Genomic DNA, 137,049 nt, shown 5'->3' on the forward strand with positions numbered 1-137,049 from the left:
TCCCAGCTGATCCCCACTCTTCTTGAATTAAGACGACGTACAGACGAGAAAAGAGAGCTGGCTTTCTCATCCTCACGATGGCTGCAAAATATCTTCTGACGGTTATTACAACCCACTAGCTAGACGTTGAAAAAATAAAGGAGGTCCATGAGTCACGCACCCGAGAGTCATCAAGTATAAAACATGCCCACGAGCTAGATACTAAGAAAAACAAATAGCCCATGAGCTATACATTAGGCAAATAAGGCCTACGAGCTCAACAATAGGCACAAAACTGATCCACGAGCCTCATGATAGCTAGCTCGTGAGCTATATGAATCGTGGGCAATATAACTCGTGGGCTGTATGACTCGTGGGCTGTATAACTCGTGGGTGTAAGACTCATGGACTTTTTTATGTCTATCTCTCGGGCCGTATATCACTCGTGGTTGTCGAGCTCGTAGGATGACTTCGTATAACTCGTGGTCTGTATAACTCGTGTGTGTCAAGTTCGTGACGCGCTCCCATGTTACGAACTGCAAACTTTGGCAATATACAGTATGTCCCCAAGAAATTACAATGGGACCCCCCGCAATGATATCTTTAAAATTAGTGAATCAATCTCAGGGTAGGAAACTATAACTCATTGCCCACATCTTACAGAAAACCCCAATCGATTTGCTTCAGTGGTCAAAGAGAAATGAGGAATTTTGTAGAGGATGTCAGGAATCTCTTTTGTCCAATTTCTGTCTATTGTGTTCACACACAAGATCATCGAAGTGCGAAACTTGGAAGGATCAGACTCATGACATGCTTTACAACAATCTACATTTCTCTGTGACCGTTTAACCAAATCGAATGGGGATTTCTGCAAAATAGAGCTAAGATGTAATATTTTAAGACCGTGAAGTTGCATTGAAAAAAAGATAATCATATTCGATGTTATCAATGTGAAAATCTGAGTGTAGTTTTTGTGGGACATACTGCAGTATGTCCCCCCCCCCCAAAAAAAAAAAAAAATTACAATCAAATTTTTGATTGTTTGTTTCGTCAATACCAACCTTCACGAACTCTTCGATCCTCAACTTCAGGTCTCTTACATATTCCGTTTTCTAGGAAGTCTTGGGGGGAACGAACTTTCGCTCACGCTGGACCAACACTGTGGAATTCACTTCCTCGTGAGCTGAAAGACTCAAGCTCTACATCTTTCAGGAGTAATTTAAAATCCTATTTGTTTAGCAGTGCATTTTGAAGACCAGTGTCTTTTGAAGACAGACTTTCATGTCTTTTTTTTTCTGCTTCTTCATCTTCTTCTATTACGGTGATGTACTTGTATCTTCAGTCTGTTTGCTTTGATGTACAATTGTAAAGCGCCTTGAGCATTTAATCAAAGTGGAGAACGGCGCTATAGAAATTGTATGTATTATCATTATTATTATTATTGATAACATCCAAAATGATCGACCTGCCCAAGTGCTACTTCAGGGTCTTAAAATATAACATCTTATCTCTATTTTGCAGAATTCCCATTCGATTTGGTTGAGCGGTCACAGAGAAATGTAGATTGTTGTAAAGCATGTCATGAGTCTGATCCTTCCAAGTTTCGCACTTCGATGATCTTGTGTGTGAATACAATAGACAGAAATTGGACAAAAGAGATTCCCGACATCCTCTACAAAATTCCTCATTTCTCTTTGACCACTGAAGCAAATCGAATGGGGTTTTCTGTAAGATGTGGGCAATGAGTTATAGTTTCATACCCTGAATTTGTATTTAGATTGATTCACTATTTTGTAAGATATCATTGCGGGGGGGGGGGTCCCGTTGTAATTTTTTTTTTTTTTTTTGGGGGGGGGGGGGACATACTGTATAAACCCGTCAGTTTGAGCTATTGCATATCACACAACTCCTAGTGCCACATCAGAGCAGATGGTACAGTGGTGTCGTGTTTCCCTGTCAGTAGCAAAGTAAGAAAGAGAAAATAACTCTGTTGCGCACACTGGATAGCTTCAACAAAACCACATCATTATATAGTATATGTAAATTTCATTGACAATTCGCGTTATGACAGATCGCGGTAGAATATTTGTTTTGTCATGGTCTTTTGTCATTTACTTTACCAGCAAGCTTAATCAGTCAAGTCTCGGAAACTACATCTCTGTGGTTCAGTGCCCTTAATTTTTACTGCAATGTTTTACATTTAATGTTAAATTTTTAATAAAATAAATTAAAAAGTTCTCTCTCTCTCTTTTATACAATAGTGCTGATTGACACAGAAAACCCCATAGCATTGTACACCCTGTCCAAAGTCCCTGGTGCAGAAAGGGTTGATCAACTCCTAGCCAAAATGAAATATCCTCAACCTCTAACCTGTTTCCACATACCCTGATCTCTTTATCTGAATAAACTCAGTTTGCCCTCCCGAACCTCTGAAAGATTTTGCCCAAAAGTATCTGGACGTGTTTGTTGGACTCATTTATCACAGCACACGTATCCTTTATCACAGCAATATAATGAGACAATAATCCTGGACAAATAAGGACTTTTTTCACATTTATGTTTCTGAAAGTGTCAGTCAATGTCTCTGCTAACAGTAAGTTCTGACAAAATTTTCGCACAGATATCCATTATCACAGCAACATAAGGCAATAACCATGGCAATCAAGTTTTGGTTTTTTTTTTTCATAATCATGTTTCAGAAAGTGTGCCTTGTCAATTACACTCTCGTAGGATCGGTCAGCAGCATGGAACTGATTCGTTCATTTTCCCTCATAAAATGCCCGTAAAATTTTCTCATAAATTACCCACAACAGAAAGTTTGAGATCCGTTTCCGTGACAGATTATTATTTCTCAGTTAATCATTAGCTACAGCGCGGGTTGTTAAAATTACAGTACTCTCCGCGTAATCGGGTATCGCTTAAACGGGTACTCCGTTTAAATGGGTAGTAATTTCAAAATCAGTTCCAATGCACATTAAAATTACCTGATAATCGGGTTGCCTCTCCGCATAAATGGGTAAACAATTTTCTTCTTTCCTAATTTTTTACCCATAATATCGCAGATATAACACTTTAAGAAATCATGCATGTCAAATTTTCCACGGCTAATCGCATTCTCTACTTAATTTGCAAACAAGACCAATCATTTGGGGAGTGATTAAACATGAAAACACATGTACCAGTACAGTGTACCGACTTGCCACATGTAAACGAACATTACACATGTAGCTGGCACTCACAACTGGATAGACAGGCGGAAGTTAAACACACTTGCGCTCCTCCCTTGAAGTTTGCAACGAAAACCATGCACCAGCTTCATAATTTTACTATTCCCCAGTGACTTCTCGAAAAGTAACCCGACATTCTACGTGACTATATAGTGCACACAAAAAAAGATGTGTTCATTTAGAAAAAACGCCTGCTTGTTAGTGATCAGTCTATAGTCAAACGACAAAATTTTGTGAAGACGTATTTGTCCATAAAAGACTGTAAATTATTGCTCGTGACTGAGCAAGTGTTATTTGAAGGTATCGTATGTATAATGTGCCGTGCAAGCACGCTTGTTAAGCATACAGTGTAAGTGTTTGGTGCAGTGTAAAATGCATGTACATACACATTGTGTGTGTCAATTGTGAATGAGACGTGTTCTTCTATTAATCGGGTACTCCGCTTAATCGGGTAAGAAACGCTCTGCCCGAGCCTACCCGATTATGCGGAGAGTACTGTACTACCAATCTACAATACCAGGCTACTAATGACAATAGCCCAATCACGTGAGTCCTCCATGTTCTCATGCATGTTCTCACTACATTTATTGTGATTGTTTTATTTCATAATATTCTTTTTATACCTACAAGCACTGTTATTGTTTGATTTGGCTCGATTTAATGGCTTAAATATCATCATTACTTACATTTCACAGTACAAAACGAAACGAAAAGAAGGTACATACATGTACCAATGAATCTACGGAATCAAAAACCTTAGATCGTTTTCGGATAAACGAACCTTCGGAATAACGATTTTAAGTCGTTGACCAAAACGATATCTGCCGCGTTCACTTGACAGGTCTTCCAGTCTCTTCTTGGAGAAATCACGTGACATAGGGAGTTTGAGTGTGCATCAACATCATTCGATAGTACATTCTACTAGAAATGCTTGAATCCCATTAGAAATATGTCTGCTAGGTAGTAACCCTTTTAGTCGTAACTTATCCAAACAAGTTGTTTCGCTGCTTCGACGAGTCACAATTGATTGCGGATTCGGACACAAAAGATAACTAGATCAAAGATTCGCATAGCAAAAAAGAAGAAAAAAAAATAAATACAAATCAAATACACCCAATCAATCAACGATTCCGTGTTTATGATATAATTTTTCATAGTGTTTCTCTGTCAAACGTTGCCGCTGTTTTCATACCATCGCTTTTCGCGAAAGGTCGTGTTGCGATATTGATTGTGCCGCTTTACTGGTCTATGACGAAAATAATGATAATAATAATAATACAGTGTAATAGTGTAATTGGTAATATTTTGAGTGGTCATGCGCATGGTGGTATACGTTGGTGGATGACGTTAAGTGAGCCGTTGTTTTGGCGTCAGGTATCCTGTAGTCTCACCCTCCCCTTTTCTCTCTCACACCCTACATGTAATTTACTCTTTCATCTCATGTTCTCTTCTTGCAAGCTTTCTATTTCCAGGTATGAGGGTACAATAAAGCTTTACAGGGACGGCAGTACTTTTTCTCCCGCGGGAAGGGGGGGGGGGGGACTGTGGAACTGGGGAGGGGGTCAAGGTCAATGGCAATTCCTTCCCCCTCCCCATCCCCTTAGACGGGAGGGATCTAAGGACGGAACTCTTGGAAAATGGGTGTTGCAAATCTTTCTTTTCTTCATTTTTTTATTGCTTTTTAAAAACCAGCCAATAGGTGTATGGGGGTATGCAGTCCCACCCCCCCCCCTTCCATAGCACCAGCCTTATGAATGTTTGGTTTAGCCAAACAAACAAAATGTATGCTCTCTATAAATCATCTTTTATGTAGGCCTATCTCACTCTAGGTGGGGGTTTCGTTAAAATATGGCAATGATAATGAGATGATGTATTTGAAAAGCCTCTTTTATGTGGGATACGTGCCCGTTAGTAAGAGAACAAGGATATCATCGGCTGAGAACCAGAAGGTCGTTAATTGCAAATTTTGGGGGTATTGAATTTTTGGTGTCACATTGTAAAAAGCTCAATCTCCTCTTTATTATGGTGTCAATCTGAAATTATTTTCATTTTTCAGTAAAATGTTAACAATCACAACCACAAGGTTGCTATCTTACCTGATAATTGGAACAAAGCTCATAGATCTGCCCACTTTATTTCATGAAAATTGATGTGTCTCATTTTTATTTACGCTCAAAAGGTAGAACCTGATAATGCCCTTCTGGTTCTTAGCTGAGGATATATTGAATAAGACCAGCATAAAGAAGCAGGGAGGTAAAAGGGGGGGGGGGGGGGGTAGGACAAAGGGAAGGAGGGTTAGGGAGGACGGTTTATACAAAGATTCTTAATTGTTTAATATGATATCGATTCTTACATTGTTTAATTTTGTTCCGTTGACTGCTCACAAATATTTGAAGAGGAATATCATCATTGTCCATGAAACTATACAGTAATCGTTTTGACAGCAACTTGATAAAAAATGTTAGGCCTATCGAGTAGCATAACATGTATATTTGGGAGAGGAGGGGAGTCACAGTTTTAAGACAAGATTTTATTCACATTTTGTTTATTGACTTTTTTGACATGAGATGTTGTGTTTGGTATATTTGTTTTGTATACCCATACATTCAAGTGGAATGTACCAAGAAAGAAAAAGATGTATGTGTGCAAGAGTGGGTGGAAAGAGAAAGAGGGAGACATGATTGTGTGTGTATGTATGTGAGAGCTTGTAAGCTACAAAACGGTGTGTGTGTGTGTGTGTGTGTGTGTGTGTGTGTGCGTGTGTGTGTGTGTGTGTGTGTGTGTGTGTGTGTGTGTGTGTGTGTGTGTGTGTGTGTGTGAGTGGAGTGGAGAGTGGAGAGATGTCCATTTTGGTGTTATGGGAAGGGATCCAAAAATGAAATTTTGTAATGCAATAATTTTTATTTTGAAATATATCATTTTTAGATCTAGGTCGGAGGGATAAATTCCTACTTTTGAGGAAATTTGTAAAATATAATAAGATTTCGGGATGAAGAAAAAGAAATTGCTTTAAAAAGAAATAAGTTGGGATTACATCTGCTGAAATGGGAAAATGTTTCTGAAACAAGAGCTTAAGTATTGTTTTGTTTTGTGTTTCTTTTTAGTACAGTGTAGTTATCAGTGGTGAAGGCAATTTATTATAATGAGTTATTGGCCGCGCGCGGGGAGGGGTAAGTTTTTGTTGGCATAAAGGTTATATGATTTTATCAGTAGTTAGGAGTTTGATGAGTTTTGTTTGATGGATTTGAATGTGAATTTGGAGCAGTGCTTGGGTGCGGGCGGATGCTGCTTTTCTGCATACGGTCCATTACACGATTGTGTATGTTCTACGTATCAATCAACATTTGGAAGTCGTTTTCATTAGGAAGGAAGGTGGTATCGCTTCGGGTGTGTTTGTGTGTGGGGTGTATGTGTGTATGTGTGTTGGTATTGGTGTGTATGTGTGGGTGTATGTGGGTTGGTGGTTGTGGGTGTGGGTGTGGGGTAGGTTTTAGTGAATCGGGGTTGGTGGGGATGGGGATTTGATTTGAAGAAGGATAGTTGTAAATTGTATGAAAGATATTGGTAGAATTTATTATTTAGGATAGATGTAGATTTGTTTTGGTGGATAGGGGAAGGGTTGGTTGGGTGTTTGTTTTTTTCAATGAAATGATTTCATTCTAGTTTTGTATAACGTATTTTTGTTGCTTTTTTATGTATATACCCTTGTGAGTGTGAGTTACATGATTCAGTATAGTCAAAGAATATATTTTTTGTACATGTCATTACTTTCTCGTGAAGAAATTGTCTGTAGGATTGATTTATAATCGAGTTGTTATGTTGAAGAGAGATGATTGGCAGTATATAAGTTGATAAATGGATTTGTTTGTGTTTTGAATGGCATTTGTACCGTTTATGTTCATGTTACACCCAGAATGGGTTGATTTATGAATGATTTGAATGAAATCAATAAAATATCATGGAAAAACAGAAAGTGTGTGACTGTGTGTGCATGAATGGCCAACATACTAAATCATAAACCATATAAATGATTTTTTTTTTAAGATTCAAATAGTGGATTGTTTCATACCAAAGACTATTATATTTTCATGGAAGTCTGATTGGTTTATCGTTTTTTGTTCATATTGATAACATTTTATTCTTCACAGGACAGTTTATGTGTTTAACTTCTGCGATTGCTTCAAAAAACAAACACTTCCACACAGAGCCGGTAGACAGAAAGAGGAAAAGTCTAAGAAATCATTATAGATCATCTCATTATGATGCATTTAATATTGCCATTGACCAATACTCCTTCAAAGACAAGCAAACAAAACAAAGAAAAGTGGAAGCAGTTATCATTCTTAGACAAGGTATCACAAATACAGTAGTACATGTACCAATTTCTGCTGGATACAGACAGTGATAAGAAACATGTAAGAACTGCAGATTAATTGACTGATAGACTTTGTCTTCCAGCCTTTTTCAGTAATTGTACATGAAAATTCCCAGTCTTTTTTCCCTCTCCACTTTACTAGCTTTCATACGTCGACATAAATGCTTTTGATCAATGTCATATGTGGATATTTATAACTATTTTTGACATGAGCAGTGTCATATCAATAGGCCATAAAGACAAACAGGAGACCCGCAGGTCTAGCGCTCACCTGAGTATCGCAAGTTCACCTTTCACGCAATCACTCATCTAAGTTACACACAGCTCCACCAAAACTTGACCAGGCATTCTCAAGTAGAAGATGAAAATGTACAATTAGGGCCCAAATTCGGACCCCCCCCCCCCCCCTTATGGTATGAATTTTAGCTCTCTCACTTCTGGTTCTTGAGAGGAGCACTTTTTTAAAAGATTCCTTAATTTGGGAGAATTGGGAGCCCCTCCCCCCCCCCCCTTCCCGGGTGGAGCATGGTGCCCATTTTAACAAATTGAGATCCTAACCCCAAGGGATGCTACCTGCGAAGTTTGGTGAACATCCATCATGAGGTTTTCAAGAAGAAGATGAAATTGTACAATTTAGGCCCCATTTGGACCTCCCACCTGCCCCAAGGGCGGGGGGGGGGGGGGGGGGGGGGGGGGGGGGCACCCCTGGCTCAGGTGAGCTAAAAAGTGGAATACAACGTGTAGGTTTGCATTACAAATATTCTCAAGCTGCCATTGAACAATAGAGTCAACTTTGCCTAGGTTGAATCTATTTGGAACAACTAGCTTCGACTTAGAGAAAATTCGACTTATAAGGGATTAAAATCGCAAGAACATAATGAGAAGAGGACTTGAAAAGACCTTACGCGAGGTCGACTTAGGCAAGGTACAATGTAGACTGTATTTTTAACATGGTCTTAGTACACAGAGTAAAAACAGATGAGTGGAATTTCATCAAAATCGTATCTAAAATTAAAGAGTTGTGGGATTATAAAATTCCATGTTTCCATGAAGCTACGATATGAGATATAACCACACATGACTTCATTGCCTCACAGATCCAGTATTGACAAGCACATAATAAAACCTTCACTTAATTTCTTTTTGCTTTTTCACATGAATTAAAGAAGAAAAGCTTGCCAGTATGTCCTCTACTTTAGTCTTTCGGTTGCGTTGCAATAACGAACCAGCAGTGACAGAACTGTTTCTCCCAAATTCCACCAAAAACACAATTTCTCTGATTTGTTTTGCTCTGACCAAAGGAAGAGATTTACAGTTCTACAGCTCTAGAAAAGCTATGGGAATGCCATCCTGTGCTTCAGTAACAGATTGTACCTTAAAAGTTTTGGCGTCAAAATCATTATTTCTCAGAAGTAATTACCTCTGCCAAGAAAGGAGGTTACGTGAACATCGGCATTGGTTGGTCATTTTGCAAAATAACTCAAAGAGTTGTAAATGGATTTGAATGAAACTTGCAGGAAAAGTTGATATTACATAAGAAACAGATGAATACATTTTGGTAGTGATCAGGGAATTTTTATGTATGTTTAAGGGATTTTTTTAAAATCTTTTGGCATAAAAGGTCAATGAACTTGGAAGTTCTAGTTGCGTTTAACCCTTTATGTGCCACGTTCGCACATCCGACTCAGTCGACGGCGTGCCAACTTCGCATATTCTGCTCAACAAACAAAGCCGCCAAGACCGATCGATAAATGACTAATCACTGCTAATCCCGCGGCACAATGAAAGCGTTTCTCGTGCTTTTGTTCCTCTCATATGTACGGCTTGCATTCTATGTGGTAATTGACTATCAAGCAGTGTTCCCAACTGGATATGCTCGTACATTCTAAGTTTTTGTCACGGTTTTATGTGCAAAATTCATGCCTTTACAGTAATGTAGAAACTGGTCATTCAAAAGAAAAATTGAAAATAGATTCGTCATACAATTTAAAATTTTAAATATCAAAACAAAGCTTGGCATTCCTCTTTAACTTTGCCTACTGTTATGCCCATCTTAACAGAAATTTGTAGAAGTTATACAATTTTTAAAAACAGAATTCTTTCTCAAAGCATGACTACCTTCCTGTCTCAGAATAACGTGGCACACAGGGAGTTTCCACCATGGCACATAAAGAGTTAATGGAGGTTTACATACACACACTAAAGCGGGTGCTCTGCTTGGGCAAGGTGCCACACAGCTGGAAGCCTGTGACATAAACAATAGACTTCTATAGGAAATTGGGCAATTTCCAGCATGCGTGTACAGTGCACTCCCGTTATAACGAACATGGTTATTAAAACAAAATTCTGGTTATAACGAAATAAAAATTCAGGCCGCAACATTACTGGTTCTTTGTGTTTTATTGTTTATAATATTCAGTTATGATGAAATTTCGATATAACAAAAGAAAACTACCGGTCCCGAGAATTCATTATGACAGGAGTCCACAGTATCGGTGGAAATGAGCTGCTTGGCAGAGGTCTGTGCTCTCCGAGTGCTTTTCGAGTTGTTAATAAGAGGTTACTTGTGCATATTTCTCAGAAATACTGTAACTGTTTAAGAGCTAACTTGTGCAATGAAGTTACTGTTGTAAACCCAGTTGTATGACCAACATTTCAGGCTTTCATATATCTCAGTTGCAAGGAAAGATGTGACCCTTCAGTTGCAGTGAAAAAGATTGCATGGTTTAGTTTATTTGCATGGGCAAGTTTACATCGAGTGATAAATTCACCATTACTCCCAAACAGAGTTAACGACAACTTTTTAGTAAAACAATCACTTCTGACCAGATTGTCCAAATTTCCTAAAACTTCATCGACATGTTCTACTTAAAATTCTGCATTCACCAATCCATGTATCCATGTACATATATATATATATATATATATATATATATATATATATATATATACATGTATATCAAATATGCCTGGGGGTTACTGTCCCCTTAAAAGGGGAATTTATCCCGAATATATATGTACTGTAGATTCATTGACGTGTAATGCTAATATTTTCTTCATTTACTAAATCCACATGTACATAATACATTTCAGTTTCATTCCACATTAAGTTGTGACATATGACAACACAAATCACGATAAACTTTCATCCATGCAATGTCCTATGAAACAGCTGTGATTCCTTAACTCGTTCCATACTGAATTCTGAAATGCTCATAGACTTAATAACGCAGGCCGTCAGATCTCATCAGGAACGGGTAAGAGTGAGTGTTGAATAAGATTGAACGTCCCAGTATAAAGAAGAGTAGACTTCTGACCCTGAGGACTCACATAGAGCACGAAAGTTGGTTTGCACCACTGGGGTTTGCACCACTGATTGTCATCAAACGGACTCCGACACAAGGGACATGATGACTGCGTACTGGTACTGAACCATTCTGTACTGTAGGAGCAAAGAAACAAGAAAACATAAAAATTGTTTGAGAGGCAGATAAGATGACATAGGGAGAGAATTTTATACATATATATGCAGTGTATATAATTATGTAAATGTGTATATATATATATATATATATATATATATATATATATATATATATATGCAGTGTATATAATTATGTAAATGTGTGTGTATATATATATATATATATATATATGCAGTGTATATTTATGTAATGTGTATATATATATATATATATATACATATACACATATACATGGAGAGAGAATTTGAGAGAGAGTTGATAGAGAAAGAGGAGAGAGGGAGAGAGTAAAGACAAACACCATGTCATATACGATACTGTAAAAGTGGATATTTTCGCGTGACTAATTATTCGCGCTTGGCCAGGTCGGAAGAGTTTCGCGTGTTTTTAATTCCGCGGAATCAAGACATCACGCACAGGCACATATGGCAAGCAAAAATATTCGCGTGCTTTATTTTCGCGCTAGTTTCTGGTTGCGCGAAATGCGCGAAAATTTGAACACCGCGAAAATTTCCACTTTTACAGTATATGATATATGAGCCCTGTGTGGAAAGACCATCCGTAGGCACCGCTTGACACATTATTTACACGAAAAAAAATGTTATGTACACTCCAGCATATGCTTTAAATACAAATCCGTTAAGGCTTATCTTTGGTATATTCAGCTGTTTCATATGGATATATTTTGATTCTATCACACTTTCAATTGCCTTTAATCATCACACCAGTTCAGTCATTAACAATCTTTTCATGAGGAGGTTTCTTTAAGCCTCATAATCTGACTCTACGCAACACTTCTCAACATCTATATAGACACTTTGCCTTTATTTATTTTTTACTATTAATACATAGTATAAATATTTTACAATAATTATAGAATATGTCAATAGATTTTACAACGGACCAAGCAAGTCTCTGAAGGCAATGAGCTAAAATTACCTGGAACCCGGATCCCAAGTATAGACCGATTCGGGTTCGTTGAGGGCAGCAGACAATTTGTGGCACTGGGCGCAGCCATGAGCTCATTTGGAGGTGTCTTAGCCAACCCCCCCTCCTCTCCCCCCACCCCCGGGCAACATGTTTATCACGCACTTGTAACAAAGGTTCGCACACTAGGCAAGCGTTCGCGCACTCAGTACGAGACGCCTATTGGCTAAAACGACCATGCATCAGTTTTTCATTCCGCGCGCGGAAGGGGGTGGGGGAGAGAGGAGGGGGGTCGGCTAAGACACCGCGTTAATGTATTTCAATGCAATTGTTCACACAAAACAAGCACCGTGCCTTCATGACTGGAATGGTAATAAGAATGTGTCTTTATGCGATTGCTCTGGAAGCAATTCGATACAGTGCAGGTCACGGGAGCCGTTCCATGGCCCACACCAGTATTTGGTAAGACGGGGCCTTCACACTGTAGTGAATGTGGGTAACGACAGCACCACTTACCAAGCACGCCGAATGGAACCGCTTCTTACAAGTCTTGCACGTGAGCTTCGGCAGCGAGCAGTTGCCGCCGTGGATGACGGAGAAGCAGATCATGCAGTCCTCGACACCCTCGAAACGCTTTGTCGGCGTTACGCCTCCACAGCTCCAATCCCTCCATGATTGACCCGTTCTGAGGATGGAAATAAGCGAGGGAGAAAGTAACATGAAAACTGACTGTTTAGTTTGCAACAACAACAAATAATAATCCGCACTATAAGTCATAATCAACCTTTTCCTCATACAAATCTATCACACAAAGAACAAAATACATTTACTTATAATTACTAGCTTGTGAATAGATGTTGCCTTGCTACTTCAATGTACGCATGCTGCAATGTATCTTCCTTATAATCTTACTTCGATAATCATTTCCTTTATTGCAAATAAGACTGAAGATTTTTGTCGCACTAGACAAATTAATAAGTTATGTGTTTCCAATTCAAAACATAGCATTTCAAGTGCATAAGTTAAGGTTCTCAGATTAAAATGATTTTCCATAAAGATGTTCAATTTACTTTTGTAAATTGGTTGCCAAATTTAGTAAATTATATTAGAATACCATGACACAATACATCAACACACAATATTTTTTTTAGTACTAGTAATTTATGTTATACCTCAAATGTGCTTTATAATTTTTCTCATGGTTCAGCTTACTTGAGCATCACTTGATCAAATCACTACCAGAAATTATATTTTGGTGATCTCAAAAAAACAAACAAACAAACATAGCAAAAACAACTTGTTAGACTTTGTTTAGAAAGGCATAATGCCAGTTACGAAAAAGCTGCATTTTTCTTTTTAAACCTGCTCGCAGTTTTGGGTAATATGCTTATATGCCCAGTGCTACTTGGCATTAGATACATTGTATCTAGTAAACACAGATCCCATCAAGCCTTTGCCGCACATCCTTAATCAGTTACATTATACAAGTGTGCACACAGTCACTCATTTTACAGTCAACAACTGCTCCAACTGATTGCTTTCACACGCACACAACTGTACCACAATACAATGTAAAATTAATCGCCTTTTATGCAAAATGGTTGTCATTTCTGCACTATACTCAAGAATTGGTGTGGACCACATCTATTGACATCTGAGGTGTTGTATAAAACAAATAGTGTATGGTCTTTACTTGTGCAGTGGAACAAGATTTCACACTCAGTGAAAGATGAGGCGCACTATTCAACTCAGCTTCACCTCATTGAATAGAGCACCTCTATATTTCACCTCTTGCAATATCTTGTACCATTACACTCATGACCATTCCCTATTTGTATTTTTACAAACTTGGTGTGGCATCAAACTATTGAAAAAAAAAACTTTTGTGGCTAGTTTCAGTGATGGATCCAGAGGAGGGGGCGCACCAGGCATGCACCCCTCTTTATTTTTCTTTTGGTTAAAACAAAAGAAAGAAAAAGAAAAAAATGGGGGTGGGCGTGCTCCACTCCCCCTTTAATTTTGTAAAGGCGCCTCCCCTTTATGGAATTCCTGGATCTGCCCCTGAGTTTGGTCCCTTTCACATGCAATCATAATTCATTATTCACACATTTAGCTACAGCAAATAACACATGAGAATATTTTGGTCAACTGTCTTTCGCTCTAGCTAACATACTTATCTTACAAAGTAATTTCATTAAGCAATACAATCATACTACATACTTACAAATCGCAGGGAATTCTGAAACAAGTTTTCCTTATATTAAATTACACACATCATAATAGACAATTAATACAAAGCTTTGAATTTCTCAGTGAAGCACTTTTCTCACACAGGAGGTCACAACTACATGTATGTACATAATGTGTATTCTGGCATCTAACTTGGTTTGTAGAAATGAAGATGAAGGAATTATTTAAAGAAATCTTTTCCTTTTTTTTAAAGGCTGTGTGTTAAAACATCTTGTTCAAGCGTAAAAGAAATCCTCAGTGCTTTAGGGGGGCTTTCTTTGTGAGTGTTTAATTTTAGTGATGATCTAAAGGAGCTATTGCGCACAAAAGTATTTGTCATCATGCGGCTGGCCCTGTTTTCTCGCCAGTGCTAATCACTCTTCACAATCTCAGATTGCTATCGGGAGCCCGAAACTGGATCTATTTGGGGATTAGGCCTATAATCTTCACATGATCAAGGAGTTGCAATTTCTGGCTTGGATCTGTCCATCTCCCTCTAACTCCGAAGAGAGTTTCCTAAATTATCAAGCCTGTGACTGACTGACTGACTGCCCTTCCCCCAACCGGGAGGCACAAAACATCAAGCCATTAACAAGTTTAAAGGGAAACACTTCAAGCTATTAACAAACTTACGGGGAAACGACACTTTGGATTCAATGTGATGTCACTGAGAAGAACCATGATACATAGACAGAAAAGTGAAAGTTCCATTAAAATCATGCAAGTCGTGACAAAAGTGGTAGACTTTTAGAGTTGAAAATGACTCATACTTGAAAAAAAAATGCTATTGGTGATAATCAAGTGCGCTATAAATAAGATGAGGCAACATTGTCACTTCCTTACAAATTTCTGCGTATTTTGACATATAGATTAACCCATCGAGGACGGACTGATATTGCAACAATACCCATTTCCCATAGACACTTGCCCGAGTATACTCGAGACTCGTCCTCAAGGGGTTAAAAAGTCATTATTTGCATGCCTGTACACTGAGGATGATGTTGTCGAGCTCTCATACAAGCATTTCACTGAATTTCCTCAAAACGTGGAAACAAGACAATAAAACCGATTCAGGTGTGAATGAGTGCACAATTCCCACATGAATACCTCTGTGCAGACAAAAGGAAGTACACCTATAAGTACTGTGTTGCTGGTGAATTGGATAGTCATTTTACTGACAAGAAGACCCTCAGAATAAGAGATGTGGAGAAGGGGAAGGTCATGGGGAGGGGAAGGGGAGGGGGAGGAAAGGGCAATAGGGAAGGGAAGGAGAAGGGGAAGAGGAGGGGAAGGGGAATGGGGGAAGGGGGTTGGCAACAGAGTAGGTGATGGGGTAGGTAATGGAGAGGGAAAAAGGATGGTGAAGGGAGGGGAGGGGAAGGTAATGGGGTAGGGGAGGAGGAACGGGGGAGGGGAGGGAAAGGATGGGAAAGGGGATTGGAAGGAAGCAGGGAGGGGGAGGAGGAAGGTAATAGGAAGGGGAAGGAGAAGGGGAATGGGAGGGGATGGTTAAGGGGAGGGGAAGGGGGTTGGTGATGGGGCAGGTAATGGGGTAGGTAATGGGGAGGGGAAAGGATGGTGAAGGGAGTGGAGGGGAAGGGAATGAGGTAGGAAAGGAGGAGGGGAGGGGGAGGGAAGGGAAAGGGGATTGGGAGGAAGAAGGGAGGGGGAGGGGAAAGGGACGGTGATGACAAGGGGGAAGGGAGGGGAAACAGATGGGTGCATGGCGATCAGATGAGTGGAAGGAATGGAATGGGGAGAGTTGGTGATGGGGCAGGTAATGGGGAAGGGAATGGGGTGAGGATTGGGCGTGGAAGGGAAGGGGAAGATTAAGGGGTGAGCAGGGGTAAGTTATTGGGGAAGGGGATGGGGAGGGGAAGGGGTTGGTGATGGGGCAAGTAATGGGGAGGGGAATGGGATGGGGATTGGGATAAGGGGGTGGGCAGGGGTGGATTGTGGGAGGGGGAGGAAGGAGAAGGAGACGAGGAAATGGGGAAAGGGTGGGGAGGGAAGAGAAGGGGAGGGAAATTATGTAGGTGGAAGACAATGGTCACTAGGTCATTGGTCACATTTTTTTGTAGCTACTGACCTCTCTGATAGTTGAGGAATGTTTCAAGTCTCATCCCTGTAAATGATTCCCAGTTGAGATTTATGTTTACCCGTTGAGGACAGGCTGATTTTGCTACGACAAGCATTTCCCATAGACACTTGCCCGAGTATACTCAGACTCACCTTCAATGGGTTAAAGGATGGTAAAGAATAAAAAATGATACGACCAACACGGAAGATTAATTGTTTTTCATGTTTCCTATCTGGACCAACTTGTTCCACTTTAGTTCAACTGATAAGGAATAACTAGGATAACTGATATTTACAGTTGGAGGGGTTGAGCTAAAATTTGGCTCCGATGTCCTTAAATGAAAAGCATGTTGTTCATCGCTCAATAATCATCAGTCACATCTACTGTGTTTATTGGATTACAGTGCTTTGCTTGTTCATATGCTTGCATTTGCCATTGTTTGTATGTAGTTATGCTTTAGGATGCCATTTATCTTTAAAGATAATAAAAAGTTTTGGTACCTCAAAAGCTTCCCTGAATTTCCTTGTCTTGGTTTGTGTTTCGGGTTAAAGTACGTTGTCTGTGAGAATTACTCGCCCCAAAGTGCTCTCATGTCTTAGTAATCATGCAATAATGGTTTCGTACCAGAGCCGACGCTGACCAGCGTCGATAAATATTGTACGAAACCAACTGACTGCGACCAGCAGCGTGCAGCCCATTGTACGCATAGCTAACTGCGACCAGCAGCCCCATACGCAGAGCGTAATGTGGCTTCGCATTGTAGCATTCAGGATCATGACAGATTTAGTATCGCGGGTAAATGTCAACTTAAAATCCAAAAATTTCTTCGATTTGAAGACTTACCAATTAAGTTGAAGTATTGAAAACAGGCTTCGAACAACGTTTGGTTCTGCCAATAGTCCCTTTCTGTTCGAATTGATGACTGAATGTGACTCCGTCGAGAGGACCTTGGGAGAGCTACATACACTGGATACTATGGCCAGCGCATGCGCACACAAACATCTTATCCGTTCATGGATTTGAAATTTGTGTGCGGAGTGCATAATGTGTTCGCAGGCACTGGCTGTAGTATTCAGTGTACTGTATGTAGCTCTCCTAAGGTCCTGTCGACCGAGTCACATTCAGTCATCAATTCGAACAGAAAGGGACTATAGGCAGAACCAAACGTTGCCCGAATACTGTTTTCAATACTTCAACTTAATTGGTAAGTCTTCAAATTGAAGAATTTATGGGATTTGAAGTTGACATTTACCCTGCGATACTAAATCTGTCATGATCCTGAATGCTACAATGCAAAGCCCGATTACCCTATGCGTATGGGACTGCTGGTCGCTATGCGTATGGGGCTGCTGGTCGCAGTTAATTGCATGATTACTAAGACATGAGAGCACTTTGGGGCGAGTAAGTCTCACAGTGTTAGTTATATGAAAGGTACTTTAACCTGAAACACAAACTAAGGCAAGGAAATTCAAGGACACTTTTGAGGTACCAAAACTTTTTATTATCTTTAAAGAGACGTGAAATAAATTTAAGCTGAAGAAAATATGAATAGAATTCTACAAAATTTCATTATTTAGGAACTGTACACATTTCATTGACTTGTTCCTGACACATGTACAGGGTAATATTGTTCCCCCTTGCTTTCTGAAAAATGTAAGTCAAGTGCTTTTTCATTTTGCTAGAAATATGAAAGTATGTTGAATTCTGTTTGTATTTCTAGTATAATAAACTATCATTGTTTTGCAGTGATATCACAGACTGTTGTAGTCTTCTCATTCAGCAACGGCAGCACTGACACTTCAAAAATTCATAACTTTCAAACGGATTGTTCGATTTTCCTCAAACTTTCAGTGATGTGTTCTACTAATATTACTGCATTCACTCAATCAACACATACATTGTCAGCTGAGAACCAGAAGGGCTTTATTGCAATTTTTTTTTTTTTTTTTTTTTTTTTTTGGGGGGGGGGGGGGTTGGGTTTTTTGGGGGGGGTTTTTTGGGGGGAGGGGGTATTAAGTTATGGTATCATGTTGTAGAGCTCAATCTCCTCTACATTATGATGTCAATTTTGAATTATTTAATTCATTTTCAGTAAAATATTACAAATTAAAACCCCAGGGTGCTATTTTACCCTATATTTGGAACAATGCTTATAAATCTACCAATGTTTGATTAAATAAACTTTTTATTTCATGAAAATTGACTGTTTTGTTTTTATTTATGCTCAAATCTTAAAACACAATAGCGCCCTTCTTCTAATAGCTCAGGTGAACCTCTTCTGAAGGACATGATGAGAGATCTACGTCAACATTCAGGAAGCCTCCTGCGCAGTCACAGAGACTGAGCAGCTCTGCATTAATCACAAAGTAAGCAGCCTCCATTCATTCAGAACACCTTAAAGGACAAGTTCACCTTCATAGACATGTGGGTTGAGTGAATGCAGCAATATTAGTAGAACACATCAGTGAGAGTTTGAGCAAAATCCGACAATTCGTTAAAAAGTTATGAATTTTTGAAGTTTCTGCTCAGTCACGGCTGGATGAAAAGACTACTATAGCTTGTGATGTCACATGAGTACAACGATATAAAGGAGGAATAAAAAAAATTCAACATATTTCCATTTTTCTCGCATAACAAAAGAACACTCGACTTCTCTCTTTCAGAAGGCAGGGGGAATAATATTACCCTTAACATACGTCAGTAGCAAGTCGAAGAACTGTGCACTTTATTCAAAAAGTAAAGTTTTGTGAAATTCTCTTTTTATTTTCCTTATATAATTGTACGCATGTGACATCATACACTGTAGTAGTCTTCTCTTCCAGCAGTGACTGCGCAGATACTTAAAATATTCGTAAGTTTTGAACGGATTGTCCAATTTCCCTCAAACTGTCACTGATATGTTCTACTAATATTGCTGCATTCTCTCAATCCTTATGTATATGAAGGTGGACTTGTCCTTTAACACAATGGCACAGTGACTGACAGCTTGAAACATGCACTCATCAGCACAGTCTCAAACTTGGCCTCACACACACTTGCTTGAGATCTTCCAAACACCCACACAAATCTTACTAACAGTCATTGTGGCGTTAGTGCTCGTGTATGACTATATGAAGAGTTTGATTTCAAATCGAGTTAATTCCATTCTTGTCAATTTGAGATATTTGCAATAAAACTGGCTAAAAAAATGAAAGAAAAAAATGTGAAAACATGGGATATTCTTTATCATAACTTAAAGAATAATCCTTGTGATAGAGGTATCATTAAAGAGGTTTTATTTTATCTGATGAGAGACTTACATTAAAATGTTTGAAAATGGCACTTCATTTTGCGATCAGTTTTCCATTTGTTTTGTTTTCTTTTTATGGGATAAATTCAGATGAAAGCTTTCACCACATAAACGTCATTTGCATTATTTGTCTCAGCCATAAATCTTCTCAGAAGCCAAATAATATGCTGGTGGCTACTTAACCATTAAAAAAAAAATGATTATTGGTACAGGAAGCGAGTATCTTAAACTATGGTGTGAGGTTGCTATGTTTTGTTTTTCATGCAATGCATTATGAATACTCTGTTGATTCTGGTCTAGTTTTGCAGTTGAAGTCTAATAGACAGAATGCTGAACAAGTCCCTTCAGTCAAGAGGTAATACTGTAAAAGTGGATATTTTAGTGTGAGCAATTTTTCACGCTCAGCCGAATAAGAAGAACTTCGCATGTTTTTAATTCCGTGGAATCAGGATATTAATTACTGGAACATATGGCCTGCAAAAAATATTTGCGTGCTTTTATTTTCGCGACAGCTTCTGGTTACTCGAAATCAGCAAAATTTCCACTTTTACAGTAATCCCTTTCTGATCTTGTCTACATTTGGAATATAAAGGTCTAGCAAGAAAGTCATACATAACAAAAACATCATACTGACTTTGGTCATTACGATTCATGCACCTGCACACTCAGTGAAATATCGTTGGTGGGGTGATAAAACCTCGTATCTCAATATTTGGTGAAAATGAGTTTTCTTCATTATATTGAAGCTAGGAACCATTACTATGTAATTCCCAATCCTTATATGCCCATGTGCAAAAATAAGGTCACAAATGATAAATAAAAGTTGGCTGTTTCCATTGACTTACATGTTATGGCAGCCATGTTTTTTAGCTCTCCTGAACATTTGACATTTTTGAGATACGAGGCTTTGTCACCCCACCAACGATATGTCAATTTATTTGTCTGTTGGTCTATTTTTCACTGGTTGCAAAAGATTTCATCCAATTCAGACTAAACACATTTTCATTATTTGTAAATATTTCTTAAGCCTTTGTGTGCTGTGAGTGCTGATTGTCACAGTAAACCCCCTAGCATTGTACACACTGTCCAAAGTAACCAACATACAAAAAAGGGATAATCAGCTCCTACTGCTGAAATGTTTCATACGTGAAGTTCTTCAATAGGTCTGAATTATGATAAGAAAGCAATGAATGTTTCCAAGCAAGATGGGACCACAGCTTTTAGTTTCCCTGGAATAACTCCGTTAAAGGAAAAGTGCCTTGCTGAGGGCACAACAACTGCTGCAGGTAGTGGGCTTGAACCAGGGACCTAATGATTGGAGGCCTGTAGGCATATCCATTGAGCCACAACAGCTCCTCAGTATTAGGACACTAGTCACATCATTTCTGACTGGTATAGCTGCTTGAAAACTCTTATCAAATTGTCAAAAACATTATAAAACCTAGAAAAGCAATCAGAGAACACAGACCTCCACCAAGCAGCTAATTTCTATCAAAACATGCATGGTGAAAATTGCCCAATTTCCCAAGTCAATGATATCAACAGCAAGAAACCTTACGTTTCCCTCATCAGCTTCCTGCTGCACATGGCGCCTCAAGCAAAGCATGCGCTTTAGTGCATGTATGCAAAGCTTACATACGCGCAGCTTGAACTCTCAAGTTCAATGACCCTATTTGCCAAAATATTGAAAGTCCTTTAAAAATTCATAAAAATTTCCAGATCACTACCAAAATTTAATCATCTGTTGCTTGTGTCATCATCGACTTTTCCTGTAAGTTTCATCTAAATCTGTTCACAACTTTTTGAGTTATTCTGCACACAGACAAACAGACAATTGAACAAACAAACCAACGCTGAAGAAAACATAAATTCCTTCCTTGGCGGAGGTAATAACAGTACAATGTTGCTCAAAAGACCAAAGGCCATGAATCTCTGTACATGAGTATACAATCTTCTGTTGGCATGGACGTGCCTCTTTCAGGGTGCCTAAACTCATGGTGGCCATCATTCAAGGCATCCTCAACCAAGGTGGATTAGATCGGTTTGTCACAATCACAGTGATAAATCAAGATGCTTACATGCCAAGATACCCTGAATCAAGATACCCAAAAATGAGGGTACCTAAGTACAAGGTGTTTCAAATCAAGGTACAGCTCAAGGTAGGCTCCATATGGACAATTCCTATAAAACCATGGTGCCTTAAAGGGATAGTACAGTTTTGGTAAAGATGGGGATTCAGGTTTAAACATTTTGCAAGATAATTAGAAACCACTTTAATGAAATATTGCATATCATTCTACAAGGAATTCATAGTTTGTTTGATGAAAATGGGTTTTGAAATGGCTGAGGTATCCAAACACTAAAGTGGTCCTAATAAAAGGTGGGTTCCACCATTTATCAGAACCACTTTGTTTTACTTTGTTTTTAGATATCTCGGCTATTTCAAAACATATATTCATCAAATAAACTGTGAATTCCTCTTAGAATGGTATGCTCTTTAATATGTATTTCATTCAGTGGTTTCTAATTATCTCGCAAAAAGCTTAAACATGAATCAATATCTCTATCAAAACTATACCATCCCTTTAAATCAAGATGTCTCAACCCAAAGTGGCCCATCCGTTTGTCTCACCTGGTGCGTTAGGAACATGGTCAGCATCAGGGTCCACTGACGCCACTGGGAGGTGCCCACAGCGACCTTCTTGCGGTTGTCGACCTCGATGGGTCCCAGCGGGTGGTTGGTGGGCAAGGTGACCATCATCTCAATGACAAGGTCTTGCATAGAGTAGGTGGCCACTACCTCACGGGTGGCCAGTCGGGCCTTGACTACCAGGTTCTCTGCCTCAAGGGAGCTCTCCTGGACACTCTGGATCTCCTCGGCACAAAGCAGAGGACTGACGTACTTGGTGGTGAACCTAATTTGGGACAAAAGAGCAAAAAAAAAAAGAGTTAAGTCAATATGTTGCAACAGGCAGGTTCCATGACATACATGTAGGCTCTAGTGACAATGGCTCCCATGAAATATCTGCACACTAAGCCAAGCATGAATTCTACCCACAAACATAACCCTAACCCTGATACTAATCCTCACATCAAACTAAACCTAAAACCCTATCTCAACCCTAACCCCAACCCTAAGTCCTTGTAGAAAGTAAGATCAGAGTAATTCCTCAGGTGAGAATGATAAGGGCATTCAAAGGTGCCTCGAACACTACGGCTTTAGTGGCAACTTAACGCCCCTATTGTTCTCAATCGACGAATTGTTGTAGGAGCAAATGTCATGTTACCAACAGGCAACAGTACATAGCAAAGAACATGGCAAAACACGTCAGGCAATACACAGCGCACAATAACACAGTCTATTGAAACAAGGGTATTGACTGCAATGCTTGTAACGTATTAGAATTTATGTGTGTCCCATATCTGGAACCAACATACTTATCTACATATGGGGCTAGCCTCCTGTCCTGCTGGTTCCACCACATGCGGGCAATGGCTGGGACATTCTTCAAGATGCTGTAGTAAACTGAGCAGGCAAGGTGCTGCACCTCATCCACAGACTTCATTGGTGCTCCTGTCGAGAGCAGAGCAAAAGATGGTGTCAGAACACACTGTGACATTTTCCTCAGAAAAGCCCTAGAGGGCGCTTTGGTCATGTGATGATTGAATGATACCAAGAACATTTTTCATCAAAGATAAAAGGGCATGAATTCATTCTTCCAAATGAGCTCTCTTATCTCAACTAAAATCATATCAGACTCAGTGAAAAGCCAAACTGAACCGAATACAAACAAAATGGTATAAAATATTTTATAAGCACTGTCATTATACAGCTCCTTTTTTTTTTTTTTTACCAGTGATTGAAAATTGGCCTTCATCAACATAAGTAAACACTGACTATTCAGTGTTTGAGTACTAGCCATGAAAAGAAATCAAGGGCATACATACTAGAGTGGGATTTGAACTCATAACCTCCTGATTGCTAGACAGGCATTATATCCCCAAGACTACCAGCTTTAGCATGATAGCCAGCAATGGTTCTTTATCCCTTACACAAATTGTAACAGGAAATACTGTGTATTTATTCAAATTAATGATTCTTGCATTAAGTTATTTTTATTGCAACTGACTGACAAATTGCCTTTCTTCGACATTCTTTATGAGGTATCTCAACATCGCAGTACAAATTTCAATGAAAATCAGCCTGTACACAAGTAAACACACACCATTTACATACCACTGTAGTTCAAACATAAAATATATGATTTACAAAGACCTTTTGGGCTCAGCATTGGTTTTTCACTGAACATGGTGACCTGTGACCCTTTGCTGGGGGTCGTTGACCTGCCGTGACCTACGGTAGGATTCTCAGGCATCAGGCAAAAGAGACTGGCAAGCAGGGAATGGATTCCTTTGGTCTTTTTGAGGTAGGATGAATACTGAGCTCTGACCTTTTGACAGAAAAATGAGACAGGATAAACATCGACATCAACAAATTTTCCTTGACTTTGATTTTTGAAGACAACCATACCAGAAGCCCTCTGTAAAAGTTAAAGTCACCTGTCTTGTAAACATTTCATTTATTTTTTTTTTTGGTTCGCTACTTCTAAATGCAAACGTCTTAAAAACGGAAGTTTCACGGACTATGATATCTCACCAGTGTAACTCTGTCAATAAAAACAAAACTAAACACAAGAAACCTTGACCTGAAAACAAAAAGTAGATAGATGGCAAGACTAGAGACTAAGGGAAAAAATTGGGGAGGGGGTGAAAAAGAATATAAAGAAGCCAGCCCTGGCGTGTACAAAACAAAACACAAAAAAAGAGTGAAAGAAAAAATACAGGCATAGCAAACATGCTAGGAAAGATGCAAGAGAAGACAAAATATGCACAAAATTTGCATATAGAGTATAGACAAAATGCATTAATTTACAAAGTACAGTGGACTCCCATTATACAAAAGTCTTCGGGACTGGCAGATTTCTTTATTCGTTATAACAAAACAAATACACAATAAAAAAGAAATAGAGCCGAAAATTTTGCAACATGGATTTTTATTTCGTTGTATCACGGGAGTGCACTGTAATCAAGTAATAGATATAAGTCTCCTGTCCCCCCCCCCCCAAACACACACACACAAAAGGAACAATCCTATTATTTGCATCTCCTAGAATCACACAATTACACTTTTTCCATGAGTGTCAAAGAGACGTAGGATAGTTTTCATTTAAACTTACTTCCATACTAGCAGCTCTGAATATAGACAAGTATAGTCTCCACACCAGGAGGCAGGACCTAGCTTGAGCAAACGCCTCACTGCCTGGCTCCACCAATGTGCATTCACCAATAGGTGCATCATGTAGTAAAACTTCCCAAAAGTCTGTTGACGACTCTAGCAGCTTCTGAAGACCTGTCGGTGGGGATCTAAAGTAAATATGGATGGAGAAAAAAAAGGATGAGAAAAAAAAATTATGACATCTACTGCAATATTAGTCAATGTTTTGTAATTTTTGATCGGGGATTGAATAATCAAGACTCACAGAGTAACGTGTAAAGTTTAGATAAAATCTGCTAAGTAATGAGAAGTTTAGCGAATGAAGATATACCTTCAAGCCTGATTGGTACAGTCATATAAAATCTAAACTTACATATTACAGAGAAAAGAAAATTCCTGAAATATTTTACCATACTGAAAATCACTTTAGAGAGAGGGTGTATTACTTGTCCAAAACCAAAGGTAACAGGTCATTTTTTGAAAGGACACTTGGGATAAACTTCAACACAAATGTTTTCAAAGCTCATTATTCATATCAGCCATGCTTGAATACTTTTATTGCTAAACATTGTTAGTGCACAGTCTACTTTAACCCCAAATGTGGGCATTTGCATTTGTTATTGTTGTTGTTCAATAAAGCTCACACTTTATGGAGGTGCACATGATCAAACTTTGCAGATCGCATTTCAGAGAATTATGCCATTTGGAAAAACAAGTAACTGAAGGAAAAAATTGGTCCTATATAATTAATGGAGATACAATATTGTACTAAGCACCCTGAGCACATTCCTGTGGTGACATTTGCTATTTCTGGTGTAATTAGTCCTCAGCAAATATTGGAAATTGTGCCCTGCTTTTGCATGTCAACATAACCTAAGAATAAATGGAGATCTGAGTTACACTGTATCATTTCTTTTTCCGAGCATATTCATGGTAATTGTTTGCTTTTCTCCATTTCGACAACCAGAATGAATGAATGAATGAATGAATGAATGAATGAATGAATGAATGAATGAATGAATGAATGAATGAATGAATGAATGAATGAATGAATGAATGAATGAATGAATGAATGAATGAATGAATGAATGAATGAATGAATGAATGAATGAATGAATGAATGAATGAATGAATGAATGAATGAATGAATGAATGAATGAATGAATGAATGAATGAATGAATGAATGGATGAATGAATGAATGGATGGATGGATGGATGAATGGATGAATGAATGAATGAATGAAAGCATCTGTTCCCAAGCGTCTACTCACATGCTTGGTGCCTCATCCTCGTCGACAGACTGAGACTTGTTTCTGACCTGGAGGAACTCCTCATCATACTTGGCAAACTCCGGCATTACTCTAGATTAGAAAGGTGGATAAATATCCCAACTTGGGTATGAGCAAAAACTAAGAACAAAACTCTGCATAAGGTCACAAAGGTACAGTAAAAAAAAAGTTTAGATACTTTCTGCTTTAAAAATACTCTCATTTTAAAAGTTATATACATGTACTTAAATAGATAGAAAGATAAATAGATAGACAGATAGATACATGTAGATAATTAAAGATAGGCAGCCAGTTTGAAAGACAGATACATATACACATTGTATTGACAGATAGATGGGTGGATAGATGGATAGATAAATAAATTTTATATGGATAGATTAACATGAGGGCAAAATTTTGGAGGACTGTGATATGAACTAATTTGGCATGAGTAATGTGCTTGAAAAACTTTACAGAGACCTTCCTTTTAAAGATTTTAGTTTCAAAAGATGTCTGCCATGCACCTTGAAGTACAATAAATCTCAATGGCCACTTGTAAATTCTGGCCCATTCTTTTTTTAACATATTGCACTAAGACCATGAACCAAGACACAGCTATATGAAAAAATATTACTCTCTAAAAGCTATCATGAATATTCATACAGACGAATGACAAGTGAATAATGTACATAATTGAAAATAAAATCATACAACAGTACTATTAGAAGCAAATTATACCCAACAAGACCAAGACTATAGTCCATGATACAGATGATAGGACTGATCGCAGATAAAGAAATATCAAGTGTTTAAGATTTTGTGTGCTTTGAGTGGTAACTGGCACAGAAAATCCCATGGCATTGTACACACTGTCCAAAGTCCCTGGCACAAAAAGGGTTAATGTACAGATGCAGAAACACCAAAGAGAAAAAGTGCATGCATTGGCCTCTGACCTTTCCAACATGCAGAAAGCGGCCATCTGGACCGGCCTGAGTGGGAGGTCCAGTAGTGGCACGAGGTGGTTGACAAGTGAGTGCATGGTGTCCGGGACGTGCCTGGAGCTGCCGGGCTCCAGCCGCGCCTCCAGCCGATGACCCTTGAGCTGCTCGGTGGGGGTGTGGGATGCCGCCTCGCACGCCGAGTAGAGGAGCGGGGAAAGGTCCATACCGGTCCTCTTCCAAGACTCGACGCTCTCTGAAGGTCAAAGGTCATGTATGATATTGATTACTGCTTTGTTGCATTAAGGTGGAATTCACAATCTTATGAATGTTTTTTTACAACACCTTAAAAGATTCTAGCTAGACGATCGGTCAATTGCTCATCACATCACAAACAGATTAGACACTGTCGCTGTTGAGCCATGCAATTTTTGTCCAGCAAAAATAAATAACACATGGGTGACATCACAATTTACATTGCGGTGCAGCAATATTTGGGTGAAAAAAAAAATACCAATTTCGCTTTTGTGCTTATCTGTCGTGCTCACATCATGCTGATCACACTTTGGTGCATTCAGTATATACAGTTGTTATCATTACTTCTCATTTATTTTCTTTAGCTCTCTCTCTCCCTCTCTCCCTTTCTCCCTCTCACTCTATTCTCCATATGCCTTGTTCTCACTCTCTTTCAGCCTCCTTTGATTTCTATTCTTCTTTCATTTTGAACACTGATAAAATATAGTAATTGCGTATGAATATCCTTAACAAATACATGTTTGTTTGTCTTTATGTGTACCATAGATATGATCATTGTATTTATCTCAATCAAATTGCTCTGTATGATTTTGTTTATACATCATAGGCGCCGGAAGTGGGGGGGCAGGGGGGGCGGCCGCCCCCCCAATCCAAAAAGTGGGGGGGCAAAATGCATTTTTGCCCCCCCCAAACAAAAAATAAACAAATAAATAAACAAATAGATAAAAATAGATAAAATAAGATAGATCTGTATATAAATGAATAAATGCGAAAAAACATAGCTACAAACGGCAGTTTTTGGACTGTAAAATTTCAAAATATCCCAGCTCGCTCGCTCCGCTCGCTCGCATTCAATCGCTATGCCATTCTCCTGATGTTGCTGCCAGTAATTGCCAGCAGTTGCGCCTGGGCCGCCAACCCCCCCCCCCTTAATTTCCAAAGCGAAAAAAAAAATATAGCTACAAACGGATACAAACGGCAGTTTGGGGACTGTAAAATGTCAAAATCAATCGTCAAAATTATTCGTTATGCCATTTTCCTAACGTTGGAGCCAGTAATTGCCAGCAGTTGAGCCCGGTGCGCCTCCCCCTTAATTTCCAAAGCGAAAAACATTAGCTACAACGGCAGTTTTTGGACTGTAGAATGTTAAAATTTTCAAGCTCGCTCGCTTCGCTTGCTCGCATTGAATCGTTATGCCATTCTCCTAACGTTGGAGCCAGTAATTGCCAGCAGTTGCGCCCGATGCGCCCCCATTAATTTCCAAAGCGAAAAATATAGCTACAAACGCCAGTTTTGGGACTGTAGAATGTCAAATTTTCAAGCTCGCTCGCTTCGCTCGCTCGCATTGAATGGTTATGCCATTCTCCTAATGTTGCCGCCAGTAATTGCCAGCAGTTGCGCCCGATGCCCCCCCTTAATTTCCAAAGCGAAAGATATAGCTACAAACGGCAGTTTTTGGACTGTAAAATGTCAAAATTTTCAAGCTCTCTCGCTTCGCTCGCTCGCATTTTATTGTTATGCAATTCTCCTGATGCTGCTGACAGTATATAATTTGTCGTTTCACACCGTCATTCCATAATCCATGTAAGGAAAACTTACAATGTTGCTCAATGACTGCATTGTTGAATGTATCACATTCCGTAATGTATTGTAGTCCCATTATTGCGCACGCACACACGCACAAGCATACACATCAACCCCAACAAAATTACTTTTCCACAAGGTGCAGTGCCCACCCAAAATACGCCACTTTACATATATATATATATATATATATATAGATAAGTAACAAAGCTGCAACAAAGTTCATGCTGTATTCACCAACGGTTTATTTCTTCACACAAATTTTCGAGCGTCTCGCCGCCCTTTCTCAAGTGTTGATACTGAGAGAACAATAACAAAATTAAGCCATAACAATATATTGCAACCGTGTTACCAAGGATGCGCGCTTTAACGCATCAATGCTAGGCATCCTAACACCCAGCGCGCATCCTGGCAACAGTGCAATGTTACGTCATAATGAAATTACAATGAGTATAAAGCATACATGAAAAAACTTGGCACGACTGATACAGAAGTAATTCCTCTGAATACGCAGCTGCCGTGGTAATGTAAAAGCAGTGCATTATTTCTTTCAAAATTCAACATACACATACATTAACTTCCAAATTCTGGTGAGTAGATAGTCTTTAAATAATCTGAGACTATAACATGAATATGAAATACGTGAAAAATCATATTTTTCTTCTTTTGATTAAATAGATACGTCACAATACGTCTCGGAGTGGAAAAAAGACTGGTTCCAAGAAATGGTTAAAAGGAGCGTCAGCATTATATAATGATAAGATCTATTGCAGCGGACAAGTTTATATATATATATATATATATATATATATATATATATATATATATATATATATACACACACACACACACACACACACACACATATATATATATATATACATAGATGTGTGTGTGTGTGTGTGTGTGTATGTGTATATTGTTTAACATATGTATGGTCTATCGTGAGCCCCCTGCAATATTTGCCCCCCCAATCCAAAACTGCTTCCGGCGCGCCTGTTATACATTGTATCTATTTTGTATTTTCATCTGGGGAAGAACAGTCAATGACATGAATCATGTGCTGTGCATAAATAAAGGTATAATAGAACACAATCTTTCATCACCTTTAATCCACAAACCTATATCTTGCTATTAAACTACAGTATTTTTGCAGCTTTTTTTCAACGTCACTACTTTTGAAAGACACACACCTTTGTGCATAACTCTACATTAGTATCAACGATATCAATCAACTACTCGTGCCCAGGCCTGCTACCTGTAGTTTGCTTTACCTGTAACTCTTCAAACAGAAATGTGAGAATTATGTCTTGCTTAACCCTTCCTGCGCCAGGCACTGAACCCATTGAGGACGGACTAATTTTGCTACAACATGCATTTCCCATAGACTCCTACCCGAGTATACTCGGGACTTGTCCTCAATGGGTTAATATTAATTGCCAAGCTTTTCCACCAGCATTCAGCAATTCATCCAAACTTGTCCTAGATGTATTAAAAGCTAGCAAGCCCACCCAAGCTTAACAATATACAGACAAACCTGTCTTTAGTGGGCATTCAAGGGAAACCACAAAAGTGGCTGCTATAGACAGGTGGCCACTATAGACAGGTCTGTGGCCATTTTGAATTTCAACACTTGCATTGCATAACAGCATAAAATGCTGCATGTTATTCTTACAACAACAAAGAACAGCAAACAAGCTTATATGAGCAGAATGGTGATTTTTTTTTTACTTCAATTTAAATTTTCTGTTTAGCCTACAAGAGTGTACTTCTGTTCTTTTGATTCATAATTAACTGAAGATTTAATTACATGTAAAGGCATTACTGTACATTTATTAATGAAATATTTTTGAATTAATTATCTATGTCCAGGCTTGGGAACTGGTTCGTACCAGTTTTGCATGAATGGGGTTCAAGAGCGAGTTCGAGGAGATCGATAACCTGTGAAGTTGACGTAAACAACAAACAATACCCAGACAAGTATCCCATTGTTCTTATTTAAAGGGAGTTTAATCTCTAATTAGTTGCCATTTTGGTAATGTTCTATGAAAGATGACATTAGGAGCTGTCTTTGCCTTAGTAGCATCATTCAGGGTGGCATTACTGAAGCCTAGATCTAGTCAAGGTCGGCTTTAGTGGTGAGATGGCTTTTTCACAGCGAAGAACTGCATTAATTTGTCAATTACGTCTGTATGATTGTGACTGAGCTAGGACTCGGTAGAATTTACAAAATGAACATAAAAGCCAACATATTCATGGATGATTTAACAGTTCAGCTAAGTGTTTGGGGCCGCTATACACAGGTAGAATTACTCACCACGGGATACAAAATGAGTGGCCGCTGGCCGCGTTAGGCAGGTGACCACTTTATAAAGGGTCTATGATACAGTAATTTAGTGGCTGCTATTAGCAGGTGGCCACTATAGACAGGTGGCCACTATAGACAGGTTTGCCTGTACCTCGACAGGAAAAGCCATGGTGACACAATAGGGAGTAGGGGGATTGTGCAATATCTTTTTGTTGACGATTACAGTGTAGATTCTAAAAAAATTTGTTGCATTGGCAGCATGGATAGTACGACAAAAATACCATTAATTTTGAAAAACACACCTTTGTGTGTAACTCTGCATTAGTATCAACAAAATCAATCAACTACTTGTGGTCAGGCCTGCTACCGGTAGTTTGCCTCATACTCAGCAAACAGAAATGTGTGAACTGTACAAGTAATGTCTTGGTCTCGTAATGAGACTCAAGATGATTGATGTCAAGAGTCTGTTGTGTCTGCAAACATGGGTAAACAGACACTTTAATAGTATGACAAATTGTCGTCACTTTGGAAAAACACTCCCGCGTGCATAACTCTGCATTAGTATCAACAATATCAATCACCTAGTTTGCTTTCCTGTAACTCTTTAAACAGAAATGTTGGAGCTGTGATGTCTCGGCAATGTGACGTGGCTCGGATGATCGATGCCAAATGTGTTGTGTCTGCAGCAGGGGTAACAGACCCCAGCATAACAACTAGAAATGTCGCTATGGCGACTGGTATGCCTCCGCCATGATGCATAGTTCTCCTAGGGAAATAGTGAAATTTTGAGGAGTTGACCTTGACCTTTGACCCCTAAATTCCCTCAATAATCCCTGCCAGTCAATACATGTATATGTACCAAGTTCCATAAAGATACCTTGAACCATTTGCAAGATATGAAGAAAAAAGTGAAACTGTAATGTTTCCTGACCTCTAACCTTTTGACCTTTGACCTCATGACCTGAAACTATCTCTGGAGAATCTTAATTTGGTAGTACATGTATACACTAAGTTTCAAGAAAAGACCTTAAGGAATTGCATTGATATGGGGAAAATAGTAAAATGTTGAGCATTTGACCTTGACTTCTGACCTTTGACCTCTGGCCAATTTAACTAAAAAACTAATCAACTAATTGCCCCATCATATGTCATCCTTTGACAAAGTTTGGTGAAATTTGCCTCATCCAATCTTGAGTTATCGCATAAATGGACACAAATACAAGCTTTGACCTTGACCTTTGACCTCAGCCGATTTCACCCAAAATCTCATCAAGTAATTACCCCATCATACTTTATTCCTGGACCAAATTTGGTGAAATTCCACTCAATATCACTCAAGTTATCGCGTAAACAAATGCGGACGGACGTACGGACGTACGGACAACCCGAAAACATAATGCCTTCGGCACCCTTCGGGTGGAGGCATAAAAAAGAGATAAACTGTGGAATTTTGTTTTGTAGCTGAGCATTATTACTAATGATATTATTGCTACTCTCATCATTTTGGTTGGCATTGTTTATCTTTTCACTGCTGTCATTGTCATCATCATTCTTATCACATCATCATTAACAGTTTTTCTGTCTCTATGGTTGTTTTTCCCTGAAAACAAAAGAGGATACTGGCATGCAAGTCTCAACTAGGGTGGTTTCCAAAACAAGCTGAGAGCTGCTCCCCTGACGGTACAAAAATTTTCTTCAGTTTGTCTGCCCTCTGTATAAAAGAAATTTGTAAGATCGCAACTGCTGATCTACATTTTAACCCATTGAGGACGAGTCCCGAGTATACGCGGGCAGGTGTCTATGGGAAATGTGTGTTGTATAGCAAAATCAGTCTGTCCTCAACGGGTTAACAAACATGTCGGAAAAAAGAAACCAGCGGGAATCAAACCTGTCATGTATTGCTTTCCGGGCAGCGACACTACCACCAGGCTGTCCCTGGTTGCCGGCAGTGACATAATTTTCATTTGTGCAGAGGGCAGACAAATTGAAGAAAACTCATACCTCATATCTTCACCCCTCTGCTTTATAATAATCTCTTGGTTTCATTACAAATGTTGTTGAGCAGATGTCTACACACCCACATATCTTTCACACACTCACTGAAGAAACAGTTTTACTGATATGAGGTCTGTACGAGTCTGGGACAATGCTGCAAGCAACACTCGGGTTTCCCGGCGCCATAAAAGCTTGGGGTGTGCTTGACACTATGTTTGGTTATTTCTAAATGTGAGCAATGTTGGGAAATGTGCAGCATGCTACATGTACATCTCCAAACATACAACACAAAGAATGATTTGTGCTGTCCAATTGGTCAACTGCTCATCATGTGACATTCACTATTTAACCTGTTGAGGACGAGTCCCAAGTATACGTGGGCAGATGTCTATGGGAAATCCATGTTGTAGCAAAATCAGTCTGTCCTCAACGGGTTAAAGTACCATCGCATGCTTTTGCTGTTGCCTGTGCAATTTTTGTCAAGGAGTTTAGGATAATGCACTCTGAGGTCATCAACCCAGTACATTAAAGGACAAGTTCACCTTTATAAACATAAGGATTGAGAAAATGCAACAATATTAGTAGAACACATCAGTGAAAGTTTGAGGAAAATTGGACAATCGATGCAGAAGTTATGATTTTTTTAAATTTTTGTGTTGGAACCGCTGGATAAGGAGACTACTACAGCTTGTGAGTCATATGCGTACAACAGTATAAAGAAAATATAAAAGAAAATTCAACATATTTTCATTTTTTTCGCATAATAAAAGAGCACTTGACTTGCCTCTTTCTAAAGGCAGGGGGAATAATATTACCCATAACATTTGTCGGTAACGAGTCAGGGGAATGTGTACTTTTTTCAAAAGATGGAATTTTGTGAAATTCTCTTTATATTTTCCTTATATTGTTGTACGCATGTGACATCTAAGTTATTCATACACTGCAGTAGTCTTCTCATCCAGCGGGTACTGCACAAAAACTTCAAAAATTCATAACTTTTGAACGGATTGTCTGATTTTCCTCAAACTTTCAATGATGTGTTCTTCTAATATTGCTACATTCTCTCAATCCTTATGTTTATGAAGGTGAACTTGACCTTTAACTCCCAACCCATATAAACAGGCTTTTAATCAAACTTGTGGGTTTGCACCATCACTTTCCTCTACTTACATAATCTGTGGTGTATTCAAATTGGGCTCACATTAGAGAGAGTATATACACTATGTAACTGACATAATTATATGTAGCTGATGATGCTTCTTAATCGCCCTTTGTTTGCATTGAGTCAACAGGCAAACGTAACCTTACATTATTTATGGCAGAGCAAAGTTATGTGTTGTTAACTGACAATAGATTGGAAAACTTATTGTTCAGAATTCCATGCTCACAATACTCAGAAAAATATGTCGTAGCAAGTTTCAGGAGTGTAATTCGGAATCTTGCACAAGACATGCTTCAGCCTTCATAATAGCTGAAGTCAAAAGATTGTCCAGTTCAGAACTGGATAGTTGCCGATTTTCATTGGTCTATGAAAGAATGGGAGTATTAACACACAGAAATCAATGCATACAATGTGATATGGTGTCCATTGTCATTTTGAATGTGCAAATATGAGAGGGCTTGACCAACTCAAAATCAGATTTCTGAAAAGTCACAAGGTTTATAGGGCAATGATGGTCAAGTTGAAGAAGGATGGGAAAAGGATTTGCACAGCATATGACAGCAGTGATTGACACAAACACATACACATACACACACACATACACATACACGCACACATACACATACACTACACATACACACACACATACACATACACACACACACACATACACATACACATACACACACATATACACATACATGCAGGCATACACATACACTCATATTGTTTACAATTCACATATCTGTTTTTACACAACACATGATATAGACCTGGTCTACACCAAAATAGATCTAACGTTAAGCCTATCTAGGAGGAGGAACAACAGTTGGTGGTAGGTTAGTAGGCCTTTGTAGATCTGACTCTAGGTCTTGCTAGCAGCACAGAAGGGTGTGTGCATATATGCATCAATGCTTTACGACACATAAGGGAAGTTTAGTGCATCCTAGGATCTATAGCACTGCTGGCTCGCTTGATTTACAGTTCAATACTCAACTGCTGCACTGCCATTGAGAGTGTGCATGGGATAGCCGATTCTTCTAAATGTCATGTGACCCGCATTTATCCAATCAGATGGCAAGGATCTATACATGTGTTGTATAATGATATATATTTAAATCAATATTGACAATGATGCATATGAAAGAGAGAAGAAAAGACTAACCAATGAGTTGCATGAAGGAAGGCAGGAAGACACTATATGCCCCATCGCTGAAGAACTCCGTCCACTCAGTCAGGAGGCTGGCAGGCAGAGTGGCAGCACCATGTGACCCGCCGAGGAGCTTGGCCACCGACGACAAAAGGTCACAGGTCACGGCGTATAGAGTCGCCACTGGCACAGATGAGGACACAAGCCCAGTGCTCTCAGAGCACGCCTATTATAAAGTGTGAGAGAATTTGTGGAAGGAGATAATTATTAATCATGCTTTCTCTATTTAAAATGACCATTATTATTATTATCATACCTACACAGAATGTTTTTATATGCTTAGATTCATGTATTCATGTAATTGGGTCATTTTGATGTATAGACAGGTCTTTTAAAACAAGCCTTCTGGCTTCTACTGGTTCCACACTGCAGCCATTGTAAATTTTATGATGTATTTGATGAATTTTAAAAGTGGAAATAAATGAAATACATGTGTATGAAATGAAAGAAAGATTGTTACTACTACCTGTGGATTTCTGTTCATTAACCCGTTCCCTACTGAATTCTGAAATCCCCATAGACTTAATACACAGGCCACCAGGTTCCCGTATGAGACAGGTTAATGTTAATGCACATCAGTCCCCAACAGACTTTCACACCAGGCCTGTGTAGAGTTTCATAGTGCAGTGTACAGAGTATGCCAGTATTAGGCAATGTGCTCATGTGTTGAAGGAAGCAAGCTACCGCAAGAATACAAAGAAGAATTGTGCTGGTGAATCCTTGGATCTGGCCCGCAAGAATTTTTTGCTAGACTGGTGTTGTGAGGAGTGAATGTAACACGCACTACTTCATACTTCAAAGAGTTGATTCTCTTTGCTCTAGTCACCTGTATGTAACATAAGCACGACAGGTGTATGTATGATCCTGTTGCTACAAAACATGTGACCCCCTCTGACTCGAGTCCAGAAAAAACTCATGATGTACACTTTCTCTACGAAGCACTTGAACATTCCCAGTTTGATACAGTACAGAAGGTACGATTTGGTTTGCATTTTAGCACTCAAACACGGCGGCCCCATATTTTACAAGGATGTAAGATACTTTATTGTCTGTCATCCTAATATTGCTAGAAGTAGTGGCCAAAGTGCATTTACCCTTGTTTTTATATTATACAGCAATAATTGGATTTCTGCATTTTCAGTATATGTTACCTCTTTGTATTTCTGAAATGTTTTTCGTAAATAACAGCATCCATCATTATGATACTCGTAACAGTAATTTATTTCATATGTTTAAGGTTAATACAACTTTTGCTAAAAAATCTGTCCGGTTTAATTTACCCATTGTTTGGAATTCTTTGTCAAATGATATACGCTGTCAAAAATATCTAAAGATGTTTAAAAAATCTCTCAAAAAGTACTTTCTTGACAGATACTGAACCATATTTTTTTTTTCTGCACATTTTCATATGACTGTTACATCTATATGTTTTTGTTGTTTTTGTTCTGTTCTTGTGTCGAAACTGTAAAACACTCAGTGTGCCTCCATATTCTAGTACTCATACATACCTGAGGGAACTTATTTCATACAAGGCCGCAAGGCTTTTCTCTAGTTCTCTTTTTCATTTCCATGAATTGTTTGATTTTTGGCAAATATGTAAACTTGAACTTTGTTTGTCTGTATTATGTCAATTTCGATTGATTACTGTTTTGTGTGTTTTGTAACCACGGACTTTATTGGAATGAATAAATGAAACGAAATGAAACGAAACCCTTCTCCAGGCATTGACAACAGACTGGTGTGACACTAACCTGGATCCAAGACATGAGCGAGCACAGGATGAAATCCCAGTTGTGTGATTCCAGTCTCTCAGGGATCTCCTCAACAAGGTGTGTCAGCAACTGCACCATCTTGATGTTGGCACAGAGCAATTCTGAGGGTGCCCCTACCAACTCTTCCCTATAAAATTCAACCATACAATATATTCGAGAAGTTATGGAGAGACCCAGGCAAGGGGTATATGATGCACTTTTGATTTTTTCACAGAAAAGAGAGAAGAGCATGATGATATACAAGAAATTTAAATGGAATACAGACATTCAAACCAGACACTACCAGAAGAGGAACGAAGTACCCAACTCTTTATGTGCCACGTTCGCACGTCCGACTCAGTCGACGGCGTGCCAACTTCGCATATTCTGCTCAAACACACAAAGCCGCCGAAACCGATCGATAAATCGCCTTATCCCGCAGTACGATGAAAGCGTTCCTCGCCCTTTTGTTCCTCTCACATACGGCTTGCATTCTATTTGGTGATTGACTATCAAGCGGTGTTCCCAACTAGATTTGTGTGTTCATTCTAAGTTTCTGTAACGGTTTTATGTGCAAAAGTTATGCCTTTTCAGTAATGTAGCAACTGGTCATTCAAAAGACAAATTGAAAATAGGTTTGTCATACAACTTATATCAAAGCAAATGTTGGCATTCTTCTCGAACTTTGCTCAAAAAGTTATACAATTGGAAAAACAGAATTCTCTCTCAAAGCATGACTACCTTCGTGTCTCAGAATAATGTGGCACACGAGGGGTTTCCAACATGGCACATTAAGAGTTAATACTGTAAAACCAGAAATTTTCATGTCAATTTTCACACCATGAAAAAGGCCATCAGCTCCAATTCCTGCAAGTCTCAGCTGTGAGTGTTTCTGGTTTTACTGTACATACACATTAGGGACATACAGTAAAAGCCGATACAAAATTGGTCTTGGCATTACGCATGGGGAGGGGGACTTCTGAGTTTACAACATAACCTCCAGATTGCATATTTTTAAAAAACATTTTAGTGCGGGAATAATTTCACTGATAAAATCATAACCACAGAGTCCTATAATTCTTAAAATAGAAATGTTGCCTGGTATGCCTCCGCTGTATTGCATAATTCTTCCTGTGGGTCTACATTACATCTTGACAATGTGAGACGTCAGGTTCACATGATTGGCAAGAAATTGACACGACGCAAAATTTAATGGCACAACCCATATTAAAGAGTTGATTGTGTTTCTTGAACCAAATTTCAATTGACCTTTGACCTTACGGCCGAGAGAAAAGTTGGGATAGCTCTAAATCGTGACCATCACTCACTCGCTGAAGATAAAGATGGGGTTGGATTTCTCTCTCCACAGCTGGAACTGCCTCAAGGCACCGAGAAGAAGGTCAGCCTTGGCCTGGGAGGAAAGACGGGAGACGCACCTCAAGAGGACCGCCATGTTACCCACTGCACCTGGGGGATACAGAGAGGAATATGTGAGTCCAGTAGCACTGTCACACTACAAACAAATAAAGTCCTGAATTTGATACCAGTATCAGGACAATTATCCCACCCCCACCCCCTTTGGCAATTAAAAAAGTACCTCCCCCCCCCCCCCTCCCTTTTACATACCAGTAAGAGATAGGGTTAGAGTAAAGGTTAGGGTGAGGTTTGGGGTTAGAATTTGGGTTAGGACTTGGGTTAGGGTCATTAGGGGGAAGGGTGTGGGGTAATTGTCCTGGAGGTAATTGTCCTAGAACCTTAGTACCAGCTGACTTCAAACAATTTTATCATAAAACCTGCTTAAGTCAACATTCAGGAGAAAATCTGTCAACTGATGCCAATGTCAACCCATGTGTAACAAAGTCGACAGGATGTTGACTTTACAAATGTTACACACGCATACACAGGAGTGATGGTGTTTTCAGTCACTTTTAATTGTTGGTGAACACATGTACAGTTGTAAGATGATGCATATGACATGGATTGATAATGTTGGAAATTTTAATGATCCTTTTACTTCTTTCTCTTTAGTCTGTAGTGGAGACCTTTGGAATAAACAGAAAAGGCATGATGAGCCATGATTCTCAACATAAATAAGATTGACCAGCCGGGACATGTATATGATCAGCTATGTTAAGGATTCTTTTCTAATACCTTGTTCACAACAATTGTTAAAGGGTGTGTACAGTTATGGTCGAGGTGAGGATTTAGCTTTTAACATTTTGCGAGATATTCAGAAACCACTCTATGAGATGTCAAAGAGCATGCAATTCTAAGGGGTATCAAAAGTTTATTTGATGAAAATCGGTTTTGAAATGGCTGAGATATCCAAAAACAAGGTGAAACAAAGAGATCCTAAAAAAGTTGTGGCCTGTCGCCTTTTATTATTATCACTTTTTTTGGATATCTCAGCCATTTGAAAACCAATTTTCATCAAATAAACGTTGAATCCTTCTTAGATTACATGCTCTTTCATATTTCATAAGAGGTTTCTTACTATCTCACTTAAGAATGTTAAAAACATGAATCCCCACCTCAACCAGTACTGTACAGTCCCTTTAAACTGATGTGTTTCTGTTTCCACATGAAAACTAGAGAAACAACAAGACATTACCTCTCCCCATTCATAATCACAATCATAGATGATAGATGATCACAGATCATTATGAGTGATCTTTAGATCTGCAACGTGAATGCTACAGCGACCCCTTGGGTTGGACATTGGAAACAGCTGTCTCGCACCTGTGCAGAACACCATTTTTTGCCTAAATTGCATTGAAGATCTTAAGTTCACTATTATTACTGTCAAGAGACAAAAGCAGAAAAGGAACCTGTCAGATTGTGGGTATGCACACACGTACATCCACCCACCCCCCACACACACGCACAAACACACACACACGTACACACACACTCACACACACACGCTCACACACATACCCCCACACACACTCACACACACTTACCCCTTTCCATACACATGCGCAAACAAGCACACACTCTCAAATACATAATTCAAGTTTCAATATTGATTTTGTTCCTAGTGCAATATATTATTTTTGTAATCAAACATAGAGTATATTATATGGATTATTCTTCTTATAATTTAATTATATCTTTTATAATTATATTTTTATGTTTTCGTCATTAATTCAGTTTACTTTTGATTGCTTTGAGCGTATTATATACACTAGATATTGCCTTTTTCAATAGTGATTACAGTAATGTTTATCATAGAAATATGTGCAATTATGCCATCAGCTATATAAGTGGTTTTTCTTAAGTTTTAAATTGTTGATCTAGGGAGTATATAGATAGAAATGTAATTAGTAATTTGTAATTTGATGATTGAATTATGTTTATATTATTTTTCTATTGTTTATCATCAATAGTGATAATTATTTTAGTAATAATTTTTTGTATATTTTAAGTTTTTCAATGTTTAAGTTTAAGTTAATATTTTCAGTTTTAGTTAAGTGTATTTTGTAAGAGATTCAATTTTCTTGTTGTTTATATGAATTAATAATCATGATTGTATCTTTTATCTTTGTAAACATGTGCAATTCAGCCACTGGCTGCGATACATGACTGAATAAAACCTTTATTGAATTGAATTGAATTGAATTGATTTCCTCCCACATCCCAGTTTGATAGGCTTTAGGACAGTCAGAAATGGCTGACCACATATATTACGAAACATGAGACACACATGCACACACCAACATAACACACAGACGACATGCTTCCAGTATTCCGGCACTTGCGACATTTTTTTATGGGTGTCACGCAATGGCACGGAGAACTGAACTACATCAGCTATGACCTTTGCGTTTTGTCCTTCACAATTGTGCTGACACAAAAACACCTGTAAACATATGGAAGGCAATTAACACACAATATTTGAAGAAATCACGTCAACATATGTACGTGGCTTGTCATTGCGGAAATGTCAACTTCCATATTTTATAAAGAATGTCATCATTATCACAGAAAACTAAGTGCCACAACTTACACAAACTGTTGACTTTAGCGAGGTTTAACACGTTTGCTTGTTTGTGTTTGATTGATTGAGTTTCTGTTTTGGAAATTCAACACCTAGCAGTTTGACTGGTCAGAGCAAATTCATATGATAGCCTCAATCTGGCGGGGGGGGGGGGGGGGGGGGGGGGGCAATGTAGACAATGGGTGTGGCCTTAACCCTAGATGGGGCCTGGTACAGGATTGCACAGACATAGGACATGCCAGCCAATAACACACTACACATTGTAATTCATTGTTCAAGGAAAATATGAAGCTGGCAAACCATCTGTTGCAAAGAAAAGCTCCTCCACTGTGAAAAAGTGGGACAAGAAATATTACAGTGAAAACTAAGAGGACAGCATAAGGGTGATGTAATTACATGTATATGTCTACCTCTGTATGATAAGCACACACACACAAAAAAAACCCACCCAGAAAACCCAACAGAAATAAGAGACCCAGTAGGTCTCCAGCTCACCTTAGTATGGCAAGTTCATCCTGCATGCATTCTTGGAGACTACTCTGTATGCCATACAATTAGTGAGTCTAATATTTCACAAATCAGGACTTCCTGACAATTTTGCAAGTGGTTGAATTCGTGTTTGTGGAGTAGAGTACTGAAGAGAGAAATATAAGTGTGTGGGTCACACATCTCGGGTTGATACTTAATAATTTTTGTGAGCTTTTAATTTCGCAAACAGCACACGCCATTCACGCCATTCACGAAGATAAGAACCTCGTAAAATATTCTGCATCACAGTATCATCTAAGAATGACATGGGGAAACGTGGGGGAATTTAGGGAAAGAGGCCTCCAGAGAGTCATGGTGTCCATTTGTATATTCTATCATACTGGTGATATAAGAGGCAAGTTTGAACCAAAATTGGACCTTGCATTTTCAGAAAGAAGATAAAAATGTGAAAACTGGTCCCCAGTTTGGCCTTGACCCCATGAGGTCCAACCTGGATTTGGCATAAACAAACTTGAAAGTTTACTTGCTAATGTATTTACTCAGAGCATTTAATTCAGTGACCCTAGAGATGCTACCTGCCCAGTTTGGTGAAGATTTGCCATTGAGTTTTTCCAGAGGAAGTAAAAAATATTAAATTTTACACATGATTCAAAACACACGGCAGGCAATAGATAATTGAAATAGCTCATTTGAGCCTTTGGCTCGGGCGAGAACTTAAGAACATTCTTCTTCAACATAGTGTTTTCATACGTATTATCTTGATTTAATATTTTACATCTAATTTCATATTCATTGCTATGATTGCTGTAGAATCAATCAATCTATATAATCTGTCTTTATCAAATGCCAGTCTGCAGATTTCAACACACTAGTAATATCGTAATGAGAATTTTTCGAAGAGTACTCCCCACATAAGCAATCAGCAAACAGAAATAATGAAAAAAAATCAAATATTTTTGTTTTTCCACTTTGCCTTCTTAAACAGTTTGTGACAGTATGCTGAGGATATGAATAACTACATCAGCTAGTCTTTGGAAGTGAAATACAAAAAAAAACCTTTGACCTTTTAGTGACTATCAATATCACAATTATCCTGCATCAATTTTTTGTTAGTTTGACCATTGTTTTGTTTGATATGTTTGTTTTTTTTTTGTTGTTACTTAATTGTGGTTTTTTTTTAATTCATCAATGGTGCTAATATGCACAATGAACACAAAAGCAACACTCACCACATATACTGGTGATCATTTCTCCATCAGCTGATACCAGCATTGCAGTGTGTATCTCAGCCAGTTCCAGGCATTTGTTTTCACTGAGATGTGACACCAGTCCTTCCAGGGTCTGCATCGTTTGAATGCTGCTGATCTCAAACCATATCCTGGCAATCAACACAAGGAGAAAACTCTGATGAGATGAAAACTCGCTAAGTAGATTTGTTTGTTTGTTTGTTCGTTCATTTGTTCACTCCTTTCTTCCTTCTTCCCTTCACGTATTCATTTTATTTATTCATTCATTCATTTATTCACTCACTCACTCACTCCATTCATTAATGCATACATTCATGTTTCCATCTCCAACAAAATCATTCATTCATTCATTCTCTCATTCCCTCATTCGTTCATTCTCTCATTCATTTATTCATTCATTCATTCACTCATTCATTCATTCAATCATTCATTCACTTACTCATTCGTTAACTCACTCACTCCATTCATTCATCCATTCATTCATTCATTCATTCATTCCTTCAATCATTCATTCATTCAATCAATCATTCATTCAATTATTCAATCATTCATTCATTCATTCATTCACTCATTCATTCATTAATTCATTCATATACTCATTTGTTAACTCACTCACTCCACTCATTCATCCATCCATTCATTCATTCATTCATGCATACATTCATTTTTCCATCTCCAACAAGATCATACAAACATGAAACTCTGCAGATAAGAAGTATTATTAGAATGTACAATAAAAGAAATTCATAATGATGCAATTAAAAAGAAAGATTAAAAAATCATCTCACAAGTATGTGAAAATGCTGGAAATGGGGAGGAATGCTTTAGAAGCCATTCATGCTTGTAAGGTGCATTCCCAAAAAACACAATAATGCAAATTACATAATTGATGTGCCACTACATGATAAACAGAATTGCAAAAGTCAATCACTAGAGCTGAATAAGAATGAAAACAATACTAAACAAGCATCCCACATGTTGTACATCCCAACACTCAGTCACTGTCATGCAAAAAGAAAGGAGTAAGAAAAAAAAACTACAAACAGACAACATGGTGTGAATATCAAAAAAGGTTGATGGTTAGGACAAGAAGTAATGGATGGTCAGTGCGGCTATACAAGGCTCTCTTGCAACTATCAAAGTACTTATAAATGCCACTGTACAGTTGAGGTGACAATGCTGATTTGAGTCTTTCATTCTCAAGTTTGCTACAGACACAAATCTCAGTGTAGACTGGGATTTGAAGAAGCAGCAATGCAGCGACAACACTTTATAAAACTGCAGCAGATGAGGTATGAGGTATTCTACAATGCTTACAGCACACACATGGGTATCTGGAACAATGAAGCATCAACCGTATTAATCTCCATTTACAAACTAATAATCAACATTCTAAATCATACAATTTTGGTCTGCATGTTTGTTTGTTTTCTCTTTCTTCTTCTTTTTGATCACTTGACCTCTCATCAATTTATCATGTCTTCACTGAAATATCAAATAATTGAGAAAAAATATGAATATGTAGGAGAATCAGAAGGCACGAATAACAGCTTTTAATATAACGCATAAATTTTTCAGCCAATCTTCCTCTTTGGACCCATAGTGTCTCTGTTCACAACATGATAGCAGTGTATTGCAGGTGTTCTCATTTGGCGTATTACTCAGAGCCATGTACTTGAAAAGTTACATTTGAGTGGGGAAATAAGCAAGAAAAAACATAAAACAGTTGAGATGGCCAACATCTGTGAGCAGGCATCTATACAAAGATGGAATGCCAAGCTGGCCTTGTTACATTGTATCTCCCAGCTTTGTACAAAAGTACATGTAATGGTCAAATAAACTAGAGCAATGTGCATCTCATCATATTGCTATAAACACATATATCAGATGATAAACAAAACAACAATATAGCAGCAATGACGGTAATGGAGAAGGGATTATCATGAAAGCTTTCAACAGACATGTACTAATCATAGTGACAGCACATATTTCATGAATTATACTTACTTTTATTTACTTCCAAAATATATTAGCAACATACATAATACAAAACATACAGTGTACAGAGGACAACATCACAAGCAAACACAAAGACATCTTGGGGTGTTGTACACTCAACATAGATCTGCTTCTGAACTCCAAAAAATGATATACAAAGACTGTACGATAACAGGGTTTAAAAGAGGACATTACAGACGACAGCAGCAATAATAACACACAGAATTATGCATGAACAAGATGCAATATAAACACCCAAGGCAACATGTAAGGCAGGTTCGACATTAGTGGTGGCCTGGTGGCCTGGTGGCCCAGGGCCACTAAAAGATGATTTTTGGGCCACCTAATTTCCAAAAAAAGGTTATCTTTTGGTGGCCCATTCAGGCAACTAATATTAGAATTGGATTGATATTGGTTCCTTTCAATTTCAAGCCATTAAAATTTCAAATTTAATGATATTAGTGGCTCAAATGGGCCACCAGAGGAAAAAGTAAATGTCGAACCCTGTGTATACGGATAAGAGATGAAAGACTAGTGGTGTGATCTATATATACTTTGGAACAACATTGCATAGAAGAGTGTGTGCAGATTCTACTGTACATCTGGAAGTATATTTTTTTTTTTATTGAACATGGAAATTCTTACTTTAACCAGCACTGCAGAGACATTTTAATGCTATACCCAAGCAAGCCCAGGGCAGTTTGACACTTTCCTGAGCAGCAAATTACATTCAACTTTGATGGGAATTCCCTGTGTCACTGTGTGACAATCTTTAAATGAATTGCAATTACCTTTTCAAAGGCCTCAAACTTACGTTTCTTCTTCTTAAGCAATTTACCTGCTTTACTATATAGACACGATGCATTATGGTGATAGAAACTTAAGTGTTTCAGCCCTACAGGATCCCTGATCCAAGGTCCAAATGTGAACCACATGTACCTTCCTGTACTTACTTAGACACCATGTGACCTAGTGTCTTTTACTACTTCTGGATCTAGAAAAGAATATCTCTGAATTCCCCAAGTTTTAGGGCTGCTTTGGGCCCCATCCCTGAGTGCCACTGAGGGCCATCCAAATGATTTCAGCAACTTTGTATCCCCTACCCCTCTGAATGACTTCTACCAAGCTTCATTAAATTCAGGCTTTGGGTTTTTAACCTGTTGAGGATGGACTGATTTTACTATAACACGCATTTGCCATAGACAACCGCATGAGTATTCTCACAACTCGTCTTCAACGGGTTAAGCAAAAAGTGAAAATTGGAAAAGTTTGTGGATGATGTACTATGCACAACAGATGATAATGACTGCAACAGCTCATCTGAGCCCAAAGCTCAGCTATTGAAGCTAAAAAACAATACTCCAGGGATAATATTGACAGTCACGCAAATACACAAAAGTATGTGCAATATATTCATGCATATTATACACAACTAACAGTTTTGATTCTCAAAAAAACAACAGCAAAAAGACCTGGCAGGATTACAAGCTTTCAGTTTGTAATATCTCTAATTGCACCATTATGAATGAAGTCAATATATGAGATTAAAATGTACATATAGCACAGTTCCCACAAAATATTGCAGCAGAATAGATGTGGCAAGATTACAGCACTGTACAGACTTATCTATTTTAATATTGTGCATAACTATGCATCAAGTAACCTACTCTACTGCTATATATGCACTTATTTGATCATTACTAGTGAACTTAAAAGTCTGGAATGCAAATTGATTCGTTATCTGACAGCCATATCTCTGACAGCGAAATGCATAAAAATGGCTAAGAGATACTGGCACGAACGCTGAAAAAAGATTAGCAAGTACAGTCAAACCTGTCTATAGCAGCCACCTAACAGAGACAAAAACAGTGGCCATTATAGACAGGTGGCAACTGTAGACAGGGTCTTTAACATGCGTTTTCTCTCTGAGGGAATAGTGGTTGTATGCGGCAGGTGGCCGCTATAGACAAGTGGCCGCTGAGACAGGTTTGACTGTATTTTTAATGCTACAATTGAAATACAATGTACAAATAGATAAACATTTTCTTTGGCTTTCTTTGCATACAAGTTCTGCAGGATGGTATGCTTTATACACAATACACAATACATGTACTTCCTTATTGTCAGCTGATACATCAACATGGAAAATGCTATCATATGGTGTTGGTTTCTGGAGTGCATGCATCAAAATTTGCAATGGAAGATCATCTGAATCTTGCCTAAGACATTTACTACACGGTTTCAAGTGCTGGGAAACATAAAAACACAAGTCTAGAAACATAGACACAACACAACAACAACAACAGAACAGGCACAAATATAACAAATACATGTTAGCTGTGATGAAATTTCAATATGATTGTGCCTAGATTACCAATGTGTGGCAAGAAATTGCAAGAGATGAAAACTGCACCTTTTTTACATACATTGCACCTAACAGTGTATCACATTACTAATCATATACTACACAACACATGCTTTTTTCGTATGTTCATGATTCTATTTCCATGGCAAGCTATTCTACAAGTCATTGTAGTCTCTCCTTGATTAAACAATCTTTTTCAGAGAGCCAAAATTATCCAGTCGACCTATATATAGATCTTTACTTAACCTTCTTTTGACAGGAAATAAAAAATGCAACACCCACTTCATTTGCATCAAATTTGCAATAAGCTCGCAATGACTATTAATAAAGAACAGCTGTGGCAGCTTAACAATTGATCAAAAACACTATCTTTATGATATTTTTGTGCACAAACCAAAAGGGAGAGATGTGAGTTGATGATACCATCACCTCAAAAAAATTGTGGTTATGACCAAAATTACTGCTCGGTCACAGTATATGAGCAAATATTTGTCATTTAAGTCCAATTGTGATTACTTTTTAATCATTTTGTTTATCTCATTCTTATCACTTCATTCAAGTGAACTTGTACATAAGAGTTGTACTGCAGTTCAGTGAGGTCCTTGTGATTGCGGATAATCTCTTTCACCATTGCTGCTGTTTGGGGAGTCATTTATTGGGTTGCATAGGATGCAGAGACCTGCAACAAGAACAACAGCACTACAGTGTGGTAACGGTGACCACTGACCTCAGTGAAATAGGTGAGAAGGGATGCTGGATGTGGAGCATGCTTGATGAAGACCCACATGGATATACTCCTTTGGGACTACACAGAAACTCCAGACACATCAGTCCAGAAAACTGATGAATTGGCATTGGGATTATTATTGCCAATTGCTAAAATTTGGCAGCCATGGTATATGTAGCAGTGTGTGCAGCTACACAATGCCGAAACCTGGGAATTATTGTAACCTGAGTTACAGTGTGAGAAATCACTTGTATAAACAGTTACTTACTGTTTCAATTGTATTGAAATGAGGAGATGAAGTGTGGTTAGCTCTACCAGTGCAGTGCTTTAAGATGTTTATACCACTTCATTGGGCAAGGTGGTGGTTAGACAGCGAAATACATCTTAAATACCGTGGGAGTGATGAAGGGTAGAAGGGAAGACCCGAAATAGGTGGGGTTGATGGTGATAGAGTTTTATATCTCACTCAGAGGTTTGTGGATACTACAATTCTGACTCATTCAAGCATGGAAAATCACCCATAATCACTCACAGCACCTACTAAAGAAACCTGTGACTGAAGCCATGGCATCCAATGTCTGTTCAACACAGGCAGAGAAAAAGTTAGGGTGCGTTTGAGCGCTCGAAAATGAACCAAACCAAATCAAACCAAAGCAAACCGTGCCATACTGTGCCAAATTTGAAGTGTTCGAGCACTCTGTTGAGAAAGCATACAGTACCTCCTGAGTTATTTTTAGAGGGGGTCATGCATTTGGTAGCAACGGGGTCATTCACCCGATGCGCTTAAGCTACTTTAAATACAAATTTCCTGAACAAAGAGAAGGACCTCTTTGCATAATGGCGTATGTGCATATGACACGCATTCTTCATATGCAAATTTTTGGTTTGCTTTTGGTACCCTTTTGGAGCACATTCTTGAGAAATGGTCCACTTTTGGCTAGGTTCAGTTTAATACGGTACACTTTAGCAGTGTTTGAGCACTCCTCTAGTACACTTTAGGAGTGTTTGAGCACTCCTCTGGCGCAGGTTCGGTACGGTTCGGTTTGCTTTTCCCGAGAGCTTTAAGAGGCCTCCATGACAGACAGCCGTCTACTTTGCATTGCAAGGCTTTAGAAGCTTGGCAGTGATAACGAACTGTTGGGTCATTACCTCTCGGCTCCAGCGGCTAGGTTCCAAATGTTCAGCCTGCTCGTCTCGTCTCGGTACCTCGCGTTACTCCGCACCACCTGCTGAAGAGCTCGGGACCATAGCAGACCATCTGTCACAGATCTAGTCACATCCAGAGGGGGCAATTTGTATTTTCAACAAAACAAAAATATCAAAAGACTGTTTAACAATGTTGTGGCTCAATTTCATTAACTGTCAAAATGTGCTTGCTGAATAAGGTGCATGATGACATGCAAATGCATCAAAAACACTCCATCATATCAAAGTACAGAGAATCATGCTGTCTACTCCCAAGACAACTAACAAATGGAAAAACTGACAAGAAACTTTTTTTTTTTAATCATTTTTTCTTATTAACTAAAACAGGGGAACAAAATGAGGGATGCTTTTCATGCTCACAACAGGAAAGTTGATTTACTGATAAAGTCATCCTAGCATATAAAACGTGCAGATGACAAATGGACATGTATAAATATCAACTAACCACCCACTCCCAGAAATCATATTCCTTTTGTTGAGTGCTGTATTATTTGATTATCAAATTTTAACCATTCACTGTTAGTGTTGGATACAGTTTTGATTGTGAATACGCACTCTTGAACCTTATAGTATTTTATGACCTCTATTGATCTTTGGCATTGCCTAGCTGGCTTACCTGTCTCGGACGACAGTGTACAGCTCATCCCACTGGGGCGGATCAAGGAGAGGCCACATCTTTTCCAGCGCCTCGCTCAAGACTGGCACAGACAAAGCACAGTATTGTGGAGGCTGCATAACTGGAGTATACAATGTGTCTGCAGGCTGTAGAAGACAGATAACCAACAAGAAAAGGAATAAACAAACACAAAGAACCCCTGAAGAAATAACACCCAAAATTGCGAACCATCTGACAACCACATTTTCTAGTATGGTGCTGTATTATTTTTACTGTGACATTTTATACTTCATTGTTTAAATATTGTTTCATTTAGATAGAATAAAAACTGCCAATTATTTGAGGCCTTTAACCCATTGAGGACAAGCTGGCTTTGCCATAATACACATTTCCCATAGACACCTGCGCGAGTGTTCTGAGTACTAGCCTTAAACATGTTAATGTTCATACGCAACTGCTTGTTTCAGTATCTCACCTCTGTGGCTCCATCCCGTCTAGTCATCGTGGCTAAGCACCATTCCTTCATGTACATCACTTCAATCACCGCCATCTTGAATGCTCTGCATTCCCATGGCAACACAGTGGCTGCCATAGCAACAGCAGCATCCTCAGTTTCATCCTCCTCCTCCTCTTTTTCTGTTTGTTCTTGAGTCATCTCCTGGATTGACGTGTCTCTCTCATCAAGTCGGCTGATCATGGTGCTAACGAACACGGCCAGATTCAGCGCTTTGGGAGCCACGATGGAGTCAGCAGCGGTCAAGGGCGATATGTCACAGAAGGTCATCCACTGACCAATAGCTGCTGGAGCAATCCACTGCAAAACAAGGAACAGAAATAATGAGGATGGATTATGTTAAAAGAGAAGTGTGGAGGTAACTGAGGTACAGTGGTATATCACAGTGGATATTGCCTCATTGCCTGGATGTTGAACAGGCAACTCATCCACAAACACCTTCAAGGTATTCCATTTAGGATAGAATGAAGTAGTGAAATGCAAAATACATCAAATAGTTTAAGAGAAGTGAAAATCCAAGATCTAATCAACGGCCATTTCCTCACGGACAGCAGCTGCATAAAACTTATGCAAGTGTCTAAAAATCACCTGTACAGAGTTACTTTGTAAAGGGGGGAAAATGGTTTGATTGGATCAAGTAAGACTATGTGGATTTAAGTTTAGTGGATTTAAGCTTAGTCATTTGTAAGAAATTGCAAGAAATTTTACCTAGATGGTGAATAGGTTGATATCATCTACAAACATTCATTCTGTTTAATAATACTGCACAGTCAGTGGTTCACTGGCTCTGGGTTTAAATCACTGTGATAAGCTACACAGCAAATCTAAACCTTTCCTCCCAAACAGAGCAAATGAATATTAATATCATCTATGTTACATGAGTTTGAAAATCTTCAATCTTAAATCTTCAACATCTTAAATCTTCACCATTGTCTGGTAATCCTCATGTAAGTAACAATGCTATCCCACACAATTCTGCATCTAGCAGAGCTGCAAATTTAATGCTGCCCCATTAATGTGATGACAAAAGTCAGACAATAAAAGTGATTTACCTTATAAAAAGAAAATGGTGTGTTTGGTTTTTTCCTATGTCTTGCAGGGTATCTTCAAACACACTGTGATTTTATGCAGATGTGCAGTGTATCAAAATAAGACAACTTGATAAACATAGTGATATTGACAGTACTAGGATCAAAGTATTTGTCAATGTAAATAAAAGTGACCTGATTGGGCAAACTTTTCCTGCGGGAAGTCCACTCTTCGGGAGAAGGGAGCAGAGAGGTTAGGAGTTCCCCAAGGAGCTTTTGGGAACCATCCCTGTTGCCTGGCAACCCACTGATGATTGCTGCAAAGAAGGACCCAGCCATCACACCAAAGTGCTGCGATCTGTCACAAAAGAGCAAGAGAAGATAAATTTCCCATAAAAATTGTTTATCTGTACCACCATCATTTCTGGTAGTAGTAGAAGAGCAGTTGATTTAAATTACAAGACTCTCTTTTTTTTTTCAATAATATAGCAAATATAAATCATAATTATTTATACTTATATCATACTTATACCATAGATAAATGGGAGAGAAAGAGAAAAAAGAGAGTCTTGTATATTATACTATAACTTATTTCATATTCAAAAGTGATTTTAACTTGTAATAGGTAAAAAGGTCAATAACACTAATTTTCCTTAAAGCCACATAAAAGCACCAATGCTTTCAAAACGGAAAATCTATACTGGGAAAGAATTTGATTTCTCCTAGTTACATGAAGATGTAGAGTAAGTTCAAATTCTTATGATCAACCATGCCATGGCCCCATTTTATCAATAGATTTAATCGATTCTACGTTTCCTTACCACACAGGCTGCCATAGACGTACGATAGAAATAAACTATATAATCAATTATAACTCTTCATAAAACAGGGCCCAGACCTCGTAAAGGCATAGAATCCCCCATTAACCCATTGAGGATACAATGATTTTGCTATAACATGCATTTCCCATAGACATCCGCCCGAGTATATTCTGCACTTGTCTTCAATGGGTTAAGATGTGTCAGAGAGGGGTAGAAATCTCCTGCAGAGACCAATACGTACTGGTGTATGTTCACATCTTCCCCATGCAGTGCTAGCTTCATCCACTGGGTAGCTTTGACCAGCAGCCCCTTGTCTGTGAGCAGGCCACCAGTCTGTCTCACCAGGGTCTGCACGCCCTGGACCCATGTCATGTGCACCTTCTCCCTCAGACCTTCTGCAATCGGACAAAGTCAAGGATAGCAGCGTTATTACGTTATACATTGTACCATGAAAATGTAAAGTTTTACTGATGAGTAGGGCCTTGTAATGTCAACTTTGCATAAGCTGAAGAAATACCCTTGATGGATACAAACCTGTGTTGATTAACTGTGTTATTTGAAATTCACGTATGTCGCCAAATGTTATCCATTCCCCTTGGATTTGACTAAAAGGAGAGGCTGATTTGATATGAAATATAAAGAAAGGAAAAAGAGATGGACAGATATGCATAAAAAGAGTATTATACAGTGCAATTTATAATAAATGTGGTTGTACATGTAGGTGTGCCTGTTTTGTTTGTTCGTAGGCTTGTGTAACGATTCTTCACTATTTTAATCTTTGTTTATTGATAATGATATTCTTTGCATTCTATATTAAAAGGTATCTTCATGTATTTATGTACACTGTATAATATGTAATGTAAACGAGAATTATAAGTTTTCGGACTTTTCACCCGTCTATGTGTTTTTGGATGGCAATAAACCTGATCAATTTCAATTTCAAAAAGTTGGGATAGTGGGCAGGCCTTATACATTTTCATCATATTCCCACTCTTTCTTATCACACTCAACTCTTAGCTGGACTGGCAATCCCCTTCAAAGTTTCTCAAATTAAATGCTCATATATCTTGAATTTTTTTTTTTTTTTTTTTTTTTGTAGGAACTTGCCTGACAGATTGCTTCCATCTTTGCATTCCAGTTGAAAAAGAGCCAAGAGAAGATCCACTGAGGATGGTAGACACACACAACCCTGTAAGGCAGGACACACAAGAAGTAAAAATTAATAAACATAATGTTCTAACGTGGCGGTAAAAATGTCACTATCCTTCATTCCTGACCATTTGTACGCTACTGAGACTCTCCCTTTTGTGCCATACAAACCTTTAATGTAGCCAAAGAGAATAATGATTGTACCAAGAGGTTACTACATGTATGTCAGGGGTGGATCCAGGAATTCTGTAACGAGGGGGTGCCTTTACAAAATTAAAGGGGGGCGCACTCACCCCCCCCCCCATTTTTTCTTTTTATTTCTTTTGTTTTAGCAAAAAAATAAAGGGGAGGCACACGCCCGGTGCGCTCCCCCTGGATCCGCCACTGCGTGTGACCATCGCCAATATGCATTTTGCAATGAACATAATACAGTGTATTTCATCATTCATGCAGTGGTGCAAGGCATGTGCTGAGAAATTCAAACACTGCTTTACATTCACAATAATTACTGTATTGCATACAGCATACATCACAATCTTGTGTATGAACAATCTTGATGAACTCTTTTTTTCCTGAAATAACACGAATTGAGGTCTTATGATTTTTTTTTTTCTTTAAAAGGGATGAGTATGTTCCAAGTGGGTTACCTGGACAGCTGAGAAGAAGTTGGAGGTGATGTCACAGATGAAGCTGATGCATTGCATTGCCGTGGTGACAACATCCGGCCTGGTTAGGGCTCGGTAAAAGCCTACCAGGAGGAGCTCTGCTGAAGTCGTTCCAATCATAGGTTCTGTGTGTGGAGAGTGATTCAAGTGGAAGTGAAACAAGAGACTCCAGGTTAGAATTTTGAGGCTGTATTTGGAAAATACAAACCTTCTTCAGGTATGTATACACATGAGCTCCACCAATCCTGGAATAGTTTTATCATTTCATCTCATCACAACTAAGTATGACAAGACATCTCCCAAAACTAGATCTTTATAGCATTATAGAAGTACACAGTATATAATCAAAATCAGGAAGATTCCAAACACCAGCAGGGAGATATTTGTGCATTACATGCATCTGAGCTCTTTATGTGCCATATTATTTTGAGACCACAATGCATCAGCACTTTTGGAAAACACTCTCTTTTCAAAGGCATGCAACTTTTTATAGAAGTGTCTATGTTAGAAATACAGTACAGCAGCAAAGTTGTACAGAAAATTGTGAGCCCTGCTGTGATGTAAATATTAGCTAGAGCTAAGACGCTTTTGATATACTGTGACATATTACAATTTGATGAATGGTTTGTGTATGGTGTGCGTCTGTGCAAAATATGAAAAGTTGGCTAGCCGTTGATCGAGTCAGGCATGCCAACACATCACATAAAGAGGTAATAAATAATAATAACTCCCAGGTCGGGAAGCACTTTTGTGCTTTTTTTTTTTCATTTTTCTGCAGGGGCTTAATCCCATATTATATTCATTTTTAGCAGAGCCTCCTGCCAAATCAGGGAGTAACATGGCACGTCTGTACTTACCACTATCCTGCCCCGAAGACAGGGCAAGGGAGATGAGTTTCCAGCCCACATCACTGGGCTCACGAGACCCCTCCAGGGTCTGTCTACACAGCTCTCCCTGGATGGACAGCAGCTTGTCCATAAAGACATCCATGCGAAGCCAAGCGTCGACCGTCGGGGCCAGCTCTGATCTCTCCCTCATCTGTGAAATGCGGTAACAAGTCATCACAACCACAATGCTTCAAACTTATTTCTTTGTAGCAATATTGTTATTCATCTGACCCAGGGCCTGTGCTGATGAAGAGTTGTGGATATTGTATGGATAACTGAACCCCCCCCCCCCCATACCCTGCATTAAAGTTATGCAACTGTGCATAACATAGAGGTCATTGGAAGCGAAATCAGAAAATAAGACTACTAATCATGCATGACTGTTAACATACCTGCCAACATTTCAAGATGAAATATCTTACTTGTGGATTGCAAAAATCTTATTTTATATGCAAACTGAAGTTAAAAATCTTACTTTCAGTCAAATCTTCAGAAAATACACATGAAAGGTATATCTAAATATTTTTTTTAAATCTTATTTCTCTGACAAAAAATCTTATTTTGCTATCTTTAATGTAAAAAATCTTACTGAATCTGATAAAATCTCATTAGTTGGCAAGTATGTGTTAAGGCTATCTATGCTCTCTCTTACAACTAAAATAAGTGTCCTAATCACAGTTGTAGTTCATTAAGAACAACAAAGAAATAATCCATGCATCTCACGGACTTGAAACAAAATTGAGAAGAAAAAAAAAAGGCATAAAAATTAGCAACTGATTCATATTAGCCTTGACCATACTGCCAGCTAATGAGTTTGATCATTTGTGGGGTCTTTTTTTTAACCATAATTGCATTGCTTTCCAAATTATTGTATGTATTTTTTTTTTTTTAATAATTGGCAGTCAAACCACACAAAGGATTAAAGAAATACCTTGATGATAATGAGATGCAGAAGCTCCACAGACTTTGCCTTGAGACTGACAGCGTCCAGTACTAGGAGCCTGTTCTCATTCAGACACATCATCGTGATGGAGATTATCATGTCCAAGATGGCTGCCATTTGTCGCATCCTCTCCTTCCTCCCGACTCCTTCTTTTAAGCTCTCCGTCTCCAGTAGCCATGGCAACAACAGTGAGTAAAGGCATCTCACCGGGAGCTGGTCACCATCTTCCTCCTCCAATATGATCTCTTCGATGTCCGTGTCTGGAGTGTAAACACTGCCGCTAGTTCTATTCCCATCACTGCTTCTCCCTTCTTCTTTCACACCCTTGTCATCAATCCCCAATTCTTCCTCTTGCTTCAACGCTTTGGCACGGTCAGTTTGAACGCCACCCTGGAGGCGAGAGGAGGCACTGAAGTCATCTCTACGTTCAGATTGGGGTGTGTTCACACCGGCAGCACTGAGCAAGGTCTGAATCGTGGTTGGGCTGGTAAAAGTCTTCACAAGCTGAGCCAGGAAGAGGAGGTGAGTTAGTGAGGAGTCCTCCTTGGCCTTCTGTAGAGAGAGCTGGATGAGCCTCGAGACTAGAGAAGACAGCTGGGGATGATGCACCAAAATCTCTTTCCTCATCTCAGGTGAAACTTCTATGACATTGAAAGAATAAAAAAATGATAATGATAATTCATTCATTATAACAAAGTCCTCAGGACCAGTATTTCTCTTTTGTGATATCAATACTTTATTATATCCTAACAAAAGGCTTTATCAAATACGTAAAGATGATAACTTTTGGACTTGAATTTTTGCTTCATTGTAACAAAATTGCGTTTCAACGGTATTTGTTGTGATGTGAGCGCACTGTAGCACCAGTCGCCAATAAAACCACATGAAATCCCAATCTACAGATGTACATTTTAGCCTCTTAAGATTGTCTCTGAACCTAATGAGCGTTACGGCAAGTCAACAACAAACTTCTATTGAATATGTTTTCTTTCCCTCCCCCCCCCCCCCCCCCGAACAATGTTAAATGTTTTAATCAAGTAAGTGTATGATGTGAATAAATATTCTTTACTGCACAGCTAGATCACACGTTTTGAGAATTAAAACAGATTCTAGGTAAAACAAGTTGTTAGTACTGTCACTGTCACGGCCTTTGCTCATTTTCTTAATGCTGCTCGTTTGTTGATTTTGTTTCTTTTTTAAAGATACCATGTTCAGATTAATATGCTGAGATATCGAACTTTTCTCAAATCTATCTACTTTGAAAGTCTGATTGTAAGGTACAACTGACGGTGTCTTTACTACCATCAAGAACCACATGAGAATGAATCATGACAAACCACAGAAAACTATTTTGTCAATCTTGATGTCCCTTTCTTGACATTGACTAAAGATTCTGAAATATGGTGTTACCACCCTGCTCTTTGTGAGGAAGTGAAGTAGGATCTTTCTGTGTGTGAGTCATGATTCTCTCACACACAGGACCTCCATTTAATGTCCTGCGAGAGTGCCTCTTAAAGGCTAGACAGGACAGTATGATTACACAAGACATAGCTCAGCTAGATTCAGTTGGACTCAAACCCAAGTCACTTGTGTGCTGCTTGAAGGTCTGCATGGTGAGGTAATGAGGGAGAAAGGTTTGCAGTAAAACCATGTGTACGTAGTTCTTGTAGGGATCGTTGCTTGGCAAAAGAAAAGCCTAGAAAGAGGAGAGCTGAGGAGGGAAGTGACATAGGGAGATTGTACGGAAGGCAAATAGTGACAAGTGGGGGGAGGGGAGGCAGCAGTGAGCTGTAAGTTGAAGTTGCGCCCAGGTAGTTGAGGCAGGAGAAAAGGGAACAGAGAGAGTTGTAAGGAAGAATAGAGCGAAAGTCTGGCAAAAAAGGTTCAGACATCGTTGGGAAGGGAAAGTCATTTGATTGCAAATTAGGCATGCTACCTCCTGGAGTACACAGTAGCAATAATTGGGACAATCTCCATTCCTTGCTAACAATGGTTGTATGTCTGAGGGCAAGGCAGTACGCCATTTGTTACCTTCAGGTTTTGCTTCTGCAGATTCTTTGTCGTCTTCGGCCTTATCCTCAGCGAATCTTATTTTCGTTCTTTGCTTCCTCCTTCCGCCCCCTACCATCTCCTGGATATCTGAACTCTCTGGATCCTGACGTAAGAAGAATGATCATGATAGTTAGAGTGATACTATTTCACAGCAGAGATCGTGGTGGCCTACTGGAAACATATATGTAATGCAACACTGGGTGATTTCAAGTTTAGTGACAGTGCTAGTGATAGTGCTATCTCGACACTAGCACCAGCACTAACACCAAACTTGAAATTACCCAACGCCATCACAGAGATTATTCTGTCATGTCAATGTTTTCAGCCAAAACCAAAACAAACAACACCTCCCTCCCCCCCACAAAAAAAAATACACACACCAACATGATGAATTACAATAGATGCATAATGCCACATTAGCAAGTAACTTGAAACAATGCAGAAGCTGTTACTGTAAAACGAGGAATATTCGTGTGCATTTTAATTTCGCGAATTTCGCGAACGCCAAGATTCGCGAAAATAAAATGCACGCGAAAGCTCTTGTCTACACTGTATGCATTGCACGCCAGTAGCAATTCGCAAAAATTTCATGCTACAAAAGAGGACGTCAGCTCCAATTCACGAAAATTTCATGTCGCGTATATATGTTTTACTGAATCAAACCCAGCGTGAAATATTTCTGCTGATATTTATCTGAGTTTTCAGTTGGAAATGCTGATGCATTCATACTGATACTTTCAGCATATGTCCATAAAGAGAAGTCATTTGAGCTTTGAGGGACTTCCATGGCTTTGTGAGTGCATGATTGACTAAAGGGAGAGACCATTTCTGTGTATTCATCTCATGATCTCTCAATTTCACCAAAGGTGTAGTTCGAGGTCCTCTTTCAAACAAGTGTATCTCAGTGTGACTTCACACTTTACTTTGCAATGCAACAAAATTTTTCCTCCAGAAAAATGTAGAGTACAAAAACGACTCGCTTCTAAAGGATAAGTGTGAAACAATAAAGTAGATGAGTACAGTAAGTGTTGATATTTTGATAACATATTTTGAAAGGTCTTATAGGACTTCTAATGCACTGGACAAAATATTTTAAAAATGCACCTCTTCTCACCTTCAAAATGGCAACAAGGAGACCAATGTTACTCAGTGCCACCTCTGTGCTACCTTCAGTCGACGAGACCTCTCCAACACACATCTCAGAGATGCTTGACCATAGGGACTCTAGAACCCTGGCTGGTGACCCTGTTTCAGACCTGGCCTGCTGCTTGTGCAGGTAGTTTAAGAGGGCTGCCACTTGCTGATAAATGGTCACCACACTCCATGCCTTGGCTTCTTGGCTGAGGGATGATCTCAACATTGGCATGAGCTGGAAGACAAAAACATACGTCCTTAGCAAAAAAACAAACAAACAAACAAAAACATGCGTCCACACACATGGAATAGAACATTTCAGGTACAATATGCCACTATGTTGTCCTTGTAATTGCTTAAGCTACATCTGACAAAGACAACAAAAATGACCTCATGGCATTTGAAAATAACAATCCATACAATTTTATGATATACTGGAAAGCAAAAGGAAGAGAAGGAATATCTGTTTTTTCAATCAATGTCAGCTGAATGAAACCTGAGCTATAACAGATATGCTTTTCATTTCCTACTACAGAAAATAAACATAATAAAAAGAAAGAAAGAATGAGCAAAACAGAGTCTCTTCCTTTGCTAGAAATCACTGCAATTTTCAAGTGACTAGTAACATCCTCACATACTTGTTCATCTATAAGGTGTGACTGAATTGTGCTGTCAGTGTCCTCTGCGTTCACACTCTGTGCCAGGCAGTACCTGACACACTCCATGAAAGCTCTCAGCACGGCTGTGTTCTCACTGCTGCTCTGGATAACGCTTTTACAGCTGCACCTGTAACAAACAAAGGAACGCATATCAGAATCAATGGTTAACCCTTTGAGGATCGACTGATTTTGCCACAACATGCATTTCCCATAGACACCTGCCCAAGTATACTTGGGACTCGTCCTCAATGGGTTAAGAGTAGATTAACATCTGGTTGGACACTACTGTTAAACTTAACTATCACATATATGATTGTTGTTATGATCTGGATTATGTACTGCTAGTACATTGTAAGTGGGATCTTTCATCTGTACATCTGAAATAGATTGTTCATTACATGACAACAACTACAAGCGTATGTTCATTTGTAATGGCTATGATTTGTATTGGACACCCACCCTTCGCGAAAGTTGTTGAAGAACTCGCAGTAGAATGCAACTCCGTCACCTTTGACCTCTGCAGGAAGATGGCTGAGGAGGGGCAAGAGATTGGGGAAGATAGTGGCTGCACTGCCATCTCCACCATGCCGCAAGACAGACCACAGCTTGGGTAGGAAGGCTTTCCTGATATTGACATACTTCCAACAGTCCTTGAAACCATGTGGGAAAAGAAAACAGGACCAAGATATTATGCTGAAAGTTTGAGACTGCCAACATAAGTCCACATGATCCTACCAGCACAGGAGATCCATGGCACAAAATCTCAAACCAACAGGTTATCAACTATTTCCAATTTTATAAGCATTCAGAATTTGAGACAATGATACTCTTTTCCTCTCTTCTTTGTAGCTAAATCTGATTATAAATCTTGCTAATAAACATTCTGATAAGTTTGATCCATTAACACATAATGTGCATCTGAACTGTTTCTTTCATCTCAGTTTTAAAGGAAGGGGTACACTGTTAAACTTTCTCAATTCCATCCGCTCAAAATATCCCTGACAATGTATCTTCACATATCTGTGATGGCAATGGCAAAGTTAACCCATTGAGGACATGCTGATTTCGCTATAACACAGGTTTCCCATAGACACCTGCCCGAGTATACTTGGAACTAGTCTTCAACCGGTTGAAAGTTAAAAGTCCACCCTAGAAATAAGTTTGTTGAATAGAGTCAGAAAAACGAAACCAACAGGATGGTGAAAGTTTGACGATTGAAAGTTTGAAAGTTCCTCCAACTTTTCTGCTTCTATTCACACAAACTAATTTTCAGGGTGGACTTCCCCTTTACGCAGTACCCAGTGATATGCAGAATGATGCTGTTACAATAATAGCGTCCCAAGTGGTAGGTACACTGGTAGACCTGCAAATGAACAAGATCAACCCCTCACCTCCTGGCTGGTGATGAGATGGAGTACAGCCTCCCACAGGGGAGCCACGGTGGCTGGTTCAGTCTCATCCACACTGCCCAGGAGGGCTGGGGACAGCTTGGGTAGGTAGGATGCGAGGAGAGAGGGCATACTTCGGCACAATGCACCAAGAAGACTGTACATACCACCACGGACCTTTGGGAAGAGACACACAAAGTTACATGAAGTCTTTCTCTCAGGTGTTGTTAACCCATTGAGGATGGGCTGATTTTGCTATGACACGCATTTCCCATAAAGACATCTGCCCGAGTATTCTTGGTACTCGTCTTCAATGGGTTAATCTATATTTACATGTCATCAGAAGAAGAAAAGAAAACAAAAACATAATCTTATGTATGATTGGCTCTATGGAACAGAATATAAAATGAAGTGAGTACAATGTTGTGCAGTTCAAACCTATTGCAGTTGCATATTCAGCTTGTTTTGAAGTTCTCAAACACAACAGTTCTGCAGTTTGGTACACAGTATCTTAACCTACTCTGGCTAGTCAACTTTGGGGTTATCACATACATTGAGGCCTATATGTAAATATTGTTGAAATATGTTGCAGAAATGCTATTAGATTGTGATGTGGGTTCAACAGCTTTAAGTTGTTGGGGGCACATTACGGTTTTTAAATTGTTGCTTGTGAATGGCTTTACACTCTGCACAAAAACCTGATAAAGAAGTGATATTAAGGTATTCATGACCAAAAAAAAAACACTATCTCTTTTTCCCTTGATCACATTAGACCCCACATTGAGGAGACAGTCACCAGAGATCTTATCATTTTTATGACTGACTGTCCACACTGTCATCTAGACAATCCCAAAGCTGCGGGAGCAATCAGCGCTTGGGGCGAGCTCTGCCACTTGAAACCACACAGCACGCATGCGCACACTTGATGACCATAGTTGGACGCTATCAATTATGCTGTGAAGTCACTCTCCCCTCCAAATTTTGTCCCCGGATTCGACTTGCCTCGTGGGGACGGGGGAAAAGTCCCAGTGAATGTTCACATTACAGTATTTGAGGAGAAAGTCCTACAGCGCGGGACTTTCCCCCATCGCGGGGACTAAATGTGAAAGTGGGGTAAGTTGTATTAACAAGGTACAAAAGTACCACGCTTGGATGGCAGGGGAAGGAGGCGGACTGTAAAACAGAGCATCACTCACCTCGGGTAATTTATGCTTGGCATACTTCCAGAGTCTGTCCTCAGAGAGAATGGTGGCCAGTTCTTGCTCACTGCTGCTGACCTGCGCTGCAGGCAAACCTGTGACAAAGTCTCTCAGAGCCAGGAGAGAAGAGCTCACCACTCTCACATACTTCTCCTCCTGTTCCTCCTTGGAGAATGACCTGGTGAACAGGTGACATGACAGTGACTTTAACCCATTCTGCACCAGGGACTTTGGACAGGGTGTACAATGCTATGGGGTTTACTGTGCTTATCAGCACTCAGAGGTTAAAGGACAAGTTCACCTTCATAGACATGTGGGTTGAGTGAATGCAGCAATATTAGTAGAACACATCAGTGAGAGTTTGAGGACAATCGGACAATCCATTCAAAAGTTACGAATTTTTGAAGTTTCTGCTCAGTCACGGCTGGATGAAAAGAATACTATAGCTTGTGATGTCACATGTGTACAACGATATCAAGAAAGAATAAAGAAAATTCAACATATTTCCATTTTTCTCGCACAGCACAAGAACACTCGACTTCTCTCTTTCAAAAGGCAGGAGGAATAATATTACCCTTAACATACATCAGTAACAAGTCGAAGAAATGTGCACTTTATTCAAAAAGAAAAGTTTTGTGAAATTCTCTTTTTATTTTCATTATATCATTGTACGCATGTGACATCATACACTGTAGTAGTCTTCTCATCCAGCAGTGACTGAGCAGATACTTAAAAATTTCATAACTTTTGAACGGATTGTCCAATTTTCCTCAAACTTTCACTGATGTGTTTTACTAATATTGCTGCATTCTCTCAATCCTTGTGTATATGAAGGTGGACTTGTCCTTTAATCAAAATGAGGGGGGTGATGAATGCTGATAACAGAAATTCATATGACTTTGACAACATAGCTTACTCAGCATCTTGTTTTTGTTTGGTTTGTTGTTTCTATTTGTAATTCTGATGAGGACAGTTAGGCATTCTCTCTTCAGTTAGTACTTAGAAATAAAATCAAAATAAGCAAACTATTCTAAGGACTGCTAAGGACTTTTACTTCTAAGGACATATCTATCATACACCACAACGCAATGGTTGTATGTCTGCTCACAGGAGTCATCCTTGGAACTTCGTATGAAAGTAAACCACTAAGCTGGTGTCTTACAATACAAGCAAGTGTATACTGCTCTTTAGATTACCGCTCATAGACAACTTTCGATACCTCATTGTAGCTTGTAATCTACATTCAATGCAGCTTTTATCCTGTATAGCTTGAGTCAACCTATTGCATTTAGCATCCAATATTGAAGCTGACATGTCTCAAACAGATGGTACCCCAGCAGTTTGCTACTTGATGGTTACCCTGGTACTCCCGCAAGTTTGTGAGTCAGCCAATATTGCCTCCTGCAACACATGTCCTATTTTTTATGCCCTGTATACCATCTTTAAGGTCACAAATTCAACCACTCATAAAATCGTCTTACAAGTCCGAATTCGTGAAATATCATACAAGCAAATCATATACAGCATAGAAAGTACATAGCAATTTAGCAATTATTGACTGAATAGAAAGCTACAGTGCATCAAAGATACAATTTGACTATGACTTTGCTGTAGTTATTGTTTTAAGTGACAAATATGACACACACAATGCCACAAGAAGTCAATACTTACTTAGGGTCGCTGAGTGTTGTGGGTGATTCCTTGAACAAGTTGTCCTTGTAGAGCTGCAGGTGGAAGAACAGATACTGCTTCAGAGCAAATCATATCTAATGCAGTTTTCACAATATCAAAACACAGCAATAATTTGTGCGTTCAATTTCTTTACTGAACTGCTTTTGGAAACCTCTGTAAAAGCATAATAATGTAGAATACAAAGCATCATCTGTACATGTGTGTTTTATATGCAGTTGTTTTGGAAGGGAGACCCAGATATGAATCATGGCTAATTCCTAACTTACCGACACAATGTTTACACCTCTGTCTGTTAGCAAATAAGGCTGATAGAGCACAAAATATGAGGAATTTATAGACCTTACTCCCCTTCAGATGAATGTTTGTGTTTAAGTCCCTCATTACAGAAATCCTGTTCAGTGATTGGTCTACATCGTGTCACGTGAATGCCACTCGTGAAATCAAGGATTCCTTGGTGACAAGATTTACACTACTTCCTTTAGGGCTGCGCCTTTATGAAATAGTGATATTCACCCTACTTTGGAATCAACTATTTCAACTAAAACCTCTCGCATGGTATTATGTTAAATATGGCATCTACATCACTTCATTTTACAATCATTATTGACTTCTACACCTTGAAGAATAGGCAAAGAAACCAACAAACCAAAGACAGGCTCATTAAAATTATAAGAAGGAGCAACTGTCTCACCTGAAGAATTTCTGCCCTGCAGAAGACCACGGCATTGCCTCGCTTCTCTTCGCTGGAGAAGGCCGCGGCGAAGGCAGCCCTAGCCGCTGATCCTGCAGGGGCGTAGGGGTCATTCTGTGCCATCAGCCAGCACCCCATGATGGCCCGGAGGTGGGGGGCCAGGTTCCGCCTCGCACGTTGGACCACCTTGCAGAACATCTGCTGGGTGGCTTCCCTCACTCGCTTATCATGGTCCTGAAAGTAGATTATCAGGCCGTGTTTGTTGTTTTGGAGGTTTTTTTCTCTCTCTTTTTTTTCGGGGGGGGGGGGGGTATTTTCTTTGGTGTTGTTGTTATTTCATTACTTTATACACTATACTTTGTGTGTTACAGACAAAACTGCAATTACGCCGAATCTTATATAAAATACAATTATGTAATGCATGAATGTAGAAAGATCATAGAAATATTCAAACATTTTGGAACATACCCCATCTTGGCTCAACTACACGACATAGAGCAAGCTCTCTTTAAATGGGTTTGCCTAGTTTCATTGCATCTTCTTTCCCATATCTCACTTTGTTCAAAAAAGATTTGTCTCTACATCCTACTATGCATGTGGGTACTAGAAAAATGACACAACTTTGGCACATCCTAATATCGGTCAAGAATACTATATGCAAGCATGGCAGGTCACACTATTCGAAATACAATCCTCAGGGAAGTGACAAGGGTATGAGAAGGAAAAGGAGGCAAAAGTTACAGGATGAAGCCAAGATAGGAGAAAGAAAAACAGAAGAAAAGGAGACTTCCAGTCAAGTACAATAATGGGGATGAAGATGAAGAAAGAATATGGGCCGTGACGTGAGAAAAGGGCCCTTAGGGCATTAAATACCGAAAATGAGTTTTCACCTCCACATTGTAGAAGGAACTCTGAAGTATCTAAATATGCAAACCTTTTTCTGAAATTCCACTCCTAAATGCCCCAATTACGACATTCAAAACAGCATGTTTGGCCCAAATCCTGTCACTTTTTAATGCGTCTATGCATGTGCGCGCAGTTTTCTAGTTGATCTATTTTGCGCGTATTGCTTTGTCTTACTTCCGCGCCGTTTTCTGGCGTTTGTGCGCAGCGGTGCTAAGGGCCCTTTTCTCGCGTCACGGCCCATATGGTGATATGTGACCCGCTACAACAAAATGGTCCTAAAGTCGCGCACGGTCGAAGCCGTGAAAATCGAGTTTGAAGTCAGAGCATCAAAATTGGTCAAAACTTACGATTTTCTGAATTTGACATATTATTAGAGTCTGACATGTCTTCTATCATCTGTCGAAATTTTGAAGCAAAATGATGAAAGGACAGACCAAAAAATAGCGTTTTTCTGGGCCATGTTTTTTGGGCGTTCCAACGAAGAAGAAACTGGTTCGAACATTTGGAGTGAGCGCCACACATAGGCTCTGCCCCTAACAACGACCAGAGTGATCTCATTGGTCAGTTTGCTGCTTGCCACTAACTGAAGCGTGAAGCTCGCACACTGCCCAGTCGACTGGTGTGTGCTGGCGGGGTGCGCTATGCCCACTGATTGGTCGGTGAGGAGACCGCCGGCGCTGTGTTTGAATGAGCATTTTGGGGGTTGCTAGGGCTTACCTTCTATTGTTCGGAGGTGAAAACTGACTTGCGTGTCCTTTGATCGTGATTGCGTCGCAAGGAGAGCTTTTAGGGCGCTTTTCTCGAAACAGTGATTTCCCAGACGTATCGACATGCTCTCTTTTAAACATCGATATCTCCGCAGCCGATTATTTTTATATGATGTGTTATATATCTATTTAAAGCAGAAAGATCAGGGATTTGTGTCGTGCAATTTTCAAATAATCGACCTCGCCCGACTTTAGGATCATTTTGTTGTAGCGGGTCACATATGGTCTTATTAGCATAGGGGCATCAAACAGACAATAGATATGAACATCACAAATCCCTAACATCAGGATTCCCTTCTGTTATCAAAGATGGGGAGCATCATAGCTTAAGTAGCACATGAAACATGAATACTGTAAAAGTGGATATTTTTGCGTAAGTTATTTTCCGTGGTTGGCCAAGCAAGATGAATTTTGCATGTTTTAAATTCAACTGAATCAAGACATAAATGACAGAAACACACGGCAAGCAGAAATATTTGCATGTCTTTATTTTTGCACTAGTTTCTAGTGGCACAAAATCTTGAATTTGAATTCCAACACAACAAAAAACTTTTACAGTACCCGGTAGTGTGGTGAGACATGGCTGGCCTGATTTAATCAATTTTCATTTGCTGCCCATTGGGGTACCTTTAAAAACCACAAATAGGACCCGTCAGTGAACGAAGATCGATTCAATCAGCCCATCCGTATTTCCCCACGCTCCAGGGTCTTTAAACATCTTGAGGTGAAACTCACCATAGAGAGTCTATTGTAGAGTCTCGGCCAGTGGGGTAGCATAGACAGGATAGAGTCCTCATCTTTCTCTGTGCAAAGTCCCTGGAATTCTTGAATTGCCTGGTTGGGGTGAGAGAATACATCAGACTGCTTTATTTTTGAAATACAGAAGAGTCAACAAAAGAGACAAAATTACTGCAGTGGAAAGAGGCAATAAGAAAGCAGATTATTAAGAATAGTGGTCAGGCATGGTATCAAGGGGTAAGTGAATACTTGATGTGGTCATGCAAGTGCTCACTTGAATCCATGACAGAGTAATCTACAATCACTTCCTCTGTTGTAAAATATCTGAAAAGAAGAGACTCCCAGCTGTGCAGAAGTGTATTGCTCATCATAATTTTAGCTGTTCATCAAATTCAATCCCAAATTGAGAAAGTGTGATAATTAGGAAGAAATAAGAAAGTAGATATCGCAGAATATGGACCAAGTGGTTAGACATCAAATCGCCACAGATCAAAAGAGATAAATGCACAAGCTTTTGTTTAGCTGTGTGAAAGGATAAATCAAAATTACTTGGAAGCAAATCTGAAGGATACATTTAGCCAAGTCTAATCCTTACTGTGCAGATGCAACAAATACTCCTTGTTCTCAATTAATTTCTGTCACAAGTTACCAATTGGATGGTGCTTCACACTGTAGGACAGCTGGGCTCTTGCTATAGTAATTCAATCCAGATGCCTCATTAGTAGTCTCATTTCAAGACAAAATATTTGGCAGAGTGGACCAAGGACTACAACAAAGTAGCTTGTGGTAATTGGTAACTTGTCATGGAAGGGAAACAAAATCTGTATATTACAGTTAACCTTGCTTATAAAGTCAACCTCACATTTGTTAAATAATCACCCAAGTCAAAGGTCTTTTCAAGTCCTCTTCTCTTTGTATTCTACTGATTTTAATCTCTCATATGTCCAATTTTCTCTAAGTTGAAGCTATTTCTTCAGTCCAAACAGATTCGACTCGGGCAAGGTTGACTGTATCAGTCATATCCTGGAACCAATACAGGCAGAAGTGAAAAAAGCAACATGTAATGAAAATAAGCTACAATGACATCCTAGTCATGTCATCCAGCTTTACATAAAATTGATGTTGGCCTGCAGACAAAAGGCAAGATCACCTAATGATGGGTGTTTGAAGGGAGTGATCTTTCAAGTAACAGCTGTTGTGCTTTGTAGTTGTTGTTGTTGTTGCTTTTCTACACTATGATTCCATGCCAGACTTTCTAATATTCAAAAGATTGCACATCATTACCTTTAACTTTGTCACAACATCTTTTTTGCTGAGTTTACGGAGCACCATTCGGAACTCCTCATCCAGGCCGGTGTCCTGATCCTCAAACCCGATGCTCGTTGGGACATAGCCCAGATCTCCAGACATAGAACTGAAGCCCACAAATCCCACATGGCCCCCACCTTCGCGGGCAAGGAGCTCTGCTGCTCGGCCACTGCTTGATGGCTGCATGGGAGTTGGATAACAGGTACACATGTATGAAAATTTGTTTGTGTGGTTATCTGGAGAAGATCAACTGGTTTTGTTGCAAGGGTAGACTTTCTAAGGCTACCATTGCAAAACTGAAAAAAAAAAGGAATGACTGAAATTTGTGGGCTGATAAAGTAAGTATTGCTACTCTACTTTTGTAAGTGTAGAGCTAGATTATAAAAACAAAATGCTCTCATTTATGACTAACTCTTCTTAATTATTCACCACTGAAAAAAAAGATAGCGTCACATCAATAAGATCAAAATTGTGTCACATCAATTTTTATGAGTTATGCTACCCTACCCCACGTATAAGTCACTGTCATCATTTATGACATTATTAATTCCCATGACATTAGACACACTGAAAAGACTTTAGAAAATTTGGCAAACTCATGAAATAGGCCCCACCATAGTGCGCATGCATTCATGTGTTTATAGCAAGCATGACTAGGTTAGGTTTGGGGTTAGTGATTGGTTTAGGGTTAGGTTAGGGTTGTATTTACAGTTAAATTAGTCGAGGGACATTAGGAAGTCTTTCCGAGAATGATAGGGAGAAAGAAACAAACGGGAAAAAGGGAGAAAGGGTTAGGGTTAGGGTTAGGGTTAAGGATGAAAGGTGCTATGCTGTTGAAATTGGACCTGCCGCTGTATCAATCTCGCGCAAATGCCATTTGGTGGGGCCTCATTCATGAGTATCATACTGTGGAAGGAAGCCCCATGGATGCTTATGTTATCTTAATGTACCATGGCATTGACCGAACGCCACACGGTGGGGCTGAATTCACCAGTATACCGGTAAACAGGCAAGCCACCATAGTACTAGATTATGAACACGCAGTGGTGGGGCCTATTTCACGAGTATGCCAACTGTTTATCATTCATCTAACCCAACTAAGCAACAGTTGCAGGACATCTTGTCAAGACTTCCTATGAATTACAGATGTCGCTCCCCCCCCCCCCTTCTCTCCCACTTGCCAATGCATTGTGTGTGGGACTGTGAGTGCATGCATCGCATGATCTAGGCCTAATAATAACCGTTACCATGGGGAGTAGTTTCTAAATTCTAGTCATCTGTGCACAAAAAAAAAGAGTAAATTTACCACTCACAGTCACACCACCAGTGAGTGCACCAGACACTAGACACTACCCGGCTCAGGATTGGGCCTGTTGAATCACTCTCTACAAGTCTCTGACTTACTGGGCGTCATCATCAGTTAATCACAGGTAATTCAGGGTAGTGTGATTCGTGATTTATCTAAATCTAGATAAATTTATCTCATTCAAGTCGCCTAACGTTAGATTTTATTGCGTGACAATAACTCACACCGTTTTCTACGCGTGGGACTACATCACTACACAAAAAGACAAGTGAGTAGATATATAATAGAGCTAGATTACTACGGGACGGTACATCTCAATTCTTACCCGAACGTTGCCTTTAGTACGCTGTTTTTGCTTTTTCGACATCTTCTTCTGTTCTTTGTTCGTAGATGAAACAACCCATTAAACAAGAGTGCACATGTGACGGAAGATGTGTTCCATTTACTTGGTGCGCCAAAGTAGTGTCAGCTTGTGCGGTACGTGTTCCTGTTATTCATTGCAGAAATCCGATCGTTGCGCAACCGATAGAAATAAAACTGTTGCGGAGGTTGTCTCAATCATCCATGGTTGAGCAATACAGAAAATTAGGAGAGGAGAGAGGAAAACAAAACTAGGAACATGAGGAGATGGTGGAAGAGAATGAGATTCAGAAAACAACAATAAAGAAAAGAAGAAAGAAGAAGAAGAAGAAGATCCGTATGATGATGGTGGTGAGATGTCCTGATGAAGAAAAAGATAAAAGGTAGTATGGAACAGGGGCGGCGCAGCCGTGGGGGCCGTGGGGGCTCGGGCCCCCACACTTTTTGTGCACCATACAAAGGAATGCATAAGGTGTCATCATTTTGGGCCCCCACACTTTTTTCAACCCGGAAGTACGTAAGTGGCACTAAAATGGGAGGGGAGAGAATGAGCTGAGGACCTTTTTTTTTTTTTTTGTTAGCTCATGAAACCCGGAAGTGGGCCCCCACACTTTTGAAAACAGTGCGCCGGCCTTGTGGAAAACGACCGCTACAATCAGGACTCGATTGCGCTCGTGAAGTTCTGTGCACTTTTCCAATACATATACCTGCCAAACAAATAATTTGAAACATTTTTAGACAAAAATATCTTTTATTCTAAAGTTTTGTCTAATGTCTCCGAACTCAATAAATTCAAAACAATATTCTTTCAAATAATGACCATTACCTTGCATGGGAAGTTACGTTATCTCTTTCAGCCTCTCTAATATCTAGAACTTCTTTTCTTTCATTCATTCATTCATTCATTCATTCATTCATTCATTCATTCATTCATTCATTCATTCATTCATTCAGGCTTTCATTCATTCAGACACATTCATTCATTCATTGAATCATTCATTCATTTATTCATTCATTCATTCATTCATTCATTCATCCATTCGATTTATTTCCATATTTCTCAATGAAGAAAATACAATAGAAAATAGACTAATGCGTAATATACAGCTTGGATGCGCTATAAAATATCACAAACACTATGATTATAGAAAATATGGCGGTCAATGTACGAAAATTGTCTTCTAAGTAAAAATGCTTTAAAGATTACTATAAAATCTACCTAAAAGCCTATTCAAAACCTACAGAAAACCTTCTTTACCTTTTAATTGCCAAGGAGTGTGGACAGTGTGTACATACTTTGGGGTTTTTTCTGTGCTCTGAAGGGTCGAAAAGGGTCGAAAAAACCTCCCCCCCCCCCTTACTTACTTGAAGAAGAAGAACAACAACAACAACAACAAATACAAACAAGCAACACGAGCAAAAGGGGGCAGGGTAACGATTTTCTCTCCTTTTGGTCTATGAAAGATAATTATATCCCCCACACCCTCCAAAGCTCTGTACCTTTTGTCGAGAATTAAAACAGTGTAAAACAGAAACGTCTCTATCATGAGACAGCTGCTCCATATGCTGGTATACAGCTCCACCGTAATAATCAATAGCGCCATCTACATGAAAAGTTCTCGTGAACTTTATATTCAGCACATACTTGAGTAATGTGGAACTTTCCATACACAACAACAAGAACAAAGTTGGACAATGAAACACAGGGAAGGGTTATGACTTCCACGAAACGAACACATCTGTCGTAATCATGACCAAGTTATCAGATGAGGCGATTGGTAGTGATCTGGCAGAACTACGGCGTATTCCGAATTTTCAATACTAAACTTGTTTTAAGGGGTCAAATTTTGAAGTGGGTGCACACGTGGTCACGAGTTCGACACCCACAAGTCACACGTACAGCCCACGAGTTATACAGCCCAACGACTAGGTGAACAAAGCCCACGAGTACAACATCAAGTAAAATAGGCCCACAAGATTTATGGTCTCTAAGTTATTTCTAAAAACTTGATAGGGATTATTTCCAAGCTGAAGTTTTTCCTCCCCCGTTCAACTTTATTTTTATTATACAATTCCATAAAGGGGATAGTACAGTATTGATGGAGATGAGAATTGGGCTTTTAAATTTTTGCGAGATACCAATAAAACACTTACAGATATAGCACAGAGCATACCATTTTAAGAGGAATTCAAAGTTAATTTGATGAAAATTGGGTTTGGAATAACTGAAACATCCAAAAACAAAGTAAAACAAAGCGATCGTTAAAAAGTGTGGGTCCCACACTTTATTAGAATCGCTCTTTTTTGGATATCTCAGCCATTTCAAAACCAATTTCTATCAAATAAACCTTGAATTCCTCATAGAATTACATGCTCTTTCATATTTCATAAGAGAGTTCTCATTATCTCACCTATAAATGTTAGAAACCTGAAATTAGGTCTCAACCAGAACTGTACGATCCCTTTAACTCTCCCATATATATAAGTTATTGTAATATTGTATGGGGAACTTGCGGCTCTACCAAAATAAATTCTATTTTCAAATTACAAAAGAAAGTTATATACGTATTTGTACTGGATCACATTTCCTGGTTCATACTGATTCTTTATTTCATGAACTTAAAACATTAAAGGTTTTTGATTTTAATATTATTCAAGTAGCAGTAATTATGTTTAAATATATTCATGATCAACTTCCATCATCGTTTAATAACATGTTTAGGTTTAATACTTCTGTCCATTCGTACCCTACTGGTATATGTAGAGATTTCCATCTTTTGAATTCCAAATTGAGTAATACGCAAATCTATCAGATATTCGGGTCCGGACATTTTGAATAATCTCCCGGACAACATAAAGTCTTGCTCAACTATTTATTCTTTGAAAGCTTCACTAAAGCGGTATATTTTATTTTATGTTTCTGTGTATGTATACCAGCTGCTCAATGCAATTGCTTATGTGTATCTATAAGTGTACTGTTATCGTTTTATTTCACTGCACATGCTATTCTTTGTCTTTGTGCTTTTGAAATTTGTATTGAATTTGTATCTGATCAAATCAAAATCAAAAGTTAAACACTATAGGCAAATTAGGTCCACGAGACCGGCACTATAGGCAAACAAGGCCCGTGAGTTCGACACTATAAGTAAAAAAAAAAAAAAAAAAAAAGTGGGGGGGGGGGGGTTCACGAGTCCGACAAAAAAGGCTCACAAGACCCATGCAAGAGTTTGACAGGATGACCAGCGCTATAATGGTAAACCAACATCGCTTGATAAGTAAGAAGGCTGTAACAGTTCGTGAAGTCAGCGGTGGAGCGCTATAAGGAAAATATAAAGAAAATTCCACATATTATTTTCAAAGCATAATGAAAAAGCACTTTTCCTCCATCAGAAGAGAGGGGTCGGAGTGATGATTATTATCTTTGTCATAATTATATCTGTAGAAAGTCATCAAAATTTTGTAAAATTGTCTTCATATTTCTTTATATCGTACCACTACTTTTTTTCACATCACGAATTGTTTCAGGTTTCTTATCCAGCGATGTTGAGGGAGCTTAAATTCATAAGTTTTGTACAGATTTTCCGATTTTTTTCCCCAAACTTCATTGACATGGACTTTTATCATTCTGCCTTCACTGAGTCCAACAAGAAAAAAAGAATCTATGGGATGCCCATCATCTGGCAATACTGAGTAATTTGTCGCTCCATATTAAAGTTATCTTCAGTTACATACCTCGCATGTTCTACCAGTTCAATGGCAACCAATAACTGTCTTCCATGGCATATTATTGTTTGTCCGAAAGTAAATATGTATAGATTTGCGAGATCATTATGTTGGTAAATGTCCTGCATTTACAATATCTGGTAAAACTGCGTATCTTTGCCACAACCGCAAAATTTCATTAAAGTATATATGATTGTGAATTCGTATTTTTGCGATAGATGAAAATATGACAACTTCACTTATTGTTATCAAACACAACTTCGAAGTTTGTAAACTACTTTATGAAAACAGTACTGAGCTTTCAAACTTCATTAAGAAGTGTCTCAAAATTGAGGTAGGCCTACATAAGTATAATTTTACTATATCACAGCCGTAATGATTTTCGATTGTGTGACAACTTTCCTTTTGATGTTTTGCCCGAGCTTTGTTTTGCTTTCACTGTAAATTAACTTGGTTTAAACTTGACAAGCATGGTGTCTCACAATAATTTACATTAATGCAAAGGGGAAATCAGGTCGCCGTTGCATCTTAATGTTTGGGAAAATCCCGCTTGATTTACAATGTACCGCGTTCTCCAAAAGAGTGAAGGCTCTTTGACAGATCTCCCTGTATTCAGCTAATGAAACATCCCCCTTTAAGGCGATTTCGCACTCTCCATACATCTAGAACTATTTTGATTGGCCAAATGTTCGATAACAGCCTTCCTAAATCGATGCCAATTGGTGGATCGTCGACTTCTGGAAGTCACCAGTCACCGAAAAGGGAGTTTTTGAAAAGTATCAGAGAATAAATCTGATATCATGATTATGATAATACTAGTTCACTTTGTTAGAACAATGACACCTCTGCCTATTCATCCAATCGTTCAGACGTATGAGAGGTGCGCTTGCTAATGATGATAAAAAAACAGCTACAAGGAAAATACCTACATTCAAATAAAACAATCTTCTCTGCAATCCAGTCATTCCAATAACGTGTGACTAGCGACAGTCCGTCCTCTCGAAACAGGCCGGAGGGTGAGGGCGTGGTCGAAATCAAGTCTGAAAACCCCAAACAAGCGACCGCCTATAAAACGACATCGACCAATTAGGTACCTTGCATGCTCAGGATGATCGAAGCGTTTTAACGATGTATGATTGATTGCTGCACCGCGTCAGCTGGAACGATAGTTCATAACGAAGCGACAGCCATTTCCTCGTTATCAATACACTGGAATTGGATTTATAGTGTCATTTATGACAGTGTTTGTTTAATTCCCAAATGGGCGGTGTTGATTTGTGCTGTACAGCAAGATTTACATTGGACAAAGGCGTCGACCTGTATCAACTTGGTGTTTAGTTTTGTTTTGTTTTGTTTTTCACATACCCCGTACAGATGAATTGACCTTGTCAGCAAGAAGATTAATTCAAAAGTCACCCCCTATAAGTAACATGAAAATCTCTAATGTTAGCTATTTGGTATATTTGTTAATTACCGTGACGTCACAGCACTTAAAGGGGGAAATTCAGTCCAAATATGAATTAGTCTGATAAAAAAAGAGTAAAATCTTACGAGTTCACGGGTTGAAATTTGACTGCGAAAAATAAGAAAGTTATGACATTTTAAAGTTTTGCTAAATTCTGCAAAACAGTTCTTGTGCAGTGGGTATCGTGGATTTGAATATGCAAATGAGTGAGCTAACCATTTCATAACCTCACAATTTTCCATTGATCGTGTAGAAAAAATGACGAAAATTCAATGTCTTTGTCATTGGAGTCAGAAACATCAAAATTTTACGTCGGACTCGTAATATTTTACTCTTTCATATCAGACAAACTTATATTTGGACTGGATTTCCCTTTTAAAGCGCTGCATATACACGGTACTACTTAATCAGGCATGGTATTAAGCATTCTCTCCGCAAAACTAATAATCTATTCATGTTCTCATATCTTGTCTCTGGAATCAACCCGTCATGGTCCCCTCACTCCCGCAGTGGGGTGTATTAAATCGCAGGCCGCTCAACATACACAACCATGACAACGCGAGAATCTTAAATCCAACAGCGGTATATTACTGAAACCCTTACAGGCATGATTAACCATTTGCAGATGAAACAAAAACCCAACGTCAGTGCTTTAAAATAGTTCTTAAATGTGAGTTACGGATAGAAACAACCACTGTAAAAATTTGAATCTTTATAATCGATGTTAAGTATTGTTAAATACACAAAATGTGAGCAATAATCATAATAAAAATGTTTCCAGACTAAACCGTCTACAGTTATGGTTTATTTAGAAAAATGCTGATATCTCCTTATATTTTAGGTTTTATTGCAAAAATTTTATATGGTATGATGTTTTGTGATACAACAGACCTACACATAAGCATCAAATGTGATATCTTGAACATTTTTAAAATCACTGTTCCCAAAGGTAAACAAGACCTTCAACCTATATTTATAGCCCACATAAATTATGTCTTGTGACAGAGATTGTATCCAATGGATCCATGTGCCAGAAGTTTGTGTACCCGGGACCACGAAAATGAAAACGAGGTACGCAATATCATTTCATTTCATTTCATTTATTCATTCTAATTTTCAACAAAGAATGTAAGCGTGAAAAAAAACCATATCATGCTAAAAAAGCAATAAGCATAATAAGTACTATACTCGGAAGCACTGGGGCATATCTATAGTGGATAAGACTCCCGACTCCCAATCGGAGGACCAGAGTTCGAATCCAGCCCAGAGCTTACGTCCTTGGACAAGATTTTTTACCCACTGCGTCCCTCTCGACCCATGCAGGTGTATGATAAATGACTACCTGGCAATGCAAGCATGGTAATAATGGCAGGGCCTTCTGGTAGAACTGTGTCAACACTGAAGAAACTACACTGAGTAAAGGAACACCATAAACTAATTATCATCATGAATATAATCAAAACACAGCATAATCACATAATAAGCTATGAAGCTAATATACATGATATTATTTTACTAAAATGTTGATAATGTAGGGGAAGCTGAAAAGCAAGGCTTGTAGTGAACAATCTCCTCGAAGTCATCATTGATAATGTGTAGAAAAATGTTGCCAACAGAGAAAAATGGTGGAGTGTAATGTGTACAAGAGGAAAGTGACAACAACGCATCGGATATCGACTGCAAAACTAAAGACCCTGTAAGGTACAAAGCTCTTTGCAAGGTTGCCTTCCTGCGGCAAGATAAGGGGGGGGGGGGGTTGGTGGTGGTGGTGGGAGAGGAGGAGTCACGGGTTGAGTTTTAAACATAATATAACGGATCATTTCACCACTCTTCTCTATCACATTTTTCGACGTCAACTTACAAGGCATTCAAGTGCATGGTATTCAGTTACAGTTTACACTCATCATGGACTAGAAATTTACATGAACATGACAACATGGACAAGGGCCATATTAGAGCTCGATCTCTTGGCGCTTTTGGCAACAAAAATACAAATGTTTTTTCTTGCTTTGTATGCATTGTCTTTGAAAAGAAGCGTCCTGTGATCGTTAAAAGATAATATCCTTGTTAAGCAGGTATAAGTATAATAGCTATTGAGCTTGAACAAAACTTTACTCGGCTGAATGGTCTGAATGTTTTCATGAATGAATGAATGAATGAAAAAGAAAATGCATGAGTAAAGAGTACAAATGAGTTATTAATACATATAAGAAAAAAAAAACTAACTAATAACCAACTGTTCATTAACTTTGTTAAATTACAGCATGCGGTAGCAATGAAGCTTTGTATTTTAAGCCACACGGTGCAATATGAAAAGACGAATTTGGAACAGACTGAAGAAAAGGAAAATGCTTTGAATTAAATCGTTGCGATCAAAGAAACCGACAGGACAATTATCTTGATCTCGTGTCTCTCATCACTTGACCGCTATATACGTCATTTGCGGAGAAATACGTACTAAAACGTCAGAAATCTAACAGTTCTTTTCATTTCACAATGAAATCAACCTCCATTATTTTGTCTCAGAAAATAAGTGATGAAATATACGAACGTATGTGTATTTGTAAAAGACTAGAATGATGTGTGCACTCAAGGACAATTCATGTAGAAAAAGCATCACTCCGAGCACAGAAAAAACAAAGAATCATAAAGAGATTTACCAATTCAAAAGAAAATATAGAATAAAGATAATCATCAAGATGCTTATATTTCACTTCGTCTGTGATGACCGCAGATGATCTTATCTTCCTTTCAAATCATCCGATTTTGCTGCTGAGATCAATCTTGTTATAATGTTATGTTCTCTGTCTGCATTAGAATGTGAATATCGAAAGTTGGTCAAATACTGGTAAATCCCTAGCTAATCCTTATCTCATGGAAACAAGGCTTCCTAGTCATGCTAGTTATACGAGTTGGAATGTTCCTCTTGTGTCTATGTTCAAAGAAACTGAGTTCACGTATGTAACACCTAGAATATGCGAAATGACCGGCTAATGATCGGAATGTACGAAGTTTGTACTGCCGCGTCTATGCCAACCCGCAGATAAAAGAGCATTCCCTTTTGCTAACTCGGAATGGGTGGAGAGGGAACCCTTTCCTTGTTCAGCTCCTTATTGTTAAGGCTCCAGCGATCGAATGTTATTATCTCGTTACTCTTTCATTCTCACTCATAGACCACACACACAAAAGGTCTAAACCGGGGTAAGTTACGTTACTATTCATCAAGCAACCGGAGCGCAAAATAGACAACCCATTATCGGCCTCAGCCGATGAAACGATCCTTTTACATATCTCCCCGCCTTCCGTGTGTGTCTCGACAGTAGTTTGCGACCTTTTTTGTGTCCCTCCTCAGACTTTTTGTTGAGTTCGGGACGTCGAAGTAGATTTTTAAAGAAAACTCTCGCGAAGGGCTTCTGAAAGGGAAACACGGACCGCAACGTTTGAATGCTTTTAACGTGAGTCAAAGACGGGGAGGATCTCGAGAATGAATGCCGTCCTCCGAGCTGTCTTGCTCAAAGCGCCACAAGCGGCTCTCTTTTCTAACTCCTTCCTCCTTCTACAATGATACGTATCGCCTGCTTTTTAAGCTGTTCATAGATGGTGTGCTATACCCCACAAATGCCTGTTCACCTTCTTTAAGCTACCCTCTTGTGTCTTCTGTAACTGAGCATCAGACCCCTTTCTCTTTTTACCAAGCTGATACCTTGTTGAGATGTGCTTTCATAGAGGCTTCTCTATTCATTCTTCCCAGAACTCGACACAAAAACCATGTAAATCCCCATATAAAGAACGAGCGCAGGACTTATTCAGGCGTTCGCAACAAAGGAATTTTAATTAACATGTTTTGGTGGATATGTCCCACAAGAGAACGTTAAATTGAGTCGTTCGGGGCCTCTTTATAGTCCCATCTTCTCGTATATGTCGCGGTCTTCCCGATAAGTTGGTTAAGTTGTCTCTTCGGTGATATATGTCGACAACTGTATGCGGTCAACAGAGAGCAATCCTCACAGAAATTCTTCGAAGGAGCAGAGAACATTTTGCTCATGCCGTGTAACTTCATCGCAAAGGCATGAATAAATTGCAAGCCGTATTCTTTTTCTTTTGTACGTGCATCTATAGTTGTCACTTCAAAACACAGAGATATGATATTTTGGTAATAGATTATGTTCCTTGTAGAAGAATCCGACATTGTCCGAGTTAATATGGTTTGAAGTTTGTCCCTGAGCTTATTATTGCACGGAGATGATGTCAAACCAAGTAGGTACTATTAACAACACTTTATATTTTTACTGGCTCCATGGTCAAACCTAGAAGGTATTTATTTCGCCGGACATTTTACGAAAGAAGGCACAAAATAAGATTTGATAACCAAGATTAATACTTGCACTACTTTAAAGGCATTATTTACCATTTGCAGATTAAACAAAAATCAAGCATTAGTACGTCAGAAGAGTTCTAAAATGTGAGTTAGGGATAGAAACTTGCAATGTAAAAATGTTGATCAGTATAATCGATGTTAAGTATCGTTAGATGCACAAAATGTGAACAATAGTTATAATAAAATTGCTTCTAGAACAAACCGTTTATACAGTTATGGTTTATTGAAAAAAATGTGGTGTCTCCTTATATTCTAGGCTTTATTGAAAAGTTGTTATCATATGGCAGGATGTTTTGTGATTCAACTGACCTACACATATGCATCATTGTCATAACTCGAACATTTTTAAATCACTTCCTAGACAAAGGTACTATATCGGGAGACGTTCTAATGAATTCTTTCCTTGCTGAGGAGTATCATTAGTGATCATGTTCGATGATGAGCTCAGGCAATAATATGTGGTCAGACGAAGAACTGTTTCTGAGGTGAGATATGGGGCTGATACCAGGCATAGTCTCTGTTGCTAACCCTTTTTTTTGTCATGACAGTCTACCCTGGCTAAAAACTTTACACACTGACTAACATACACCATCATCAAAAAAAACAAAAACAAAAACAAAAACAAAAAACGTCAGCAGAAAACTCTGTCCCTTGGAGAAAGTTCTTTTCAATTAAAAGTACTCAGTCAAACGACAACATGGAAAAATATAAACACATTTGTACGAGTGCCGTGAAAGCTTTACATGGAAAGAATAAACCACAACTTTTCCGGAGTCCAAGAGCTATCGCAGAGCTCGGCATGACTGACTTTGCGATAACAAAGATGTAATCGCATCTACTTCTCATTTTCATATTTATGTACCTTGTCAAATTATGTTTTGATGGAAGTGAAAATAAAGTTGAATTGAATTGAATTGAATTGACTTTTGGACGTCGTCATTTTCTAATATCGTTATCAATCATATTTTCGTATAATATGATAATAAGGTCTTATTTACCCAGGGTAGCCTCTTCAGTGTTGTCACTGCTCTACCAGAGGGCCCTGCCATATTATTACCCTATCGTTGCCAGGTATATCCATTTATACACCTGGGTCGAGAGGGAGGTGGGTGGGTAAAAACGTATTGTCCAAGCACTGGGCGGGGATCGAACTCGGGTCCTCCGATTGGGAGTCGGGAGTCTTATCTTTATGCCACTGATTCCATATTTCCTTGGCCATTTCTTCATTCCTTCACCATTCCTCCATTTACTTTGCTATTTTTTTTGTGTGTGTTATTGTCTATCTGACCACTGTAACTTTCTTTGCAGTCGCTGCATAGATTCATTATTTTCATTACACTTTGAATCAAATCAAAACATATGGAAAGATATCAAGGGTAGGATGGGCTTTCTATATGAAATTGAATAAACTTGCAAAATAGATATTGTTCATATCATTATTATTTTCTTAAGATGATGAAAACGTACAGATCCTGCATTTGTTTTCATCTCAGTAATTGTCTTACCGAGTTTTCAAGGATGCATCAGGCAGTTCATTTGACATTTCTATAATGATTTGGAAATTGTCATTATGAAGCCTAGTGCTTTGCGACAATATCCTTTTCCTCTGCTTATGATTTTGATATTTGGAATTTATATGAATATATTGCTGATTTTGTGTACAATTACTCTCTCCTTTATAAAGAAATAAACAAATTATTTTGAAATTGGACTTTGGAATTTGGAATTTGGAATTGGAATCGGAGTCACTAAAGGAGAAATGAGAAGCGTTGAGTCATTGCCCGCCGCGATGTCTTCTGAGCTTCTCCAATGAAAAAATACGTGGAAAAGCTGAGGACGGATTCTTAATTCCCTAGTCCCGCCTGTGACAAGTATTGTAGGTAGTGGGTTTTGATTGAGCGCCTGTTGCTGTGGTTTTACTCCACACGGCGACCCGACTCTCGTAGGTAAATCCATCGGAATTTGCCGCGAGGAAACATGGCGATTGCGGCAGATGCCAAAAGAGAATGATAGAAAGAGAGCGAGAGAAACAGACAGACAAACAGACAGACAGACAGAAAGACAGATACATACTAGCAGGGAGGTGGAAGAGAGACTAGTAGCAGGATAATAGGAGCACGGAGAAAACTATTGAGGCAGTGTGTGCCTATGTGCATGTGTGAATGTTGAAAAATAACTAATTTCGTACGGAAATACAGATAATATTAATTGACATCTGCAAATACATTGTGTTATTTTCTTTGTTATCTCCTCCGCCCTCTCCCCTCCCCCTCTCCCCCCCCCCCCCTCTCTCTCTCTCTCCCTCCTTCTCTCTCATGATGTTCACGTATAGACACATCCAGTAATAAGAAAACAATTTTGTCCATTTTGCACTATCAACCAATCCATCTGCATGTATCTATCAAGTCTACCTATCTTTCTGTCTATCTCTGTCTATCTATCTATCTATCTATCTATCTATCTATCTATCTATCTATCTTTCTATCTATCTTTTTATCTATCTTTCTATCTAATATATGTATGTATGTATGTATGTATGTATGTATATATCTATCTATCTGTCTATCTATCTATTTATCTATGTACCTTGCTATTTAGGCCTACATGTATTTATCCATATCTATCTATCTATCTATGGACCTATCTATCTATCTATCTATCTATGTACCTATCTATCTATCTATCTATCTATCTATGTACCTATCTATCTATCTATCTATGTACCTATCTATCAATCTATCTATCTATCTATTTATCTGTGTACCTTGGTATTTAGGCCTACATGTATCTATCCATCTGTATCTATCCACCCACATTTCGATTTCGCTATCCGTCTATCTATCTTTACTATCTATCTATCTATCTATCTATCTATCTATCTATCTATCCATCCACCTTTCAAGCCATTTATCTTTTCTATCTGTATGTCCATTATTATGTCTGTCGATCTGTTGGACAGGGTGTGTATCGTTATTTCTGTTTTACTCTCTTTGTCTTCGTTTGTCCGAAGAGGGGGGGGGGGGCGGGGGAGGTGGATTCCCACAAATTACCGGACGAGAGCAGCAAAAGTACACGAGCATGTTTTTCATTCATGTCACCTGATATCAGGTATGGGGAACTAACCGGTCTCTTCTCTCTTCGCTTTCGCATGTGTTTTCAGGGGCATTGTGATACCGAAGGATCAAACGAGATACACCTGTACAGAAAGAGTGGAGTGCCGTATATCACTTTGGGTCTTTACTTTAAAGGCAGATCTCTCATGCGCGAGAAATATATTCATCCGATCTTGTTGGACGATGGTAGCACACGTACCCAAAAAGTTTAGACTGCAAATATATATTCAGATGAATGCACTTCCAAGCGAAAAGAGCACATAATATTCATCTACTAATGAGATAACAACGACAACAGAATATCAATCCGCCTAAAAAATGTCGAAAGGAAGAACCAAAACTTTGAGGGGGCGGGGAAGAAGAATGGATCTGGAAGGAAAGCGGACAGTGTTTTGCACTTTCGCTACAAAGTGAACTCATCTTCGTTCAGTTGATGAGACAGGATTCTACTAAACTAATGTAAAATAGTCGCTTTGGAATGACTGTGTTAATTCGTGAATGCTATAATTCGATTAGACGAGAATTATAAATCCTGTCAACAACATTGTTAGGATTCGCTCGAAATGGCGGGGAAGTTTCCGATTTGGGACGTTTCAGGAGGAAAGTGATGATGTCTAGGTATGTAATGATGTAGGTAGAATGGAGACTGAGAAAACGAGGGAGAAGTAAACATAATGAAGATGAAGGGTATGGGAGGAAGAAGAGGACAACAACACTACATAGAGAGCCGCGGGATCATAAGGGACTAGTGTAATAACTTCTACAGATCCGCCCCTAACGCGCCAGGCCTGCCCGCTACATTCAATTTTTATTACCAGCGGTGACCTCAATCGCAACACACGCTGAATCGTGCGACCCCGACAGAGCGGGGCGAGTTAATATTCCACCCGGGAGAGAAGCGGGCGAGCTCTGCCATTGGTCGAGGTTTTATTGGCTACAGTGTCTCGCTGCATGCTGGCAGGCACATCGCGGCTTGTCTCTTTTGCTGGCTTCTTATTTATTACTAAGGGAGTCAAGAGTGGGATATTCGACGTAGAAATATCTCTCTCCTCCCTCGGTTCTCCATCGAGCATCTCTGCACTCCATGTGCAGAATCACACAGTTTCGTATCATGTCTATGAACACGACTGGCAGTGCAGACGACGGAGGAATGTTTCTGCTGTAATCGGTAGCCAGCAAGACCGTTTGCAATCGAGTGCGCCTTTTATCGTCACATCAATGCGGACTCAAGCACTGATTACATCACGGATTGTTGGTGGCGGAAAAGGCAATGCACTTTGTTCGAACATTATTACAGTATCATTTTCAATTCGATCTGATCCGTAGACGTCGAGTGACTGCACTGACATTGGAGTCGGACCAACAAAAAGTCTGCGTGGGATTACAAAGAGAAAGACGTAAATACACGAAAAAGGACGCGACACGACTTCAATATCAAGTTGTTGGTGCTTAACGGTTTCTGTTTAATGCTAGTATCGTTTACATTTCTTTCACGTCGGTGGCGCTTGAAGTAGCCTTATTGGAGCGCTGTTTTCTATGCTTGAGAGGATTACGATACAAGGGAGAAACGCCGACAATCCCATGCGATTCCTAACTTCATGTCAGTGGAACGAGCGCCCGAAACGCACGCTTATTCAAGTAACCGTGTCGAAATAAACATGTCGTGTGATCTGGAAAGCTGGCTCTCAAAGTTTTAGCTTCTTGTGGGCTCATTTCGGCGTGTGGTACTGATGACGAGACGATATGTGTATCGCGATGGATTGCGTTTTGCCGTGTGCTCGAGTCGCGTCGGGAGGGATTTAGGAGTGGGGAGACCTTGTAACAAGAAACACATGTGAAATGAGAGGGGGATCAACGGTAAAGCGATATGCCTAGCGTCGTTTGGGACGGCAAAGATTTTCTGTTCAAGGTGAAGCTTTTGATTTCTCTCAGAAAGTGTGGAGAAGAGGAGAAAGAAACGTGACTCAGGGAATGGAATGACGTTCTTCTTCTTCTTTTTCTCGCAGATATGTGCATCTTGGTAGTAGCTGCGCCCAGTAATTGATCGTCTGATGTACAGACAACCTGTGCTTGATTACTGACGTGCTTGGATATGATACTCGTGTCGTACTGGAGTTAAATTTCAGCTGGTGGCATCGCTGGGCATGAAATCAGTTGATATGGCAACGTTGTGCGTCTTGTTCGGAGTCGTGCTCCTGGGAATCTTCTGCTTTGGCAGCAGCTTTGCCGCTGGTCTGCAACACAGCGGCTCCCACGGCCACTGCGAACGAATTACCATTGAATTCTGCCAAGGAATCGGCTACAACCTCACCAGGATGCCCAATTTGTTTGGTCATCTGACGCAGAGCGAGGCGGCCCCGAGCATCCACGAGTTCCATCCCCTGGTCGTCGTCGGGTGCGCCGAGCATCTCAGGTTATTTCTGTGCTCAATGTACGCGCCGATGTGTTCGGAGCACATCGACGTGCCCATTCCATCGTGTCAAAGTATGTGTGAGGACGTGAGACGGAAGTGTGAGCCAGTAATGACCAGGTTTAGCTTCAGCTGGCCGGAGAGTATGAACTGCGACAGGCTGCCCCGAGGCAAGGACCTTTGCATGGTAGCTCCCAACACAGCAGACACCGGAAATCCACTGCCCACAAAGATGTACGATTCCGACATCGACAGTGGACACAACGGCGGAACGAACGTCGACGAGCCGGGGTCGACGAACAACAATGGGCAGAGACCGACGAATACGACGGGTTCGCAGCCGACGTGTACTAATCCGCAGAAATTCGTATTCGTACCGCAGACGAACTCATGCGCGCCTCGATGTGACGTCGATGTTTACTTCCAGCAGTCCGACAAGGACTTTACCAAGATGTGGATTGGTGTGTGGGCTATTCTTTGCTTCGTGTGTACCGCCATCACCGTTCTCACGTTCCTCATCGACCGAGCTCGATTTCGATACCCTGAAAGGCCAATCATCTTCCTATCTATGTGCTATAACCTTTATTCTTTGGCTTTCATCGTCCGCCTCATTGTCGGCCCACGAGCAATCGCATGTGAGAAGACTCTGAGCGGTGTCCCGTACCTCATTCAGGAGGGTCTCGACAGCACGGGCTGTACCATCATATTTCTCACACAGTATTATTTTTTTATGGCCAGTTCGATCTGGTGGGTGATTCTGACGTTGACATGGTTTTTGGCAGCGGGAATGAAATGGGGTTACGAAGCCATCGCGGCATACAGCAGCTATTATCACGTCGCTGCCTGGGCGTTACCTGCAGTGAAATCAATCATAGCCCTCTTAAAACGCCGCCTAGACGGGGACGAACTCACGGGAATGTGCTTTATCGGGAATCATGATCGGGACGCCTTAACTTATTTCGTTCTGGTGCCGCTTTTTGTGTATTTTGCCATTGGAACCCTGTTTATCTTGGCTGGCTTCTTTTACTTGTTCAGGATTCGTAAAGTGATGAAAAATGGAGGGACAAACATTGATAAGTTAGAGCGGCTCATGGTGCGGATCGGGATTTTCTCCGTGCTCTACACCGTTCCCGCCACGGCCGTGATCGCCTGCTACTTCTATCAGAGATCTAACATGGATTATTGGCGGCATTTGGCGGAACTTACGCCCTGTAGGGTGCTACCAGGCGCGGAGGGGTCTGAGGATCCCCAGGGGGGTGGGTGTGCCCCCATGGAGTTTTCGATCCCATCAGTTCCCGTGCTCTCCGTCAAACTCTTCATGCTCCTCGTCGTTGGTATTACGAGTGGAATGTGGATCTGGAGTTCGAAAACCGTGCAATCGTGGCAAAAGTGGTTCAGCGGGTGCGCCCTCCTCTCACCGGGTCAGAAGTCGTCGCTCCAGCCGTCCCAACATCATCACCACCACCATCATCATCCACAACAACCTCCGCTCCAGCAAGCCAATGGTGGTACGCCCAACAAAAGCAGCAGGCCCACAACGCCCCGGGTGAAGTACCCAACAATAAACGGCAACAACAGAAGCACCGGTGTCATTTACAGTTCTGTGAACACTGGAAGTGCCATTGTTTGATGGCTGAAAAGGATACGTTTTCAAAGGAGAGAGAGGGAGAGATAGAGAGAGAGAGATAGAGAAAAAGAGAGAGATAGATAGAAAGGGCGAGAGAGAGGGGAGAAAGAGAGTATGTATGTGAGAGACTATTCTGTTTTCTGTCTCTTTGAATTTTGGACAGATTAAAACGCATATTGTGAGAGCAAAGGGCCATTAAACCTTTGGATGCTCTCGTACTCGTACGGCTACTATAATGCGATATTGTCAGCGACTAGACTCGAGTGATTTGTAATGCTATCTAAGTAGAACATCTCATTTTCTGTGATTTTGCAAAATCGTGTAATTGCTTTCGTTACTGTGTAAATGAGTTTAATGTACTTCATATAAACCAATGCGTATTGTTATACTGATGCAGTACTTTGGACGAGCATTTGTTCAGAGTGAGAACTCTGGCGACCGTACAACTCCACAAGGCTAAAGAGTATACATGTTTATCTATCCCCGCTCCCGTTAAATCCTTAAATTAAGTGAGGAGAACAATGCATTACGAATAATGCAACCACTTGCCCGACGCTCCACTGGCTGTGTAGATGGTTTCTGGCCAACTTCATAGAACCACTCATGCGGTGTCCAGACTAGTGCTCCCTTTTCCCCAATCCTCCCCTCCTCTTCTTCAACTTACCAACGTGTTTTAAATTGAAATGAGATTATTTCGCTCGATGTCGCACCATGATTGTGTCAGCCCTGCTTGCTCCTTGCTCACGTGTTGCTCCAAATTCAATACTCACCGGAAGAATTTCATACATCGCTGACCTTTCTTTCACATCTCGATGACTAACTGCCCGATCGCAGACTTCTGAAATTACCTGACAATGACATTGGGCTTTTTAAACTAGAATTTTCACCTCCGTATACAATGTTTGCCACGCACCACGGGCACCTGTCAATACATAGCAGGCCTAGTTTGTGTTTATATTACGAGCACGTCACACTATTCGCGCTATACCAAATTTTGTTTCCACTCATTACTTACCCCTCTCGCATGTTCTCTTTTGCTTCATTTTAAAGGCCTCTTTTCCCAGCTACTACCGGCCCATTATATCTCCCCTTATTTTTTATATTTTTTTTATTGATATGTCCTAAGATAAACATAATACACGTGTTTTATCTTATTCCGTCTTTTAGGCTTACTGCTTCGTTAGGTGCTATTTCAGAGGCTATTTTATTAGAGCAAGCCTATATATTGAATATCTATGAACGCTCTTATCGAGATTTACCATGCTTTGTTTAATGGTTTCAAGATACCAGAACGAAGACACTCTCTTAACATAACTGTTGTATTTGCCATGCACGTAGCTGGCCCGTCAGATTTTGATTTAAGTGTTGTATTCACGTGAAAAGTTGTACTACAGTATTGAGTTTAATGTATTGTCATGTAAACTTTGAAGGGTGACACACTGGTATGTTGAAAAGGGTTACTTCTTGTCGTCAGAAAGTTCGTACGATTATAATGTGATTCGTACAGAGGATTTTGCAGTTAAGCCGTACCTGCAATTTGTGGCACAAAACGCACTTTATGTGAATGATACAAAATTTGTAACAAGTAACATGTCAAAGGTCAGAGATTATAGTTGCCTCTGACTCTAGGGTTTGCAAAGTCATGACGTCAACGAAATTCGATTATCCAACAAAATTATATGCACCTGGAGGCGGTCCCCGATTGGTGTGTTCTTACAGATTCTGTTTGATGTCTTTTTATAGGTATGGGTGTACTGTTAAGTGCTCTTGTTTAGCAAGTTTACACTTTGTGATATTATGCCACTGAGATATCTGCATTGCATTATCAGATAAAAACAGACAAATCAATAACCGCCACCAGTAAGTCTAGGTGTCATTATATTGTCATATGTTGTACATCCACCAAAGTACAAGCACAAATCAAATTGTCCCCAGTTTATTAGTGAAAACAATAAATTGTGTTTTAGTGACCTGTTGATTTACAATCTCCCTGTAGTCTTATATTGTTTTCTGTAATGTCACTGCAAAGGATGCTTCCAGAACACGAATCGTAAGGGAATTCTTTTGATCTAATTTTTCACGATATTTGCCGCTATCGTTTTTGTCTTATTGATGTTATCATCTTTATGCAAATTCATAGGAGGTAGATCGATATTGTAGGAAATCGTTTGACTTCCGGTCAATACAGCTAACCTGTAAGTGACATTGAGAATACGTCAGTGAAGTCGATGTCAATTGAAAATGAATTCACCTCCATGTTCGATTTGAATTAAAGAATATGAGTAAAAAACAAACAAACAGCAGAATATTAATTTGAATCGAATACAGGAGTAAGACGTGTTAAGATATTTTATGTTTTTACATGTTATTATGAAACAATGATGTCACTGACAACGGCATATGCAAATGAGATGAGATTATGACGTCAGTGCCTCACAAGTCTCCCGTTGACCTGCCACAAATATTCCTTCAATTTCTCTCCTTTAAAACAAAAGAGAAAGAAAGAAAGAAAGAAAGAAAGAAATGAAATTACAACAAAATCTCCACATCAAATAATCATCGCATCCTAATTTCCTTGCAATTATGACTTTAAAAGGGAGAAGCTGTTGTGGCTAAATCTTTTTCTAAACTACAAGTTAACTAAGGACATGATTTTCATGATAGTTTTGTTTACAGACCGAAAGGAGATTGGTATGGGGACGACATGCTCAGCTCTTCTGATTTCCTCTAGTGGATGCGCCCAATGCCAGTACTCAGTTAAAACGTGTCAAACGTAGAGTGTCCGTAGGCCTCTTATTTCATAAATTCATGTCGGAATGTGATAATACATAAACACTTAAACAGTGTACCAAACTTCTGTTCGTTTCGTTTTTACTCAACTTCAGTGTGGAGTACGTGCTGCACTTTTAAGCGCAAAACATTTACTCGAAAGGAAAAGAAGACAGTATGTATTAACGCGAAACGTATTTTTCAGTTTGTATAAATAATTATTTGAAGTCATCTGCCAGTCGACTTATCAATAAAGGGTTCTGCTCTGTCAGTTACTGATATCTATAGAAATGTCCACATGTGCTTTGTGAGTGTAATGTTCTATTCAATATATACTGTACATTATATTTATACCACTATATAGGGCACTTACTAAGCTCGTATAGAATCTAGTCCTTTCGATGTTCGAGCCCCACCCCCTCCCATATCATGCTTGTACACGCGGCTTGTGAGTTGCAGTCATAGAGAGGACAATGTATACACACGTAGGCCTATGCATATTATGCATACAAGTGTATGTTAATATTTATAATATATATATATATGCATATATGATATATGCATAGATATATGCATATATATATTATATATGTGCATATATATATATATATATATATTATATATGTGCATATATATATATATATATATATATATATAGGCATATATAGGTAATGAAAGAAAATCACTTATCTTCGTAACAGGCCTAGACTCTAGTTTGTGTCACATTTCTCCCAGAGACATAAAAAAAGCAACAACAAAATCATGCCGTCTTTAATGTCCTGAGTCGATTTGATTTGATGATCATTGCCATACACTTGAGTTTGATTTTGTTTTTGTTTGTTTTTTTGTTTTGTTTTGTTTTGTCTTTGTTATTGTTATTGTTTTTATGCCCTCATATTCAACAGTCATCCACAGGGGTGGCGAGAGGAAAGTGACACACCTTAATGAGACATTCTGATTTAGATAGAATATTTGGGTTTGTTGCTGTTGTTTTTGTTATTTCGATTTGTTCACTTGTTTGTTTGTTTGTTTATTGTGCAATGTTGTTTGATGCTTTGTTGATCTAAACATCACATACGCATACAACAACCTTTACTTCAAGCCGCTTCTCGGCTTTCCAAATGGAAACTAGACAATTTATGAAACTTGCTATTCGTATCTCTTCACGCACTTAACGTGACCGGAGGTCATCCTCCAAGGTAGCAAGCAGTTCACCTCAAATAAAGTACACATCCACTACGCCAAGACCACGAATATCCGTGCTTTCAAAATAATACCTCCTTGTGGGAATCCTCGCACAGCGCTTCACAACGAATGCACTTTATGATCCCAGTCCGTAACAATGGCTGCTCTGCTAAATACTGAGTACTAAAATATGCCGCACAAAACTCAAATGTGCTTAGCATCCCGTGGCGTATCGTTTGTTGTTATACAGGTCATTAGTGTTCGACTGAATGCGATCATTTCGATCCTCACGTAGCTGAAGGCGAGACTGTAGTGTGAGATGGCGATGGGATTTCGAAACAACCGTCTTAAGAGAGTTAGGGTCGATTTCTTTTTCCTTTCCTCGTCACTAGCCGCAAAGCGCATCCCCCATATGGGCCAGACGATTGTAACAACTACTGTACATATACGTTTGCCACGCAAACCACAAAGCTTTATACACAGAGCGGGGAATAATATTCCCACCCTAAGGGTTCTTGATAGTACAGAACCGACCTAATCGCCTACTTAGGCCTAATTATTAAATATTAACCGGGGTTGTTAAGTGCAAAGTGATCGCCCAAAACGATCTACACGTAGAAAAACTCGCCGCATTTAAAAGAAGTCCATTTTGAACACAACCTTAATCCCCTATGATGATGGTAACACACGCTCCCACTTTGCCGTCAAACTGTTAGCAAGAGGGGAAAAAAGAATGTCTTCTGTTCTTGGCCGGTCCTTTCATCATAATGGTGTGTGAGCTCCAATTATTGGCACACTAACGACATCGGTGAACTATGTGAGCAGGACATCGTTGTGATCGAACAGGATATCGTCTCGAAGTTGGCATCGACATCAAACATTCACAGTGGCGGGTCCAGGCGGGGGTGCATCGGGCGTGCGCCCCCCTTTAATTTTTGTTAAAACAAAATAAAAACAAAACAAAAAATGTGGAGGGGGCGCGTGCGCCCCCCCCCTCCCTTTTAATTTTAAAGGCCCCCCTCCTTTACGGAATTCCTGACTCCGCCCCTTATTCACATACAATCATTGTCGTGTCATTGCGTGAGAAAATAAAGGGAGGAAACTGTGTTGACCGCATCATCAGGGTCATCGGCCTCCTGACTCTCAAGTTCCATATCCCACATGGTCATGTTACGGTCATGACACCGAATTTAGTCAACTGATGACTTTTTGTTACCTTTCCAATTTTCATCCGTAAGTGCCACTTGATGACGCGCAAATCAGAGCTGAACTTAAAGAAAGCTACATGTATATCCTTTCTGTGATGGGATAGAAGTAGGTCGTGCACCGTTTCCTCATGTTTTCTTCAACTTTCCCTCAGCAAATTGTACCATTTGGATAATAGTGCCCCTTCCCTTTTGTGCCCATCCCATTCTCGTTTTGTGTCGTCATAACTTGAATGTGGGGATACATTTTCTAAATCATCGACATTCCAGGTTAATAACGCCATCCTCCTTACTTTCTAAACAATTTTCATTCTATATAGGTTGATTTTTCTTGGTTGTGTTTGATCTGTACACAGGCGACCAAACTCACCCTTTCGTGCATGAGTTACAAACATTGCAGTAATGAATAAAATACTGTGGTGTGTAAAAAAAAAAAAGTTATTGAGGAGGCATTACGTGTAACAGCATTCAGATATATGACTTGAGTCTTGTTTCTTGTGTATGGTTATGTTCTTTCAAGTTAGAATTCTATAGCGTCAGCCGCCCACACTGCTGTAAAACTGAAGCAAAAATATTCAACGATGAATCTGTGTTTTGCTCGTTTTGGCTCATTGTGCTTCGAAAAAAAAGAGGTGAGTAAATGATTTATTAAAGCTATCATGATTACTACCAGGGTTTTGTTTCCACTTCAGTCTTGGGCATCAGCAAACTCAAGGGGGTGTAAGTCTTGATACTCTGAAATTTAATCCCGCCACATGTGTAGAAGTTGGCTTGATTGAAACCAGATGGGTGCCAAGTGAACGTATATACTGGTAGTGGTTCCTCCACTTGAATAGGAAATGAAAATAATAATAATAATAATAATAATAATAATAATAATAATAATAATAATAATAATAATAATAATAATAATAATAATGGTAATAATAATAATAATAATAACACTCAGTTATCATGAAAACAAAATAATGGCTCTGCAACTTGTCATATGGTATTATCATGGAGCTATTAGTCCATGGTATTATTGTACCAACGAAATGAAAGGCGATTTTTTTTTTGATCGATTAGACATAGGGTGGAGCAGGAGTTGTGACCTCCGCTGTGTATGCCCTACTTTTTTTTCCTTCAGGAACCCAAATAGATTCTTTGACTCATGAGACTCTTTTCATGAACCTTAATGTGAGTAGCAGCATTTCTGTGCTACTCGAATCTAGCTTAGTTACATCAGGGAGGTGTTTCCTCTCACCTCCCTGGTTACCTGCCAAGAAGCAGGACTGCGCGGTCAATTCCATTACACGGTATACAGTGCTGGGTGCTACGAACAAATGCTTGCACTTTTGACGATTACACGGCTAATGCACCGAGATTTATACTCGGAAAGATGTTTATGGCGATTCGGCATTTCATCCAGGCGACATCAAGGTACTAAATTCATATCACACGTGACCTTCGATCTGAACATTGTCTATTCGCTCGTGAGGCCGTTTTCTTGTCTGCTCTCTCCCCCTCTCCCTCATTTTCTCTAACTCTGTTTCCCTCTTTTCCTCTTTATTTGGCCTTCATGTTGATTCTTTTTGTTTTATCTCTTCGAGAAGAAAACAATGCAAATACATCCTTATCAACGCGACGGTGTACATCAACTCCTGTTTTATCTTTCGCAGGTTTTACCTGCTGTATAGGGGGGAAAAATAAGGCGCACATTTGCCCTTTGGATCTGCTGGTTATTGGGTGCATTTATCACCATGCCTCATACGCCTGGATTTTGTTTTATTGCCCCGACTGGGAGTTATGACAAGCTCCAGCGTAAAAACGAACAGAGAAGGGGGAAATATTTTCGGCCTCCTCTTCTCTCCTTTTTTTCTATTTAATTTCCCCTTTGAAAATAAAACGTGGGCCGCTCCGACAGACCATCTACTACATGGTGTGCTAAATTTTAAGAACAGAAACGTCAGTATCTCACTCAGATATTCCGAACAAGTTGCTGTTGTCTGGCAATTGTGCTAAATCAAAAAAGTGTACGCGGGAAGGGAATGACGCATAAACGTTTTGATTTTGATTTTTCTCCAAATGATAGAATACGTTATTTTGGCTATAATATATTAAAAATTCTTTCCATGATATCCCAGTACGGTGTATAACCATAAAGCTGCAACATGGTATAAGCCAAAGAATACGTGCATGCGCTAAATTTTTCGTCATTTAAGGGAAGGAAGATTGCACGTGTTCTTGAAATTTTGTATACCATGTACTTCTACGTCACAGCCTAAATGGGAAGTTCGGCGGCTATCCGAAAGAGGGAATGTTCCATTTATCGACATACCAAATGGGATAAAACTAGACAGTGTAGTTTGTGGTTTTAAAGGTATTGTTTACCATTGGGAGCAGCAATTAAAAAAAAAGGTTCGAGTTATCACATTTGATGCATATGTGTAGGTCAGCTGTACCACAAAACATCCATGGTATACCATATAAAAATTTCGTAATAAAGCCTATATGTAAGGAGATATTACTATTTTTCTCACTAAACTATAACTGTAGATGGTTTAGTCTAAAGAAAAAATAATTTGTTCACAGTTTGTATGTTTGATTATCAAAATGTTTACATTGGCTGTTTCTATTCTTAATTCACTTTTAGAACTATTTTGAAGCACTAAAGATAGGTTTTTGTTTCATCTGCAAATGGCAAATAATGTCTAAGAAAATTGTCGTTATGTCTGACAAAACATCGATTGCGTAGATAATCAGCAATGTTACGGGTGAAGAATAACCCAAGAACCACACTGTGTGAAGATTTTAAAAAAAATGACCAAACGGTGGGCGACACAATGTCGGAAGGCTTCTTTTTCTTGGCTTTTCAAAGTCAGGTTCAGGAGGATTAAAATAAAAAGATGAAAACCATGTACCATCAAACAAAGAAAAAGGAATGGAAAAGAGAACAAATGAAAAATATGAGAACATTTTGCAAGGGGGGGGGGGAGATAGCCAAGTTTTAAGTCTATGAAAAACATTTTGAGTCAATATAAGAGTGAGAAAGAAACTTTGAATTGTTCTCTGTAAATTTGTATGATTTTGTTATGTCAGCATCTAACAAATCTCACTGTAGTTCAAATCTATGCACATTCTAAAAACCATGAATAAGTCGGCCAGCAAGGTCTACGTATATTTGACATTCTTTATGATATAAGAAAAGAATCAACTTTAAATCTTTCATTAATTTGATGCCAGTTTTATTCAACTGCGACGTATTCACTGAAACATAAAGGATATAACAAGAAAACACTGCCTAAATTTAGAAGCGAAGATATCGAGGTGTCAAACAAGTGTGTACAGGAGCGACGCACATTACAATATTTTATCAATTTACTGTAGACTATATCCTAGTTATTATTTTTTTTTAAGCTAAAAGAGGGTCACCATTCACCTTACTTTATGTAGACCATGTTGGTTATTATTCACCACTGTAGTTTTTGTTTTATTTTCTCTTTAAACGCACAATCCCCTCACGAGTCCCTGTTTCTGCCAGGTGTTTAAGGTTGGTTCGAGACCAATGCCTTTCCCACCTGCTCCTTGCCATAATTTGTGTCGTTTTTCTCAGACGGATTTGTAATCTAGAGCCGCGAGAAAACAACAATCGCTCTTGACGTCCCAAACCCTTTCCCCATTTGCGGTACGGCGATGCCTCCGTTATTGCACATTTGGAGTCGTATATACATTTTCTTCGGTATATAAGTCTCTCTGAAAGTGCAGAGCGTAGTTCACCGCTCTGCCCAACTGCAAGTGCAGTATTACTGTGCCCTCTTCCTCTCTGCGCAGGAATAAGGAAGATATGAGTAATTCGTGATATGAACTATTGCCTAATGCGTATTGCCCTAAATAAACAGAGCGGTTTTCCCAATCCGAAGATTTATGGTTACCCGTCGCATCGTCCATATATTGAGACACATACTATCTTGACTATCTTTGAACATTTTCCGCCAACCAAACTGCACACAAACGTAGAAACACACACACACACATAACAAAAGCGATGTGATTGTAAATACCGTACGACCTTCCATGTTATTACACTTGAACCGGTTCAATAGCACTTTTTTTTTCGTGTGTGTGTGTGTGTGTGTGTGTGTGTGTGTGTGTGTGTGTGTGTGTGTGTGTGTGTGTGTGTGTGTGTGTGTGTGTGTGTGTGTGTGTGTGTGTGTGTGTGTGTGTGCGTGTGTGTGTGCATGTGTGTGTGTTTTGCCCTCTTGGTGTAAGTAAGCGAACTTTTTAGATGCATTTTATTCATATTCATATTTCATATCATGACTCGATCTATGTATACGAGAGGGTATTTTTGTACGATCGCGGTGAATAACTGGAGTGCGCTGATCCTTACTGCTTGCTGCTTCGACGTCTAAACCAGCGATGGCGCCGCAGAAATCAAAGAGATGATCGCTGAGTGGAGGGGAGTGGGAAAAGTACACTGCATTGCCACTGGCTTGCATCTCCGGGGAAAAGTGCAGTTTACTTGATTGCATCAGCCCCCGAACCCGCAGCTGAATGGGGACTGATAATCGTTTTTGAACAAATTCCGACTCGTCATTACCAATGATTGTCTCAGTTGATCACGTGATTAGGCTATAATTTCGGCATCCCTTTCTTCTCTGTTATCTCCCCTCTCTCCCTCATTCTCTGTCACTCTCTTCCTGTCTTCGTCTCTCTCTCTCTCTTCTCTCTCTTCCCAGAGTACACTGCGACAAGAAAATATGGCAATGAGAGGCTAATGCTTTGTTCGTTTGTATCTTTCCTTTCTTCAGCGCGTTCGCTCTCTGCCGTTTGATCGTCGCACTTAAAGCTACACGTTTACCAAAGGAAGTGATTTTAATCTGTCACGCGTGCGAAATATATTACAAAGCGGGCATGTCCCTTGTGTTTAGTGAAAAACCAAACGGTAATCATGAACCAAAGGGGAACGTGTGCAGTGAGATATCGAGAAACTGACATCGTGAGCAAATAATGGTTAGAAGAATATTGAGCTCTGTAACAAAAGTGTTTCTATCGGTAGACAGTTGAAGAAAGCAACAGGTATATGTAACCATGGTAACCAAGGGAACACAGTGCGTGCGGCGTCAAACTTCTGTTAATATATATTGTTTCATGTTAACGTTTTCATAGTTATACGTCTTGCAGGCAACTGCTACTTTAGGAGGTTGAGTTGTACATTTTATTCTATGTTATTTATGCTATGATTGACAAAGTCTCTTTCTTGTCATAAAGGATAATAATTATCAAGATTGTACATTACCGAACAAATACTTGATTTCGCGCAAATAGTGCTCAAAACCCTCACTACTTCGTAACCCCCAAAACAACAACAGCAACAACAACAACAACACACAAGACAAAACAAAACAAAACTGTGCATCTTAACCTTATTCGTTTTTGCTTGTTTTTGAACGTGTATATCTTGACAGCATTATTACCTGGAAATATGCCGTATACACTGCCTTATGTTAGAGCGACTTGGTCGTATCAAAGTCTCATGTAATTTCTATACAGCAATATAAATGATGTGTATGAAAGGTCATACAGTAGATTGATCTCATCTCAGCACTCATGTCAAGGCTCTTTTTCACGAGGTTCACAAAATCCATAAAGTTAGAGTGTTGGCTGTGTTCGCCAGGGGCTCAGACAACTTTATAGACAGAAATCCATGAACATTGAATCAGTGCGACATTTACCAGGATAACCTAATGTCATCCTTGACGATATTAACCTAGATGAGACTGGAGGGTATTAAGAGTAATGTTTGCTAGGATTGCATTTTTTTTTCCTTCACCAAACGTATAGTCTGGCATGACATGGCTTTGTACAGGATATGATAATGATATGTGTAACCATTACGTCTTCAGCTTTTTCGGCAAAACATTATCTACAGAGAAAGTGTGCGACTGTGAGTGTATGAGTTTGTGTGTTTGTGTTTGTGTTTGTGTTTAGGAGAAGGGGGGGGGGGGAGAACATTGTTATACACAGTGCCCCACCTGGTGGATACTACGTTCCATCAGTCTAGCTGCATAATAACTCTTTGCGAGCCTCTAGTCCTAGTGTGGATAGCCTGACTTTCTTACCCATCTTGTTATATGCGGTATAAACCCACTGCATTGTCGCGCATCGTGGATGACAGTGGTATATTCTGTACTCTTCAGATTCCGTGGAAGAGATAAACACTGCTATAAATGTAAAAAGTGACTACTCCCATCCCCCACCCCAACCCCCACCCCCACCTCTCCCTGCAATCTCCTCGGCACACTATTGTCTGATATGTGATTGATATTTATAGTGAGACGTCGTGCCCCTGCAAGTTGTCAGTTGTGACTGAACCACTGCGGTATTTCGATATGTGATACTTCTTGTCCTTTCGAGGAAAATCGTTATGTTTATGTGTTCACTGAGCCCGTTCGTACCGATACATACATGTACACGCAGTATCAAAGTAAAAGTGTTTTATAAATAAGCTAGGATTCAGAGAGACGGCCTCTTGTTTTACTACAATGGCAGAGTTCGAGATAGCACAATCAACGAACAAATTGTCATATTACTTTTTTTTCTGTTGTCACATTTTTACTTATAACTTGTTACATTTTTACTTTTACTTATTGTATCACTTTTTTGTCTTGTGTGTGTGTGCGTGCGTGTGCGTGTGTATGGGTGTGTGTGGATGTGTGCTTTCAAACCTCGATTAAATTACTACCAACGAAAAAAAAAAACCACAAACACACAAACTTACACTAACAGACGACAAAGACCCAACCACAGTGCACAAGGCAGGCAAGGAACACCACTTGAGCAGATACTTCTCTTCGACGAATGAATGTCGAGCTCGAAGTCTTTCCACTCAATGGAAATAACATTTAAGCTCGATGTGAGTGCCTTTTACATCAATATCGCCAGTTATGAAGACCACAAATGTGATATTGCTACGGTATAGAGTGACAGTCTATATCTACCGAAGTATATGCACTCAACAAGTAGGAGCCTGTAAATAAACGCAAGTTACAAAAAGCCGCAGCTTCCGGACCGTGTTCGCACGAAATTCGGCCCTATTTTCGGCTAACGAAGTGGTCGCGCTTCTTCGTTACTCGAATGTTTTAGCTTGTTCCGTTGTCGTCTCTGCTTCGTTAGTCTCCCAGATGCGATCCAAGGACGAGGTCGTATTGGCAAGATTGGAAATGTATGGGGGGGGGGGGGAGAGGAAGATGGAAAACGGTGGTGGACTTTGTCTCTCTTCATTGCAGAACAGTGCAAGCATTCTGACGTATCAATATCAATACCACACGGAAGGTTCATGAAAGATATAGATAGATAGATAGGTAGATAGAGATGGATATAGATATAGATATATAGATATAGATAGACAGATAGATAAAGGTAGATATATACAGATAGATAGATAAATGAATAGATAGATAAATAGATAGATAGATAGATAGATAGATAGATAGATAGATAGATAGATAGATATGTGGATAGATACATGATAGATAGATATAGATAGAAAGACAAATAAATAAATAGATATATTATGTATGTACGTATGTATGTATAGATAGATAGATAGACAGAGATAGATAGATAGATAGATATAGATAGATAGATAGATAGATAGATAGATAGATAGATAGATAGATAGATAGACAGGGGGAGAGAGAGAGAGAGATAAACTGAAAGAGACTCAGACGAAGAATCAGAATTGAGGGAGATAGAGAGAGAGAGAAGGAGAAAAAGACAGAGGGGAGACCGAGACGAGAGGGCACATCGCCTTTTCCGGTTTATAAAATTCATTTATTATGACATTAATATGCCAAAGATAGATGCGCGCTTGTGAGGTTGCTGTGCCGACATGGTTACGGGGTGAACGTCCTCCTGGTCGAGCAGATGATCCGAAGGACGTCACAATGCATGGTCATCCTTGGCGACACGTACATGTTGGACCTATGTATGCCGAGATACGCTACTAGCTATATGGCCAATCCGGAGTGATTGGACGGACATTCATATCACTCAGTCAGGTGGTGGGTTTGTACGCTGTCCAGATTGACTTAAGTGGAAGCAGGACACACTGCAAGTGGTCTTCCCCTTAGTACCAGAAGAACAAAATTGATTTTGAGTGTCGGCTGGAGTGGTCTCTCATCCTCCCTGACAGGAGACTAAAATAAAACAAAACGAAACAAAAACAAAATCTGGAGTGAGGCATCGTTTGAACCATCAGTGTAGAGCTAAGAAGCGGGGTCCGCACATTGCGCGCACTCACTGCAACCACGGCAACACATTGTAGCAACAAAAATAACTACACTGTGCACTCAAGACATTGTAGCTCCTTATTGGAATATGAATAGTCAGAGTTTATATGAAACTGTATACACACCATGTATAAAATGCATATACACATTTTTTTGTTTTAACAGTCTGTGTTTAAACACTATATACACGTAATCTATAAACATTATTTACACTGTCTACTTTCTGTGCAGAATATCCACCAGTCCACACTGCATAGCGTATTACTGTTACAGGACGATTAGCAATGTTATCAATACCTTGCTTACTAAAAAAAAAAAGAAGTTGGAGATTTCCTGGAGTAACAATATCTTCGCAACCCCCCCCCCCCCCCCGAAATATGGATTTTGGCGTATATGGGTGTAGGCCTACTCAGCGCGTAAAATTTTAGACCAAGTTTCGTACGATGACTCAGTCGTACAGTGTGTTTGTGTGTTTTCAGTTTGTAATGAATTGAGAAAGATCACTCTCACCTTGAGCGCATCATTTTGTTTCAAAATCCAATCAAACGTATATATAATATCAATGAAATGTAAATTTCATCATGATTATTCCACTATAATAACTTAATGTGTTGATGTGAGCTGCAAATAGCATCAACCATCAACTGTGTGTGTGTATGTGTCTGTGTGTGTTTGCGCGCGCATGCGAGTTTTGACGACATGTGAAACACAAGACGCACAAATTTAGTAACTCACATTGGAACACTACACATACGTCATAAAAACATGTCAAACACAGTTGACACCTCACGACAGTGTGACGTCACCGCTAAAGATGACATTCTTGCACGCCAACATAAATAGCAGTTCACACGAGTGAGGCATTTGTTTTTTACCCAAGTATGACTTGTTACCTAAGTACTTTCTTGTTTGCTCATTCTTTTGTTATAAGCATGACATAAATTATGAAAGGTGCACTAATGACTCCAACATTTGGTAATCTATCATTTTCACCATGACCATATTTTATCACGCCACCAACCTATGAAAGTATCTCACCCGCATTACAAACAGTACGGTGGCATGATGGCAACTTACAATGACGTAACAAAGGTAAAGGTGAGATCTGTATGTTATATAAAACAAAATGGCGCCACTTCCATTTTGGTGGATGTCATTTGTTCTGGTAGAAGTTTTCCATAACATGATTGAACACGAATTTAATTTTCCGACTGAATGGTTTATGAGTAATGATTTTTCTTTCTTTCTTTCTTTCTTTACCAAGTGACTAATCAGGCATGTGTTTCTCCAAGGCTAAAACTATCAACAGAGGCGTTTCTCTTATTTTGAGTCGTCGACGTTTATGTTCTTGGGTTCATCAATCATTTGACTAATTTGTTATCAAGGTCTAACACCTCAAATAATTTAATGTAGAAAGGAATGTTAAATCTAGAGATAAAACTGAAATTAAAATGTATAAGGGCACCAAATAAGGTCAATTAGTTTCATGTACAGATATACGTTTCAAACCATTTTTTTTTTCGTTCACCTCGTGTGGAGAGAGAGAACTTGCTTTAAACACCTTTCCGCTCATCCTCGACCAAATCCAGACTACTTTTTTTGTCGTTTCTCTAATCACAAAACGACACACTCCATCACACAGGGAAATGGAAACTAGAGTTCAATGGAAAATAATCTTCAGAAGTTAGCGTTAAACGATGTGTAGCCACTGATTTGCAAGGATTTATTGAAGCGTTGGGTTCAAGTGAGTACATTGTAATTTGGAAAAGAAGGATCAGAAAGGCACTTATCCATTTTGCAAATAATTACAAATCCGCACTCCTAATTACTAGTAAGTGATTTCCCATGGCAGGATAATGTCTGCTATTATTTCATTTCCTCTTCTCCTTTGGAGTCTTTTTGCCACCCACGTGACATCGATGCTTATTGTCCGTTCCTTTCTGGTCAGAACGCCGCAGCGCTCGATACCTCGAAAAGGACAACATCGTTCTTTATCGCGGCGATCCCTAATTACCGACTAATTTGTGAGATATAAAACGCACACTCGCAAATACGATCTCAGCGTCACACACACACACACACACACACACACACACACACACACACACACACGCACACACATACACATACAAATACGCAAACATGTCTACGGAGCAACCTAGGTGATGAAGGTTGGGTGGCAACCATGCAGGCGGCTTTGTATAAGAACAAACTAAGCATTCTTCCCCGTGGTTCTCGTCCGAAGACATGCAATTCTCCTCAATATGGATTAATTATTAACTCGCTCTCCGCGTTGATTAGACACGAGTGTTTCGCTGAACTTGGGCTCACCGTCGATCTGCTCTCAACCCCCCCCCCCCCTTCTCTCGATTAACTAATATATGTGTAAACGACGTGACTTAAATGAGCTCTGTATGACTACATATTTGTGTAGAGTATAATATACAAGTCTATGGTGTCTGTACACGAGAAAACTAGCAGGGTGATGTATTTCATCGCTGTTTTCCCTCCGTTTTTCCTCGGAATCGCTTTCGCTATGTCCATGGATTGTCAGAATCATGAATCATGCGCAACAGGGAGGAAGCAAAATGTTAGAGACCGTGTTTGTCCAATCCATTGCTCGATTCGAAGAGAGTGATGAAGCAATTGAAAGGGAAGGCGCAACATTTTTGTCATTATCGTCTCAAATTGGTCAAAGAGTCCAGACCTACTTGAGGAGAGGCGCCGAGTGTGGGGGAGGAGGGCCAGATGAGTGGAGGAAGAGTCATGGAGTGGTTGGTGAGATGGAGAGGTGGTATACGTAGATGAGCGCAGACGATGATGATTGAACATTCAACTAACAAACGCGGCAAAGCAAAAAGACTTATGACGTTGTGTAAGGCCAAATAAAAGGGGGCGCGGATGATGTCATTATCATAGCTGGTGAAAACAGGACCACAATCTTTCTGAAGCAGGCAAACAAAAAGATAAGAAGTGAAAGTAATAAAAAAGAAGAAATTCAACAATCGTCACTGATCGACGATGAGTTGAAGATTTTCTTTCGTCTTTTGAGTTTAAGCAAGAGTCAAGTTCCTTTCGGCTCTTTTTTCTTTAGAGAGCAATGTCAGGATATCCATATCACAAAAAAAGAATAAAAAGAAGAAAGAAACACGTAAAACACACACACACACACACACACACACACACACACACACATACACAGAAGCACAGATTTATGACTCTATGTACTATTATTCATAAAGGTATTAACCAGACGGGACAAAAATAAAATAGGCCCTATAAAGAGTATAGTGTCTGCTAAACTGTAAGGTAGTAGCAAGTGGACTTTTAGTGGAGCTATTTCAATGAAATCCCTTAACTCTGCGTAAAAATTAAAAAAAAATAATTTGCATCTGGAGCGCCTTTTACATGATCCTTCATTTTTAGATACAATACGATACAATGCTTTCAGTGGTGATTGAGACCCCTATATGTATTGATGACGATTACAGCCTCTTGAGTAATTCTCCAATGTCGTTAACCCCTTGCATGCTCTGAGAGCCAATGGGCACAGAAAACCCCATAACGTGTATACACTGTTCAATGTCTCTGGCACAGAAAGGGCTAAGCTTGTCAGTCCAAATGTGGTCATTCACATTCAACGGACAACTTCAATTCAATTTTGTCATGTGAATTAGCAAAAGGGAAAAAAGGGGTAAAATCACTGAAATTATCAGTCGGTTTATATCGGCGGGTTTGTTGCCCTCGGTGAGAATGTTTTATAATCTTCCGTAGACGAAAAAGTGGCGGTTTTTCTGTGTGCCGTATAGACACATTGATATCCAGAGTATTCAACTGATGTAGGGATAGCAATACATCAAGTAAATTGAAACGGCGTAGAACTACAAAGCTGGAAGATATAATTATGGCTGGGCTTTTTAAAGTCTAACGAGAACATTGGACGGAAGGAGCAGACAAGAAATTTAAAGCCGATGTTGATCGTCGAATGAGTTCCCGAAGGTAACGAATCGGCGAAGTTACTCTGCCGAAACGAGTGATTATTGGGGGTTGGGCGTGGGAGGAGTCATGGCGCCTTGTCAACTGTGTATATCTACTACCGTTTTGCTTCATCAGTCCCTTTGATGATAAACGGCAAGCGCATCCCAAAGAAGGATGAGAGGGAGAAGGGGGTGGGGGTATATCTTAGCCCTCCCGCTCCGTTTGTGGATCGCCGATGAAGATTGAAACTCCCAAACGCTGCAACGACGCCGTCGTCGAGGTGGTTAAAGTTCAAAGAAGTGGAAAGACAATCATTCACCAAAAATAGCCCAGGATGGATTCCCTGCGTTTAAATGACTCAGCCCCCGCCACCTCTCCCCCAGCGTCGAGGCGGTGGTGTTTTCTTCGTTGTTGTCTCTATGTGTCGTCTGCACTTTGTTTCGAGATGGAGATGTTTGTCGTGGGAAGAGCCTACTTCATCTTCGCCGCGTAAATGCAATCTTTGCGGTGGGTCATCCGCCATACGGTTTAATCATCAACCAGAGGATAAGGCGGCGCTATACAGTGGTCCTATAGCAGAGTGCACTTAGCCTTTTTTCCCTTCTCTTTCTTTTTTTTGCGAAAATCGAGACATTCATTATGATGTGATGAAACACCTCCGTAAAAAGGAGTGAGAAACTCAAAGTTGTTCAGTCTAATGCCCGATGAAGACTGGCAACGCATTGTTCACCTAGATATTGAATGCATCATAATGTGTATACGTATAATGTTTGTGCATACCTATACGGATGTATGAATAATTATCATCCATACACTCAATACCACAATAATTATACAAACATGACAAATGAATATACATTTGTGCACATGAGTAGATACAACTGGCAGAAAATGCACTTGTGATATAATCATAATTTATATATGTGTTTGCGTGTGTGTGTGAGTCTGTGTAAGTCTGTGTGCGTTTACTGTTGTATGTGTATTTTCCTGCCATTATAACCCATATTACCAAAATATTTATAGTTGTCTAGATTTATGGTCCCGAGATGGTCCCGACTGTTAACACGGTTATTAAAGTCATATTCAAGTCTTACCAGGTTCCGTCGTTCTTCATGAACTTATCCCTTGAGCTCCGACGAGCAATTTGAATTTTGATTTTCCTTTTATTTTTATTACATCTCAAGATATCAATGTCATTGATTGTCTTTCATGACGTGTATATTAAGTCGTCATCATTAAACACGACGTTACTCAAATGCAGTAGAGTAATAATCATAGAAAGAACATAAACTGAGGCATATTATGCAATTGTATATTGTATATCGAAAATGGTAGTAATTATAAGAGTTTTATTATGCACAGAAAGTCAAATTTTTCAGGTAGTCTTCGATTTTATTTGTGCAGCCTTCTTAATATCTGCGTATGTCAGGCAGAACCAAATTGTAAGTTCATCATTTGTCATTTAGCCATCTAAGAAGCATCCATAATTGTTGTCACAGGTTAGGATTGCTACAGAAGCTTTTTTCTCTTCCGAAGAAACTAAACGAGTAATATAAAGAAAATACATGAGATAAAATATTTTGAATATTTATATCTTCCTTATTTGTTTTTCATTCTAAGGCAGAGATATTCTAACAAGTTTAAGGCATTGACTCTGAAAGCTATACAGCGAATATAGCCACGATACGATGTTTGTATATGCACGGACTTGGTATTGAACATACATTTTCTAATCAAATCTTAAGAAGGGAAAGTATAGCAGATTTAGGAATCAAAATCAAAGTAAAATGATAACTACGTATTGGATTGAATGACCAGAGAACCGGTCCGATATGAATCATACAAAGTGTAGCATGTGTTATTTATCCCACGTTCAGAAGCTGAATTGCCAAGAAGAACAGTGAATACTGATGAACGCCTCTTTGACACCAATTTGATATCAATATCAGAAAAATTCGGATTGATGATTTATTTCTGCAAAGCAGGAGAAGGCTTGCGAGACGTGCCCAACATCCTAACCAACATGCCTGACCTCACAGGGTTGATATTATCTCTAGAAAATCAGATAACACAGAAATTCTAAAGCAGCAGCGACCTTTAACAATTACATTAAAGATTTTGTTGTTGTTGATATTCCCTTGCCTATATGTCAAATTTATCACTGTGAATATGACCATTGTTGGCTGAAGTTTCATTTTTTTTTTGGCTTGAAGAGAAGATAAAGCAAACAACTTAAAGTTTGTCAGTTTATAAATCAAACATTTGTTCTAAACATGCTAAATGGATAGTGATATAGTGACGTACCTTCGCAACATCCATTAAAAAAAAAAGAAAGAGAAAGTTTGAGTTCCAGTGCTTGATACGAACATGAGTTGAATTTGAGTAGTTCTTGAGAATTGACCTCGCGTGCCTTTTATACTATCCGAGATCTCCAGTTTCCAAATCTGCGTTTCTAAACGCGTTTGAAAACACGATTGCTTTTATCCATCGCCTGAAAATGGCTCAAACGCGTTCGGGATCGTGATTCCGCCTCTGAAAATTTTTAGATAAACACACACTTAGAGTACAAAACCATTTGTAGAAGCATCGAGATGATATGATTTAGCTTTCATTTAGACAGATTTTTTATTTCATTTCATTCATGAAACTTCATGAGAATTCAGTAATTTAGCTATCACCTACGGTCGGATTTTTTTTTTTTTCAGAGTAAAACAAAAGAGGAAGGAAAAAAAGACACAGAGAGGGGGAGAGAGAAATATATAGAGGAAGAATGAAAGATATGGAGATGGAGAAGTAGAGAGATACCCGAAGATAGAGAGGAATAGAAGGATATACATACATAGAGAGATAAATAGACTGGGAGAAATGTATAGATGCAGACAGACAGAGGCTAAGAGAGTGAGATATAGGAAACGATAGAAAAGATAGAAAGAGATATAGTGAGGAGAGCTTGGAAGAAGTACAAAGAGAGAGAGAGAGAGAGAGAGATGCAGAGACAGAGACAGAGACGAAGAGGGGTGGATAAATAGATAGATAGATAGATAGATAGATGGATAGATGGATAGATAGATAGATAGATAGATAGATAGATAGATAGATAGATAGATAGATAGATAGATAGATAGAAGTAGAGAGAGAGAGAGAGAGAGAAGGGGAGAGAAGGATATAAAGAGACGAAAGAGATGAGCAGAGACTTGTCTGGTACCTTAATCACTCACCCATTCCTCCTGCTGATGCGATTCAGGTGAACCTGGAGAGGATGTTTGAGACTCGATGTTGACGAGACATCCTTCCCGGTTTGGAAATCTCTCTGATGGGCACGAACTTAAAGGGATGATATAGTTTTAGTTGAGATGGGGCTTCAGATTTCCAACTTTTTGCGACATATTAGAGAAAATGTGGGTGTTATCAATAAAGTTAAATTTTATTTTCCGAAAAATGTTTTGTTAATGTTATATTCATCTTTGATCTTACCCTATCTGAACTATGGCATTCTCGCCTGGGGCAACACTTACTCCTCATATTTAGAAAGAATATTATTATTGCAGAAAAAAGCTCTTCGTATCATTTGTAGAGAATCGTGGAGATGTCACACTAATGACTTGTTTCATCAAAATAATATTTTAAAAATTAAGGATTTATATTGTTTGAATTTAGGTCAGTTTATGTACAGATTAATAAATCACTCCCTTCCTTTGGTGTTTGACTCTATGTTTATCCAAAATAAAACTGTACATTCATACCCCACTAGACAAACCAATGAATTCCATTTACCACTGTTTAGGACAATTTTTGCAAAGTCTATATTCTCCTTCGCTGGACCTAAACTCTGGAATTCCCTTGACAGCAGTATAAAAGAATCTCTAAGTTTCAACACTTTTACTTTAAAATTAAAGAAAATGCTTATTAATTCTTATATTACTGGGGATTTGCATTCTGAAAGCTCCTAACTGATTTCTCTTGTTGCTAACGCCTTTATTTTGTTTACTTTATTTCATAACCATTATGTTATATCATTCATATGAAGACAACTTTCTGTGTCCTGCATCGACCCCCAATACTCTTCTCCTTTGCCCTTCCATCTGTCTTCCTGCCCCTTTCTATCTCCTTTTTATCCTTTTCACGTGTATGTAAGAGAGCTGCTTTGTTACTTTGTTATATGTGTGTGCGTTTGAGTGCGTACTCGTCTTGTGTTCTGGTTCCCGTGGATTATGTTAAAATGTCTCGTGTATTACTATCTGACTATTATAAAGCGACTCCGAGGGGACTGCATTCTACAAGCTTGGCTTTTTAGCAGTCCCCTCCATTTCCGACCTTTTCTTTGTTATGATTCAGTCACATTTTGTCCTTGTACTTCTTCTACCAAAATATGTTTTTTGTTTCATGTAAACAAATGACGTGTATTTAAATTTCATTTGGACATGTAAAAGTTACTTTGTACTGACTTTGTGTATATGCAATGTCATATTATATGGTTTGGCCGGAAATAAAATAAAAAATGAATGAAAAAAAAAATGAAAAAAAACCTCTTCGGAATATGAAAGAGCATACAATTCCAAGAGGAATTCAAAATTTATTTGACGAAAATTGGCTTTGAATTGGCTGAGATGTCAAAAATTAAACAAGTTATGATAAGAGTTGGGATCTACCTTTGATTAGGACCACTTTGTTTTACTTTGTTTTTGGATATATTTTTAGCCACTAAAACAGGTTTTCCTCACATAAACTTTGAATTCCTCTTAGAACTGCATGGACTTCAACATCAATAAGTGGTTTGTAAAAGTCTCTCAAAAAGCTAAAATCTGAATCCCCCATCTCAACCAAAACTACTCCATCCCTTTAATGAGAAGCTCTACTTCATGTTAGCACTGACTTCGCTCATACAAACAAGAAAGTAATAGATTGTCAAAAATTCATTATGTTTTCACAAAATAATGATACTGGTCTCAACCACGTCACAACTTTGAATTCCCATTGCTGTGATATCAAAAATAAAAAAATGAAAAATATTTGATACATGATGTTATTGGTTGATAATTGAAATATTACGTTCTCTCTCTCCAAAAAAAAAAAAATTATCCAACTCCACATTATTTTTGTACGTAGTTTGTATAATATTGTAGTTTATTGTCTGCGATGTCACTTCATTAAAGAAAATTCAGTACAGACTTGTACGTAGATCAATGAAAGACTTGTGGTTGTGAAGACACCGTCTCCTAAAAACACGCAAGTGAAACTTGGAAAGTTATGCATCCTATACCTTTCTTACCGGTATTTGATGTCCGATTAACAAGAGACTTTTTACAATTTTTATTTCACTTTATATTATGTTAAAGTCAAATTTGACTGAAGTGGCATTGCGCAAAGGGAAATAACACCCAAATATATGCAACACATGAATGTAGCACTATAAGTAGAACACACCAAGAGTGAAGTTTTAGGAAAATCGCAAATCCCCTCAAAAATTATACATTTTAAAATGTTGGGTGCATCCATCGTTGCATTAAAAGACTACAACAGCTCTTTTCCTGTTTTTTTTTCTAGCACATTGAAAGAGCGCCTGATTTGTCTCTTTCAGAAAGCAGGATGAATGATATTATCATCAACATATGCCAGTAACTTCAACAAGAAATTATATTTTCTTCTATCATGAGGAGAAATGTCAAAATCGAGTACTAACTCTTCAAAAAGTTTATAACCTGGATGAGGGGGATTAAGAAGATCATGAATAAAAAATAATGCCATTCCTGAACCATTCTTCATAATAAAAGAATTGCTTTGACCTAGATCTTATGTTTCTATCATACCAAATACATTGAAATGATCTTGTTTATTTCTACTTGTATAATCATGTTTTTGATCTCTATAATTTTGTTTGATGTTGTTTAATAAAAAAAAATTGAAAGATAAAAAACATATGCCAGTAACAAGTCGAGGAAATATGTACTTTTCATAGAAAATGAAATTTTGTGGAAGTTTCTATATTTTCTAAAATATTGTTGTCCTGCAGTGACGTCACGAACTCTTGTAGTTTTCTCATCCAGAGATGGCGGCGCCGAAACTTTAAAAAAAAAATCATAACTTTTAAACGGGCTGTCCGATTTTCTTCAAATCTCACTAGTGTGTTCTACTGATATCGCTGCATTCACTCATTGCATAAATATGAGTGTCATTCTCCTTTAATGGAAAACAAATCAGGATTTCCTGTGTAAGAGTAAAGAGCTATACCAACCTTACCACAATGTTCTCATTGCATACAGAGTGAAATATGACTTGCCGGCGCATGATATGAAAGAGAAGAGTAAAAAAGATGATTGTGTGCATGTGATCCGCCTTTCCAGTCATACGGCGTCACGAAGTCTGATTATTAATCGTCTGCATATGAAATGTCATATCTACGAATCTTAATCCATGGGTAGTTTCTGGCCTGAATGCGATTATACCGCCAATGGTCAAGATCCTCTACATAGTGCAACTGTGGCTTTGACCAATTCGTCCATGGGTCATTCTAGGCCGGGAGCAGGTCACTCCTTGATTGGATTCTGTGGCTACTGGCAGTATAGTCTGACGATCGGTCATTTTTTTTTCCATAAGAGAGATCTTAATCATGACTAATTTCGGAAGCTATTCGAGTTCCTTTCATGTCTCAATCATGGAAAATAATTCCGTTTCGTAAATGGTTTGTGGCTGTGATGACTCACAAAGGGAATAAAGCGAAGGTACGGCGGAAAAGCTTTGCCCGAGATATTTTGATATTTTTTAGATCGCCAGCTTCCGATTGCTTTCAGGATGAGATATAGTAATAAAAGAGAATAATATGCTATGAGCATCTGTTTGAGAGATGATATCTCTCCGTTTGTTTATTGCTGTATTTACTTTTTAATATTTGCTTGATTGATTCCATGAAGCTATAAAAATGTAACTCATACATCATTTACGTCATATTATGATGAATACATCCTTAGGAGAAGTCATTGCTTGTAATATTAAAAACAGAATAACGCTTTTTACGTGTGACGTGATGTAAAATTCTACAACAGAGTAATCTTGTGTGATTGGTAAGTCAGCACACACGGAATTTGATCGTTTACTGTCATACAGAAGGAAACAAGTGTTGGAGTATTTGATAATATCCTTGGTAGGGATAGCATCTTATGTATATTTGGGAATATCATGTATTCATTGTTTACTATTATTCTCGTATATTTCATTGTTGTGGTTGTTTTTTTTTTTTCCATTTTTAGTGGGACCCGCCATTTCCATTCCCATCCTTGCACTATGCATATATGTATATACCTTAAAAATGCAATTATGCTGTTATTCATGATCACATGTATTTTGTTAATTTACGTTTTTGAAATTATTACAAATATGTTCTGTTAATGCATTGTATATAATTTTCCCTGTTTATTTAATGGAAATGAAAAATAAAGTTGAATTGAATTGAACTGAATTGTCGAAATGGTCATTGACAGTGACCATGGTGAGGGGTCAAATCAACTGTTTTTAAGCCGCTGAATGTCATCACTTATTAGACTAATATGTTAAAATCATGTCTATCATTTTTTTTTTTTGAACATACACAGCCATGGCCAGAAACTACGTCAAGTTGTGATTGATCAATGAACCACTGAGCGCTTAAACTTAAATTTTTGCTTTTCCTATTCCTGAACCTTCCCGTTTTGCTACAAGATCATATAAACATGTAATTATATGAACACACAACGTAGCTATGATTTCATCGCGATTTCAGGGCCGAGATAGTTTGCTAGGTTATCTCAACGACGTAGGCCTACCACTTCCTTGGTTATTTGTTTGCAGTGTATATGTAAGTGTCAGTGTTTAGTGTCAGTGTCAATGTCAAAGTTAGTGTTACTTTTCTCAACTAAAAACTGTCCTAATGGAGTGCACAGAATTTGGCTTTTCTTTACAGCTTTTCCCCCTCTCACGTGCACTCAGTCTAATAAATGGCACAGACTGTTTTATCAGTGGGGCAGAACACCACTGATACTGTTCTCGCAATAATTGAGGCAAAGGTAGTACATCGACAGGCAATTCAATATATTAATTCTGATATTTCAGCCCACGATCACCCCCCCCCCCCCCCCCCCCGATCTGGCCGGCCAATGTCATATATGGCATTAATAGGAAAGATATACGTTTCGCGGTGACTTTTGATGTTCCGCGGACTAATATATGCAGGAGATTCTCATGAGCACGCAGTGACAAAGACAGCTATCACTCGGTGTAATGGGTTGCGGACTTAATTTCATACCCATCTCAAACGTCATCGCTTAAAGAGCGCAGGGGTCGGGTAAACTCTGGCCCGCTGCACTTTTCCCCATCACTAATCATCTATGATTAATAAATGAATCTAATTAGTGGTCTAATTAAGACCAGGCCTCAACTACACCTCTGCCTCTCCCAAGTAAGCCAACACCTCGATCCCTCCGCTCGGAACAGGCATTAATTCTTCTTACTGTAAATCCAGGCTCAACCGAGTGGCACAGAAACCATCGGGCAAATTCCATTTTTGGGTATGATGGTTGTTGTTTTTTCTACCGAAGCACAAATCAGTCGGAAAACTTACTCCTTCGCTTTCTTCCCAACATGTTTTCGAACCAGGGAGATGGAGCCATTTTCGAAACGTCGTAATCAAATTCCGACGTAACGACATATTTGGAGCATCTCATAACTGGGTATCTGTATCCACGGCAACAACATCCTTTATCAAGCGCACGTGGCAACCGTATGTACCGGCGGAGAGCGGGTACAGAGGCCAAAATGTATGAGAATGTACTTTTCCAGAGCATGCCATTCGACTCTGCTCTCTCTATCTCGTTTACGTTAACTGTCGTCTGTTTCTTTTATCATTCCCGTGTCTTTCTCTGTACGAGCCCAAAGGATGCCGCCTGGGTGGAATTGGTTTGAATAATGCTCAATGCGTTGAGCTTAAAATGAGACAGGAAAATAGAATCAGAAAAACGAGTGAGAGACGGGGGGATTGGAAGAGGAAGAATGAAGGAGTCTAGGACAAAGAGAAAAACAGTGGTAGAAATTGGAGGAGGAGGAGGAGGAGGAAGAGGAGGGGAGGAGAGAGATGGCGGGAGAGATGTGGAAGAAGAGAGAAAGGGGAGAGAGTGAATAAGTGAGGGAGGGAGGGATGCGGAGAGGGAGGCCGGGAGAGTCGGGGGAGATGAAGAGAAGAGAGCGGGGGAGAAAGAGCAAATGGGAGCGAGTTGAAACAGAAGAAAAAGTAGTCTCGGTCGGCTTGCTTTTACACATTAAAGTGCGCATGAAACAATTTACCCAGCGAAACTAACGAAAGCTGACGTCTCCAGCGAGCATTGCTCTACGGCTGGCGATTGGTTTGGGATTGATTACTCCGCTTCCTCCGATCCAATATCTTCATCTTTTGTCGCAACACCAACAAGGATCATTCACTAATTGGTATATTTCCTCGGGACATAATTGCACAAGCTATTTGCCTATTCAAGGTAGTCGATATTGTGCACCCTATGTGTGTTTTTGTCTCCTTTCTTTCTTTTTTTCCCCCCAAGTTAGATACTATCACACAATCCAGTGTTGTCAAGCAATGCTAACTTTTCCACAAGCTGAAGGTTATGTCGAAAGTTTCGTAAAACCGGAAGCATTTAATGTTTGATTGCAAGTGCTATTCTTTCAGTTGTACGCCTCAATTTTTAAGCATATTTCATCACTCTAGTAACGTTTTTTCAGTCCGCTCTTGATATGAAAAGTATGAAGAAAAAAGACTGACTAAAATCGTATTTCTATTTGATTGCCTCAGCCATGATAAAATACTGATGACATCCAGCTTCTCTGAAAATCACGGAATTAGAATGTGCAGCTGCTGAAAACAAACGCCGATCATTCATTCTATACCGAATTGTATCATTGTCTCCTTTTTTTTTCCATTTCTATGAATTCGAACCTTTATGAGATGCGTAGTTTGAATTAATGAAGCGGTATTCGTCTCACGGTCAAGTGATGTTCAAGATTCGACCTCTCGAACTGAAAAAAAAAGAGGAAGAAGTAATGGATTGCAATATCAACATCTCAAACTGAAGGGTTATAGAGAAACTTTCCCTTGCTCCTTAGGTTCCCTGGCTTCAATAGATGTCGTTGTTTCGGCTGGAGTGTTGTATTCCTCTCACGTAATACAGTCCTTGAAGCATATTCTTCTCCTTCATCCTCTTCTACTTTCTCGTCTTCATGCTGGTAGGCTCGTCATCACAGTTTTCCTATTGATCAGCCTCTTCCTCCCCTGTTTCTTCCAATCCCCCCCCCCCTCACCTCTCCCCTCTCCTCTCCCAATTGCAAGCATCTCTCCCTCTTTGCTCTCCGCCCTCTCTGCTCCGCTCACCGTGCGCCGGGCTTCTTCGGTGTTGGCTCAATTTTAAGGAGGAGGATTGTCGCGCCTAATCAAGTCATCTTTAACCCAATTAGTCGGAAGTTTTGGCATTCAAATCATCGTCGGCACGGAAATTTTCTCGGTTAAGAACGAGTTATCCAGATCGGCCCCAAGCCATTTCGCCCCCTCTGAGGAGCAGAAGGGAAAAAGAAACATGAGGTTATGTGATCTTGGAAAAGGATGCACGAGAACTCGACACGGCAATCCCGAAAAGTTCATTGTGCTATAGGTTTATCCGCTGTATTCAGAACCATTCCCTGAGCGCATTATGTACTTTGTGTTGAAAATGTTAACCGGAAAAAGGAGACAGAAGGAGACGGGGGGGGGGGGGTGGGGGAGACAGGATGGGGCGTAGGGGAAGAGACCAAATTTGTCTTCACTCGAAAGGTCTGTAGTCTTTGGATAATTTTGAAAACAAGGTATAGACTTGATGATTATTTTGGCTTGACACTAACTTCTTTTTCTGGTAGCCCGTTTAGCCCACTAAAATCTTTGATTTCGAAATTTGGTAGCCCGAAATAAAAGGAAACATAACAATTCACGTTGAAACTTGGTTCGCCAGATCTTGCCATCAAAAGATAACCTTTATGGAAATTTAATGACCCGATCAACATCAATCTTAATTGGCCCTGAGGAACCAGGCCACCGCTAATGTTGAGTCCTATATGATACATACATAATGTATGAGTGTTGATCAGCGTATTGTCAACTCTCTGATTGGGCATTTCTTTCGAATGTTCGCCCATTTATTTCACTGAATCGCGCATATCAAAAGGGAAAGGGCAGTATACCTTAATTGGAAATGGACTGAGCGAAACGACGTCGGGTATAGGTGAGATGAGACATAAATTATTTGTTCGAATAAAGTTAGTATCCCATATCAAAATTAACATCTTTATCTAATATTCAGCATGTTATCAGTAAATTCATTAAATAACTTTGGTTCTATATAATGTACATTGTGAAAAGTCATTTCATTTTTGAATGGCTTGGCATCAAACAAAAATGGCTCATTTCAACCAAGACTGTCTTTTTTTTTTCTTCTCTAGAGCACTATCAGACTGTCAGATTAAAAAGGTTTCATTCAATGTTCAGTCTGTTTCTTCTTTCTTGTCATTGTTATTATTCAGTTTAAAAAAAAAGTTTATTTCAAGCGTTCATTTATGAAGTTTGCCCTCATTTTCAGCTATTATGTCAGTCGCCATATAATGACAGAGTTTGCGAAGATATTAAAGAGAGATTATTGGTAATTGATAACAACGCTGCAAGATAAACCGTATATTTTCATAGGTTATAAAATTCATACCGGTGGAGGCAAGGCTCTTGTGATCGACTTGATAACGGACAAGAAAAATAAGTCCCAAAGTCGTGAGAAAATATGGGCTATCCATAAGCCCCAGACCCAATTTTCCCTGCCTTGAATGTGGAGGGGAAATGCTGAAGAAGGAGTATGAATAAAAGTATTATGAACACAAGATAATATCAAGCGCTAACGGTGAATAACCTTAGAAATGTTGATGCAGTTGAGTTGATGTAAGAGTGTGATAAAATCTTGCCTAGGTCCACGCTCACTGACTTGAAGAATAAATATCCTTATCAAAGGACGTTTCAAGCAAAATGATTATTGTACACGTCTTTACATTAAGATAATATATTAATATATGTTGATATGTTAAGAGGATAATCTAAGCATTAAGGGTATACGTCTTGCTAGCACACTGTAGTATGCACAGAATTATATGTAAAGATTGATAAAATTCCCGACTGAGATTTTCCCAATCTTAACGTTTTCTTTAATTCATAATCTAATGTGATGTGTTGTTTAACCCCACTTGTCTAGAACAGTAGAACCACCTACCCGAGACCACCGTTCATTTTTAGTATGCATTTTTTTTTTCATGTTCATGACGTGAACCTATACAGCAAGAAAAAATTATACACGATACCATGGTTCATCAGAAAACATTAACACAAAATGGTGTGCTTATTCTTACAGATGATCTCTGTAGGGGACAGAGCGTTTGTTTTGGGGGGTTTTTGTGTTAAGAATAAGCATTTTGTGAAGGAACGAAACATTAAAGGTAATGACCAACTTTACAATTTTTCGTCCTAGAATTTACCTGATAAAGTCAGAAAATATTCATTCTATGTAACGAATGTGTCATTCATTTCATTATCATTGTAAATGAAAAATAAGCATAATTTGTCCTTTTTTTGTAAATCAGTGTTTTGCAATTGCAACAAATGCTGTTCTGTGATTGCATATAGGGCCTACTGCTCATGAAAGTCTAACTCAGATGGTAATGTGGATGTTTGTGCGTGTGTGTGTCTTCGTGTGTCTGTATGTGTGTCTATGTCTCTATGTGTGTGTGTGTGTGTGTGTGTGTGTGTGTGTGTGTGTGTGTGTGTGTGTGTGTGTGTGTGTGTGTGTCTATCCGCGTTTGCGGAAGGGGGGGGGTGAGGGGTGTTCCCCTGGTGTAAGAGGAGCACCTATACACGACATTAGGCACCTTTACTCGGGTGAACGCCAGCGGAGGCGGGGAGGGGAAAAATCGAACGAAACCGCTTTGAGTTCGGCGGCAGAAAAGTTCAAAAGTGGTGAATTTTTGGGTCAAATATTCTGCCGAGACGACCTTATATGGAACACATTTCCTGTAGCATGGGATGTAAGCGAAGAGTCCCGCAGAGAGATCAGGCATGTTACTGGAAATGTGTCTCAAGTGAGACTTGAGACGATATAGTTCAAGAGACAGAGGGAGGGGGGGGGGGGGGAGGGATGCAAAGAGAGGAAGGAAGGAAGAAAGAAGGGGGGGGGGGGGGACTCGTCTGGAAGATGGTAGCGAGAGATGTTTTTTTCGGCCCCCGAACTCCGAGAGCAGACAGATTTTACTGATGATATTGAATATCCCTTTAAAAAGATGGAATGGAACCAATATATAGGAAGTTGCAAAGAGGAGGAGGATGAGGAGGAAAAGGAGAAAGAGAAGAAGGAAGGTAAGAAGGGGAAGTAGGAGGAGGAGGAAGAAGAGGAATATGATGAGGGGGTAGAGGAGAGGATCAGAGCTGTAATCAGTCTGAGTTGGACAGACATCATTCTTCAATTTGTTTGTTTCCTTCGATATCTGTTCTTGCTCCGTTGATGTTGTTTTCATTCCTTCATGGTTATACCAGCACTCCACCTCTGTCGATCATTTTCTTCGGTCCATATATCAATCAACGATACACAACAAGAAAAAAAACAACACTCACTTATATACGCACACACATAAATACACGTGTTATACACATAACTTAAAGGGTGTGTACAGTTCTGGTCGAGGTGAGGATTTAGCTTTTAAAATTTTGCGAGATATTCAGAAACCACTCTATGAGATGTCACAGAGCATGCAATTCTAAAGGGTATCAAAAGTTTATTTGACGAAAATCGGTTTTGAAATGGCTGAGATATCCAAAAACAAGGTGAAATAAAGAGATCCTAATAAAGTTGGGGCATATCGCCTTTTATCATTATCGCTTTTTTGGATATCTCAGCCATTTGAAAACCAATTTTCATCAAATAAACGTTGAATCCTTCTTAAAATTACATGCTCTTTCATATTTCATAAGAGGTTTCTCATTATCTCACTTAGAAATGTTCAAAACATGAATCCCTTACCTCAACCAGTACTATACAGTCCCTTTAAGCTTTTTAATCAACATTGGTATCTTTTAGTTTCCTTGTTCCTGTTTCTCATGATATCTCAGCAAATTCTTTCGATCACTCTAAATTTGCACGCCTTCTGCAATTCTGGATTATCTATGCGTAATCATTCAATCTTCCTTTTTTCATTTTGTTTCCTTATCGTCCTTCCCAATTGATCACAATGCATTATCCTGTATATTTCTAATCTCTTTGTTTTTTTTCTTTTTGTCTGTTTTTTCTTCTTCCTCTTCTTTTATCGTTTATCACGTCTTGTAAGGAGATGATCATAACATATTATTGTATATTAACATGGGAATATGTTAATGTCGGCCTTCCTTTATGCATGCACTTGCGTGTCAATCTGCTTATCTATCGACCGATATCTTACCGTCTTTTCTTTATATGCGTATATCCATATCTATCCACCTGTTTCCTATTTTCCTATCTCTCTTTCATGTCTCTCTTCTCTCTCCTTTCACTTTTGGGATAGATATAATATTTCTCTTACCAGCCCGCCATCTTTCCATCACACTCTGCCCTGACGATCCGCCTTCTCAGATGGGAATGCTCTCCCGGCACGTTGATGTTTTATTCATCGTAAACCTACCGGCGGAGCGTGGAGGACAGTGGTGGAAAGTGACAGAAAATCCATACGCCCAAACGCTCAACCATTCTTCCATGACGTGTGCACTTTTTGTGATCGATCGATATCATGATCGTTTAAGAGATGATTGAAGGCATGAATGACTAGATAATGTACATCTCTTCGCTATGATGATTTATGATACATATTTTGACGGCTGGTCCTTCTACCCTCATAAATGTGTCATGTGTTATTTTGAAACCATCACATTCGACATTAAGAAAGTGCATCACTGAGTATTTTCTTTTCTGCTATCCTTTGAAGCCTACAGTCATAATAATATCATATCATAATCAGATCTAATACGTATTTCAATACAGCTAATCTTCCGAGCAGCGCAGATCTTATATATCGACATTAACATATTAGATTAAATCTGCTCTATAGCTGGTAATGTGGCGTGAAACATACAGATGCGCAATTTCTCTGTATAGCGTCTGAAACTAGAGCATTTCCTAGTCTCACGAAGTAAGAGACATTAGCACGAATTGATAACTGTAAGACAAGAACACTTCTTCCAGATGACTAGCCCTCCTTGACTCGTTATCTACGAATTAACGACCATGGCTCGATGACTACCACCTAAATGACTGTCTCTCCATTCCTTCTATTCGAAATCTTTGTGACGATGACTGTGACTCTGTGATTACTACTAGATGAATGGGTCCAGATATTTACGAATGAATGACTACGAGTTGACAACTAACACTTGATAACAGACTAATGACTCAATGACTCAATAAGTATACCAATACATAGTTGTATATGAGTTCTAACTTATAACTACATGCTGACGTCTACATGTTGACTACCTTCATACGATTACAACCCCAAAACAACTAATTGATGACCACATCTTGAAGAGTACCAACTGATGACTATATTATTATCACTCAGTGACTATGATAACACAAAAGCGATGACCAGGACCCCACTACAGTGACTACCATCAGATGACCACCACTCGATTACTACATGTTAGTCGATATCTTCGACTTGATGACTGGACTCGATGATTTACAGTCGGTTACTATAACGACTGGATGACTGCATTTCCCTTGACAAGAACTTGATAACTAGACCTAATTGAGTAGTACTTGATTCTGTGACTGATAGGAAATAATGACTACAATGCCGGCTCAACTAAAATAGTATCAATGACTACGTCTCGACAGACTACCGCATCGAGTGACTATTCTTTGACTAGGAATCGCAGATAAGGACACTATGACCAGGACTTGATGACAATAACTTGATGAGTATGACGCGATCGCTATCACTGACGCCCGGAAGGTGACTATCAGTAGATGATTATACCACTTGATGATCACGACTCAATGACTCTTGACTCGATGTCTCTGACCCTTCGTCACTTGGTGACTACCACTATACGTCACGGCCTGGATGGCTTTACTCGACGGTAACATTTCCTAGAATTGGTCTGCTTTCGTCAGAATTATTCGGCGGGCAGTAGTTTTTGTTTCACCTTTTTTTCATCCAAATTTAGCGGGATTTTATTCACGACTGTCTTGTTCTACCGAGCAATGCAAGTTTTGGCTGGGTTGACGGCGACGCAGTGACAGTGACATGTTGTCATGAAAGAGAAACCTATAGCGAGAGATAGGAGTACTGCGCGCGGCTCAAGTGACTCAGGCCGCAAGGGTTGGCTGGCCTTTCATGCCCATCCACGTTGCAGGGCATACGACGATCCCTCTTCATCCAACGATCGATATTGGAACATGTGACGTACGACAAGGGCTTCTTCTGCATATATCCCTCCTTCCCACCCCCCCCCCCCCACCCCAACCCCCCGAATTTCACGACACCAAAGCTAAAAAAACTTCGAAGAAAACTACAGATGAATGTAATTACAAAAGAAGCGAATGTACATTTCTGTTGAAATTTTTGGTTGTTGTTGTTGCCATTGAAAGAACCTGATTTCGTAAAATCAAGGCCATGTTGCGTTAAGAAGAATATCAATTAGCAACTTGACTGATAACCGCTGAGAGTGCAATATCAAGAACAACATTGCTTGTTTTGGAAATATTATCATTTTTCTTTTCCTTGCGACAAGACTCATTATGCAAGAACAATGTAGCCCTATGGGGTGATACGATCAGATTGCCTCATTACAGACAATGACTCATGACTGAGAAGGAGACACGTGCATGTGATTGTTTATATGAATCGTAAATGCCATAAAATGTACTTGTGTAATTATACAATGATATATATGGCATTTTCAACTATGTTTTTGTGTGTATGATAGGCAAAATCTTATCGGTATATTCATGAACACATTAATAATAATATATGCATATATATATATATATATATATATATATATAATCATACATATCATACGAAACAGGAAGAGAGAGAGAGAAAGATCACACCACGTGATTTTTTTTCTTTTATATGTTATTCAGTTTTTTTTGGACGATCACTAAATTAATAGTGGATGTAATAGTGGTTACACTGAAGCAAAACTGGGAACCGCAGTATACAACGGCATAAACCGCAATTAAATCCGATTCTGGTTCTTCCACCCTGTTCCCACGATATATCTCATTTTGATCAAGTATATATTCGGAACACGTTCAAAATGTAAGTGCATAGCTTGGTTTTCAACTCTCTCTCTCTCTCTCTCTCCCCCTCCCTTTTTTCCTCAAAGACCTGCGGCGATGGAGCGAGCAAAATTATCGAGTAATCAAGGGAACTAATTTTCAATTCGGGCCGTGTTTGTGTGCAAGTCATTTGGATCTCTGCAGTTATTTTTCTCGTTTATTGACGCTTAAATCGCCACAATTCATCGTCAACATCGCCTGCTCAGTTGTTATCGAAATGGAGATATTTGTGCTGCGCCTTATTGCAAACCGTTCTACAAAATGGAAATGATTCTGAATAGCTCTGAAGGGTCTTTCACACAAACAGTGATTATTTCTTTCCCTTCTGCTGCACCTGTGCAAGATGCCTGCTTTGTGTTCATCATATCCGCCCAAAACGGATTGATGTACTGTTCGTGATACAACTGCACCCGTCAATACAGGTCATTACGCCAAGAGCTTGCCACAGGCGACCGCGAGAGCAAAAGGTTAAAGAGAGATCTTTGGTGGGCCCTTGTGTATTTGGGGTGAAAAATTATTTTCGGGTGACAAACCAATGTGGCAAAATTTGTTCCTCTTGGTGTTGAGCACAAACAGAATGATAAAACGCACATGTTTCACAAGAGGGGGCCTTGAACCCAACCTTGTTCATGTTCTTCCATACGGGAACGGTTAAGTTTAGGTAACTAGCGCGTAATGAGAAAGGCCAGGTTGTATAGACTAGAAGTCTAATAATAGTTTGAAATATTGTAATGTCAATATAGGACAACAGTTGAACCCTTTCTCCAACCCCGGTCAGCTGTTTTAATTTTTAGACAGCTCATTCCGAGACCTTTGCCATAACATCGTTTCACATTATTATGTTTAGACTGTCTCTCACCTAATTATATAGTCTCTCATTTAATATGAGATATATTTTGGATTTAAAAATTAAATCACATCCTTGGAATTATCCGTTATTCTTGACATTAAAGCAGTAAAGCACATCTCATAACAATGTACAGTAGATGTTCATTAAATCATGATGGTGATGTCCTGATGATGAAAAAGAAGTAACCTACTTCTTTATCCTTACTTGTATACAGTTTGCATTATGTATCGCATTTTTTTCGATGGAAAGAAAGTAATAAAATTCAATCAAATGAAATACAAATGATAATATAACAATAATGATGATAATACCAATAGTAATTTTTATTTATCCTTTTTTGTTTCGTTACTTCATTAGTAGAGACAATGAAGGTTGAAGATCGAAACCATTTAAATACACATAATGACACAACATCAGTACAAAAATGTAATCAAGGGAATTACTGTGAACTGAAATACAATAAGACCTTCGGAATAACGCCACATTGTTCGGGTAAACGAACCCATTTTAAATTTAACAAACATCAAGGTAGCGCCTATAGGGAATTTGTGTGTTTCGTATATATCTTCAAGAAAAACGACCCTTATTTCATTTTCAGATCGACGAACCTTTGGAATAACGAACATCGCCCGAAATATCTACCGGTATTTCCGGTGATGCATGTATTTATATGAATATTGTCTATGAGTGTGTGTGTGTTTGTGTATGTTTGTGTGTGTGTGTGTGTGTGTGTGTGTGTGCGTGTGTGTGTGCGTGTGTGCGTGTGTGCGTGTGTGTGTGTGTGTGTGCGTGTGTGTATGTGTGTGTGTGTGTGCGTGTGTGTGTGAATGTTCGCGTGTGTATGCCGCCTTAAATCATATTCTCAAATTCTGTCATTTTTATGATCGTCGACACTGAAGAATGGAATCGCCTACCCCGGGAAAAAAGTTGCACATAACAGAGAATGGCGGAGAGGGTCAAAGGTTAACGACACGTCCTCGATGATACACCAATAAGACTGCATCCCCCCAGACGACAATAGTCAAATTGGAGAGAAATAGAAACCATGATGTAAAAGTAAGACAGACGTGTGAAGTATTGTGTGAAAACTTAATAAAACATTCCTTCCAACTCCATCCATTTGTCGAGGTGGCAGATGAGGGCAGCTTTCCCCGTCTTGGTCTCATCTGCTGCCTCCCCTTTCATTTCCCGCTAGATTCAAAATTCTCATATAAGCCATAAATTCACATTATAGGCGAAGGCGTATATATTCAAGATTATTAACCGAAAGAAAAGGGCGGGAAGCTGTTCTGCTCTTGCAAAGTACTATTACCTCCCCTATCGTAAATCCGTCCTGACCCTCACGCAAAACCCTCACCCCAATCCTAACCTCTCGCAGTGATCCAATAATTGCTGTGAATTGAAACATTTTTTTTTTTTTTGCCTTCATTTCCCATCTTCGTTGCAGCTCTCACATAACTCTGCACGGTTATTGACGGTTTCATGCCATCGTGTCAAAATATTGTCGGTTATAGCTTCACAGATGGAAGTATTCATATCACCCTTTGAAATGGTTTTATAGCTGAATGTGCATTATCTTACAGTCTATAAAGGTACAAAGTAGATTGTGTGTGTGTGTGTGTGTGTGTGTGTGTGTGTGTGTGTGTGTGCGTGCGTGCGTGAACATTGCTTTTGTCGTTTTACTTTTGAACCTTTAAAAACTGTGGCGATACAGTATATTTCAAACGCCATTTTTGAAAAGAAATTGTTCATGAAGAAACTACAGACCTTCTACCCGACCCAACCCCCACCAAATAAAAGAATAAAAAGGAGACGAACAAACCCTGGTGCTCGAGTATTCAAGATACATGCGAAATTTGCCTTTTGCGTGCCCAGGGTAACAAGGCATTCGAACTATACCAATCAAACAATAAGAGTGACCTTCTTTTGAAAAGCGGCGGAACAAACATATACATTAAGATATAGACTTGCAGTCGGCACGCCTCTAAAAAGCAAAGGCCTATATAATCCTAAGTCAGAGTAAGCGCATTGTTGTAGCATAAAGAAGATAAGCTTAGTATTATACAGATATGAAAAAGGATATACTGATATATCCCACTCTACTATATTCCCCTATCAGGTGGAATAGCTTTCTCCAAAATTCATTTCATGTACCTCTCCACTCGAAAGTACACGATATACCATCTCTCCTCTTCCCTGTCTCTCGCTCATATTATATATCTCCCTCTCCCTCCCTTCCCCTATCTCTCCATCGCTGCCCATGTATGAGGGAGAATGAACCGTCTCTACGTGGCATTCCTGCCCAGGACCCCGAGATTCCCTTCCTCACATCATGCTTGAATGAAAATAGATATACCCTGTCTGATTTAATTTAGACACAAATGAAGTAAGTGGTTTTGTTTATTCGGCATCGCATATGACATTTTCACGAACGCTCTTGCAATACCCCTGGTTCAAAAAAGGACACTGCATCTACACAATTCTCTCCACCCTGCCCCCCCCCCCCTCGCCATTTTCTTCTTCTTCCTCTTCCTCCTTATTTCCTGAGATGCAATAAGTCAGAAAATGAAAATAAACCTGCTGCTCTTCCGATCGAAAAGAAACCACGATTATTCGGAGAAGTCTCTGAACATGAAACAGAGAAAGCATGCCATGTAGTCTTTACTTAAAACGTCTTGCTTTGAATTCTTTGCTACTACACATTATTGTTGTTGTTGTTTTTTTGTTCGTTCATTTTTTTCGTCTTTATACCAGGGCAGTCTTCTACAACATAATGAACTTTCGATGTGTTTAACCATGTATTTGCATTACTGTCGAGATGGCATGTGCAGTCAGGCAAATTCATTAACTTGATAAAACAACACTCGTTTGAGCATTTTCATGCCTCGCATGGAGTAAATGGGGGTGTATAGCGATGAGAATATGTGTTGTAGCATGACAACCTTTTTACAGACACTGCAGAAACCAGAAACATTTTTTGCTGTAGTTTTAGACTGGTTGTATGTGAACAAAGCAGTTTTTTCTACTAGTACCGTGACAGTCATATTGTTAAGATGACTATCTTAAAGGGAAAGTTTACCTGAAAATTGTTTGTGTGGATAGAAGCAGAAAATGAAAGGATCAGCGATAGGACAGTGAAAGTTTAAGCAAACTTGTGATCAGAAATGAGAAGGTTATGATTTTTTAAAGTTTTGATCCGCAAGCCTAAATTGGCAACTATTGGCAAAATGTATATTGTATGTGCACCCTTCAAAAATTATAAAGTTCTCGGTTTTCATCAGAATTTGATCACACTTTTTCTGTCCTGTTCCTTTAACTTTTCTGCTCTTTTCACACTATCTATAATTTTCAGGATGGATCTCCCCTTTAAGGCCCCTAAAATGGAACAGGACATTTAATTAGATGACCACAAAAGATGAAAGTGTTCACACCTCTAAATTCTTCCTTAATTGTGAACGCTCATCTCAATGATTTTTGTGGTAAATCTGTATATATCTAAATCTATATCATGTGAAAATGCTATTTCATTTTAACCAATTAAATCTCAAAGCTCCCCGAAATCTTTAAAAGCAATTATTATTATCATTTGTGGAGGAACCAAGCGACTATGGCAACAATGTAACATTCACAGTTGTCACTTGATGATCCGATGCTTGAACCACGCCCTTTTAGATACCGTTGAAATCTCTCCTCGATCAACGCTCATGACTACAACTTGAGAACGGAAATCGTTCACAATGGGGGGACTGCCTCCAGCGCCATCCAGCGGTTCAGCAGCAGGACATGTGAAGTGTAACAACGGAACATCGCTCAAAACTCATAATACGTAATAAGCAATCATGACCTTTATGGTTGGGGGTATTTCCCGCCCTTACCCATGAAGCATTGGGATAAAGACGTCAACCAAAGATTCTCTCGGGAAACAACATGACTTCGTGACTTTATTTCATGTTAAAGTGGCTAAAATGCAGAAAAAAAAAATCAGCGAGCCCCCGCCTCTTCCCCCCCCCCCCCCCCACCCCTGGGTTCCGCCGGCCCTGTACTCGATTCGCCGGAAAGGGGTGGGGCGTGATCCTGCCTATTGCTCCTTTGTTAGGTTCCCGGTGCAACGCCTGGAGAGGACGTACAACTCCAGGAAAGTCGGGTGATGTTCGGGTGAGAGTTCGTTAATCCTAAAATAAAATAAGGTTCGTTATTCCGGAGATTCGTTATTCCGAAACACACAAATTCCGTACACCTAATTCCTTTAATCCGAAATTGAAACAAAGTTCTGCACTCCGAAGGTTCCGAAATCTAAAATTGAAAATGAAAAGAAGAAGAAGAAGAAGAAGAAGAAGAAGAAGAATGTGCGTACTAAAGAACATTCGGAATTTCGAACCTCTTTTCGTTTTCGGATTAACGAACCTTCGGAACTGTAATTCTGGTGATGCTCGTTATTACGAAGGTTCGTAACTCCGAAACACACATGTGCCCTATACCATATAGATTCGTTAATTCGAAAAATGAAATAGGGTTCGTTTCGTTAATCAGGGACGTTGACGTTTTGTTTCGTTGTTCCCAAGGTTCGTTAATCAGAAAATTGAATAGAATTCGTTAGTCTGAAGGTTTGTTAATCCGAAAATAGAAAAAAAAAAAGGGAACGTACAAACAAATCTTCGGAATTGAGGAACCTTACTTCGTTTTGGAATTAAAGATCCTTCAGAATAATGAACCTTCAGATTGTATGCACCTTAGGAATAACAAACTTTGGGAATAACGAACTGTAACCAAAGATTCATTGGACGCAGGTTCTGAAGGAACAAACGCAGTCTCTACTATATAGAAAAGAGATTAGAAGAGGAGAAGAACTTTTACAGATGAGAGAGATTAAGAACAAGTTTTGCCAGAGAAGAGGGAAGGAATAAACGACCGGTCCTTTTGTGCCAAGCAATATTCATCGATGATCCTCGCCCTAATTTTGGTGCGACATGTCACAAACATTGTACACTAATCATTCCCATCAAAAAATACATTTCATAAGTTTTGTTTCATCACCCTTTCAGCGAACTCTCTTTGATGTCATTTGTTTATAATATTACCTCCTACTAAAGACCGCCAAATTACCTTTCTCTGGATTCAAAATGTGTCATCTTTGTTCGGCAAGCTACAAAGAGCCCGTATATTGGAATCAAAATGAAAATGCAATCGAAATTGTCAATACATTAAAGTGCGAAATTGCTTCGATATCGAGGTATGCGTGCTGTATTGGTGTTGGGAAATGAAATGAAAATATGACAGGTAAGAAATGTGTGAACTCCCCCCCCCCCCCCACCCCCACATTCCCCGGTCCTCTTATAATAAAACGGACAGCGCGGTCATTTGCAAGTCAGCGCGAGTATATGTCACACGGCTAATGAGAAAATGTTCGATTTCAAAATATCATTATCACATGCGACCAAAATTGATATGCATTATGTCGAAAATTCTCTCTTCTTTCTCCTTTTTTCCACATAGTTGTTTTCATTTTCAGAGTTCTGACGGCAGATGCATATTATTGCCTGATATGTCTGGCAAATCAATGCGATGAATATCAGCTTTGTTTTTCCGAACGCGGTAAAAGTAATCAAGAAGGTACAAAGACAAACAGTTGTTGTAATTCATCATTCGTTTTCTTGTTCCTTTTCGTCCTCTTCGTCGTTTTCATTTCCTGCTCTTCTTTTTCTTTTCCCCCGCCATTTCTTCTTGTTTCCTTGATATAGATTAAATATTTGACTATTCTGCTGCCTCCATCTATGCTGTGATAACATTGCTCCATTGTAAAGTTCACGCTTAACCCATTCCCTACGGGAACCTGGCGGCCTATGTATTAATGTATGGGGATTTTAGAATTTGGCATCGAACGGGTTAAGAACTTTAAGAGGTATAGTTCGCGCCATCTTCTGTTCTTTTTCCTCAAGCTTTCCACTCTAACGAAAATGAAATAAGTGGTTATAATCTTACATAATATATCTCCGTTTGGAAAATACGTTCATAAATATGATATATTTATTATATTCAAATAGCATGGGTGTTTAATGTAAAAAAAATACATGTGCTTGTGTGCAGTGTGCAGTGTGTGTGTGTGTGTGTGTGTGTGTGTGTGTGTGTGTGTGTGTGTGTTCGGTTCAGCGTGTGTATTCCAATCTATCCTCAAGTCACATTAAGAAAATGTGATATCAACACCTATGACACATTCACACACCTTTCACATCCAGCACAGACAAATACACACACGCACACGCACTCACACTCGTGCACAATGCTGTCAACACTATTAGAAAATAGAAAACAACACACACAAAATTAAAAACACATAACATAATATAAGGCAAATAACACAGAAAACACACACACAATACACACTCAAACACATCTTTAAACGCACACGTATATAGATATCACACGCTCACCCACAAACGCAAGCAACACCAACGCAACACACACAACACGAAAGCAACAGACGAGGTCGCAACACAATAATAAGAGTTCATGAAACACACTCACGCAAGCACACACACGCACACGCACACACACACACACACACACACACACACACACACACACCCTCAAACTCTACAAGCGACCATAAAAACTACCGATGTTTTATACGACGTATAAATATATCGAGAATCGAGATGTCGCATAGATCCCGAAGAAGAGCACCTGATGTGCGGAGCATCCGTGGATGCTTCCAATGACACAAAGCAGGTTTCATCGGACCGTGGAGAAGCTTACCCAGGACGTGTTATCACACTTAACGTCTCGCTCGCCCTTTTGTAGTTTGCCGAAAATGATGCGATAGCGCACCGTCATATTTCCATATCTCGCCGACGGAATTAAAGGTCACCCTATCTCTCTTGTTCTCTCTCCTCTCTCTCCTTTTTTTTTTCCTCTAGTGTCATTCTGTCTGCTACATTCTCTCTTTCACCCATTCTGCTCTGTGAGATCGCAAAATGATGTACACCAGCAAAACCCCAACTGCTCCTCGCACATTTACTCGCCACCCCATCGCACTTTCAATTCTATTCCCCCCCCCCATTCAATACAAAATTTGTTTCCTTTTTCAACAGAGCACAAATCATCAAGGTATATCTAAATACGATGACGATACAGTGAAATCTATTGGTAAATATTCTTTTTAAGTAAATGAGCTTACAAAGTTCAGAAAAAAATGGTGGAACCCACTGAAAAGGAGTTTTTAACTTGCGGGTCCCTCAAAGAAAATACAAACAGATCGAGAGGAAATAAGTTACACAATATTATAGATATAGATAAAGATACATTCCACAACTTAAGAAAATAAATTCAGGAAAGGACAACACAAAGATCCGAGAAAGAAATAGAGGACAACACTGCTTGATATGTACAAACATGCTTATTGTCGATATGTCGATATTCAATTCAATTCAATATACTGTCAGTGTATCATCACTTTATTGAAGTTAATCAGCCAACAACAAGGGAAACATTGAAAGGCGTAGCCACACAATATAGAAATAAAAATATTACTAGCACTATATGCAGGAACAATCGCCTAGGTCAAAATGCATAAATGAAATAAATGAAAATACAGGGCAACTGAATTATTTGCTATAGATTGTGTAAAGGCAATGAAGAAAAATATTTTGTTAACAACTGATGTATATGTATATGTATATGTATATATGTATATGTATATGTATTATGTATATGTATATGTATATGTATATGTATATGTATATGTATATGTATATGTATATGTATATGTATATGTATATGTATATGTATATGTATATGTATATGTATAATATGTATATGTATATGTATATGCATGGCACCAACAATGTATACATGAACATGCTAGTATGTGCATGTACAATGATCATACAGGAACCAATAAATCAGGGCCCCGTCTTATAAAGCCTTCAAATCAATCACAAGTCCCCAAATCAATCGCAACTTGCATTGAAGCTCACATAAAACTTGTGATTGATTTCTATCACAAGTCTTTATAAGACAGGCCCCAGATCAAATCAAATCAAATCGAATCAAACAACGAATGAACAACAGAAAAAAAGAAAGAAAGAAGAAAAAATGAATGAATGCCGAACATACATGTTCATAACAGTGTGTGGGTTAATCCATAATGTAATTGAAAAAGTATAACATGAGTTTCCACCACCTTGATGCAAGCAGTTAAAGATAAGTCAAGTTTTGAAAGGAACTGAAAAGATCAAAAAAGGGCTTGCTTGCAGTTGTTTTTTTTTTCTATTCAAATATTCACTAGAGTGATACCAGCGGGATTGGTCTTCTAGTGGTCACGTGACGGGACAACGCGCAAGCATTGCACACTCACAGATGATGCATGTCGACATCTTTAGAAGACGTGCCTTTAAAATCCGCGCGTCGGCGGCACGGATGATCGAAGATTGCAATGGTTAAATAATGACTTCACGCACCGAAGTGTGCGGGTCTACGTTGGGAATTACGTGGGCCATTATTTTCTCGTCATGTCCGTCGACCTCACCTTCTGATCAGGGTTGGGGAGGGAGAATGATGTCGAGAAGATGCTGAATAAAATTGAGGATTCTACCAAGGAGGTGCGTGATGATACCTTCTTGATTCTATACCAAGAGCATTTTGCTAAAAGTCGAGTACACTGTAAGTGGGTTATGAACACGTCATCAGTGTGTCCCTCTTCATGCCTTGAATGCATAAACTTTGCAGCAGACCTAACAGAAGGGAAAACATTATTCGGGCTAATGCGCAGATGTATAGCGAAGTGTCTGAAATTCTCACTCACCCCATTTACCGGCATGTTTACAGAGTGTGTAAAGTCGTAAATATGTATGAAATTTGTTGTTGTTCTTGTTCTTGTGCACACTTTTTGAAGAATTATTATTATTAGCATTTTTTCAGTGCGCTCATGAACATAACATCTACAAAATGAGAAGTATCCATTGCATGCGATTCCTAATCTGGCGCGGTATCCTCAGTGGCAAGGTTATGATACGGGTGAACGGCTCTTTATTATGGCTCTTTGTGTATTGAAGTAGCCATCGAATGATGTCGTTATGATACAAGCATGTCAAACAGATGTCGACCAGCAGCAAATGACGAAAACTTATTATCCAGAACAGAAATGTGAAGGCACTATCGCCTGGGACTGTGACACAAAAATAAAACAGCAGAGAAACACAAACAAACAAACCAGAAGAGAATAAGCTCGAAGAGTCAATCGGGATTTTATTACGGGGCAAAATTGGGGTCGCTGTACACATCACGAAACGATAAAGGGAAGATATCGACAGATAATGGTTGGTGATTTATCACTAAATGCAGTCACCCCATGTGAGGTATACTCCTTTCTTTCTCCACTTCGCCTCCTCCTAGTCCAACCTCAAGTACTGAGCCTGCAAACACTGAGGAAAAAACCCTTGATAAAATCCACTAGACTCGGTAACCCAGATTTTATTTCGTGATAAATCCGCTCTCCAAGTTGAAGTTTTTGTCAATGTCTGCAATGTTTTCTCTGCATGATTTTGTACATTGGATTTATCTGTGTACAGATGGAGATAGCGGTATTTTTCTTTGATATGTGAACACTACACATTTCCATATCTTCTGTATGACAAAAGAGTTGATAATAATGGTCGGCGCCTTTTGTACCCCCTTTCATTTGCTGCTAGTACTAAGCCAGTTGCTCTGCAGGCAAAAAGTCAAGACCATCAACAAAATGACAGTAATTATTTTATGCCATAACGATTAACTTCTGAAATCATGATTTATGACGGGGGTGGGGGGGGGGGGGGGGGTGGGGGATGGGGAGGCAAGATTTTTGGACTCGAGTGTAAAGGAAAAATTATCAATGGTAACAATGGTTATAACAATATCATGATGCTGATCAGAATATGGTGAAGATGATGATGATGATGATGATGATGATAATAATAATAATAATAATAATAATAATAATAATAATAATAATAATAATAATAACAACAACAATAATAATGATGATGATAATAATGATAATATCAATAATAATAGAGATTAGCATTATTTCATATTATGTCCTGTCGTTTTCTTTCTCTTATGTATACCGGTATATAATTCGTATCTTGCACATGGTTGCGCCTATGAGAGCATGAAATTATTAGATGGATTTAGCGCCTTAATTCAGCTCGATTAAGTCCCATACTATTATTTTTATCATAATAATGATAATAACGTGTATAATAATGGTAATAATAATAGTAATAATAATAATAATAATAATAATAATAATAATAATAATAATAATTATGATAATAATAATAATAGTAATAATAATAACAATAACTATTATTATTATCATCATTATCGTTATCATGATTATCATTATCAATAATAATGATAATGATAATAATGATGATAACAATTAGAAGAAAAAAGCATGCATTATAGAGGTGGAAAGACACAACATGTAGGCCTATGTTGAAAGTATACGATAGGAGCATGGAAACTATTTGGCATTAGTAAATGTTTAAACTGTGGTAGTGTAATAGCAATATAAATACACGTCAAGGTAGTAGCAGAAAAGCAAGTATAGAGTTATTATTATAATCATATAATAGCAAAAATAGTAGTAATAGAAGTATAGTGTTATAATTAGCAAGAATGTAGAAGTAGTAGTAGAAGCAGGGAATATAGATTATTTTGTTCCCGAGAAATGGCGATGTTCGAGATATCATCTCGTGCAGTAGACTGATTTATGATTAAAAATTCATTGTATAAGAACATCTTTTTATGATATCCAAACGCCTGGCCACCAAAGTCTACACACCAGGTAATAAACCTCCAGAAATTTTAATGAGATAAATGTAAAGACACCTCCACGGGCACGAGGTCATTTGTCTACCTTTGTTCTTCACCTGTTCCCAGACTTTCCCGTTAATATTATGACCGCGATTCCACCTTTTACGATATACAAACAAGATTTTTATTTCCACCGAAGATAAGCACTCCCAATATCGTGCGTGAGGTGGTTATAGGTACAATATGCGGTCCTCGCGAAGTCAGGGAGACTCGCCTTTATCGTAAACCTCATAAATAGATGGGAAACACTTGTTAATTGCAAAAAGGTGTCCATAGTCTTTGTTCAGGCTGAATAACAAAATTTCCCAGCAAATTTGATATTCATGCATAGGTATGAAGCGTAAGATAGTTTACATTTTGCAAAAAAAAAAAAAAAAAAATGCTGTGTATGAGGATTGCAATTTTGTTTACAGTATTTTTTTTCTTCTTTGTGGCCTTTTCTCTTTGAAAGTGACAGCATCAAAGGGCTGAATAAGCCGGTAAGATATTTTGAAACTGATATAAAGCGATTAGACTATATATATTAATGTAACAAAATGATTACATGAAGGAGGTGCTATATGTACACATATCATAGGCCTACTATAAACTCTTTGTGTGCTGTTTGTTTATGAACGTGGAAAATTGTGACAATCACCATGGACATATATAGAATGAGACTTTTCCTTATTGTCTTAAACGCATCAATCACAAATGAGATGTAGGCCCTACCATCCAAAACTGCCGTCAGAAGTCACGGGTAATTTACAGAACCTATACCGGAACTATATTTACTATACCATTTTTGTATCTGAACTGATTTGTATATTGCAATTATGAAAATTGCAAGACGCCGGAAATATTAATAAGCACATTACACAGCGCAAGACAAGGAGATTAAAAAGAAGAGCCAAGGAAAGGAGAAATAAAGAGAAGAAGCTTGGCAGAGAAAGACGGGAAGGGAAGAAGAGAAGCAATAACAGAGAAGATAGTGAAAAGGAGAGGAAAGACGGAGAGAGAGAGATAGAAGGAGAGGAGGTGAGTGTTGCTGCAGACTCCGACGACGGGAAGGGGAACAACTTTACAATTTATACCCCTCCCGTCATGACATGAATCTAGAAAGCGCATGAGATAACAGAAGCAAAAACAATGCAATGAAAATCTGTCGAGTCTGACCAACTAGTACCTCCTTGGTCTGACGAACTATAAATAATTATGTACAATGCATTGATCAAAGGCTATACCAGATTGACGCGCGTTCCACATCACTCTGGCGTCATATTCTTCCCCCTTGTACCCGCAGCCCGAAACTTTTTTTTCTCTCTTTTCTATTTTCTTTTTTTCAGGTAAGTTCTCTAAAAGTTTTTCCCCAATGTTGTCTCCCGAGAATCAACAGAAAAAAAAAATCACTGCAGCAGAGAAGCAACAAATTTCATGCTGTCAATCCGATGAGTGAAATGATAAACCGTATACTAGTCTCAGCTATACGAACTCACCCTTCACCCTTTCCTATTTCGAGGAGAGGAACTGTGTGTTTAATAATGTTGACTCACGTCTGCGACAAAGCCTATATATTATCTCCCCAATAACTGGATATCTGCTTTTGTTCAGTTGACACTTCCGAGACGATGTGACTTGACTAGTCTGAATTCCTGCTGGGCAAATACGATTCTGGAAACGAGACTGATATTGACTGGATCTCGATGTGACTTTGGGGCTGTGAATGAGAAAGAAAAAAAAAGGGGGGAGGGGCAATGTGTTCTGTCATTTCTTTCCCGCTGTCAGTTCACTCTGATGATTCTACGTATGAACATAATCATTAAGACAATAACGAGAACTAAGACCATGATGATAATGATGATGACCGTTAATTGCAAAGCACACAGACTGATATACTTTTTCTATAATATTCTATGATACTCTTGATTTGAATTTCGTTCGATATCAGCATCATATTCACAATGAAACGAATGTTCTTGGTTTTTGGTTCTTGGTTTGGTTCTATTTCTGCCTGTTTCCAAATCACACATAACAAAAGAATACACATATTTAGAAATTAACATTACACGACGCATAAGCCAGCATGCTGTCTTACAAAATAAATTATACATATACACACACACTATGAACATGACAGTATTCGATGTATAAGACGTGTAGCATAATGTCATTCACAAAAAATGTTCAGAATCGAATCGTTGAATCAACAGTTGTAAATTATGTAAATAATGATTGATTATTCATTCAGAGTATATCATGTCGTTCCAATAAACGAATTTCAAAAAAAAATTAAAGAGGTTGATTTAAATGAATTGATTTCAAAATTAAACATTTTTAGCTATTATAATAACAGAAAAGCAGGAGACCGCGATCATATAAGCAGCAGCTTGACATGGATCGAGGCCTCTGGGTAAAATTCGAGACTTAAAATCGATTTACATATCTGTATGACGGACGTGTCTACAAAATAGAATCAATAATCAAATCTAAAATATCGTAGTAATTTATGAGGTCAAAAATAAAGGGAAAATCCAAAATAGTTATCGTTTATTTGTTGTCAATAGGCATTCTTTACTATAATACTGTGCTGAGGTAAGTGCTGTGCTGTGCTGTGCTGTGCTGTGCTGTGCATGTCATGAAATACAATTTTGTTAATTTAATCAATGTTGATAAGACTAGGCAGCTATATTCTTCTCACTTGCGCTGCTAAATCACATTTTTAAAGCATGCAGAGAATTATTTGATACAATCTTATATCATGCATAAAAAGTGATATAAAAATTCTACATTAGTCTTACAATAAAAAAAATTAATCAACTATACACACACGCGCGCGCGCGCGCACACACACACACACACACACACACTCGATCATTACTGGTAAAACATAATATCAGCCGCATCGCAATTTTGTCTATTCAGGAGCCCCTTCATCGATTCACATTTAAGATGGGGGGGGGGGGGGGGGGACTTTAAGGATTATACATTTGAAAATACCCATAGGAAATAATGTGTTTCTTAGCATGGTAAATACAATACATGTGATTACAAGATGCGATTCAAGGACTGTTGTAGTTAAAAATTCCGGACCATCTTAAATACAAGAATAATATGAAATTACAATGCACATGTATCGTTATTAAAAAAAAAAAGGGTGGGGGCTTGAGCAATTGGATTGACCTACATGTATTCATCGTGATTTTTTTTTTTTCGGCAGGGGTAGTAGGACCGCGCGTGTCCTGTACATGCTAATTGCCATCAACTCTACCTGGTCGCCATTTATTGACAGGATTTGTACAAATCGTTAAATAAAAACACTCGTGATACGGTTTGATGAGAAACTTCTGCATGCCACTTTCAGTTTACCATCAAGTTCTGAGTCCATCTATTATTTACATGTTTTAGCTGTCTACGTGTAATATTATCTATCTATCTATCTATTTCTCTAACTATCTATCTATCTATTTCTCTATCTATCTGTCTATATTTATCTACCCATCTATCTGTCTATCTATCAATCCATCTATTTATCTATCTATCTAGGCTATCTATCTATTTCTCTATCTGTCTGTCTGTCTATCTATCTATCTATCTATCTATCTATCTATCTATCTATCTATCTATCTATCTATTTCTCTATCTATCTATCTATCCATCTATTTA

At 39.0% G+C, this 137,049-nt stretch overlaps 2 protein-coding genes across 2 annotated transcripts; one reads left to right on the forward strand and one right to left on the reverse strand.

Annotated features, from left to right (window-relative positions):
* Nucleotides 1-10,818: 10,818 nt before the first annotated feature.
* Nucleotides 10,819-70,250, reverse strand: LOC139724068 (E3 ubiquitin-protein ligase listerin-like). The gene is given in 33 exon segments (XM_071635275.1): nucleotides 10,819-11,018; nucleotides 12,503-12,626; nucleotides 12,628-12,675; nucleotides 22,221-22,503; nucleotides 23,027-23,162; nucleotides 23,865-24,039; nucleotides 24,826-25,012; nucleotides 26,136-26,225; nucleotides 27,086-27,326; nucleotides 35,540-35,750; nucleotides 37,336-37,483; nucleotides 38,664-38,796; nucleotides 43,048-43,202; nucleotides 49,311-49,430; nucleotides 49,984-50,129; nucleotides 50,459-50,797; nucleotides 51,721-51,883; nucleotides 52,588-52,741; nucleotides 53,454-53,535; nucleotides 54,143-54,285; nucleotides 55,018-55,198; nucleotides 55,979-56,631; nucleotides 58,022-58,145; nucleotides 59,157-59,411; nucleotides 59,815-59,962; nucleotides 60,295-60,485; nucleotides 61,227-61,400; nucleotides 62,420-62,600; nucleotides 64,094-64,146; nucleotides 64,806-65,039; nucleotides 67,214-67,312; nucleotides 68,501-68,704; nucleotides 70,156-70,250. Coding segments are annotated over 33 exon segments (5,817 nt in total). The 5' UTR covers nucleotides 70,198-70,250.
* Nucleotides 70,251-84,603: 14,353 nt separating this feature from the next.
* LOC139723544 (frizzled-9-like) lies at nucleotides 84,604-86,942 on the forward strand. Its single transcript, XM_071634788.1, has one exon. It carries the CDS (start codon nucleotides 85,014-85,016, stop codon nucleotides 86,907-86,909), a length of 1,896 nt encoding a protein of 631 aa, XP_071490889.1. The 5' UTR covers nucleotides 84,604-85,013; the 3' UTR covers nucleotides 86,910-86,942.
* The last annotated feature ends 50,107 nt before the right edge of the window (nucleotides 86,943-137,049 follow it).

This window comes from Diadema antillarum, unplaced genomic scaffold (genome assembly GCF_040938485.1).
Source record: "Diadema antillarum isolate AM-2024a unplaced genomic scaffold, OU_Dant_1.0 scf00000015, whole genome shotgun sequence".
NCBI classification, from domain to species: Eukaryota; Metazoa; Echinodermata; class Echinoidea; order Diadematoida; family Diadematidae; genus Diadema; species Diadema antillarum.

Coding starts and splice junctions, on each gene's coding strand:
- LOC139723544 (XM_071634788.1), top strand. CDS start 85,014: ATGAAATCAGTTGATATGGCAACGTTGTGCGTCTTGTTCGGAGTCGTG.